Source organism: Bubalus kerabau, chromosome 18, assembly GCF_029407905.1.
Source record: "Bubalus kerabau isolate K-KA32 ecotype Philippines breed swamp buffalo chromosome 18, PCC_UOA_SB_1v2, whole genome shotgun sequence".
In the NCBI taxonomy this organism is placed as follows: Eukaryota; Metazoa; Chordata; class Mammalia; order Artiodactyla; family Bovidae; genus Bubalus; species Bubalus kerabau.
The window spans coordinates 28,882,039-29,003,934 of record NC_073641.1 but is presented as its reverse complement, the minus strand read 5'-3'; the positions used below and the strand labels follow the sequence as shown (position 1 = coordinate 29,003,934).

Genomic DNA, 121,896 nt, shown 5'->3' with positions numbered 1-121,896 from the left:
AGCGCCGAAGAATTGATGCTTTTGAACTGTGGTGTTGGAGAAGACTCTTGGAGTCCCTTGGACTGCAGGGAGATCCAACCAGCCCATTCTGAAGGAGATCAGCCCTGGGATTTCTTTGGAAGGAATGATGCTAAAGCTGAAACTCCAGTACTTTGGCCACCTCATGCGAAGAGTTGACTCATTGGAAAAGACTCTGATGCTGGCAGGGATTGGGGACAGGAGGAGAAGGGGACGACAGAGGATGAGATGGCTGGATGGCATCACTGACTCGATGGATGTGAGTCTGAGTGAACTCCGGGAGTTGGTGATGGACAGAGAGGCCTGGCGTGCTGCGATTCATGGGGTCGCAAAGAGTTGGACACGACTGAGCGACTGATCTGATCTGATATGATAACCCAGAAAATGACTCAGAAGTTCATTATATAACTAATGATTATCTATATTAAAATGATGAAAATAAATGGGAGGTAAATAACTAGATCCCCAAAACCATCTTGTCTGTGAGAGCCCTTAATAGTGGAACAAATTAAATGAAATTTTTCAGCAAGGGAAATGAAAAGCATGAATAGCTCTTGAAAGTGTTATTTGCTCAGTCATATCTGACCCACTGCGACCCCCATGGATGGTAGCCCACCAGGCTCCTCTGTCCATGGAATAGTCCAGGCAAGAATATTGGAGTGGGTAGCCATTCTCTTCTCCAGGGAATATTCTGGACCTAGGTCTCCTGCGTTGTAGGTGGATTCTTTACTGTCTGATCCACCATGCCTGTATGCATGCTCAGTTGCTAAAGTTGTGTCTGACTCTTTGTGACCCTGTGAACTGTAGCCCACCAGGCTCTTCTGTCCAAGGGATTCCCCAGGCAAGAATACTGGAGTGGGTTGCCATGTTTTCCTCCAGGGGATCTTCCCAACCCAGGGGTCGAACCCGCATCTCTTATGTCCCTGCATTGACAGGCAGGTTCTTTATTGCTAGCGCCCACTGGGAAGGCCCTGACCACCATGATGCTTATTTTAAGGGAATGAGCAGGACTTATTCTGTTGTCCAGGGCCTGGGACTCTGAGAAGGAGAGATGTCAATGGTCTCCTGCATGCTCTATTCTTGTCAAAGTAGCCTGGGTTGACAAGCAAGAGGGTCCAGCCCAGCTGAAGTGACAGCAGTTATGCTCTGGCAAGACACCAAGGTTAATTTCTGAATAGAGCCTCTGTAGTCTCTTAAAACATGGAGTTAAATGCATTTTAATAGCTACCCACTCCAGTATTCTGGCCTGGAGAATTCCATGGACTGTATAGTCCATGGAATCTCAAAGAGTTGGACATGACTGAGCGACTTTCACTTTCACTTTATTAGTTTACAGACATAAAACAGATATTGATCATAAGCTAGTTAAATTTTGCTATCATTGGTTTACAATGATCAGTTTAGAGATTCCTACATGAAAGTGGACAGAATTTAGCTATAGCATTGTTCATACTGCTGCTGCTGCTGCCGCTAAGTTGCTTCAGTCGTGTCCGACTCTGTGCGACCCCATAGACGGCAGCCCACCAGGCTCCCCCGTCCCTGAGATTCTCCAGGCAAGAACACTGGAGTGGGTTGCCATTTCCTTCTCCAATGCATGAAAGTGAAAAGTGAAAGTGAAGTCGCTCAGTCGTGTCCGACTCTCCGCGACCCCATGGACTGCAGCCCACCAGGCTCCTCCGTCCATGGGATTTTCCAGGCAAGAATGCTGGAGTGGGGTGCCATTGCCTTCTCCAGTTCATACTGCAGTGCCCCCAAATTAGGGATGTTACTGGTGCTTAATGTCCACTGTTGCCTCTTTGTCAAATATACCCAAGGAAGAAAGGCTTAAAGAGATAAGCATAGCTTAAAATACATTTTTAAGGCTATTTTTCTTTAAAAGAATAACATTTTATAGCTTATTATATTTCATAACTTAAATATGAAATATTAAGAAATTAAAATTTAAATTAATTTGTTTTATGATCTTAATATCACATGATGTATTAAAAAGCAAAGCTATCAATAACAAAAATTGAATGTACATTTTAAAACATTAATACTGCTTTATAAACAAATATATGATTAGGATAAATTTTAAAGAGAGGACATTTAATACAGATGATATTTTTCAACAAATATCCCATTGGCCATCTAAAAAAAAATCTGACCTATGATACAAGCAGGTGTATGAATAATGCCCTGTAAGTCCATCTATATTCAGTACACACACTGTGAAAGGAAATAATTGAATATTTTTATTTTTTTAATTGAAGGAGAACATATTTTAAGTAGAAAAGAATGTGATATTTAATGAGGTCAACACCTTAATATGAAACAAGTTCCTACTAGGATAGAAATCTCTAACCTATGATACAAAGTAGTTAAAGAATACATAATATACAGGAAATACAAATGGCAATAACAAGTGGACCAATATTCATTCTCACTAATAACCAAAAAACGTGAAATACAACATAAGTTGACCATTTTCTATTAATACATAAAAAACGGCCAAGCACTCAGGGAGACTGCTCTGTCTTGATGCTTTTGGTCAGAGATGTGACTTTTTTCTGACTGGAAATTAGATAATATGCACTACAAGTCTTAAAAACTCCTTGCCCTTATAGTCTAACGAAAACACTTCTGAGAATATATCCAAAGAAAATAATCAGATACTGAGAAAAGATATAGTTAGAAATAAAGTATTCTTGGTGCAAGATCCCCATGAACAGTATGAAAAAGCAGTGTTTTTGAAATACATTTTAATGCAAAAGACAATAAAAACTTTAAGTTAAAAATCAGGAGACAAAACTATGTACTATAGCAACTCATATTTGTAAAAATACTTTCATTTCAGTTCAGTTCAGTCACTCAGTCGTGCCCGACTCTGCAGCCTCATGGACTGTAGCATGCCAGGCTGCCCTGTCCATCACCAACTCCTGGAGCTTGCTCAAACTCATGTCCATTGAATTGGTCGTGCCATCTACCCATCTCATCCTCTTTCGTCCCCTTCTCCTGTGTTCAATCTTTCCCAGCATCAGTGTCTTTTCCAATAAGTCAGTTTTTCATATCAGGTGACCAAAGTATTGGAGTTTCAGCTTCAGCAACCATCCTTAAAATGAATAGTCAGTTTTTGTATCAGTTCTAATGAGGTGGATGAAACTGGAGCCTATTATACAGAGTGAAGTAAGCCAGAAGGAAAAACACCAATACAGTATACTAACGCATATATATGGAATTTAGAAAGATGGTAACAATAACCCTGTGTACGAGACAGCAAAAGAGACACTGATGTATAGAAGAGTCTTATGGACTCTGTGGGAGAGGGAGAGGGTGGGAAGATTTGGGAGAATGGCATTGAAACATGTAAAATATCATGTATGAAACGAGTTGCCAGTCCAGGTTCGATGCACGATACTGGATGCTTGGGGCTAGTGCACTGGGACGACCCAGAGGGATGGTATGGGGAGGGAGGAGGGAGGAGGGTTCAGGATGGGGAACACCTGTATACCTGTGGCGGATTCATTTTGATATTTGGCAAAACTAATACAATTATGTAAAGTTTAAAAATAAAATAAAATTAAAAAAAAAAAAAAGAATAGTCAGGACTGATTTCCTTTAGGATTGACTAGTTTGATCTTTGCAGTCAAGGGACTCTCAAGAGTCTTCTCCAATACCTCAGTTCAAAAGCAGCAGTTTTTTAGCACTCAGCTTTGTTTATGGTCCAACTCTCACATCTATACATGACTACTGGAAAAACCATAGCTTTGACTAGGCAGACCTTTGTTGGCAAAAAAAAAAAAAAAAAATACTTTATATAGTTTTAAAATAGACTCTAAGGCTAGATACTAGAAAGTATAAAATTGGATTTGGTATTATGATCTAAATTTGTTATTCACAGTTTTCTGAATTTCCTAAGCATTTCATATATTTCTTCTCTAATCATAAAAATGAAAAAACATATGAAACTTCATATCTTTCTATGTATGTTAATTCAGTTTTACTTATTATTGTAAATATTGAAAAATACCCTTGCTTCAGGGAGGCCCGGAGTGTTGCAATTCATGGGGTCGCAAAGAGTCGGACACGACTGAGTGACTGAACTGAACTGAACCCTTGCTTCAAATTATTTATGACATTTGTCAGCTTTATTAAGGCATAGTTACATATGTTACCCATATACATATATAATTTAATATATGTATATGTATATAACACACAGATATGTGTGAACATACATCTATATGCATACATATATGTATGTATAAATGTTTGTGTATTCACTCTGGAGGCAAAAGTGAAAATATTATTTGACTTCAACATCTTTACAATTAAAAATGGCTATTCTACCACTTGTATTTCAGAATTTCATTCAATGAGATCTATACTTTCAAAATTCACTAACGTCAAGAATTTGTAAAGTCCAGCAAGACATAATGTAAACAAAACAAAACAAACAAATCAAACCAAGACACAAAAGGTCCAAAAAGAAAACAAAAATGTTATTTCAGGACCATAGTTTGTTGTTCTTAACTTTTCTGTTGAGACGATGTATGGCAGGACTCAGTACTAAAGTCGCAAAATCAGAAGTTTGTGATATCATCAAACATTAGAAGGGAAAAGATAAAGTTCTATACCATCTAGTATTCTATTAAATTTTATCTCAACAAGGGTCTAAACAAGGTCTATCAGCAGTAAATGATTCTGTCAATATCCTTCACAGTAGGGCAACTTCTCCAGCAATTTTTGTAATCAATTACCAGTGGCTAACATTTTCATAATCTGTTCTGAATTTTGCTATATCTGAATGAACTTGGCTCTGACACATTCCTTATTATTTCCTTACTACTAGTAGGATGAACTACTTGTCCAGGTCATGCTGGGTCAGAAATGTGCTAAAGTGTTTACATAAATGCTGCAAGCAGCACCTGTCTTAAACACACTGTATTACTTTTTTCAGCCACAGTAGAACACATACAATTTTTGGTATAGGAGTTTAAAAGGAAGAAAAGTACAAATCAAAAATGTCTAACAATAATAGAGATTAAATTGCCTTTGCTGAAATATAGTCTGCTATTATAACATTAAACCAATTTCAAGTTTTCATCCACTACATTTTCTCATTTCCACTAATCATATAGGTATACATTTCAATTAGTTAGCCTTTGAAATTGCTTTGAGAATGATAACTGAATTTGCTTTCATTCTTTTTCTCAATATGTATATATAAAGTGAAAATAAAATTAATGTGGTATCTCTTTTGATGTGTATACTGATATACTTTATATGTATATACGTATATGTATATATATATATCTCGATTTCTTTCATGTATAATGTAATGAACTGAACACTTGGAAATCATCCAAAAGAAAAATGCATAATTATGACTAAGCTTTGATATTTCGAACTTCAAAAATTATTTGCCTAATGATTAAAAAACTTTATATAGTCTATACTGCCAACAAAGGTCCGTCTAGTCAAGGCTATGGCTTTTCCAGTAGAAATGGATGGTATATCCGGTAGTATGGATGTGAGAGTTGGACTGTGAAGAAAGCTGAGCGCCAAAGAATTGATGCTTTTGAACTGTGGTGTTGGAGAAGACTCTTGAGAGTCCTTTGGACTGTAAGGAAATCCAACCAGTCCATTCTGAAGGAGGTCAGCCCTGGGTGTTCTTTGGAAGGAATGATGCTAAAGCTGAAACTCCAGTACTTTGGCCACCTCATGCAAAGAACTGACTCACTAGAAAAGACTCTGAGGCTAGGAGGGATTGGGGGCAGGAGGAGAAGGGGACAACAGAGGATGAGATGGCTGGATGGCATCACTGACTCAATGGACATGAGTTTGAGTGAACTCTGGGAGTTGGTGATGGACAGGGAGGCCTGGTGTGCTGCAATTTATGGGGTTGCAAAGAGTTGGACACTACTGAGCGACTGAACTGAACTGAACTGATACTGTTTTTATTTGTGTTATTTGAACTGTAAAGCAAAGTTTCAAATTCTTCAGCTTTAATTATTTATATTTAAAAAACATCATTTTCAATTCTGGAGAACATATGGCACATTTTTAGTTTCCTTTGCTGGTTCTTCAAATAAAAATTAATAATTATTATAGTTTCTAAATAAACAAAATTAAATGTTTCAACTAGTTGCATGATTCTCTGATAATAAAAAAATTCAGCTAGAAAAAATATTTTTTTCCCTAAGAAATTATAAAATGTTGCAATTTCGATGAATTACAGAATAAAAAAATAGAAGATGGTAAACATATGTGAAAATGAAATAATAGCATTTTTTTAACATAGGTAAACTGATCTAAAATAAAAATTGACTCATTAATTGCTAAGCTGAAGCTGGTTTAAGCTCATTAATTTTTATTCAAATTTTATGAAAGACAAACATCTTTTACTGTGCAATGTAAAACACTTGTTAAAACTTTAATTGTATTACCTTGCTTTCAATTGCCATTCACTCATTTTGCTAGAAGGTATGTTTATGTTGAATATTATAGTAAGCGAATTTATTAAAATGTTACAAGAGAATTGGGATCTGATCAAATGCTTTTTCCAGCGTGAAACAGGTAAGCTGAAATCTAAGATAAACTCTGTACATCTTAACTGTAATTGAGTAGCTTAGAAATCCTAAGGAAAAAAAATCTAATAACAATGTAACTTTTTAAAATTTTCTGCCTTGGTATATATGAGGCATACTGAGAGTGAGACAAAGAGATAAACATTCATAGACATGTACTAACCTTGATAGTAGGCATAGGCTTGAGGGCCAGGGCTGGGCCCAGAATAAGGGGTGAAGGGCCAGCATATGGAGCTGAAAGTGCTATAAGAAAGTGGTTTCAATTCTAACTGCTACCATAGGGCTCATAGTAACCTTCATTGTTGAAAAGGAGTCACCAGCTGGATCCAGATTTGTAACCACATTAGAAGCAAGTTTTCTAGTTGTCAGTGCTTGGGGCAAAAGATTGTAAGAAATGAACAGCTGTCTCCTTAGAGAAAAGAGATCAGCTTTGGTGAGTTCTGTGACAGCTCGGTCACTGACTGAGGGGTTGATCGGGGTCACAGAGATGAGGATTTTTAAATGGAGCTCCAAGGGAGAGGAAATTTTGAATATTTCTAAGATTGTTAGGTTAAAAGAAAGTAACGTAAAAATAATTCTTACAGCGTGTGTTTGAAGAAAACAACACACAATTTGATCCCAATTGGATTATGACAGAATGCAGTAAGTTAAGTAAAAATAGGTCTTTGTTTCTAACGTGTTTGGTAATTACTGTGAATAATAAATTTGTATTCTGACCTAAAAATTACAACTAAATATTCATTGTGCTTTGTCAAATATACCTATAATCCTACATATGAAGAACAATATTAGAAGAATATGAATTTCTAAAAGTGTACATTATAAACCCAACACTATTTTTAATGGCCCTTCCTACTGCATACTTCAGTTGAAAAGATGAATATTAATTTGGAATTGAGTCAACAGAGATAACACTTCTCAACTAGCTAACCGTATTAATCACATTATTTTTTTTCTTTCTGTATTGCCAAATTTGAGGAATTCTAAAGGAACATGAGAAGAGTAAATGTAGGTGAGAATAAAGTTTAAGAGTTCCTTTGGAGCAGGTCAGAAATAATACATGGAAGGTGAAGAGAAAGAGAAATAATACATGGAAGAAAGAAAAAAATGGAGCATATGTGCCCGCACATATATGAGAAAATTGACTAAGGGAAATGAGAAATGCTAAGAAAGCAATATGAAAGACACAGCCATTGAATGTATTTTACTGGTATTACACTTTTGGTCGGTTTTATCCTGGAGGAAACTCATTAGCGATGCATGAGCTTTGGGAGAACTTCTTGAGTCACTTGTTTTTTGTTTTTGTCAAGAAGAATGTCATATACCAATGCATTAAGTAGGAGTTATTTTTCATAACAAAATGCTTCCATCAGCACTGACGAGGTCCTCTGAGTATCTATGTTGTTGGCACTCACTAAATGCTTAATAGTAGTAATAATATCACAGATAACATCATTTAAGGAATAAAATTGGCCTTCACATATTTGCCTGTTCCCCAAAGACTAAAATGTCTTCCCTGGCCCTTTTCCATCTGATGTTATGTGAACATTTTCCCGTTAATGTGAGGGTAGCTCTACTTTGACAAATGCTTCCACTGCACTCAGGAAGGTAAAAAAATAGGCCGAATCATAATCACTTGAGTTGTGTTCATGGAAAGGAGAGCTATAGATTCTCAAAACATCTTACTCATCATGTCTAATGTAGCTAGTTTAGTTTCATTGACTGTCTCTACGATCTTTGCTAGATGGAGTATTTGCTATATTGAATTATGCAGCTAATTTCAGATTTTAAGAGACAGATGGAATAGAACAAATGACACGAAGTAGACTATTACTTTAAAGAATATATATCTTATTTAAGATATCAGAATAGTCTGTGAAAAAGTAGTCTAATAGTTGCCAAAGAGGCATTTAAGAAGCTAAATATATTATATGTAAAAAAAGAAAGCAATAACACAGAGGAATAAAGTTCAGACTTTTGCAAACTACACTTGGAAATTACATACATACAAACAAATTGGTTGTACAATAAGTATATAATCATCATAGCATATTTAAGATTTTAGTGAATTATATATATAATTATTGAATCAAATTACTTGGACGTTTAGTGAAATTGTATCTGATTCTTTAAGTTGTATCTGATGTCTTATAAGGGAATTTAATCTTGGATTACTATTTATCATTACTGAATTCAAAAGTGATAGAAGATAATCTGTGTGGATATCTGATATTTTCTTCAAGGATCTAACATATTTTTATCAGATATATTTGTATCTATTTGAATTCCTTCTCAGGGTTCTGTATAACTTTCGATTATTTGCTTGAATCTCCTAACTGGAAATGCCCAAGAACCCCTGCAGGTATACAAAACACCTGGTCAAGGGCAATGAGAAGAGGGAAAAGGCTTGACCCCTGTTGTGAACACCCAGTGATCTACTACAGGGCCAGTATACTACAGTCTGCAAGTCCAGTCAGACTGCTCTGGTTTTGCAAATAAAGTTTTATGAAAACATAACCATGCTCACTCATTTGCATATTGTCAATGGCAGCTCTCTCGCTATAAAGGCAGAATTGTGTACTTGGGACAGAGACCTTTAGGTCTACAAAACCTAAAACATTTACTATCAGGATAGTAAATATATACAGCTTTCTAAAATATATTTAGCTTTATAAAAATATATAAAGCTTTATAAAAAAAAAAAACTTCCCTGACCTCTGATTTATTATAACAAAGTAGCTAAATTGTCCTAAATCTTAACTCCACTCCACACCTCAACTCCTCCGATCTCTTTTCTTCTTTCCTTCCTCATTAGCAAAGACTCAGGTCTTCCTCCATTCCCTGGTGGTTCAGATGGTAAAGAATTTGCTTGCAATGTGGGAGGCCTAGGTTCAATCCTTGTGTTGGGAAGATCCCCTGGAGAAGGGAATGGCAACTCATTCTAGTATTCTTTCCTTGAGAATTCCAAGGACAGAGAAGCCTGGTGGGCTACAGTTCATGTGGTCACAAAGAGTCGGACACGACTAAGCAACTATAACTTTCACTTAACCCCTTCTTACCATTCATTCGGGGCTTCCCAGGTGGCATTAAAGAACCTTCTGCCAATGCAGGAGACATAAGAGACACGGTTTCCATCCCTGGGTTGGGAAGATACCCTGGAGGAGGGCATGGCACCCCCACTCCTGTATTCTTGCCTGGAGAATCCCACAACCAGAGGAGCCTGAAGGGCTACAGTTTGTAGGGTCAGAAATAGTCAGACACAACTGAACTGACTTAGCATGCATGCATCATTCATTTATTGACTGACAATATGGACTTCAAGTTTTCATTTGAGAAATATTTAAAATATGTATATATGCTCATGCATATATATGTCCTAAAATAACATCTCAGTTTGAATGTTTCAGAGGTAACCAGCAAATTCTAATGCCAATTTACTTTACATAACATTTAAAAATAATAACAGCAAGCGAGCACATAGCACTTACTAAGTTCCAATCATAGTTCTGAATTTATTCCTTATATTAACTTAATTCAGCCTCATCACACTCCTTGGAGAGAAGCATCATCATTATCCCCTTTTGAGGGATGAAGAAACTAGGCACAGTGACTTTAAATAATTTATTCAAAGTAACATAGCTAAAAGGAGGCAGAAATAGAATTGGAACCCAGTTAGATAATCACTAGCTGGATAATCACAAGGCTCTATAACCTCAGTGTATTGTCTATTAGCCAATGAATGTGTTTTAAATTTTAATCAGTGTTATTATTTCCCTACTAAGATTATCTGTTTTCCTCATATGTTATCTTAAAGCTCTAACGTAAGCCAGGAGATTAATAGTTCATGGTTTCCATCTAACACATGGATATATCCTGTGCCTTTAACTTTCTAGCATTTAGTAATTTTCAGAAAACATTAAAAATATGATTAACAGTGGAAATGGAGGAGGAGAAGAGTTGTGATGCTTTGACATTAATGTGACATTGAATTGAGATTGAAAATGAGATTAAATATTTTCCAGATAGTGTAGAATTTCCTGATGAGAAAAAGATGGAGCATTTTTAGTTTTTTCATCACAAATCTTATTAGAAAATGCCAGAAATAAAATAATTTTACTATTACATGTATTTTTTATACGATGCATACAATGATGTATGCATCATGAGAAATGCTGGGCTGGATGAAGCACAAGCTGGAATCAAGGTTGCCAGGAGAAAGATCAATAACCTGAGATATGCAGATGACACCACCCTGATGGCAGAAAGTGAAGAGAAACTAAAGAGCCTCTTGATGAAAGTGAAAGAGGAGAGTGAAAAAGTTGACTCAAAGCTCAACATTCAGAAAACTAAGATCAGGGCATCCGGTCCATCACTTCATGGCAAATAGATGGGGAAACAGTGGAAACAGTGGCTGATTTTATTTTCTGGGTCTCCAAAATCACTGCAGATGGTGATTGCAGCCATGAAATTAAAAGATGCTTACTCCTTGGAAGGAAAGTTATGACCAACCTAGATAGCATATTCAAAAGCAGAGACATTATTTTGCCAACAAAGGTCCGTCTAGTCAAGGCTATGGTTTTTCCAGTAGTCATGTATGGATGTGAGGGTTGTACTATAAAGAAAGCTGAGCACAGAAGAATTGATGCTTTTGAACTGTGGTGTTGGAGAAGACTCTTGAGAGTTCCTTGGACTGCAAGGAGATCCAACCAGTCCATCCTAAAGGAAATCACTCCTGAATGTTCATTGGAAGGACCGATGTTGAAAGCTGAAACTCCAATATTTTGGCCACCTGATGCAGAAAGCTGACTCATTTGAAAAGACCCTGGTGTTGGGAAAGATTGAAGGCGGAAGAGAAGGGGACAATGGAGGATGAGATGGTTAGATGGCATCACCGACTCAATGGACATGAGTTTGGGTAAACTCTGGGAGTTGGTAATGGACAGGGAGGCCTGGCGTGCTGTGGTTCACAGGGTCACAAAGAGCTGGACACGAACTGAATACAATGATGAAACACAGAGAAGTAAATGAACCTATAACAATAAATAACAGACACAAATTTATTTGGATGATAGACATAAGCATCAGCAAGAATGAATTTGCTCAGCTAGAGAAATAAAACATCATTGGAAAAAAATACCAAAAACTAAAGGGAAGCACCTTATTCAGGCATTATTATTAGAATAATAATTGGAAAAGGGAAAGACTGGGAAATGACTAATTTCAAACTAAGCCACATTAATTACTCTAATTATAAGTAAAATAACTTGGAAAACTTATGTAAGATCTGTCTATAAAACATCTTGATAATTCTCTAGTTTATCAATTTTTCTTCATTTTGTCAAGATTTACCGAAACTATTCAAATCTGAAAAATTATCTCACTTCTAAACTGACATAATTATTTTTTATTTGTGAGCCTTTCTTTATAATCCATTGTCTGAGAAGCCTCTCTTGGTCTTTGATACAGAAAACTAAAATAATACACCTACTTTTTTCTAGAAAATTATTTAATATATACTAAATGGAGACAAATGATATATGTTTCTTTTTTTTTTTTAATAGGCTGAAAGGAACTGAACAGCTATTGTGTGATATGGCTAGTGCTCAATTAATTTTACTCTCTATCATCACAGAGTCATCTTGAAAATGAAAAATGCTATTGATTTGAAAAAAAATTGCTTTGTACATTTAATAATAAAAAAACCTAGCTACTTAGATTAACCTTGAAAAAAATTAAATTTTACCGATTAAATATTTGTTACAATAGCTGTTTTTATAATACTTGTTCAAAAACACTTAAACATTCACATCTGATAGAGAGATAAACCTGTTTAAAGGGGTTTAAAGCACAACCACTCTCAACTAAGCTGGCCTTTGTCAGCATGCACTTGACATCTGAATGAGTCTATTCTCTGTGTAGTGAGGGGTCAGCACAATAAAATAACTGTCATTGAATCACTGAGTGGTTTTGGAGAGTATTAACAAAACGCTGTCTAGGTGTTCTGACACTGACTGGTGAAAAGGTCACTTTCACCTGAGTGACCTATGGAACCTCATGATCAAGAAGACACAAAGAATAGTTAACAAACCTAGAGACAGTAGACAATGAAGCAGCTCTTCCTTGACCAGTGCTTTGTATATAACCAAAGTCTTCTATAGGGGTCTTGTTGGATCTGTTTTCGAACTATGGAGAGAATGTAAACTTCACACAATTGGTTGGATGGGAATTTTCTGTTCCAAATCCCAACCTATTTCAACCATAGAGATTTTATTATGCTATTTTATTATTGTTATTGTTGTTGTTGAAAATATATAAGATTTCCAATGAATAAAAGGGTCAGATACTTAAAATAGATTAGAAGTCCACCAAACTAAGGAAATAAGATTCTGAGACTGTTTCAACATTTATTTATGTACTAAATAAATGTCTTGAATTATAAGATGATTTGACACAAGGTGACTATAAAGTGCTCAAAGTTCTGTTTAAAAATTAGGCAGATTATAAAATGATGTACATGTAATCTCAGAATTGAATATGATGATAATTTTATTTTAAAAACACATAATTATTTAGATTTAGAATTTTTAAAAAGGTTTAATTATTAATTTGGATAAGAAAGTTTGTATCATAGATCCAAAGATACTAAAGACCATCTTTATTCCTGCAAATAGATTTAACAGTAAAATCTGTAGATAGCAACTATTGCCCTATTTTACCAAAAAGATAGGTAGGTTGACTGGCAAACTCAGAAAGAGTGTCTTGCAATTAATTGCCAGTAAAATTTGTTTAAAACTCAAAAGTGATCATTTAGAAGCCAACACAACTTCCAAAGTGTATGTAACACATTTTTAGCATGCCTTAATAGAGTTCTTTAAGCAGGGAAGAGCCCTCACATGGACATCAGATTAACAAACCTACTTCTGGTCTCTCCCTCAGTTAATTTCTTTCTTTGGTTTCCTTTTCAACAAGGGTCTGCATTCATTCACAAGTTCAGTGTTACAGTTATGATTAAAGAAACTGTCTTTTCACTATTTGGATCCTACAAAACCTTTGCTAGCTAGGTTATAAGAGGAGAATATTCAGGTGATGTTTGAAAAAGTTAAATTTTCATTGTTAAAAGGTAATTTAAACTTGGGCATCAAGAGTTGGTCTTGAGCAGACTGCTTTGGGCAGAAAGTATCTTGTGCTCATCAGGGTGCTTGATAGTCTGGTGGGTCTTCTGGATGAAATGTAATTTGCCTGAAGTGTTCAATTGAAGTAAATTAAATGTAGAGGAAAAGTTCTAGCAGAAATATATACAGACTTGGTAATTGTGTTCATGGTCATAATTTTTAATAGAAATTAGATTGGCATTTGCCATAATGTAATATATTGTTTAAATTCTTACATCCTCTCCAACATCTACTCATTAATTCACAGGACATCATGAACTTGATGTGTGCCAGGCATCGGTGTCTGTGTCAGACTGACTGTCAGAGTGAATCAGCCAGACATGGTCTCTCCCTCTTGGGGTTTACAGTCTTATGAAGTCTTCAAGGCAGAAAATTAGTCCTATTCATTTCATTATATTACAAATATATATAGTAGGTGCTTAGGAATCCTGATTAAAAATTTATAAAGTACATATCACATTTTTAAATTTTTGAATTGCTTGAATTAAAAAAGCCGAGTGCTGACTTTAGTATGGTTGAAGTATCTTTTATGCATTACATAACAATTAGCACTTAGAAAAATTCTAGGAATGTCTTAAATTAAATGTAGAAGTAAAGGACACATTTTAGGGCTTTTAAAACTTTGAGACAATCCAAAATTGCGTTTACACCAATGTTAAAGAACATTATTGACAACCAATACCCTAAATGAATTTGAAGAAGTAAGTTGGTCCTTCAACACTATCTAAATGTATGGCAAGCATATGAGCCTTAATAATCCCTTTAAAAACATACTGTAAATACTCCCAACTAAAGTCTAAATTCCAAGACTACTACATTTCAGTAGTCCCTTCAACCCATATTCTCTAAACTTGCTTGGGTTTTTGCTTTCTGCTGCAATATTTTGTTTTATTTAGGTTTCTTTTTTTCTTTCTTCTCCTCCCCCTGAGAGAAGGGTAGAGTGGTGGGAGAGCTGGCAGTTCTCTGGGTTACAGGATAAATCCCGCTTGGCTGCATGTGACTGCCTCATTTAGCAGCTGGTAATTCTGTGGAGCAATGCTCAGCACTTGCTCTTACAGTCTTTTATGTAATATAATATATATTTTTAAAATTGATTGTAATTTTTTTAGCACTTTGGGGGCTGCTGGTGGTCTCTTTTTCAGGCTAAATAGACCAACTGCTGCTGCTAAAAGAGTTTATTCGACCACCCACACTCGGAAGCACAACCTCCTTCTCCCTGTGTCCCCTGAAGTAGCAGTCAGCAAGGCCTGTGCAGTAATAACTGTGAGCAGCCTTCAGGCTCAGAAAAATGTCACAGCTTGAGCCCCAGAGCCTCCAGTGCCCCCATTCAATCAGTGCTCAACTGCATGATGCACCCTGAAACTTAAAATGAAAGCCCTGGATTCATGGCCAAAAATACAAACTCCCTACAGGTTCTTTCTGTGGGAGCTATTGAAGTTCCCTGTTAGCTCACAGACGGTTACCTACCTTCTCCTTCTGTGCCGGGTAGCAAGGGAAAAAAGGCACAACTGTAACATTTTGTGCACAAAGACCTTGACTGGGATGCAGAAAGACTTAAAAACAGCTGGCATATACTTTTTAAAACAACATTTTGACAGATAAAGTCAAGTGATAAAGTATAGTGAACTTATTTATAATTACCTCTGCTGTTGGAGGCAAGTGAAGGAGTGGGTGACTCAGAACAGGGGTATGCCAACTAATCAAATTTCATTTTATTTTGCTCTGAAACCTCAGAATTTGATAGCATGTGTGTGGGTGTATGTGTGTGTGTATGTACAAATTATAGTAAGGAGTGATAATTTTCAGTCTCTGATAAATACAGAAGTATAGGGAAAGCAACAACACTGAATTAAATTTTTGTTGCAAATATTTCCACCCCACTCCAAGGCAAAAAGAACATCTGGTTGTCCCCAGAGGATCACATACAAAATATTGTGTGACCTTTCTGGGTCTACATTTGAGAGGCCCAATACAAAATGGATCAAGAGTTTTGGGAAGATAGAGTAGTAAACACACATAGAAATTTACATTGATATCAGTAATCATTAATAGCAGCTTTTTAGGTGACTAGACACTCTTACGATCCCTGTTTCCCAAGGATTTATATCCTGAGTTTATGTGTTTTTCCAATAAAATCTAATTTTCTAAAGTTTCAAATTTTGCTGTTATTCTGGTAAAAGTGTTTAAAAAAGTAGTAAATAATCTCCTTTAGTTGCTGCCAAAGTGGTATATAAGTAGAGATAATGTTTATTTTGACACAAATGTCAAATCTTGGTTCAGAATTATTCTGGTGGATAATTAAATTCATCATAATAGAACTTCAAAGGCAATGCCTACTCTCTATTCAATAAATTAAAAGACTCAATCATGCAAGCAGGTTGGAGATCTTGTTAATTTTAGAATCAGACTCACAGCTTCTTTCTGCACATGAAATTTTGTTTAGTAGTTCAAACCTGTAACACCAGACTTTATTTTTACCCTTTAAAATTTCTACTTTACTACTCTTGTAGAACATGGTTTATTTCTTCATTAGGGAGGTTAACAGAAGTTCAGTGAATCTAAAGCTCCATCAGATATGTGTGTTCACCATGGCTGAGGGAGCAGCCATAATGAGAAGAGAGGGGACTTGCTCAAGCTAAAGAATTTCTATTTAAAATAACTGAGCAGTGATGAACATGTAAAGAAATCCTTGTTGAATAAGTGAATCACTTTTCTCAAATTTTTACATTAGCAAATATAAAATTTTAAAAGTAAATAATATAATTGATCAAAGCAATTTCTATAAAAATGTAACTTTTATTAGGTAGAGAATAGTATTTAAGATGTTTATTTTTAACTCTACCATATACAGGAGAATAAAAGATAGTCTCTCACTTTTCTGTTATGAAACTGATAAATGGTATATGGAAAAAATCAATAAAAATGTGAAAGATGGTAAAGCCTAGATTTTTAAAGAGGCTTTGTAGTATAAGATTTGATGCAGCTTTTATTTTAACTCTTTCTTTCCTTTGTATGTTCAAAAACAATGAGAAATAGCAACATGGAGAAGAACTGTATAGCTCAATGTTGTTTTAATAAATTTTTGTAATATATCACTAACATTTTTCCCCAGGATTCTGAGAACCTAGTGATATATTTGGTGTACAGGGCTATGGACTATGGAATATCTATGTGCACATATATGCAAACGCACAGAGTAACATCTATATAAGAACCAATGCTGCCAAAATGTTCTTTAAAGGGTAGTATAAATTTCAGGCTGTTTTAGGCTCTGTGGGCCAGAAGGTCTCTGTTGCAGCTACCCACCTTCTCCCTGCAGTAGGAAATCAGCCACTGATGATGATGTGTGAACAGATGAGAATGGCTATGTTCTGACAAAGCTTTATTCAGAAAAGTAGGCTGAGGGAGTGACATCAGTGAATGATAGGAAAAAGACCTCAGAAAATTTTCTCCTCCATAAAATCAATGAAAAATGGCAAAATTATCAGAATTGACTCTTTTAGTACTCTGGAAATTAATCAAAGGCTTGTAGCAATTCAAAAATAAATGAATGAAAAAATAAACAGCTGAAAATCTCAGTTAAAAACAGTGACATTTCTGATATTTTAACTTGACCTCTTCTCAATCTCCACATCAGTTCCAGGGGATAGCCTTGAAAATTATCACCCTACAATCACAGTGGAAAACAGCAGCAAGGCAGCCATCAGAGCTGGAATAAGGTTGGAGAATAAGGTTGGAACAAGGATGGAGCTCCTTCAAGTCTCATTCCCTAATATTTGTCATTACTGACCTGTCAAGTGTATATAGTAAAGAATTTGACCTTGTCCAAAGAGAGGTCTGTCCTTTGCCCTCAGTGACTGGGAGGTAACCAATGTCAACTCTGCTAGAAGGGTCACAATTTAAAGCAGAGGCTGGTCACACCAGATCTTAGGGTGACTTTGGCCATACCAGAACCCAACTGTGTGAGTAAGGAGGGAAAGCTTGACATGCAGTATTAATTGGTCTGGAGACTTGAGTTCAACCAAGTATCATGTCATGAATATATAATGAAGTTCCAATAAAATTTCTAACAATGAATCTCTGCTACAATATTTCATATATATTGTCACATATCAATGCCAGAAGGATAATGTGTTTGGGCAACAACAGAGCTTCACGTTTGGAACCCTCCCATACTCTGCCTTATTTATCTCTCTTTTGGTTGATTTTAATTTGTATCTTTTCCTTGTAGTAAAGCATAATTGTGAGTATTACAGCTTTTAGTAAGTTCTGTAAGGACTTCTAGCAATTAACAAAACTTAGGTGATTTGGAGAACAGCTCCAACCTGCAGTTGGTGTCAAATGTTTTGGGAAAACTTGGCAGTCTGGAGGATTATGTCCTCAAATTCTGCAGTTCGGTTAACTCTGGGTAGTTGGTACCAGGATTAGAAGTTCTCTAGAATAATCCTGATTCAACTGATTCATCCTAAACATGTGGTTTAGAAAAAAAAAAAAAAAGGTAGAATAAAATCGGGGCTGAGGAAATTTTGAATAGTCACAGTGTCACTCATGTTAACTAAAGCTGTGTTTTGCTCAGTTAATGGACATGAAAGTTACTTTTACTTTAAAATGATAAATCTTCTGATGTGTTGGTTCACTGGTTACATAAAGAAATTTAAAACAAAAAATAAATATGCAATTCCTTGGTTATTGATACCTGTAAATTGCCAAAATTAAAGCAAGGGAGAATGTTGGGTCAAATTTGGATTCTGACTGGTCCAAGTTATAGCCCTCAACCTCAGGTTATCAATGGGTAAAGTTAAAACAAAATAATTAAAAATCATTAAGGCAAATTCTGACTGTGCCAAGCTTGGATCCTGACCAGCTGAGCTTACAAGTTTTAATCTCAGGGCCCTCATCAATGGGTAAAGTTACAACTGGAGCAAATAAAACATGGAAGTAGATCTTAATACTGGATCTCAAGTCCACTTCGAAAGGGGAAAGTTGTGTGAAACAACAGACAGCAAAGAAGGTTAGAATGACTTATAAGATAATGAGCAAAATAAAGAGGTTAGAAAAAAGAGGAAGTCAGAGGACTCTTCCCAACAGTATGGAAATCTTCAAATGGTTATTAAGAAATAGGATGAATAAAGCAAACATCGATGGGGTCAAAACAGAGGTCTTAATCCAACACTCTTGGAACTCGTATGGGTCAGTTGAAGCCCCTGAAGTTCTGCCAACATTAAAAGCCCGAAACAAGTCAAACAAGTCTGCCTAATTCATCTTTGTTTGGAGATATTTAGAAGACTGTAAGACAAAGATGGCAATGAAAAATAGGACCTATAATTACTTGCGACCATGGTCTCACAAGAGAAAGACAGATTAGAGGGTCTAGGCCCCTTGACCTGACTCCCAACAGGGGCCTAGTGTCAGAGGGTGGAAAAAGACATTTCTGGGACATGGGAGCCCCATGCAGTATATTCCCAAAAGAAAAATAAACACTGTCTTAGAGACACTGATATACCATCAAAGACTCAGCAAACACATAATTGAGAACTGAAGGACACCAGAGAGAGAAAAGGACCAAAACAAAAGAAGAAATAGTGCTGAAATCTTTCTAAATATGATGAAAAATACTAATCTATAACATATAAGAATCTCAGTGAATTCCATGTATAATATACACACAAGAAGATTCACAATTAGACACCTCATAATCAAATGGTTGAAAGCCAAAGAGAGAATCTTGAAAAGCTGCAAGTGAGAAGGAACTCATAACTTATAAAAAAATCCTCAATAAGATTAACAGCTAATTTCTTATCAGAAACTATGGAAGTCAGAAGACAGGAGAACAGCATATTCAAAATGTTCAAGACACACTACTATGTATAACATAGATAAACAACAGGACTTACTATATAGCACAGGAAATTACATTCAATATCTTGTAATGGAAAAGAATCTGAAAAAGAATAGTCACTGTAAAATAAAACTTTCTTTGTGGCAATGATCTGCTGTATTATCTTTAGTAAATGATTCTGTGCACAGATAGGACGTCCAGCCTTAAAGGAACACTTCAAACCCTCTTGGATTGCACACTTTTGTACTCTCCATCACTGGATTTAGCATTTACATACTGTTAAAAGTAAGAGAGCTTAGGCAACATGGCAATTAAACAACAAAGAATTTTGACCAAGGGGCCTTCTTGTCCAAAGAATGACAGTGTTGGGAACTTAGACTTGGAGTCTAGTGTGGTGGTAACCAAATAGTTGCCTGACTAAGATGGCTACAATTCTCTCAGCCATAGTCTTCCATATTTCACATTTCTTCTAGATTATAAACTTCTTGATGGCAGAAGTGTGTTTATTTGATCATTTTTAAAAATTTATCATATTCTCAATAACTGACAGGTAGCTGGCATTATATAGGGGCTCATTAAATAAAGGTTAAATGACTCAGAGAATATTGAACTGGATATGATGAACATCTTTCAAATCTAAATTTTCTATTATAACTATTTTACAATTTAAAAAGGAGGATATAATATAATAAATATACATTAAAATATTTTATCCACATTGCAGTCAGATTCTTTACCAGTTGAGCCACAAGGGAAGCCCAAGAATACTGGAGTGGGTAGCCTATCCTTTCTCCAGTGGATCTTCCTCACCCAGGAATCGAACTGGGATCTCCTACATTGCAGGCAGATTCTTTACCAGCTGAGCTACCAGGGAAGCCACTATATAAATAAAATAGAAGGTAATGAATAAAATATATCATTATTACTTGACTTATATACCCTTTGGGTAAATTAATTCTGACTCTCTGCCTCATGGAAACCCAATCATGCTATTAACTTAAATCATTACTATTTATAATTTTCTCCATCAGCCATGTTTTGCAAAGGTCTCAGCCTTTCCCAGATACAACTGTAGTCACAGGGTCTTTTTAGCTACAATCTAATAAGATTTCAAATTTTTACCCTCTTTTTCCTTTTCTCTCAGACGCTGTCAAAGTAAACTACATTGGTCTCATTTTATCAAAGTCTGTGGCTTAGTTAAGAGAAAATGAAACAAACTGATGCAATAGAAATTGGCATCTTTACCCCTCTAAAACAGAAGCGGCCTAATTTCTGAGATGCCCACTATATGAGAAAATTTTTCCCACACTGCTCTACGTCATTCCTGAAGAAACTTTAAGATTCTTTAAAAGTATCTACAAAATTAGGTGAAGGGTAAAATTATGAATTTCCCACTTGGAAGAAAGTGGCTTAAATTCTATCCAATTATTTGCCATGACAACCAGCTAAACACAAAAGGGCTAGAATGGATGTAGAGTACTGCCTCTATAATCATCACTGTATGTCCTTCAAATCATGGATATGCAGCACCACTATCCCCGGCTACTTCAGGGCCATAAGCCTACACGGTAATTACATGCTTTGGAACACTCCACTTAAGTGCATCAATAATATAGTGAGCAAACGTGTTCTTTAATTCTGCACCTGTAAATGGAGAGAAAAAAATAAAGAAAATATCTCTTTCAAAAAAATAAATAAATAAAAAGAAAAATAAATTAGACAGCCAAATTATTTTTAAGCTGCTTTTGTGAGCTTTCCCTCTAAAACTCAGATACTTAATAATTCAAAGTTTTCCATAAATAGAATCAAATGATCAAATATCTCTGCTTAAGTGACTGCAGAGGTTAGGACATATGAGAATAAACGATGACAAACAAAAACTCTCAATTAAGCTTAGTATTTTATATTTAATGTACCCATTTCATCGGTGAATTACACAGTCTCAAACTACTTTTTCTTTCCATTGCCATGTCTCTGTATAACTGCTATTATAAGATTTAGAAGATAACACCCACTACTCCAGGAATTCTCACACAAAAGAAGAGTTAACATGTTATGGCATTACAAAATCATATTACTCTATATGCAATTTATAGTACATTCAGTACATGTTAGAATGAGGTGTTTCTGTCTTTTTTATTTTATGGATGAACTTGAAATCCATATTTTTTCTCAAAAATGGAAAGTTTATAGTCAACTTGACAGGGAAGATATAAGTCAATAGAACCATAAGGAGAATAAGTAGTTGGTGTAAAATTGTAAGAGCTTTCTCTCACCTATATATTCCAATGAAATAAAATGAATATAAATAGAATAAAATTTTCTTCTGAAAGTCAAATATTTCTGAGTGACTCATTTCCTATATTCTTGAATTTCAAAGAAATTCTTATGAAAATTATGCACATAAAATTTATGTTAACATAGAAGTTAACATTCTTAGTGTTGGCAACAAACCAAGCTTTTAAGTAGATCTCTCCTAAGTTGTTCCACTTATGAAAATAAGAAAAAAAAATAGGAAAGTTATATAGGTATCAATGTTTCCTATGCAAATTGGTCAACATTTTTCAATGAAATACTCGATGCACAATATGTCTCAGTATATTGATTTCAAAATATGAGTGCAATTTAAATTTTAAAAACCTTGCCATAATTTCAGACCCCCCCCCCAAAATACCATGAAAATCAGATATGTAGTGGTTCAAAATTCATAAAGGAAACAGAAAGGATGTACTGAATAATCAGAATAGAGTTTCGTGGTTTAAAAAAATGAGTTATTTCAAAGGGAGGTTGTATTTGCTTTTCCTTGTCATTTTAGGTTTGTGAATTTATGGATGAGCATATTTTATACCAAACTAATATTCAGTACATGAGTATGACCTTGTGTTCTGTTAATTTTGACACATTTAATTCTTATTAATTACTATATGTTTCAAATGTTACTTTGGGTATTAAGAACAATTGTTATCCCATTACATAAACAACACACAGTCTGTTTCTAATAAAAAATATCTTTTGTAAAAAATATGCAATTTAATTTACCATGTGGCAATGCAACATACTAAAATCAATTGCGTTTTCGAAACTACTCAAGAAGTTTCAAGCAATACTTGTTAAATTATTAAGTAATATTAACTGTTGCTTTATAATCTTGAGCTTCTAAAGATTTTTACTGGGTAAAGACATCAGATTTTGAAGTTGATATGCAACTTTTATTATGTAGATACCCTGCTACTAAAACAGTATTCGACAATATAGAGAAACTACTGTCTTAAAGCTTAGACCTGTTCCCAGGATACACATAACATTAATTTGGCCATGAACTATGACCACACCAAATCTATGGTGGAACATCAGTTGTTTTTTGAAAGAAATACAGATAATCATCTGAGAGTACAAACTTATTAGTATTTACAGTTTCTTTCCTCTTCTAACACGAACATATAAGCAAGTCAATTGTTTGCAGCCAGAGCTTCCCTAGTGGTTCAGACAGTAAATAAACTGCCTGCAATGTGGAGACCTGGGTTCAATCCCTGGGTCAGGAAGACCCCTGGAGAAGGGCATAGCAAGCCACTCCAGTATTCTTGCCCAGAGAATCCCATGGACAGAGGAGCCTGGAGGGCTAGAGTCCATAGGGTCACAAAGAGTTGAACATGACGGAAGTGACTTAACACATGTAAACATGCATACTCCTGAGATTTGGATAATAAAATGTAGACTGGAGAGAAGTATTAGAACAGAATTTTAAGTTCTTTAGAAGGTTTTATGAAGAAATGCTGGGAGAATCTTTCCAAAATCACAGTTACAGTAATGCCTCCTCTCAAATACTTCATTAATGATGTGTACAGCAAGAAGCAAAAGTTGAAATGTGTAAGGTTGGATGTCCTAATGACCCCACATCCAATGTTTTTGTTGTTGTCATTGTTATTTTTTGTTTGGTTTTTGTTGATTAGATGATAATTGATCATTTTAAAGCAAGGTAATTCTAAAAATTCAGCTCATTTAATTGGCCTACATCTGTGATCTCAAAGAAAATCTTAACAAGGGTGTTACCTTTGAACAGGCAACTGAGTGTGGGATATTAATCAGACATATAGAAACTATCTCTTGGTGTCATCTAGTGGTTGTATTCCATCACTGCATAAAAGAAATGGCTTACTGATTTTTCTGAGTAAAGATTGTTTTATTACATTTATTTCTGACTGACTGGAGTGAAAGAAGCTGCCATTTTTAAGAGACAAGAGAAGGTTAGTAGCAATCAAGCCTTTCTGGGCTCTTCACCCTGGCCCTTTGCTATGCCTTCTTATAAGGTCAAGACACAGCGATGGGAAGCTCAGTTATCGTACACTGGTGTGAAGGTGCTGTCTGCTGCCCCATTTAGGCTGCATGACTGAGTGACTGGGTGTTGTTAAGGGACATCCACAGCCAATACACAAGGTATTTTCTCTTTGCTGGCTGAGCAGCACTCGAGGGATTCTGACAGACTGAGCTGACATGCTAACAATCTGATTGCAGATGGCAATGGTAGGAGGCTTTGAGTGAGAGAGAAGAGTCCCCTGACCCTCCTGTCATCTACTCTCTCAATCTCCATCCTAGGATAGGAGTGCTGCACGACTATCACAGGGAGAGGTGACATAGTGAAAATAACTTATCCACAAATGTGCTGAAATGTCATCTCTAATGTTATAGTTCCTTTAAGACGAACTATAATTTCTAATATAACTTTTCAGTTTTGAAAGGAAAGGGCACCAAGGCTGAGTTGACAGAAATAAATTATCCAGATAATTAAGGCTAACTACTCCACTTTCTCCTACTCCCTGGCCCACGCACAGACAATAATAGAGCTCAATTATTTATAATTCAGGAATATTTTTTCTTTAAAAAAAGGATTTTCTATAAAGCTGGTGTTTGAATGGCTCAAAATTATAATCATTAAGGAAGCAAATTATTAACAAATTATAATCAGAAAATTTACAAATTTTAAATTATTATAGTTCTGTTACCTTAACAAAGATAAGGCATGATAAAAAAATGAAAAAAAAAAAGATGGTGATACTTCATTCTCAATTTTCCACAATTACCTGATGTTTTTAGGCAAATCTGTGGGTTTTTAAAAATGATCCTAATGGATTTAACAATATCAACAAAGATATTTCTCCACATATTTACTTTATATTACAAGGTGAACATTTTTTGTTGTTGAATTATTTTTCAATGATGTTTGCTTTTTCTTGTATATATCTCTAATGTTTATATGTCTTACTGCTAAGTCACTTCAGTCGTATCTGACTCTGTGCAACTCCATAGACGGCAGCCCACCAGGCTCCCCCGTCCCTGGGATTCTCCAGGCAAGAACACTGGAGTGGGTTGCCATTTCCTTCTTCAATGCATGAAAGTGAAAAGTGAAAGGGAAGTCGCTCAGTCATGCCCGACTCTTAGCGACCCCATGGACTGCAGCCTACCAGGCTCCTCCGTCCATAGGATTTTCCAGGCAAGAGTACTGGAGTGGGGTGCCATTGCCTTATATGTCTTACACAAGCGTAAATTGGGAAAATAATTAATAAGAACATAGGACTTTCCTGGTGGTCGAGTGGTTAAGAATCCACCTGCCAACGCAAGGGACACAAGTTTGATCCCTGGTCCGGGAAGATCCCACATGCTGTGAGCAACTCAGCCTGTGTACCACAACTACTGAAGTCTGTGTGCCTAGCCTGTCCTCCACAACAAGAGAAGCCACAGCAATGAGAAGCCTGCACCACAGTGAAGAGGAGCCCCCACTCACAGCAACTAGAGAAAGCCCTCACACAGCAATAAATATTCACTGCAGCCAAAAAGAAATAAAGTTAAAAAATTGATAAGAATATTAGTTAATGTTAGTTGCTCAATAGTGTCTGACTCTTTGCAACCCCAAGGATGGTAGCCCACCAGACTCCTCTGTCCATGGGATCTCCCAGGCAAGAATACTGGAGTGGGTTGCCATTCCTTTCTCGAGGAACATGAATGTATATAAATTTCCTAAAATTTCTATTTGCCTTTGCTATAAGGAAATTTACTACTGCTAGTATCCTTGAAATGTAAATGTATGTACTACACACAGAGATACATAGATGTATAAGGTATATGCTTGTATATATGGAAATATATATTTTTAATACCTATATATTTACATAGAGACACATACACACACTATATATATATCATATATATGTTTTTGTTGGAGATATATATGTATATATACATATATATATATATCCATCCAACAGAAATACTTTCAATTTGCACACACTTTAACCAAAATGTATAGGACCAATTAGTGCTATTGTATTCCTGAAAAGGGCTTCCCAGGTGGCACTAGTGGTAAAGAATACACCTACCAATGCAGGAAAAGTAAGAATCGTGGGTTTGATCCCTGGTTGGGAAGATTCGCTGGAGCAGACCAGGGCAACTCCCTCCGATATTCTTGCCTGGAGAATCCCATGGACAGAGAGGGGCCTGGAAGTCTACAGCCCGTGGGATCACAAATAGTCAGACACTACTGAAGTGACTTAGCATGTGTGCATGCATATCCCCTCAAAATATCACCTGTCTTCTCAACGACATCGCAAGACTAAATCATTTAATCGTGTATCTTGTATGAGAGAGAATCAAGCTTTGTTTACAGTCACTCCGATTCTGATTGCTGTGCTGTATGTTATCTTGTATAGCAAGTGATTGAGAATAATAATGAAATTGTTATGTGGGATGGGCACGACTGAGGGACTTCACTTTCACTTTTCACTTTCATGCATTGGAGAAGGAAATGGCAACCCACTCCAGTGTTCTTGCCTGGAGAATCCCAGGGACAGAGGAGCCTAGTGGGCTGCCATCTATGGGGTCGCACAGAGTCAAACACGACTGAAGTGACTTAGCAGCAGCAGCAGCATTCAAAAAATCTCTCATTAGATCTTGATTCCACTTCTGATCATACAGCTATCATAATTTTCAGTCTATTAATACATTTCAAGCCTACTTCCTGGTACCACAGCTAAAATCAGAGTACAAAGAAAAGATTTCTTTGACAAATAAAACTGGTGATTTAAATAACTTATCTGAAGAAAATAGGACTGTGCCTTCAACCCCACACACTGACTTCATTTTAACCTCTCAGTAAACAAAATGTACACCGTGTAATCGGAAAATAGATGAATGTATACCAGATCTAGCAAATAGGAAACTTGGACCTCTTTGTTAACAGATCAGGTTTACTACATCCAAACAAGAGTAACCTTAAGTAGCAGCAGATATTCATGGTTAATCATCAACAAAGTAAGTGCGTATCAGTTTAATGTAATTCATTATTCTTTAAAGATATTCTTTCATATTTAATTGGCTATGCTAGGTGGTTTTATGAAATAAATTATTTTGTTCAGTCATATGGAGATATTTCTGGGAACCAATTCATCTTTGACAAGTCTACGGGAGTTCCATTTCATTTTCCTGTGACGTTTAGTTAAATTGTGGACAAGATGATAGATGAAAAACACCTATCCATGTTATGCATTGTGGTAATCTGTGGTTTCAATTACATATTTGCCCAAATGCTAAAGCTGATGTAAAACTCTTTATGTGATAAAGATAATATTTCTCACTAATGCAATTCATGACCCAAACTCCTTAGCAAGTGAATGCAGATTCCATACTGCAGTATATTTCACAACTGGCACCTTCATCTCCTACACCAGTTTGTGTTTTCTTCCCAACAGTGCCTACGCATTGGAATAATTGCCTAAATTTTACAGATTATAAAAGCAAATGGAGAAGCAATGCAAGTCTCCCAAGCTACATAATAAATCGTGGAACTATAATTTGTTCCAAAGTCAAAGTTTCTTTATAATTTAATTTGTTCAACACATGGATTTCTTTTCCAAAAAGAAGACAGAATAATCTCAACTTTGTTGTAATCTAGTCCCTTAAGATAACTTTCGTTTAAAAGGAAGGGACAGTATAATGACATGCTAGCTGTTTGCTTTTCTCAATTGTCAACATCCTTCCTTTACTCAACCACACACGAAACTGGTATGGTTGTGTATGTAAATGTTGGCCAAAATATAAAAGCACAAGTGTTGTGGGATCCTGGAATTAAAGGGGAATGGACATAACCTCTTTCTTCCTTTTCTTTACTTGTAGATGTGATTGCTAGATTTTCAGCCACAATTTTGCATCATGAAGTAACATAAAATGCAAGGCCAAGCAATATGATAGGCTGCTTGGATCTTGATAATTCAGAAAACATATTGCTGCTGCTAAGTAGCTTCAGTCGTGTCCGACTCTGTGCGACCCCATAGACGGCAGCCCACTAGGCTCCCCCGTCCCTGGGATTCTCCAGGCAAGAACACTGGAGTGGGTTGCCATTTCCTTCTCCAATGCATGAAAGTGAAAAGTGAAAGTGAAGTCGCTCAGTCGTGTCCGACTCCTAGCGACCCCATGGACTGCAGCCTACCAGGCTCCTCCATCCATGGGATTTTCTAGGCAAGAGTACTGGAGTGGGGTGCCATTGCCTTCTCCAGAAAACATATTAACCCTACATTATACATGTCTGGGCTGCTTTCATATGTAAGAGAAATAAAAGTCTATCTTGTTGTTCAATATTGAATTTTGTTCAATAAAAATTCAACTTTTATTGCTACATAACAAATTACCACAAACTTAGTGACTTTAAACAATGCCCACCTATTACCTCACAGATGACATTAATCTACTAGAACTGCAATCTCATATGTGTTGAGCCTCTTCCAAGCTCCTTGGTTGGCAGAATTCAGTTCATGGTGATTGTAGGACTGAAGTTCTCATTTTTTTGTAGTCATCAGGTGAGGGTGGCTCCAGATCTTAGAGGCTGCCTGCAGGTGTTCGCCACTCGGGTTTCTCCATTGTTGTTATTGTTCAACAATGAACGATGTCTTGTCGGACTCCGTGACCCCATGGACTGCAGCATGCCAGGCTTCCATGCCCTCCCCTATCTCCCAGAGTTTGCTCAAACTCAAGTCTATTGAGTCAGTGATGCTATCTAACCATCCCATTCTCTGCCACCCGCTTCTCCTCTTCAATCTTTCCCAGCATCAGAGTCTTTTCTCCATCAGGATTTTCTCCATAGGCCCTCTCATAACATGGTAGTCTACTTCTTCAATTCCAGCAGGAGGTTCCGTGGTGTGGTGACTCAAATCTCTTCTTTTAGCAAGGGTGAAGTCCCTTTTAAGGGCTGGATCATCTGTTTAGGTCAGGCCCACCCAGAATAATCTCCCTTAATTAACTTAAAGTCAATTGATTTGGGACCTTAATGGCACCTGCAAAATCCTTTCACCTTTGTCATATAGTACAACTTAACCATGAAACTGAAATACATTACACTCATAGTCCCACATTCAAGTGTTCTCTACAGAGAACATACATTAGGGATTGGGAATATTATGCACATCTTAGAATTTTGCCTATCATGCTTATTTAAACTATCATTATTTTGTTTTTTAATAAACAGCCAAACCTCATTATAAATAATGCATCACATGTTATATTTATCTTTGAAGTTATGTAGAATTGTTTAGAAAAACTTGTATCTATCCTATCACAGACACAATTGCTTATCAAGTATCTATAGATATATATAATTTCTTTATTTTTGATATCAAGAGATTTACTTTTAAATTTAGTAAACAAATACATTTTGAATCAACTGCATGCTTAATCCTTTGTGCTCTCTTTCTGCATTTTAATAACCCAACTCTACCTTGTACTTAATTTTAAAAATCACCTCAAATTATTTTTGAAATTAAAAGAAATAACAATACAAAGATAAGTAAATATAAGAATTAACACATTCTACATTGTATTTAAAATGGATGATAAGCTTCATGGAGGGAAAAGAGGTGCTTTTATTTCCTCTTAGTCATTTGAGTTTTCTATCCTTATTTATTTTATTTAATCCACAAATAAAATAATTTTAAAACACTACTGGAAAAATGATATCTGCCTCTAGCTGTTTTTAGATTTCCATAGTGAATTCAGGCTTTTCATTAGTCTTTCTACATGATCTCTACTTATTAATTACTTACCTAAAAAGCTCCCATCCCAGACTTTATATGGCGAGTTGAGGTTATAGAACTTACCTGTGATTAAAGAGGCTAATGAATTTTTTTTCCTTTGTATTTCTTCCAGAGGCAAAAAAAAAAAAAAAAAAAAAAAAAAAAATCTGACATAAGTGTATTGGTAAACTAAGAATATATTTGCCTTATATAAAACATTTATTGCCATTTTGCAATTATCCTTATGATTTAGATATTACCTGAATAAGCTGGGAAAGATTGAGGGCAGGAGGAGAAGGGGACGACAGAGGATTAAATGATTGGATGGCATCACCAACTCAATGGACATGGGTTTGGGTGAACTCTGGGAGTTGGTGATGGACAGGGAGGCCTGGCATGCTGTGGTCCATGGGGTCACAAGGAGTCAGACACGACTAAGCAACTGAATTGAACTGAACTGAATAAATCAACTGTCTTGTATCAGGATCCACAAACTTAGAACCTTACTGGCCAGGCATGAATTATGAATCAGTTAAATAATTCAGGTATAATAAAACAGCACATGGTACGAAAGTGACAAACTTACTATCCCTTTAAAGCCATACCCCTGACATAGCCCCAGCTGATTCATTCAAGGCCAAGTATACAAGAAGGAGAAGTGGACGTGGCCAAAAGATTGGCAACAGGCAATTTCTGCTCTAGACAATTCAGTTGGTTAACAATAGTAAATGTGTTATGTTGGCTCTGAGTATATTTTAAAAGCCTGATACAAAATAAGTGCTCTTGAAATATAAGCTGGTTTAATTTGATATTTTGTAGGCTAAATTCTTCAAGATTTTCCTCATTTATTAAATGATATAATATAAATATACTTAACTTTGTCCTGAGATTTCTGTACATCTAATTACTTTTAGTATAATAACAAAATCCTTATATCTCATATTGCAGATAAAACCTGAGCTATCTTTTGGAGCAAGAAGCTCAAACCAGTCAGTCCTAAAGGAAATAAGTCTGGAATATTCATTGAAAGGACTGATGCTAAAGCTGAAGCTCCAATACTTTGGCCACCTGATGTAAAGAATTGACTCATTGGAAAAGACCCCGATGCTGGGAAAGATTGAAGGCAGGAGTAGAAGGGCATGACAGTGGATAAGATGGTTGGGTGGCATCACCAATTTGATGGACATGAATTTGAGCAAACTCCGGTAGTTGGTGATGGACAGGGAAGCCTGGTGTGCTGCAGTTCATGGAGTTGCAAGAGTCAGACATGACTGAACTGAACTGATATTTTGAATAATGTTAGTTGCTAAGTCATGTCCAACTCTTCGCAACTCCGTGGGCTATAGCTAGGCTATAGCTGTCCACTAGGCTCCTCTGTCCATGGAATTTCTGCAGGCAAGAATACTGGAGTGAGTTGCCATTCCCTTCTCCAAGTTATCTTCCCCACCCAGGGATCAAACCCAGGTCTCCTGCATTGCAGGCAGATTCTTTACCATCAGAGCCACCAGGGAAGCATATAATACTTTATAATCTATATATTATATAGCAAATGGATTGCAAAAGTTCTTTTTTCTGTGTACCATATCTGCTCAGTCAGGACTTCAATTTCCACAATAACAATCACTCTTTGAAAAATCGAGGAAAAGTTTTTCACTTTTCATGTTCAAAAGACAAAATATCCTAAATCCAGTGGAGAAATTTGTATTCTATGCACTTTATATAACCTTTGTTTGCATTTATAACTCTTATCATATCTAATTAATCATTTAACTTCAGACTCTACTTATATATAATGAATCATTACATTTCATAAATGCAATAAGATTTTGCCCATTCACAAATGCTTGAGTATTGACAAACTTTGCTATATTATTATTTTGATGAAGCAAATACACATCAAACTTTAATCTGGCAACTCTCTTGTGCCAAGCTTGTGAGGGGAATCCATGTAGTCTTCCGGCTCCATTTCAGGCTACAATTGAGCCTTGAATCAAGTGGAGCAAGGATTTCTGTTGTTGTTGTTTAGTCACTACGTCATGTCTGATTCTTGTGTGATCCCATGGATTTGTAGCCTACCAGGCTTCTCTGTTCATGGAACTTTTCAGGCAGGGATACTGGTAGGTTGTCATTTCCTTCTTCAAGGGATCTTCATGACCCAGGGATTTAACCTAGCCTTTTGCACAGGCAGGTGGATTCTTGACCACTGAGTCTCCAGGGAATTGGGGCAGAGATTAATTACATATAATTTATAGTCAGCCCTCCATCCATTTCCTACTCATCTGTGATTCAATCAACCACTGATTCACTGACCAGTATTAGTACTCTGGTATTAAAATCTGTGTGTAAGTGGACCTGTGTAGTTCAAACCTTGTTTGTTCAAGGATCAACTGTGTATTATTCTGTGTTCTTTGTCTTAATTTCCCAAACTGCACACTCAAGTTCACTGGGGGCACTGCAGTAAACTCACAGGAATGCCTCAGGATATTTAAAATTCAAAAACTTTGAAAGAAGCACAGTGATACTTGATACCTGTTGGAACTCTGTGAACTATAAGCCCAAGGTAAGTTCACAGTTTCTGTATGAGATGGTGCTAGTAAAAATGATGTCATCATGTCTTTACCAAGCTGAATTTTCAGTGTTTCCTACAATTATAAGAAAGCACTATGTATAAATCAGTGTATGTATATGTATATACACATGTATATATGTATGTATAAAACAGGAAATGAGATTGGTGGTATCCAATCTGATTCCAATGTTTGAGAACTTGTGCAAAGCCCAACAGCATTACTAAGTAATTGTGGTTATTCAAGAGTGAACTAACATATTAGTTCACTTTTCTTTAAATTTATGTGTATTATTTCTATGTACTAAGTTTTTAGAACAAAAATACTCATTACATTGTTTGGACTTCACTTTTCACCAAGTGGAATGTTATGTCTTCTTGTCTAGGTACGCCATGAGAAAACTTTCTTTAAAAAAGACGAGGTCCATGATGAAAGAAAATCTGGAAACTGATGGTCATTTCCACTAATCTATAAGCTCCAGATAGTTAGGGACCAAGTCCACCCTGTTTACTGTTCCATTCCAAGCACCTCCTGTAGCGCCTGGCGTATCATTACAGCTCAAATATCTGTGTTTACTTCTTTTATTCAGTAATCAAATGACGTAAATGGTCCTGATAAGTAAGCCAACTGCTACCGCAAGCATGGAAAATAAGAAAAACTAAATGTTCCAAGAAAGATAGGCTTCTTAGTAAAAATCGAAGGTTTGGATAAATTTTGAGTGGAAAGTCAATTTCGTCCAAGGCCTGCCTCTACTATGGGAATGATAACACATTTTTTTTTTATTTTCCAGAAACAAGAGAAAGAAATTTTTGAAATCACTTTTGTATTTCTGCCAGAATTAAAATGCTCATGAAATGAGAAATGAAACTGTTTGAGAGTCAAAAAGACGTAGGGGAGTAGTTGCTTATACATGTGCATAAAATATTTCACTCTTAAAATTGATTCAAGCAAAATTCACCCCTCTGTACTTAAACTTTTCATGAAGTAACAGGTGGCAAATGTTTGAGTAAAGACAACAAACCCGTTTTCCCAATGAATAAATATTCCAGTTATCCATTGCTGTACCATAAAGCATCACAAAATTCAGTGGCTTAAAATAACAATTTACTCTTCTCTCTCACAATTCTGTGCCTTGACAGGACGCAGCTGGTCAATTCTGCGATATTCTCAGGAGATTGCAATTGACGTATTGGTTCAGTCACGTGGCGAGATGACTCGGATATCTTCCTTTTTCATATATGGTACTTGGGCTGGGATGGCTGGAAAAGTCAGGCATTGCCTGGGGATCTGTGTGTCCACAAGGTCACCTTTGTTTCCTCAAAAGCTGGTAGTATCATGGTAGAGCAACATCTTACATGGCTGTTGGCTTCCTGAGTAAGTATCCCGAGACGTCAAGGCAAAAGTTGCAAGGCTCCTTATAATGTAGTCTTTATAATCATACAGAATAATTTCTGTGGGACTATACTAGCTGTAAGTTTGTCACAGCACCAGCCAGATTCAAGGAGAATAAACTATTCAATGGCACAATACTGGGAGAAATGATTAACTGTAAGGACACCTTGGAAGATCAGCTACCAAAATACAAGTTGTTTTACTGTTTCCATGCATATGAAACTGGTCCATTTTGATGAAAACCTTGGTAAACATCCGTATTAAGGAGAACTCACATTAGAGAGTTGGGTTGCCAAAGACAAGACAATGTCTTCTAATATTAGACAAAATGGAAATCTTTGTAATTAAATAAACTTGGTTCACAATTTTGTACAAAGGAGAAAAATAATTCTTTTTATATTGAGCATATATTGGGGCAGTCGTTTTCTTAAATTTCTTCTCCATTTGCTATAGTCTGCTAAATTTGGTGACACTGACCCCTGAATGATTGGAATTATTAAAATCTAATAATTTCTGTGTTTCTAGTAAGGAATAAGATCATGAAATGCATCTCTAAATGATGATAAGCTATAGACTAAAAATATAGATGTATTTCAAATATAGTTGGACAATTTATTTATCATGACAAAGAAATGAAACAAAGTAGCCCAGCAGGCACAAATCAATCTGGGATCTAGACCTAAAAGCTGGGAACAGTATTTCTGGATACTGTAGGTATGTTAGCTGTTTTTTTCTGATGTTCTTTACTCAGATATATATACTTTTAGGTTCTAAATTAATAGGTCTTTCCTTATATCTCCTACATAGAAAACATAATGAACCTATTCTTTTCCTGGGTCAGGTTAATATTTTATAGACCAGCTTTGTTGAACCTGGTCTCATAATCATGAAGTTTATTACAGAAATCTAGTGGATTTCTGAGATATTCCCCAAACTTCAAGCTTAAAACAGCAGCCACATCATGCCTCTTGGAGCCAATACCAGAGACAGCAAACTGGATCAATCATATGGTGATATTTAATTTTATTAATTCAAACTTTGTAGAAACATATGTTTGTGTTTTTTTCAGTTATTATTCATTTTTCTTATCACTTCTAGGAAGTTATTAATACAAAAAAACAGTATGTAGACTACAAAGTGGCACAGTGGTAAAGAATACATCTGCCAATGCAGGAGATGCAGGAGATCCAAGAGGTGCAAGAGATGCGGGTTTGATCCTTGGGTCGGGAAGGTCCCCTGCAGTAGAAAATGGCTACCCACTCCAGTATTCTTGCCTGGAAAATTCTATGGAAAACGGAGACTGGCAGGTTACAGTCCTTGGGGTTGTAAAGAGTTGGACATGACAGAGCACATGGATAATAAAAAATATATTTAGTGAATATGAGTTAAGTGAATGATTTTTCAATATTTGTAAAAAATAGGTAGTCCATGTATATGTGTGTAGCAGGGGCAGGGACGCGTACTAGGTATTCCTGGTATTCTATACCTAGAATTGGTTTTTTCCTCAACTATCAAGCAGAGGCGAAGAAGGCAATGGCACCCCACTCCAGTATTCTTGCCTGGAAAATCCCATGGATGGAGGAGCCTGGTAGGCTGCAGTCCATGGGGTCGCTAACAGTCAGGCAGGACTGAGCGACTTCACTTTCACTTTTCGCTTTCATGCATTGGAGAAGGAAATGGCAACCCACTCCAGTGTTCTTGCCTGGAGAATCCCAGGGACGGGGGAGCCTAGTGGGCTTCCGTCTATGGGGTCGCACAGAGTCGGACACAAGTGAAGCGACTTAGCAGCAGCAGCATCAAGCAGAGGTATGTTTCTTCACTTACTCTGTTACTGCCTCATTTTAAGTCTTGATTGACAAATCTAGACAGCATATTAAAAAGCAGAGACATTAACTTTACTGATAAAAGCCCATATAGTCAAAGCTATGGTTTTTCTAGTAGTTATGTATGTATGTGAGAGTTGGACAATAAAGAAAGCTGAGCACCAAAGGATTGATGCCTTTCAACTGTGGTGTTGGAGAGGAATCTTGAGGGTTCCTTGGACATCTAGGAGATCAAATCAGTCGATCCGAAAAGAAATCAGTCCTGAATATTCTTTAGAAGGACTGATGCTGAACAGTTGAAGCTAAAATACTTTGGCCACCTGATGTGAAGAACTAACTCAGTGGAAAACACCCTGATGCTGGGAAAGATTGAAGGCAGGAGGAGAAGCGGACGACAGAGAATGAGATGGTTGGATGGCATCACTGCCTCAATGGACATGAGTCTGAGTATGTTCCAGGAGTTGGTGACAGACAGGGAAGCCTGGCGTGCTGCAGTCCATGGGGTTGCAAAGAGTCAGACATGACTGAACGACTGAACTATATAATTATTAAGAATTTTACATTTTATTTTAGGTCTTTTGTGATTATTGCCTCAGTCTTCTTTTAGTGTGTTTAAAATTTTAAACTCTTTATTTTTAAATAATTAGATTCTCAGAGCAAGTTGAAAGCATAGTACTGAGGTCCTCATAAACCTTTCAACAAATTTCCTTCAATGGTAACACCTTATATAACTAGAATACAATATCAAAACCAGAAAATTGACATTAACACAACATTACTAACAAGACTATGGACGTTCAGATTTCAGGAGTTTTATAGGCACTAATGTGTGTGAATATATGTGTAATTCTATATGAGCTAGTTCTATGATATATTGTTGCATGTATAGATTTATGAACTACCATCATGCTTAAGACATAGAACCACTTGGTCACCACAAAGAGACTCTTGTATACTACACCAATCCCCACCTTGCCATTCCTAGTCTCTGGCAACTACTACTCTGTTATCCATCTATAACTTTGTCACTAAGAGAATTTTTCTATAAAATGTTCAGTTTGGTTGTTCAGTTGTGCCGACTCTTTGCAACCCCATAGAGTGCAGCATGCCAGGTTTTCCTGTCCATCACCAACTCCCAGAGCATGCTCAAAATCATGTCCATCCTGTTGGTGATGCCATCCAACCATCTCACCCTCTGTTCCCTTCCCCTCCTGTTTTCAATCTTTTTGAGCATCAGGGTCTTTTCCAAAGAGTCAGTTCTTCGCATCAGGTGGCCGAAGTGCTGGAGCTTCCACTTCAGCATCAGTCCTTCCAGTGAATATTCAGGACTGATTTCCTTTGGGATTGACTGGTTTGATCTCCTTGCCATCCAAGGGACTCTCAAGAGTCTTCTCAAACACCACATTTCAAAAGCATCAATCCTTCAGTGTTCAGTTTCTTAGGGTCCAACTCAAACGTCTGTACATGACTACTACATCTGTACATGACTACTGGAAAAACCATAGCTTTGACTAGACAGACCTTTGTCCACGAAGTAATGTCTCTGCTTTTTAATATGTTGTCTAAGTTTTTCAAAACTTTTCTTCCAAGGAGCAAGTGTCTTTTTAATTTCATGGCTGCAGTCACCATCTTTCAGTGATTTTGGAACCCAAGAAAATAAAGTCTGTCACTGTTTCCATTGTTTCCCCATCTATTTGCCATGAAGTGATGGGACAGCATACCATAATCTTCATTTTTTGAATGTTGAATTTAAACCAACTTTTTCACTCTCCTCTTTCACTTTCATCAAGAGGCTCTTTAGTTCCTCTTCACCTTCTGCCCATAAGGGTGGTGTCATTTGAGGTTACTGACATTTCTCCCAGCAATCTTGACTCTATCTTGTGATTCATCCAGCCCAGCATTTCACATGAAGTACTCTGCATAGAAGTTAAATAAGCAGGGTGACAATATACAGCCTTGATGTTCTCCTTTCCCAATTTAGAACCCGTCCATGGTTCCATGCCCAGTTCTAACTGTTGCTTTTTGAATTGTACACAGATTTCTCAGGAGGCAGGTAAGGTGCCTTCCTGAAGAGATCTTTAGTCTTTCCCATTCTACTGTTTTCCTCTATCTTTGCAATGTTCACTTAATGAACCATGCATAATGTAACATTTTCTTGATTGGCTTCTTTCACTCTGCCAAATACCTGGGTGTATTAAATCCATCTATTTCTTTTATTGTTTTAACACCTCCACTTCTTTTATATTATTGATGGATTTTATTATTTACCTCATTTTTAAATTAATTTATGCTATTAATAATTGTCCCTGAAGAAGGAAATGGCAACCCACTCCAGTATTCTTGCCTGGAGAATTCCATGGACAAAGGAGCCTCATGGGCTACAGTCCCTGCGATCACAAAGAGTTTTACACGAGTGCGTGACTAGCACATTAACCATTGTGACTGAATGGTAGAAGGTAGTGTAGAAGTTTCCACCTTGCTCCCCTATCCATATGAGGTGTCATTAGGACTACTTCATGCTCCTGGACAGCTGTATCCTGACCTTTGGCTTCACTGTTGCATCATTCAGCTTTTCTAATCCTGACTCTTCAAGTAATTCTTTGTTTAAGACACACAGGAGACTTGCAATTTAACCCTCCCTAAGGCTCAAATCTTCATGTAGTGCTACTGAAAACTCATGATCCTTATATAAGGTTTCTAAAACTCAGTCTCTGATATTGACAACAATGGTATAATACTAGATGTGATTTATTGAGTGCCTGATATGCACTGAATCCCTATTTCTACACTGTTAGCTAGTCCATCCTTTCTTCCTGTCTTTCTTCCTTTCTTATTTTTCTCTTTTTCTTTCCTTTCTTCTTCACTCCTTTCTTCTTTCATTATTTTGTTAGCTAGTTAGTTAGGTATTGGAAATATTGTGTTCACTGGAGTAACAAAGGACTTCTCAGGCACCTTGGGGATTGGTTAACATTGAAACCTACCTTATTATTCTAAGTCCCCATCACTGTCTTATTTATTGGAATATATGTGACCTCAAGATAATTCTTTACTTTGCTTTATTGGTCTATGTTTAATTTGTTAATTCTTAAAAGTGTTTAAAGCAGTAGTGCATTTAACACTTTGCTAAGTGTTCTGAAGAGAAGTGTTCTCTCTGAAGAGAAGCTAAAGTCAAAGGAGAAAAGGAAAGATATACCCATCCAAATGCAGAGTTCCAAAGAGTAGCAAGGAGAGATAAAAAGCCTTCCTCAGTGATCAATGCAGAGAAATAGAGGAAACCAATAGACTGGGAAACACTAGAGATTTCTTCATGAAAATCAGAGATACCAAGGGAATATTTCATGCAAAGATGAGCACAATAAAGGACAGAAATGGTATGGACCTAACTGAGCAGAAGATAGTAAGAAGAGGTGGCAAGAATACACAGAAAAACTATACAAAAAAGACCTTCATGACTCAGATAACTACGATGGTGTGATTCCTCACCTAGAGCTAGACATCCTGGAATGCAAAGTCAAGTAGGCCTTAGGAAGCAACATCACCAAGAACAAAGTTAGTGGGGGTGATGGAATTCCAGTTGAGCTATTTCAAATCCTAAAAGATGATGCTGTGAAAGTGCTTTACTCAATATGTCAGCAAATTTGGAAAACTCAGCAGTGGCCGGAGGAATGGAAAAGGTCAGTTTTCATTCCAGTCACAAAGAAAGGCACTGCCAAAGAATGCTCAAACTACTGCACAACCCGTACTCATCTCACATGCTAGCAAGTAATGTTCAAAATTCTCCAAGCCAGACTTCAACAGTATGTTAACCATGAACTTCCAGATGTTCAAGCTGGATTTAGAAAAGGCAGAGGAACCAGAGATCAAATTGCCAACATCCACTGGATCATCGATAAAGCAAGAGAATTTGAGAAAAACATCTATTTCTGCTTTATTGACTATGCCAAAGCCTTTGACTGTGTGAATCACAACAAACTGTGGAACATTCTTCAAGAGATGGGAATACCAGATCACCTTACCGTCCTCCTGAGAAATCTGTATGCAGGTCAAGAAGCAACAGTTAGAATTGGACATGGAACAGCAGACTGGTTCCAAATTGGGAAAGGAGTACATCAAGGCTGTATATTGTCACTCTGCTTATTTAACTTTTATGCAGAGTACATTATGCGAAATGCCAGGCTGGATGAAGCACAAGCTAGAATCAAGATTGCCGGGAGAAATGTCAATAACCTCAGATACACAGATAACACCACTCATGGCAGAAAGCGAAGAAGAACTAAAGAGCCTTTTGATGAGAGTGAAAGAGCAGAGTGAAAAAGTTGGCTTAAAACTCAACATTCAAAAAATGAAGATCATGGTAGCTGGTTCCATCACTTCATGGCAATAGATGGGAAACAATGGAAACAGTGACAGACTTTACTTTCTTGGGCTCCAAAATCACTGCAGATGGTGATTGCAGCCATGAAATTAAAACACACTTGTTCCTTGGAAGAAAATCTATGACCAACCTAAACAGCATATTAAAAAGCAGAGACATTACTTCGCGGACAAAGGTCTGTCTAGTCAAAGCTATGGTTTTTCCAGTAGTCATGTATGGATGTGAGAGATGGACAATAAAGAAAGCTGAGCATTGAAGAATTGATGCTTTTGAACTGTGGTGTTGGAGAAGACTCTTGAGAATCCTTTGGACTACAAGGAGATCAAGCCAGTCAATCCTAAAGGAAATCAATCCTGAATACTCACTGGAAGGCTGATGCTGAAGCTCAAACTTCAGTACTTCGGCCACCTGATGCAAAGAACTGAACTCACTGGAAAAGACCTTGATGCTGGGGAAATTGAAGGCAGGAGGAGAAGGGGACAACAGAGGATGAGATGGTTGGATGGCATCACCGACTCGATGGACATGAGTTTAAACAATCTCTGGGAGATGGTGATGGACAGGGAAGCCTGGCGTGCTACAGTCCATGGGATCACAGAGTCAGATCTGACTGAGTGACTGAAGTGAACTGCAAGTGTTCTGAATTACCTTAGGGGTCATTTTCATACCAAAAGAAAAAATAATATATAATAATAACATCTATTTTTAGTTAGACTGCCACAGATATTTTATCTCCTAGAATGTATTATAGTTTTACCTCTATACTGGCAAAAATTAATATTTTCACTCAAATAAAACATTCAAGGTACTTAAAAATCTCATTACTGTACTCCAAAATCATATTCCAAATGTCAGAATCTTTATCAAATTCTAAGTAATATAAGGAAAAGGAATTTCTGAGTACCTAAGAGCCAGTCAAGAATGAAATTGCTCCTGAGCATCAATTAATATGTGGAACAAAATACCTTTGTCATTACTCTATTTTTTTACTGTTTCAGTTTTTTAAACATTGGTTTACCTTTCCACTCACTGTGGATATTCTTGTTTAAATCTCTGATGAAATAGAAAACATTTATTGAAATAAATGTTTACCTTTAATTTTTTTTTCTTTAACTCAGCTTCAGACAAAATTGCTGTATTCTAAATGTCTACAAAAAAAGCTTTAAATGCAATGGATTAAAATGTAAATATTTTCTTTGGTACTTGTGATGCAAAAATATAAAGGTCTTTGAATTGCTCCACTGTTCAGGGAAAAGCAATGACTGTACTGCCTCCAATATGATCTCACCTGCACTAGAAACTGGAGAGTTTAAAAGCCCTTCTATTCTTTCTCTTTCAGTAACTGCCTTCACCCTTTGGGGCCGCTTTAATGTGCCAGACCCAGTGGAGCTGTGTTAACATTAGCACAATCCCCCTGACAGAAAATCAGATCAATTGTAAGCCAGTTCTTTACTGAGGTAAACAGCTTTAAGGACTGACTGGAAACCCACTTGACAAAATAAATATATATTTGTTGCCCTAGCCTTATTTATCTCTCTTATCTGCTCTTTTAATTACATAAAGGAACCCTGGTCTTAATATAGTGTGAAAATAATTTTTTAAAAAATCTCCCTTTCATTTCTCAGAATTAAGTCTACCTAAGACTCTTGTTGTATAGTCATTCAGTCATGTCCGACTCTTTCCAATCCCATGGAATGTAGCCTGCCAGACTCCTCTGTCCATGCTCTTCTTCAGGCAAGAATACTGGAGGGGGTTGTCATTTCCTTCTCCACAGGATCTTCCAAAGCCAGGGATCAAACCTGCATCGCCTGATCTGACAGGCAGATTCTTTACTGCTGAGCCACCAGGGAAGGCTTACCTAAGATTCAACAAAAAGAAAGAAAGAAAGAAAGTGAAGTTGCTCAGTCATGTCCGACTCTTTGTGACCCCATGTACTGTACCCTACCAGGCTCCTCCATCCATGGGATTTTCCAGGCGAGAGTACTGGAGTGGGTTGCCATTTCCTTCTCCAGAGGATCTTCCTGATCCAGGGATTGAACCCGGGTCTCCCATATTGTAGGCAGGTGGTTTACCGTCTGATCCATTGGGGAAGTACCTAAGATTAATTCTCCTTAAAAAGAAGGAAAGTAATGTTTGCTATGTGTGGACTTTCCTGTCATATATCGGGCAACTTTGTGATGACAATCGTCTGTCTTTCCCAGTTCACTAATGAGTCATTTCTATAAGGATTACACAGATATGTATTCCTGTAAAGGACAGATGGGAAAACACACTTTGTTTTATCTCTTTTATCCTCACAGCAAAACTGACAATAATGCATTGGTCCATTTCACAGAGGAGGCAACTGAGTCATAGGGATGTTCAGGAACATGGTGCAGGATAAGCAATGGTTTAATTAACTTGGGACTGTTTAACTGCACAGTGTTTCTCTCTCTCTCTCTCTCTCTTTTTTCCATGCTGTGTGTCACATGGGATCTTAGTTCCCTGACCAGGGAGTGAACCCATGACCCCTACAGTGGAGGCGCAGAGTTCTAACCACTGGACTATCAGAAAAATTCCAGTATTTTTCCATTTTTCAGCCTCACTGAGTTGGATGTTTCTACTGAAACTGTGTGTGTGTTCTAATAAAAATCAAGAGTGTTTCCAGTTCTAGTTAAGAAGAGTGCATTTCCTGAGTCTAAACAGTTTCTAACATGAAAATGAAATCTTCCTTCACTCATGAGATAAATAAAAACATGTTTATAAGAAGCTACTATACAGTTGAACAGGAGACATTGTACAGGAGACAGAAATCAAGACCATCCCATGGAAAAGAAATGCAAAAAAGCAAAATGGCTGTCTGGGGAGGCCTTACAAATAGCTGTGAAAAGAAGAGAAGTGAAATGCAGAGGAGAAAAGGAAAGATGTTCCCATTTGAATGCAGAGTTCCAAATAGCAAGAGCAATAAGAAAGCCTTCCTCAGCAATCAGTGCAAAGAAATGGAGGACAACAACAGAATGGGAAAGACTAGAGATCTCTTCAAGAAAATTAGAGATACCAAGGGAACATTTCATACAAAGATGGGCACAATAAAGGACAGAAATGGTATGGACCTAACAGAAGCAGAGGATATTAAGAAGAGGTGGCAAGAATACATGGAAGAACTATACAAAAAAGATCTTCATAACCCAGATAACCAAAAAGGTGTGATCATTCACACTCACCTAGAGCGAGACATCCTGGAATGTGAAGTCAGGTGCGCCTTAGGAAGCGACACTACAAACAAAGCTAGTGGAGGCGATGGAATTCCAGTTGAACTATTTCAAATCTTGAAAGATGATGCTGTGAAAGTGCTGCACTCAATATGCCAGCAAATTTGGAAAATTCAGCAGTGGCCACAGGACTAGAAAAGGTCAGTTTTCATTCCAATCCCAAAGAAAGGCAATGACAAAGAATGCTCAAACTACCACACAATTATGCTCATCTCACATGCTAGTAAAGTAATGCTCAAAATTCTCCAAGCCAGGCTTCAGCAATATGTGAACCGTGAACTTCCAGATGTTCAAGCTGGTTTTAGAAAAGGCAGAGGAACCAGAGATCAAATTGCCAACATCCGCTGGATCATGGAAAAAGCAAGAGAGTTCCAGAAATACATCTATTTCTGCTTTATTGACTATGCCAAAGCCTTTGACTGTGTGGATCACAATAAACTGTGGAAAATTCTGAAAGAGATGGGAATACCAGACCACCTGACCTGCCTCTTGAGAAACCTATATGTAGGTCAGGATTAGAACTGGACATGGAACAACAGACTGGTTCCCAATAGGAAAAGGAATACATCAAGACTGTATATTGTCAGCCTGCTTATTTAACTTATATGCAGAGTACATCATGAGAAACGCTGGGCTGAAAGAAGCACAAGCTGGAATCAAGATTGCCGGGAGATAGATCAATAACCTCAGATATGCAGATGACACCACCCTTATGGCAGAAAGTGATGAGGAACTAAAAACGCTCTTGATGAAAGTGAAAGAGGAAAGTGAGACAGTTGGCTTAAAGCTCAACATTCAGAAAATGAAGATCATGGCATCTGGTCCCATCACTTCATGGCAAATAGATGGGGAAACAGTGTCAGACTTTATTTTTGGGGGCTCCAAAATCACTGCAGATGGTGACTGCAGCCATGAAATTAAAAGATGCTTACTCCTTGGAAGGAAAGTTATGACCAACCGAGATAGCGTATTCAAAGCAGAGACATTACTTTGCCAACAAAGGTCCATCTAGTCAAGGCTATGGTTTTTCCAGTGGTCACGTATGGATGTGAGAGTTGGATTGTGAAGAAAGCTGAATGCCGAAGAATTGATGCTTTTGAACTGTGGTGTTGGAGAAGACTCTTGAGAGTCCCCTGGACTACAAGGAGATCCAACCAGTCTACCGTAAAGAAGATCAGTCCTGGGTGTTCATTGGAAGGACTGATGCTAAAGCTGAAACTCCAATACTTTGGCCACCTCATGCGAAGAGTTGACCCATTGGAAAAGACTCTGAGACTGGGAGGGATTGGGGGCAGGAGGAGAAGGGTATGACAGAGAATGAGATGGCTGGCTAGCATCACCAACTTGATGGACATGAGTTTGAGTGAATTCCCGGAGTTGGTGATGGACATGGAGGCCTAGCATGCTGCAATTCATGGCGTCACAGAGAGACATGACTGAGCAACTGAACTGATACAGTTGAACAAGAAATAACATAACACCCTACATTTTATACAACTTGACAGTTTGCAAGGTGGTTTCATACCCAATCATCTAATGTGTTTTTTGAACAATGCTGGATATAATTATTACATGAATTTTCAAAATAAATTTATATCAATAAGACTGAGAAACTTAAAAAGGTGGTACAAATGTCAAGGACTGAAAAAAATTTTTTGGTATATTGTCTAAAGCAAATGAGAAGCAGTATCCTAGTGAACAAACAAAAAAGTACTGTATATGGAATTCCAAAAACTTGTTGCTATTTTCCAGATGGACAAAAATGCAGCCCAGGAAGATTTTAGTCCCCACCTCCCAAAGCCCCGTTCCTTCATCTTTACATAGAAGTATTAAATTAGAGATATCTTGATCTAGATAAGGTTGTCCAAAGTCTAAGTCATTCCCCCAAATTCTGCAATGTCACCCCTGCTCCCAACTTGTATTCCCCTGACCACCAGCTGTCCCTGGGCTCTTCTTTGTGTGTGCTGTTCCTGGTTTGCATTATGTCTACCCAGGTATGAAATTCTGCCCCTTCATTGACTGCTAGGAGCAAATTAAAAGGTGAACAAAGAACATATATACTCACAGCAGATTCTACTAAAGTTGTGGTCACAGGTAGAATGCTTTGGTTTGTTGTTATGCAGTTGTTTAGCTGTATCCAACTCTTTGCAACCCCACGGACTGCAGCATGCCAGGCTCCTCTGTCCTCCACTATCTCCCGAAGTTTGCTCAAACTCATGCCCATTGAATCCGTGATGCTATCTAACCATCTCATCTTCTGTCTCCCCCATTCTCCTTTTGCCTTAAATCTTTCTAAGCATCAACACACAAAAACCCTCTCAATTCCACATAAGACATTCTTTCTCATAACAGTCATGTTGGGTACCTTGCCAGCAGCAATTTTCCATTCATCTACCTACACCTAGATTCCTTCAATGTGTTAGTCTGCTCAGGATGCCATAGACAGCATAGACTGCGCGGCTTAAATGACATAAATTTATTTTCCTGGTTTTGGAGACTGTGCAGAGAGAAAGGGAGAAAGAAATAAAGAGAAACAGAAAGAGAGAGGAAAAGAGAGAGAGAGATCAAGGAAGAAAATGAGCAATTACTGCTTAGGATTTCTTCCTCTTCTTACAATGACAACAGTCCTATTGGATTAGGACTCCACCTTTATAATCTCATTTAACCTTTATCACATCCTTAAAGTTCCTATCTCCAAAGAGAGTCACATTAGGGACTAGGTCTCTAACATGAAAATTCGGGAGAGGATCATGGCATCTGGTTCAAATATAGTCCATGTATATATGGATGTGACAGTTGAACTATAAAGAAAGTTGAATGTCGAAGAATTGATGTTTTTGAACTGTGGTGTTGGAGAAGACTCTTGAGAGTCCCTTGGACTACAAGGAGATCAAACCAGTCAATCCTAAAGGAAATCAGTCCTGAATATTCATTGGAAAGACTAATCCTGAAACTGAAACTCCAATACTTTCACCACCTGATGTGAACTGACTCCTTGGAAAAGACCCTGATGCTGGGAAAGATTGAAGGCAGGAGGAGAAGGGGATGGTAGAGGATGAGATGGTTGGATGGCATCACCGACTCAATGGACATGAGTTTGAGCAAGCTCCAGGCATTAGTGATGGACAGAGAAGCTTGGTATGCTGTAGTCTGTGAGAGTCACAAAGAGCTGGACATGACTGAATGACTGAATCCTTTGGCCACCTGATGCGAAGAGCTGACTCATTGGAAAAGACCATGATGTTGGGAAGATTGAAGGCAGGAGGAGAAGGGGATGACAGAGGATGAGATGATTGGGTGGTATCACCAGCTCAAGGAATTTGAGCAACCTCCAGAAATAGTGAAGGACAGGGAAGCCTGACCATGCTTCAGTCCATGAGGTGGCAGAGAGTTGGACATGTCTGAACGACTGAACAACAATAATAATTCAGTTTAGAACATTCCACCATTCCAACCTTTCTTTCTACTTCTTTTATCTCACTCTCCCTCTGCTAAAGCTCTTAAATAAGCAAATTCTTTTCTTCTTAAACACCTTTCATGCACTAATTCTAAATCTGTACTCCAAGGACTCAATTTGGAGGGTGGGGGAAGGAGAGAAAGGGAAGGAAACAGGAGAAATTTTTTTTCTATCACTAGATCTCTCTTTCTGTAAACACTAGTAACCCATAGGTAGGTGTTGCACTCTCTTCAAAATTCAAAAAAGCACTATAACTAAATTTCCCCACTTCAGCCTACAAATATTGTTGCCAAAACCTTCTCATTTTATAAAGGTTAAATGATACAATTGGAGAAGGCAATGGCAAGCCACTCCAGTACTCTTGCCTAGAAAATCCCATGGATGGAGGAGCCTGGTGGGCTACAGTCCATGGGGTCGCTATGAGTTGGTCGCGACTGAGCGACTTCACTTTCACTTTTTGCTTTCACGCAATGGAGAAGGAAATGGCAACCCACTCCAGTATTCTTGCCTGGAGAATCCCAGGGACGGCAGAGCCTGGTGGGCTGCTGTCTATGGGGTCGCACAGAGTCGGACACGACTGAAGCGACTTAGCAGCAGCAGTAGCAATGATACAATGTGAGGAGTGAAGTGTTGTAATTTCTCAGTAAAGAACAGTATTCTAAATAAACAAAGCATAGAAGTCAAGGCTTCACTGAAACAGTGACCAAATAGTCCGTTTTAAAATTTGACAGAAGTTAATAGTGCACATGTCTCAATTAACCTAACAGAACTTTTGAGACTTGGAGAACATCGTGATTTTGTAGTTATCCCAGGGTCCAGCACAGGGATAGGCACATGGAAGGTATTTAATCAATATATTGATAGCTATATATAAAATAGATAACTAAGGAGAACCTTCTGTATAACACAGGGAACTCTAACTTGATGCTCTGTGGTGACCTATATGGGAATGAAATCTAAAAATGAGGGGATATATCTATCTATATATATATGTATAGCTGATTCACTTTGCTATCCCATAGAAACTAACACAACATTGAAAACAACTATACTCCAATAAAAATTAATTAAAAATTTTGTGCAACGAATGCACTAGTTTTATCACTTAAAGCATGCTTCATGCCTTAAAGTTACTAGTTTTATTTTGGTAAACTGTATTTTTAAAAATTGAGGTTAAAACATAGATATATAAACGCACAGCAGGTGTAGCCTGTTGTCTTACCTTCAATCAGGCCTCATGGTGAAGTGCACGTTAATACTTTGTTGGCAGGCTGCAGTATAAATTAGAGGCATTATGGTTCAAAGGATAGGAATTTACCTTTCACTTTCCTTTGTGGAAGTTCTGCACTGAGGCATGGGTGTCAACATCCCTTCGTGCCCACCTGGGACTAACTTCAAATATGAGTTGCTGCTTTTCTTTTCTTTCTGAATTGCATCCAGGCTCAATAGATGGCAAACGCTCAGTTCTCTCTAAAGTGAGCTGGGATTTAGTAAAGCAGTTGGGTTACCCTCCTGGCATCAGGAGCAGAAACACAGCTGAGGAGGATTGATGGTCTTTAACAGCAAGAGGCTATTCGAGCATTCCTTCCAGGAGATGCTGGTAGAAGAAGCTAGAAAACAGTGAGTCCAGGTTTCTTTACCCTTGACATGATTTAAGTTTTCTGGTTGTGCAAAAACAAAAATATTTAGAGATATATTTTATAAGTATCAAACAGTTATTGGAACATCAAAATGTTCTTACTCAAAAAGCGATTTATGATTTAATCAATGATTTAATTATGTTATGATGAAAATTTTGTAATGTTTTCCTTCAAAATAACATATTTCAATGAATGTGAGTGCAATTAATACATTCACTATGCCTTCAAATGCAAAATGTGCCTATATTGATATATGTTTCCATTTAATTAAATATGGAGAAGGAAATGGCAACGCATTCCAGTATACTTGCCTGGAAAATCCAATGGATTGAGGAGCCTAGTAGGCTACAGTCCATGGGGTCTCAAAGAGTCAGACACGACTGAGCCATTTCACTTTCTTTTCACTTTAATTAAATAATCTAATTTTATGAGGCTATGCTTTCATAGGCTTGAAGCTGAGGTACGGAGTTTTTATGATTAGTGAAGATTCACCCTGACTTTTCTCCTGTGACTGAGAAACAAAAAAGTTAAAGCTTCAAGATCCAGTCTGTTTTGGATGAACTGCTTGAATCCAGATCACCACATCACTAGATACCTTTGGCCTTGGCATGAGAGTCTCCAAGGATTTTATCAGGACAACACCCTTCTTCATAGGAAAATGCTTCAATCCGGTCATTTAGTTGTTCAGCTTCTAGAAAGATTTTGCTGTAGTCCAAATAGAATGCTCAAAGGTTGGGGGTTTAAGTGGAGGATGGAGGTTGTCTCTGGAAGCATCAGCACAGACAGGTGTGAGAAACTAGTCATAGACATTGATATTGCCAGCTGCAAATTGCAGCTGTGATACTACTTGGGGCTTCCCTGACGGCTCAGATGGTAAAGAATGCAATGTAGGAGGCCTGGGTTTGATCTCTGGGTTGGGAAGATCCTTGGAGAAGGAGATGGCAACCCACTCCGTATTCTTGCCTGGAGAATTCCATGGATAGAGGAGCCTGGTGGGCTACAGTTCATGGGGTCGTAAAGAGTTGGACACAACTGAAGGACTAACACTTTCACTCTCACTTTTCATACTGTCTGACTTAGTAGAGAAGCAGGCTAGAGACTTCCCAGGTGGTTCCGTGGTAAAAGAATTTGTCTACCAGTGCAGGAGACTCAAGAGATTCAGGTTTGATGCCTGGGTTGTGAAGATCCCCTGGAATAGGAAGTGACAACCAACTCCAGTATTCTTGCCTAGAAAACCCCATGGACAGAGAAACCTGGTGGGCTACAGTCCATGGGGTTGCAAAATGCCAAACATGACTGAACACACACGCGGGCTAGAGATGTTCCTAGGCTGTCAGCACAGTTAGGAGCACAGACTCTGGCATCCAACTCAGGCTCAAATCCCACTGGCTCTTCTGCTCTCTAGCTGGGCATCATTGGATGATTTATTTCAGCTGTATAAGCCTCAGTTTCCTCATTTGTAAATTGGAGATAATTATACCTAATCCATGGCAAGTTGCAATGATTGCATAATTTAGATAATTGATGCCAAGTGCAGTGCCTATATTGAGTGTCCTATAAATGTGAGTAGGGTTATAATTATAGGCATGACCTAGATTTGGTGATATCATAGAACCATAGGTCACAACCCTGCCTACACTTTAGAATCACCTGGGGAACTTTTAGGACACGCCAATACCCAGGTCTACACTGGAGATTAATTTGCTTTAAAGCTCCCCAGGTGAATCTAATGTGTGCCAAGGTTGTGCACTGCTATAGACCCTCCAGTTTTTTAAATCTATCAGGGCTTTTAGTGATCAGTGAAACCAATGCCCTCCTTTTACAGATGGGGTTGAGGACCAATATAATTCAATGAATTGTCTAGGATCATTTTTAGTTAAGTGGCAAAGAATGCAAACTCCCTGATTTCTAGCCCAGAACAATTTTCACCTTTCTAGCATATATCAAAATCTGACATATGTTCTCTGGTAGCTTTAGAGATTTGATAATTTATTAAGTTACCTGGTAATGAGATTTTGGACTATGGTGGCTGTCTCTGGTTAGTAGACTACCATGCTCCTTTGATAGGATGGTATTCCTAAAGCTTTGCTGTGATAATCCTCTTCCTGGGAAGATATAACATCTAAGGGAATATAGCTTCTCATTAGAAAAGGGAGATCTATTTGTTGGCCATTTGTGTGTCTTTGGAAAGATTTCTTTTTAGTTCCTCCACTGATTTAATTGGATTATTTTTTAAACTGAGTTGTGTGAATTCTTTATATATTTATTGTACATGTTAATTTCTCTATAATTTCTTTATATCAATCCCTTATCAAATATTTGATCTGCAAATATTTTCTCCCATGTGCCACAACATGGATGAAACTGGAGAGTATATCGCAAAGTGAAATGTCAGAGAAAGATAAATATTGTATGATATCATTCATACATGGATTGGATATCACTTTTAAAAAGCCAAATGCATAGAAACTGAAAGTAGACTGGAGATTACCAGGGACTTTGGTGGTGGGACTTCCAGATAGAAGATGAATATATTTTGGGGACACTGCACAGCATGGAGACTGGAGTTAACAATAATGTATTATACACTTGAAAGTTGTTGAGAAAGTAAATCTTGTATGTTCCCACCACAAAAAAAGAAATAGTAATTACGTGACGTGTTGAGAGTGTTAACTTAGGCTGTGTTGATAATCATTTGTGATATAACAGTGTATTAAATCAACACGTTGTACACCTTAAACTTAAGGTCATATGCCAGTTATATCTCAATAAAGCTGGGGAAAAAAGAGCTGTGTACATGATCTCCAAAGCTGTGCTCTTGTTTTATCCTCAGGACAAAGAAGCCTTTCTCCTTTATGCCCAAGTGTCTCAGGCATGCGGTACAAGTTCCTGACTGGTACAAACTGATAACAGTGCTGGAGGCTGGAAAGCGGGTTCAATGCCCCCTGCTTCCAGGGCTGTTGCCTGCCTCCCCGGAGTTGCCCCAGTTACACATCTGCTGGAGCGGCACCGTTAATTAGGCAACATGCCTTGTTGCTACCATCTGGACGGCACTACCAGTCCCATCTCTAGTCTCCCTTGTGGCTTATTGTCCCTCAAAAACCACCTGGGAACTTAGCCCCTCACTCCGGCTGGGGTGCAGTGGAGTGGCTGGTACCACACAGGAAAATGCCAGAGTCAGTTCAAGCAAGGGACCCTGAAATGTAAAGTAGCAACGAAAAGGACAGAGAAGTTGAAGTAAGTTTCGTGAGACTAAATTGGGATCTCTTCTCAGGAAGCGTTAACAACTCAAATATTTACCATAGTCTCCAATCAACATGTCTGAAGCTTGCAAACATACATGTGAAATAGTTTGTATCAATATATTAGGATATGCCTTACTATATATACATATGTATATATATAAACACATAGATATTACATATGAATTGTAAAATGCTTCTCTCTGCTTTCCTTACATTTTCCATGATAAAGAGTGGGTAGCATTTAGTGTTGGATAAAAAGAAAGACCCCAGTAGCTACATTAGAATGTCATTTTCAAGCATTTCTGAATCTTCTCTTTTTACATCCAAATTTCTTGATGGAGAGTCTTCAATAAAATAAAACTACTCTAAGAATACTATAACACACAAACACATCAAGGAAATATATAGTATTCTAATGTTTATTGTTTCAAGAAAATTCATAGCAATATAGGAGTGCCTCGTAGGAATTAAAACTGCATTGAATTTTTATATGTGATACAAATTTAGGTTTGTACAAACCATCACTCTTAAAGAAATTGAACTGCACCCAGACTAAAATTCCCAGATTCATCCTCCTTCTGCCAAATGTTATTAGCAGCAAGTTAAAAGTAGGCCTGCTGTCACTGTGACCTCCGCTGACCTCTTAATTTCTTGAGTTCAAGTCCAATTAACCTCTAGGAAGAGGCACAACTGTTCTAACCAGACAAGTCAATAGAATCCAATAGTAATCATTTCATTTTCTGCCTTGTCAAAGGGTGGCCCTCCCACCTAACCCATTTCACACAGAGGTGGTCATTTATCATCGCTTAGAGAACTGTACTGAGCCGTGTCCGAGTCCTGCCTGAAGTACATTCATCAACTGCACAGACAGGGCCTGGGGTGTGCTGTGCTTTGGGAGGGCTTAGTAGAAGGTGCTGCTGGAAAACCTGCCTTGTCTCTGCAACCTGTTGGTGTGTTTTGCCTAACAGTGCCTGCATGTGGACCCAGACTGCTAGTGGTTAATGCATAATGTATCTGCTTCAAGGAAAGCTATCCCCTTCCTGGAGAATAGATAATGTCTTTCTCTCCAGGGCAGCCAGACATTGTTATAATTATTTTTAAAGGACTCAGTTTGAAAGTAAATGGTGAAAAAAAATCATTAAAAGAAATAGATATGTACGACCAAAACCCTTTTCCCATCTAGGCTGCTCCTGGCAAATGAGGGAGAGACTATTACCGGTGTAGTTCAAATAAAATAAAGTTTAAGCTAAGCTAAGTCGCATCAGTCGTGTCCAACTCTGTGTGACCCCATAGACAGCAACCCACCAGGCTTCCAGGTCCCTGGGATTCTCCAAGCAAGAACACTGGAGTGGGTTGCCATTTCCTTCTCCAATGCATGAAAGTGAAAAGTGAAAGTGAAGTCGCTCAGTCGTGTCCAACTCTAGCAACCCCATGGACTACAGCCCAGCAGGCTCCTCCGTCCATGGGATTTTCCAGGCAAAAGTACTGGAGTGGGGTGCCATTGCCTTCTCCAAAAATAAAGTTTACTTTAAACCAATTTCCCAGATGACTATTCACGAATAATCTAAGATGTTCATGGTAACCCATGCATTTCCAGATGTAGTTCTCTGAAACAAGAATTTTTTTCAGGAAATGATATTTTTTTTTACTCTGATATTAATATACTTTATGAACTGGCTTATTAGAAATTGAATTCTAGGACTTCCCTGGTGGTGCAGTCATTAAGACTCTGCCTGCCAAAGCTGGGGACATGAGTTCAATCCCGGGTACAGGCAGATTCCACATCCCAAGGGGCAGTGAAGCCCATTCACCACAACTACTGAGCCCGTATGCCTTGAGCCCACGCTCCGCAACAAGAGAAGCCTCTGCGGTGAGAAGCTCGTGCACCACAACTAATAGAAGCCCCGGCTGCTGTAACTAGAGAAAGCCCGGGTGCAGCAACAAAGATCCAGCGCAGCCAGAAATAGACATACACATAAATACAGTTATAAAAAGAAAGTAAGCCAGAAAGAAAAACACCAATACAGTATACTAACGCATATATATGGAATTTAGAAAGATGGTAACAATAACCCTGTGTACGAGACAGCAAAAGAGACACTGATGTATAGAACAGTCTTATGGACTCTGTGGGAGAGGGAGAGGGTGGGAAGATTTGGGAGAATGGCATTGAAACATGTAAAATATCATGTATGAAATGAGTTGCCAGTCCAGGTTCGATGCACGATACTGGATGCTTGGGGCTGGTGCACTGGGACGACCCAGAGGGATGGAATGGGGAGGGAGGAGGGAGGAGGGTTCAGGATGGGGAACACATGTAAACCTGTGGCGGATTCATTTTGATATTTGGCAAATCTAATACAATTATGTAAAGTTTAAAAATAAAATAAAATTTAAAAAATAAAAAAAAAAAAAAGAAAGAAATTTGAACTCTAGAAAGAATCTAAGAACAAATTGTGTTCAAATATTTTCAGTGCTTCCAATTACATAAAATATTAGTATGGAAACCTGATATTTATATTCCCATGACAGGGCTATGTATTTCCATCTACCTAGATATACTAATTTCCTTATGCTTTAATTTCTTATGTGTATTTAGTTGCTCAGTCATGTCAAACTCTTTGTGACCTCATGAACTGTAGCCCACCAGGCTCCTCTGTCCATAGGGATTCTCCAGACAATACCGGAGTGGATTGCCATGCCCTTCTCTAGGGAATCTTCCCAACCCAGGGATCGAACCTAGGTGTTCTGCATTGCAGGTGGATTCTTTACCAGCTGAGCTACTAGGGAAGCCCTTATGCTCAATTTCCTATGCTTTCATATTAAGTTATTGCTTAATTTAATATGAAAAATTATAAATAAGAAACTAGTCACTAAGAAAATATGTAACGTTGCTGCTCTGGTAGCCATTTGAAACTCACAAAATTTTTCAATATTGTTTTTATTTTTATGTTGGATCTTCTGGGCTCTGTGAATTTAATATTTTTTATTCCTAAAAGAAACAGCTTCTGAACTAAAGGTCAAAGTCCCTTGGCATCACTGCTGTGTATCCTCATGTCTTTCCCTTCACTTTACATTCCTCTATTTTTTTAACATCCCATTTCTACTCTTCTCACCAAAGAACACTAAGTATAAGGTGCAGACAAGGATTCAAAATAGGCAGGATTAACAATGCCAGTCCCAAACCAAGTCCCTCTCCAAAAGTGAGACCAGTAAAAATGTAATGGATCTTAAGGTGTAAGAAATTGATCCCTCGCTTTCCAAAAAAACACCGTCCAATAGAATTTTCTATGAAGATGGAGTTATTCTATAGCCATGTTGTCCAACAGAGTAACCGATATCTTCACATGTGTCTAGGAAGCACTTGAAATAGGGCTTACTGCTACTAAGGACCTAATAGCAGAATACCTAGAATTTTCTCATTTTTCACTGGATGGAACTTAGCAGACATATTTTCACTGAACATTTACAAGAAACCTCATACTCACAAGTGTACAACTGACCTTCATGTCTGTTTCTGCCTATTTCTTTATGTCTGTCTAATTGAGTCTGTGGCTTTAAGTTGTGCATCTGTAACACATGCATGGGCAGGATATGCTCTTAATCTCACATAAATAGGTCCTGGATCTCAGGATGGATAGTAACATACATATGTGGGAATAGGAGTTGTTTTCATCCTATTTGAAAAATGAAATATAAAACTTTATGTTATCTCACAGACTTCCCGGAGCATTGTCTCAACATGATCTGAGTTTGTGGAGTGGAAGTGTTAGTTGCTCAGTCATGTCTGACTCTTTGTGACCCCATGGACTGTAGCCCACCAGGCTCTTCTGTTCATGGGATTCTCCAGGCAAGAATGCTGGAAGGGGTAGCCATTCCCTTCTCCAGGGGATCTTCCCCACCCAGGGATTGAACCCAGGTCTCCCACATTGCAGGCAGATTCTTTACCATCTGAACCAATGAATTAATTGATAATTGTAAAAGGCTATTTTTGACAAAAAACAAAAAATGATTGCTCCTTATATCATATGCATATATTCCTTAAAGTTAACAGAATGTCTCATGCAAGTAGGTTGACATCGGTTGTTAATATTTTAAGATCAATACAGAGATTGTCATAAGGACAATTTTAGGCAGCGTTTGAATTATTACTATAGAGATATGAAATATTGTTTCTGTGAATTAGCAAACTGTCCTCCAATGACTGTTCACATGTATGAGACAAAGAGCAGTGGTGAAAAAAATTCTCTCTAATCTAGTTGTTCAGTTTCCTACTGTCTTGTATTAAAAGCTACCTAATAGAATTTATAGTTGGAGAAACCTTTTAGGCAGCACTCTTTGTATTTTTTATTAAGTCCAAACTCAGAGAATCTACTTAATGTCAATTTTGTACAATGGTTATACTGCACAGCATATTTTATTTTAAATCTGCAGGACATGATGATAAATTGATAATTGACCCCAAGGCCATTATAAATAAAGAAGCACTGTTTTTCATTAGTACAGTATTACCTAGTCATAAGGGAAAGAAGACCAATACTAATTTCTTCCTGAGAACTAAGCAATCAAAAACTCATGGTTTTAAAAACACACATTTAAAGAAAGCAAATTTCTAGTTGTGAACAGTAGAAGAAAATGCAGTTATAGAAACAATATGATTAGAAACATGCCAAAACCAGTTTGTGTTGTGTGCTGATAAATATAACACTCTTAACTGTGTTTTTACTTTAAAAGAAAAATCTAGCTGAGAAACAAACTGAAAAATATCAGGTAATACAATTCCTGTTGGCATTCTTGTCTACAGTGTGTAAGTGCTAAGTCACTTCAGTCGTGTGCGACTCTCTGTGGCATTATGGACTGTTGCCCACCAGCCTCCTCTGTCCATGGGATTCTCCAGGCAAGAATACTGGAGTGGGTTGCCATGCCCTCCTCCAGGGAATCTTCGCAATCCAGGGATCAAACCTCTGTCTCTTATGTCTCCTGAATTGGCAGGTGGGTTCTTTACCATTAGCACCACCTGGGAAGCCCTTGATCAGAGTATCCAGGTACAAATGTCTCATGTTGACATTCCTACCCTGGGAGAGAGCAGTTTCCTTAAAAGTTTATTCATGTAAAAGTCATTTTAAACATGCTCCTCACACTTATTTACACTTACACTGTATGTAGACTACCTGTCACAGTTCTACTGACCTTTGCTTCTTTAACATATGCATGAAATGTGTTTGGGGGCTCTTGCTAGAAGCTAAGATACCATGGAGCTGCTGCTGCTGCTGCTGCTAAATCGCTTCAGTCGTGTCCGACTCTGTGCGACCCCACAGACTGCAGCCCACCAGGCTCCCCCGTCCCTGGGATTCTCCAGGCAAGAATACTGGAGTGGTTGCCATTTCCTTCTCCAATGCATGAAAGTGAAAAGTGAAAGTGAAGTCGCTCAGTCGTGTCCAACTCTTAGCGACCCCATGGGCTGCAGCCCACCAGGCTCCTCCGTCCATGGGATTTTCCAGGCAAGAGTACTGGAGTGGGTTGCCATTGCCTTTTCCATGGAGCATATAAAGTCTAAAAAACACAGTCAGTGATCTTGAAAATCCAAATGCAGAGAACAGACACTTCCTAAAGATAATGCTTTATTAATACAATAGAAGATATTATCCAACTGCTATATCCATACAAAAGAAAAATGAAGAGATAATATGAATTTTAGAGTACTAAAAAGACCTAAATCAAATCCCTTATGACTATACAGTGGAAGTGAGAAATAGATTTAAGGGCCTAGATCTGATAGACAGAGTGCCTGATGAACTATGGACGGAGGTTTGTGACACTGTACAGGAGACAGGGAGCAAAACCAACCCCAAGAAAAAGAAAAAAGAACTGCAAAACAGCAAAATGGCTGTCTGAGGAGGCCTTATAAATAGTTGTGAAAAGACGAGAAGTGAGAAGCAAAGGAGAAAAAGAAAGATATACCTACCTGAATGCAGAGTCTCAAAGAATAGCAAGGAGAGATAATAAAGACTTCCTCAGCGATCAATGCAAAGAAATAGAGGAAAACAATAGAATGGAAAGACTAGAGATCTCTTCAAGAAAATTAAAGATACCAAGGGAACATTTCATGCAAAGATGGGCTCAATAAAGGACAGAAATGGTATGGACCTAACAGAAGCAGAAGATATTAAGAAGAGGTGGCAAGAATACACACAAGAACTATACAAAAAAGATCCTCACGACCCAGATAATCACAAAGGCATGATCATTTACACTCACCTAGAGCCAGGCATCCTGGAATGTGAGGTCAGGTGGGCCTTAGGAAGCATCACTACGAACAAAGCTAGTGGAGGCAATGGAATTCCAGTTGAGCTCTTTCAAATTCTAAAAGATGATGCTGTGAAAGTACTGCACTCAATATGTCAGCAAATTTGGAAAACTCAGCAGTGGCCACAGGACTAGAAAAGGTCAGTTTTCATTCCAATCCCAAAGAAAGGTAATGCCAAGGAATGCTCAAACTACCACACAATTGCACTCATCTCACACGCTAGAAAAGTAATGCTCAAAATTCTCCAAGCCAGGCTTCAGCAATATGTGAACCATGAGCTTCCAGATGTTCAAGCTGGTTTTAGAAAAGGCAGAGGAACCAGAGATCAAATTGTCAACAACCGCTGGATCATGGAAAAAGCAAGAGAGTTCCAGAAAGACATCTACTTCTGCTTTATTGACTATGCCAAAGCCTTTGACTGTGTGGATCACAATAAACTGTGGAAAACTCTGAAAGAGATGGAAATACCAGGCCACCTGACCTGCCTCTTGAGAAACCTGTATCCAGGTCAGGAAGCAACAGTTAGAACTGGACATGGAACAACAGACTGGTTCCTAATAGGAAAAGGAGTACATCAAGGCTGTATATTGTCACCCTGTTTATTTAACTTATATGTAGAGTACATCATGAGAAATGCTGGGCTGGATGAAGCACAAGCTAGAATCAAGATTGCCAGGAGAAATATCACTAACCTCAGATATGCAGATGACACCACCCTTATGGCAGAAAGTGAAGAAGAACTAAAGAGCCTCTTGATGAAAGTGAAAGAAGAGAGTGAGACAGTTGGCTTAAAGCTCAACATTCAGAAAACTAAGCTCATGGCATCTGGTCCCATCACTTCATGGCAAATAGAGGGGGAAACAGTGGAAAGAGTGGCTGACTATTTTTCTGGGCTCCAAAGTCACTGTGGATTGTTATTGCAGCCATGAAATTAAAAGATGCTTGCTCTTTGGAAGGAAAGTTATGACTAACCTAGACAGCATATTAGAAAGCAGAGATATTACTTTGCCAACAAAGGTCCATTTAGTCAAGGCTATGGTTTTTCCAGTAGTCATGTATGGATGTGAGAGTTGGACTATAAAGAACACTGAGCACAGAAGAATTGGTGCTTTTGAACTGTGGTGCTGGAGAAGACTCTTGAGAGTCCACTGGACTGCAAGGAGATCCAACCGGTCCATTCTAAAGGAGATCGTTCCTGGGTGTTCTTTGGAAGGACTGATGTTGAAGCTGAAACTCCAATACTTTGGCCACCTGATGCGGAGAGCTGACTCATTTGAACAGACCCTGATGCTGGGAAAGATGAGGGCAGGAGGAGAAGGGGACAACAGAGGATGAGATGTTGGATGGCATCACCGACACAATGGACATGAGTTTGGGTGGACTCTGGGAGTTGGTGATGGACAGGGAGGCCTGGCGTGCTGTGGTTCATGGGATCACAAAGAGTGAGACATGACTGAGTGACTGAACTGAACTGAAAAAGACTATTAAGAAATGTATTGAATTTAAAAATAATCTTGAAGAATAAGCAGAATTTTAATTGATAAGATACAGAAGGGGTTTGAGCTTCAAGCACACCACCAAGAACATGAAATGATAACCCATGGAATGGGAGAAGATATTTACAAATCACATATCTAGGGTCTCTGAACTAGGATCTCTGACGAAGATATACAGATGACCAACAAGCACATGAAAAGATGCTCAATATTTTAGTCATTTGGGAAATGCAAGTCAAAGCCATAATGAGACATCACCTCTTAACTACTAGAATGTCTAAATAAAAAAGATAAATAATAAAAAGTGTTAGCAAGTATATATAGAAATTGCCAATGGACTATAAAATAGGATAACCACTTTGGAAAACAGCTTGTGAATTCCTCAAAAAAAGAAAAGAGAGTTAATGCATAACTCAGCATTCTACTCCAAAGTATACATCCAAGACGACTGAAAATAAATGTTTAAACAAAAACTTGTACATAATGTTTATATTAGCATTATTCATAATAGACAAAAAGTGTAAGCAACCCAAATGTCCATTAAGTGATGAATTGATTAAAAAAAAACAATGCAGTATATTCATACAACAGAATATTCAGCCATACACAGGAACGGAGTACCAATATATGCCACAACATGGATGAACTTTAAAAACATGCTAGGTAAAAGAAATCAGACACAAAGGCCATGTCCATGTCTAGGCAAAACCATAGAAACAGAAAGTAAATTTGTGGGAAGAGAAGGTGAGCAGTGATTGGGAATGGGTACAGGTTTTTTTTTTTAGTGATAAAAATATTCTAGAATTAGATAGCAGTGATGAGTACATAACCTTGTATATATACTAATAAACACTAAATGTTACATGTAAAAGGGTGAATTTTATGGTACATGAATTACGTCTCAGTTATTTAAAAATAGTGATCCAAGAGGCTCTCTGGTTACAATGAGTGGATGGCGTAAACAAAGAAGACTAAAGGTGAGAAATATGTGAAAGAGGATAAATGATCTTGTCAACAGTAGTTCTAGGAGGGAGCTGTATCAATTATATTTATATTTACATATAATAGTGGGAGGTGAAGTAGAAATGTTGGATGAATGAATGATCAGGGAGGGGTTCCCAGAGTAGGCTAAGGAGTTTAGTGTTTATTTGTTGATATTAAGGAGTTTAATTAATTTTGTAGTAGCATTATTTTACTTAATTTGGGAGAATAGTCTAGAAGGGGTAGATTAGCTATCCATAGTGCATATTGGTTCCCTGAAAGACAAGAAAAGATCGTTTCTTATAGATCTGTATAAGGAAACCACGAGTATCTGGTGATTGAGGTGATGTGGAGAGAAAGTCATGGGATATGGGTTGAAGATCAGGAGCAACTGAGAGGCAGTTTCCTTGAATGGAGAATTTCCCTCTGACCAGAAGAAAATGTCTCCTTTTCTCTATCATGCACCAAGTAAAATGAAATCTATATCTTTAAAAGTACAAGAAGAATTTCATATTTTACTTTAGATTTGTTATTAAACATCAATGATCTCTTCTGAGATGTTATTAATAATTTTAACAAAGTCTTTTTATTCTTTACAGGAAAATAGAGTGACTCATCAACAGTGAGAAAGTTTAGTTTTAATTAGAGTTAAGAATTTAAATTTGTAAAGGAACTAGAGGCTAGGAAAAACTTTGGAGGAAGGGCTGGAGGAAATGTTTGCCAAGGCAACTGCATAGTTCTTTGCCTGGTGACCAAATAATAGCAATTCTAGCAAAGAAAGGAAACTTTAGAGAGGAGACGCTGGTATCATATAGTCATTGATTCAAGGAGTGCCTCTCTCTTTTCTTTCATATTCCTTGCAGTTAAGCACCAAGACTGCAGTAAAGAAACAATATGGTCTCCAACTGTTCAGGTGCTCAGAACCTCTGGGAGGTTCTCTGTTCTCATAAAACAATTACAGTGAAATGTGAGAAGCACAAAGCTTGGCACAATCCAGAGCAATTGTGCAGAGCGGGATCTATGTTAGATGAGTATTAAAAATTAACAGGAGGTCCCCAGGCCAGAAATTCAGCAAAAGACTTTGAAGTTCAGAGAACAGTGTTTGCAACCTAGGGAGACCAAGACTATGGAGTATTCTGAGGGTTGAGAAATGTGGTGAGGTTGGATACTCAGGTACTAGACAGGGAGAAGGTGCTAGAAGTTTTGGTAATGATATAGACTTCATCTTTCATTCCATCAACAAGGGGAACCAGTGAAGTTTGTAAAGCAGAAAAAAAAACAAAAAAAACAAAAAAAAAAAACAGAAAAAAGCTTAAAAAAAAAACAGAAAAAAACTTAAAAAAATTTTTAAGTATAAAAATTATACTTAATTCTAGAAATATTAATATTATGTTGGGATTTGTGGGTGAAGGGGTGAGGAGGCTGGCTAGGACTTTATTTTCTTCTGAATGAGAAACAATGAAGACCTCCTCTGGGGCTGGAGGAGAATAAGGAGAAAAAGAAATGGCTTCAGGAGCTGTTTAGAAGGATGTTAACAGAAATAAGTGATGTGATAGAGGCAGGAGGTGGGAGGGAGGTGAAGCTATCAAGGAAGACTACAAGGTTTCTGGTTTGTGTGACACAAAACGGATGTGTCGTTTACTAAGATACAGAAGACTGGAAGGGAAGCAGGTCTCAGGAGGAGGAGGGGCAGACAATAAATTCATGTTGGTGGATGTTGAAATACACCCTGGGAAAAAAATTCAGAGACGTGGCCTCTCTTCCTCTTCACCTTGATGGGCAAAAGGTGATTAGCCTATATATTTCCTTGCATCTGTGATGAGAATATGATTCATTTTCTTCTCACCAGGGTTATCAGTGCAATTTAATTGTTTTAGAGCCTTTCAATTTTTTGATTTAGGTAAGGACTGTTTGGATTCCCAAACCAGCTTTGCACATTTTTGCACTGACTGTGCTTTTTTTTTGCTGCTGTTATAGGAATCAAGCCTGTTATTTACTGTTGAAATAGCCCACGAGGAGAAGTGAGTTGAACATTTGACATTCAGCATCTGCTTAATGATGTCTGCTCACTGGGCCTAGCAATATTTACAGATAAGCAACTCCAAAGAATGGCACTCATATTATAGGCCCTATGTATTCAGGAGACAGAGCTTCTCTTATGATCCAATAGCCATAATCCAAAATAAACATCTTGGTTTTCCAATGAGTACTTCCTAGTCTTATGGGTCATTTCTTTGTAAGCACATCAAGTAGTGCACTATCTATATGGTGAGATTGCATTCAGAAGATTTTCTTCCTCTCCCTTTTTAAATCTTAATATATAACTTTTATTGAAAATATGAAATAATTTTAAGTGATTGACTTTTATTTAAAGTAAAAGTACAACTGTGGTTTTAGCTCTGCAAGACATTGATTTCAATTTATACTATGAGTTATTTGATTGAGAAGGTGGAGAAAGTCCTCAGGCAATGGGTACATAGGGGACAAGGAGTCAAGGAGAGATCACTGGAGTAAGAAGCAAACTGTGACCTCCCAAATAGAAGCTTTTTTCCATTTCACCATTTCTAATATCTCTTAGCCTTTTTTTTTTTAAACAATGGAATTTTATTTTGATGAGAAATGAGTTTACAATCATTTAGTAAATGAAGAGCAAGCACTTCATTTTCCTATCCCATAACTTACAATAAAAATAGTAGTAAATAAATATCTGTGAACAGATTAAGGGTAAGGCAGGCTAGATAATAACATACCTCTGATGCCCACATTCCCTGCATGTGATATCTCTCAGACTTTATACTTGCATCTATATATGAAGAGTTTAGGAAAAATAAAAAGTGCAGAGTTAGTGGGAAAAGGTCATGACTAGGAGTCTGAAAAATCCCGTTTCTGAAATTAACCACTGGGACTCTTCCAGCCTGAATGCTTGCTCTTTGCTAAATTCTCTAACTAGAAAGCATAGTGAACAGTTAGAGAACACAGGAAAACACAGCCAGTAATAATGATGGGGATATCACTTGGGTAGATATATAAAATACAAGTCTGTGGTGTATTTTAAAATATCTGCATGTGTCTTTTGAGGAGTCCAAGTGCATAAAGAATAGGGTGACTCTCTTGGTATTGAACTTTAAAAATCAATGATATAATTGGATTTTTAAAACAATTTGTATTACAAACCTTGCTACCTTACCAATAATCTTTGGACAGGAAAAGAAATGAAGGGAAGGAGGGAGGAAAAGGATAGAAGGAAAGAAGAAAAAAAAAACTAAAAATATAATTTTTATAAAGGGGATTTTTGTATTCTTTTGAGATCAAAGAGCCTGCAAGCAACTCATTAAATAGGTGATCGTGTAACATTGTTAATCAGCTATTCCCTAATACAAAATAAAAAGTGCAAAAGGGGGGGGACATAGACAAGAGTAAATAGTAATTGAATTAAAAATATTGATTTGTATTAAATAGCTTATTAGTGAGGCTATCTACCATTTTCATTTCTGTCTTATTTTGACTAAACTGTTGTCACTGAAATAAGTGTGAAATAAGCAAATACATGCACATTTACTATAGCAAACAGGCCGCCCAGAATCTAATTAGACAAAACTCTGCCCATCTGCTCTGCATTATCATGGGGCCTGCTCAGATGGACGCTGTTTCATTACCAAAAGGCAGAGAGATGCAAATTGAATTGAACTGGACTTCCTCTCAGACAGAGACCAGGCCATGAAGTCAAACCCTTGCTGTGAACCAACAAAGCACCACTGGGGAAAAGTGGGCTGAGAGGGGATTTCTTTTTCTAAGGCCACATGTCTAGTACTTAGCAGAGGCCATAAGGGAGTGTTCATCCCATTGTTCTTTACAAGGCAACATGAGTCGCCACAATATAAACCTTGTTCACTATGCAAATTGTTGATTTTGGTACTTAGTCCCTTGTGACAGATGCCCTTTTATTAGCTGCATGTCACGGCATGTTGAGTTGCATTTCACATGAGGGAGACAGAACAACCATCCTGACGTGAGTTATTTCAGAAAGTTAGTCATTTACATTTAGTACTGAGTTATATATGAAGATGAATTAAAATACTTTGGTAAAACTGTTCCTTGGTGTAGCATCTCTGGTATGCATAAAAGGACAAAGCTCCTTTTTATGTGATGTTTGTACCTAGGCAGTTTTAGTCTAGTTCTGACAATTTCTCTATTAATAGGAGTAATTAATTGTCAATGTTTTCAATGACTAAAAAGAAAAAAAGAAAAACCCCTTTGGCTTGAAAAAGTTGTAGAGTTAGAGTAGCTAAAAAGCTAATATATTGTATGAAAAAGTTCTACATTTTGATCTCAGAAATAGGCTTTGAAATGATATTTTTCTCCATATGATGAATTTGTGCCATTTTCTTCAGTAAAAGCTATTTTCTTGCACAAATGGATGCATTTTATCCTGGATTCCATTCATGCTTATTTTTTAAAATGTTTATCTCTTTGTAGAAATGCACTCTAATAAAGATCCAGTCTTCCAAGCTTCAATAGGAGCAAAAGAATTAGATTTTATGTTAAATTTAAAGGTTTTTCCTCTAAGTATTTTTCCTGATAAAAGGTTATACTATATCAAAAGAGAACTACACACAACTGGTAAAATCTTAAAAAACTAGAGACCTATAGAGATAGATTCAATGTTTCTTCTTATACTTCCAGCAACAGGTAAGCTTGAAACAGGGGGGAAAAAGTTTGGAGCCCAGGCTCTCCCTGTCTGTGCTTTAGTTTCCACCCAAAGGGTTTATTCCCAGGTTGTTTCTAGATTTGCAGAAATTTTCAGCCACTGAAAACCACCCCTAGGCTCTTACGGAAGATCAGATAAACAGCTCTATCCTGCAAGAGTAATGAGTAATGAGGTTTAAATGAGTAAGAGTAATGAGGTTTAAAGTGTTTCTGTCATTTATACTTCTCCTAAAAAAAACTAAAATTTTGCTTTTTATAGACTGGAAATAATACTTCCAAATGGAAAGAAAATCCCTTTTAATGTTGGGACACCAGGCACTTGTGTCTCATAACACAGTCCACAGTCCAACAGGCATCAGCGATGGATCATAAAAGCTTTGTCCACCTAGTGCTTGATGCTATCCTAGTGTTCATTGCTATCCTATCTTTTGATAAGATGAAGACTCTTTGCTATCTCTGTTCTGGAAGACCCAACCTGAACATTAGATGGAAGTGATTATGTGAGCCCTGAAGGAAGTAAATCCATTGGGTAAGCCCAAAAATCCAGAAGAGGAATCTCAGTAAACACAGTGGTGACTTTCTGAAAAAAACACACACCGAATAGCGTTCAGATCCAACAATCCATTTGGTTACACAGTTTCCTTTGAGTCATCTCCACCTTTATTATCTGTGACTTGAATGCTTGGGATAAATGCTACCCATTTGGCTGATCCCTTGTCATTCAAATGATGATGGTCAGTCTAAACTCCATGCCTTTAACCATCTCCTCAATTACTACTCTTACTAGTCCCCTTTCTTTGCTGTCACAGGTACACACCAGTCTACTTTGCTTTTTCTAACACCCTGGGTTTGTTTTTTTTTTTTTTTTTGGTTATAGGTCATTGTTGTTTCCTTTTATCCCCTTTGTTGTTGAATATATAAAACTGTATCTATGTATCTATTTACTTTGTTGATATATGACTCTACATACTCATCTGCCCAGACTCATCTGCATATGGATTGCTGTGTTTCTAGACGGTTTCTTTCCTAACTCTGTGCCCAGATCATCATCCCCTTTTGAGTCTTTTGGCTGACTCTATTATTGATCATTCTAACAAACTATTATGCACTTAATTTTTAGCACAACAAAAAGCTGTTCCTTCATGAAATGAGGTTTCATTTGTTGTTTTTTAGGTATAAAATAATGCTGCAAATGAGCATTTCAGGGGAAACAGTACCTTCCCAGTTTTCTTGACATTTTAGGATATAAGCAACAGCCTATGTTCCTGAGGTCAGCCCTTTCACAAGGAAGAAAAGACAGCAGTGGTTAATTTTTAGATGATAGACAAACAGTTTAACCTGATCCAGAGACTGATTCTATATCTTTACACCAAAAGAAATATGCAGATAAAATCATTACCAAAAAATGGTTGATTTAGAAAGTCAGTTTTAATTCATAGAACTTTAAAATTACCTAAATTTAAATTTTGTTTGTATATCCAATGAACTTATAGATAATACCCTCAATTTGTTCTAATTATAAAATAAAATGTGATCAGACTTATAATTAGGTGGTGAACAGACATATTTCTTCAGACCTGGGGATATTTGAACAAGCACTGGGATAGGAGAAGAGACAGAAAAATCCCATGAGGTCACTGACTGAGAGGGAGACACACATCCAGAGCCAGGCATAGTTCATTCTATCTTTGTGAAAGAATCTAAAACAAAAGATCTAAAACTCAGGCATCTCAGGGGGCCAAGTCTATGACATAAATGTGTATGATCAGCTAGGTATTAGAAAGTATAGGGATTGTTGAAATCTTCAGAGTACATGGCCAGCTCTTCAGCTCCCGTTTATAGCCACTTTTAATGTTTCAAAAGAAGCCAGAAACCATATTTTTATATGAGATTTATCAATATAAATTCCAATTCAAATACTAAAAACCCCATGAAGCCCCCAGATGTCTTCGGTTCTCATTATAGCCTGTTGGCCACAGATTACAATCAGGAATATATTTATTAAACTTATTTTATGTCCACCCAAACCATAATTCTTTCAGAGAAACATCTTCCTCCTTAAGGATTTGGTAAATGTTTAGTCTAGGTCTCATTAGGACTAGTAATTAATAACCACTCAACACATATTTGCTGAATGAATGATGATAATAGCCTATTAAAGTAATGTCACACATCCTTTATCTGCTCTTATAGTACATCAAGCTACTATAACAAATTATTAGAGTGGGATTATAGACATACCCCGGAGAAGGCAATGGCACACGACTCCAGTACTCTTGCCTGGAAAACCCCATGGACGGAGGAGCCTGGTAGGCTGCAGTCCATGGGGTCATGAAGAGTCGGACACGACTGAGCGACTTCACTTTCACTTTTCACTTTCATGCATTGGAGGAGGAAATGGCAACCCATTCCAGTATTCTTGCCTGGAGAATCCCAGGGATGGCGGAGCCTGGTGGGCTGCTGTCTATGGGGTCTCACAGAGTCGGACACGACTGAAGTGACTTAGCAGTAGCAGCAGCATAGACATACCCATTCTACAAACTGTATTAAAACTAGCTTAAGTCTGATTCTTAACTATAAACAGAAATTGAATTTGCTATTTCAGTATGTTGATGGTTAGAAATTCTCAACTTCATGGCATTGATAATTTACATTTTTATCAAAAAGTTTCAATGATGATTAAATATTTTATGATGATTAAATGTTAACTCTTATTAATAAATAAAATCAGTGATTTTCAGTTGGTAAAAATTATTCTTTTTGTAAAAGTAAACCAGGCTCATCAATGGGTGAATGAATAAGAAGATGTGGTATATATGTATATATACATATATATGTATATGAATACTACTCAGCCATAAAGAAGAATGAAATTTTGCCATTTTTAGCAATATAGATGAACCTGGAGGGCATTATGCTAAATGGATTAAGTCACTTCTATGTAGAATTCAAAAAAATACAACTAACTAGTGAATAAAACAAAAAGAAGTGGACTCACAAGATATAGAGAACAAACTAGTGATTTACCAGTGGGGAGAGGGAAGGAGGAGGGGGGCGATATAGGGGAAAGAAAAGGGTTATTTTGTGATTGCATAAAATCATGTGTGAAATGAAAATTGTAAAGTACTATAAAATTTAAAGAATCCCTTATTCAATAAAAAACGGAAAAAAACCCCACATTTTGTGCATTTATTTTCCACCAGGAGCTGGGGTTCTTTCCTTTCAGTCCAGTTCAGTCACTCAGTCATGTCTGACTCTTTGTTACCCCACAGACTGCAGCAAGCCAGGCTTCCCTGTCCATCACCAACTCCTGGAGCTTGCTCAGACTCATGTCCATTGAGTCAGTGATGCCATCCAACCATCTCATTCTCTGTTGTCCACTTCTCCTGCCTCCAATCTTTCCCAGCATCAGGGTCTTTTCCAATGAGTTAGTTTTTCACATTAGGTGACCAAATCTTTCATTTGACTGAGCAGAATAATGCTCATGCTATACTCATGGTATAGCTTACTACAGTCAAGATGTCTTGGAGCAATATTATAATATCTGCTTTAAGGTCTCTTCAAGGTCTATGTTCAATAGTATTCTTGAGTTGATTTTAAATTATTTCAAGTGAATCATTTAAATTTGCATTTATTAGCAATAAACTATTTTAATATTTAAATGTAATGAGGGTAATCCATTATAACATAGTGTTTTGGTTGCTGTTTGTTTCATATTTTGAAGGGAGAGAGTTTGTGCAATAATTATCAGTGTTACATTTGTTGTGGACGATGACTGCTTGTGGAGGGTGACTGCAGCCAAGCAATTAAAAGACACTTGCTCCTTGGAAGAAAAGCAATGACAAACCTAGACAGTGTATTAAAAAACAGAGACATTACTTTGCCTACAAAGGTCCATATAGTCAAAGCTTTGGTTTGTCCAGTAGTCATGTATGGATGAGAGAGCTGGACAATAGGCTGAGCGCCGAAGTACTGATGCTTTTGAACTGTGGTGCTAAAAACTCTTGAGAGTCCCTAGGACTCTTGAGAGCCCCCAGTCAATCATAAAGGAAATCAACCCTGAATATTCATTGGAAGGACTGATGCTGAAGCCGAAGCTACAATATTTTGGTTACCTGATGAGAAGAGCTGACTCTTTGGAAAAGACCCTGCTTCTAGGAAAGATTAAAGGCAGGAGAAGGGGATGACAGAGGATGAGATGGTTGGATGGCATCACCGACTCGATGGACATGAGTTTGAGCAAGCTCCAGGAGACTGTGAAGGACAGGAAAGCCTTGCATGCTGCAGTCCATGGGGTTACAAAAAATCGGACGTGACTGAGTGACTGAACATCACCAACAAAATTTGTTGTTGAAGTATAAATCAGAGGGAATCACTTAAATATCAGGTTTTTGATCTGTATAATATTTTCAATGAGCAATTTTAATATCTGGATTTGCATGGCACTTCTTTCAGACACCTGGGCATGAAATGTCCTGAGAGCATTCTCCAACGACTGATTAGGCACCACAAACATCCATGCATGACTGTGTAAAAACAGACACTTGTACAGGCAAGACTTGCCAGTGATGTCAAATAGACCTTTAAGCACTGGGTACAGTGCCTGTCCCTGAAGGGGAATACCTTATTTCATCCTCTTTCAAGTGGACAGAGGCTGAATCTGGACTTCTGGAGTTTGTTGACTGTTCAGGGCATTCACTGCCAGAGAAAGAATACTTGACAAGTAGCTTCACCTTAGCTGGGATAGTTTGGTGATTATCGATCATGATAACGAAGCTTGAAGGGTGCTACTGCCACTACGCTCTTATTTGCTGTTTATCCCTCTGCTATAGGGCTGTATTTTATGATAGAGGCAGTAGATAGCCTTAACTTTCACTTAATACTGCCTTTTGATAGGCTATTGTGTCAGTCAGCCATTTTACTTTGTATTTGTGCATATCATGAACTTTTGATAAGTGTGTACAAATTATGGTAGAACCACTTTAGTGATGCATTAACTAAAAGTCAGTAAGAAATGTCATGGTCAAAGTTTGGGTGGATAGGGGGGATGTACTGACTATATGTGATTTCAGTGCACAGGCTGAAATTAGGGACAGTGAACGAGAATGATAAAAACTGAAACCAAGAAAATGGGAGGAGCCATCATACTGCCCAATTTTAAGGTCTAAAAGTATCAAGAGGCTTTCTGATAGTTGTTGATACATCTGTGATATTGTTGAAAAAAAAAGCAAGAGGAAGAGTTTTTAGGTGAGTATTTATTAGGTGCTAGAGAAGACTCTTGAGAGTCCCTTGGAAAACAAGGAAATCAAATCAGTTAATCCTAGAGGAAATCAACCTTGAATATTAATTGGAAGGACTAATGCTGAAGCTGAAGCTCCGGTAATTTGGCCACCTAATGCGAAGAGCCAGCTCATTTGAAAAGACCCTGATTCTAGGAAACATTGAAGGCAGGAGGAGAAGCGAGTAACAGAGGATGAGATGGTTGGATGGCATCACCGACTCAATGGACATGTGTTTGACAAACTTTGGGAGATGGTGAAGGACAAGGAATCTTGGCATGCTGCAGTCCATGGGGTCTCAAAGAGTCAGACAGGACTTAGTGACTGAACAACAACAGTAATTTATTAGATAACCATTTTTACATTGCACTAAATAATGTCAGATATTTAACAGTAATTTTTCCTGTCATACTGACTATGATAGCTAGATATGTTAGCTAGGAAAAAAAATAGAATGGAGAAAAAATGACAGTGAGATGTTTTCTCGTAAATACTCACTTTCAGATTAAGGGGTACATTTAAGAAAGTAACTTCTATTTCTGCCCTTCAAAGTCTGTTTAGGTTAATTTAAAACTACAGGTATTTCCTCAAACATGCTTAACTATATAAAACTATTTTATTTTCAGGGAAATACATAGTGCTAACTTCTTTGCACTGAAACAATTTAATACCCTAGTTACAGCAAGTTTACAAGAAAAGCAAAACTTCTAAAAGCAAATTATAACTGTATATCATAAGTAAAAACAGATTAAATTATAAAATTTATTTTCTAAAAATTGTGTTCATAATTTTAAGAATTTTATTTATTTTTTTGTCCAAGAGCCCTTTGAGCATATTTGTGAAATGAGAATTTATGATGCCTACTTAAGTGGCTGGTCTTGAACAGAAAATGTGATAATATGTGTAAAATACAGCCAGAGTGTCTTAAAAAATCTACATGATTAATAGATGTTTATTTCCCTACTTTACCTCCACTATGGCACCTTCTCTCCACCTTACTATTCCAATCTGATTCTTATTTTGGACCATTTGTGGTCAATATTCACAGCATATATTACTTGGTGAACTTCAAAATTCTTTAGTTATTTTCTATCTTTAATTGTATCAAGTATTTATTTTCAAGCAAACTTGTATTTGTTTTATATCAAATAAATATTTTTAGGTTAAGTCCTATATCCCGAATCTCCCTGGGTAATTTTGAACCATAGCACATCACACGTAGTTCTCCAAATACCTGATAAACCTTGCAAATTCTGCACTTCTGATCATTCTCTAAAATTCTATTAACAGCTTAATTGTTTTGGTATCTAAAGCATTTGATGATATCTTATTTTTGATAGTATATTGAACTCATCTGTATTCTCTGATTTAAAATATGACATTTTTCAGAATAAGAATCATCCATGCTTTAAAGTTGTACTCTGGTGCTTAACACAGAGTCTGGCCTATGCAATAAGCAATTGTTGAATAGATGAGAAAATTATATCATTAAATATTAACCAGACAGAGAAATCATGAGGGAAGCTGTGCTCCGGCATGGCAGGAGGCAAACTTTGATTGATGTCCTGATACATGGAGGATGGGATTTAGGTACTCAATGCAGACCAAAGCTATAATACACGATGCTGTACAATTTCCAAGGAATTAAGCTCAGCTCCTCGCATCTCCCAATCAGGAAACATATCAGAATGAGAATGAGTGAGTGTATAATATTTAGGGTTAATCATGGATGTGTTAAAATAAAATCAAGAAAATCATTTACAAATTTTTCTGTGATTCCTTCAGAAATATGCTTATAAAAGGAAATGATTATGAAGGAAATTTTCCTCTGTGAAGGTTAAAGTGAAAGTGAAGTCGCTCAGTCGTGTCCGACTCTTTGCGACCCCATGGACTGCAGCCTACCAGGCTCCTCCGTCCATGGGATTTTCCAGGCAAGAGTACTGGAGTGGGTTGCCATTGCCTTCTCCAATTGTGAGCTCCTGCTGCTGCTGCTAAGTCACTTCATTCATGTCGGACTCTGTGTGACCCCATAGACGCCAGCCCACCAGGCTCCCCTGTCCCTGGGATTCTCCAGGCAAGAACACTGGAGTGGCTTGCCATTTCCTTCTCCAATGCATGAAAGTGAAAAGTGAAAGTGAAGTTGCTCAGTCTTGTCCGACTCTTCGAGACCCCATGGACTGCAGCCTACCAGGCTCCTCCGTCCATGGGATTTTCCAGCCAACAGTACTGGAGTGGGGTGCCATCACCTTCTCCGATGAAGGTTAAATACGTTACTATTTTTATATGAAATATTATTTTTGTTTAAACACAAGTCATATTAAGATCACATTTCTTAGAATTTATTAGGCCTTCGACTTTGGCAACTGTGCTACATTCTATTTTTGGAAACCTACAACAAATACTGAAGTACCTGAAAATCCTGAAGTAGAAGTAAGGCTTGGTAAATAGCTAACATGCATTTGTATGTTCTAATTATATTTCTATGTTCTAATGATAATCATCTCTTATCAAACTTAACCTTAAAGTTTACCTTTATATTTTCAACTAAACCTCTGGTTTTCTAAAACTCATCTGGGATACCATCTTCTAGAAGATTCTCAAACCTACTGAGAAAATAAGAATCTTGCTTAATTATACAGGGGTCCAAATTTTGCCTACATGGGAGGGCAAATGTTCTCCCCCAAATTAGGAGAACATGTTGACATTGTGAGATAATTTTAGTGCATAAGTATATACTCTCAAGGTAGATGTCTATGTGGCCATTACATTTTTTCTTGTCCTAGAAGGGGAGAATTAAACAGAATATATGGTTTGCTATAATGTCATCTATTCCACACTGCTAAATTTAATTCCTTTTGTGCTCAGATGCTCAGTCATGTCGATGCTTTGCGACCCCATGGACGATAGCCTATCAGGCTCCTCTGTCCCTGGAATTCTCCAGACAAGAATACTGGAGTGGGTTGCCATTTCCTCCTCAAGGCGATTTTCCCAACTCAGGGATGAAACCCAGGTCTCTTATGTCTCCTGCATTGGCAGGCAGATTCTTTACCACTAGCGCCACCTGGGAAGCCCTTAATTCCTTTTAATAGTGTTGTCAGGGTAAGCAGGAGACTCCGGTTTGATCCGGAGAAGGCAATGGCACCCCACTCCAGTACTCTTGCCTGGAAAATCCCATGGACGGAGGAGGCTGGTAGGCTGCAGTCCATGGGGTCGCACAGAGTCGGACACGACTGAAGCGACTTAGCAGCAGCAGTAGCAGCCGGTTTGATCCCTAGGTCAGGAACATAACCTGGAGGAGGAAATAGCTACCCACGCCAGTATTCTTACCTGAAAAAAATCTCCTGACAGAAATGCCGGGTGGGCTACCGTCTATTGGGTCGCAAAGAGTCGGACATGACTGAGAGACTGAGCATGCGCACAAGTCAGGATAAGTTATGTAAAGCTAAAAACAAATCCCGAATTTCAGCAGCCCAAGATGTTAAAGATCTATTCCTCTATCACAGTGTGTATCTGTTATGGTGAATTAGGGTCAGCCTTCTGCTTTGACTTCACTAAATGACCGAAGCTTGACAGAGAAGTCACAATCTGGAAGCCACAAATTCTCACTTTTGGCAAACTCTCACTATGTTTCTGCTCAGAAGTGACATATGTCACTTCCACACTCATTTCTGGGTGAAAGTGAGTCACACCCACATAAACATCAAGGAAACTGGGAAACACAATTCCTTCTTGACATAAAAGTCAAAAAGGGCTACATATGACTGAATAGTAGTAGTGTTACCGTATTAGTCAGTATTTATAGGACTAAGTGCCAAATTCAAAAGAATTACCTAAAATAAAATACTGGATTTATTTAAAAATAAGTAAAACAACAAACAAACAAACAAAAGGGTGAAAAGAAGATTGAAGATTGCAGCTATTCTGTGCTTGCTAGGAAGAATGGCGTTCAAATCTTAGAATGACAGCAGTAATAATTGTATTACACATCATCAGAACATTTTACAAAAAATATAATGTTATAGCATAGCAAAATATTCTTGTAAATTTTCTCTCTAAGATAAGGTGTTCTGATAAGGTGCTTTTGTCTTTCCTCATAAAATCTATCTTTTTAAATATCCCACTGAGAAACACATTTGCTATTTTGTACAAGTCTTTTCAAAACCTTAAAGTCTAAATTCCTTAATAGGTGGAATGGAGATGGTGGAGAATCAGATGCAGTCCACAAAATCATTTAAATATTTTACCTTAAAAAATATTGCAGTCGTATTGACATTTTATAGCTCTTATTTACTCTATGGAAAGTGGCATAAATAGATCTTTGGCAAAGAGCAGTTTATGCTACATAGTACCTGAGTTATTTGAGAAGGATGAAAGAGATGTTATATGAATGTAGCTACCCTTATATTATTAATGACAAGAAAAAACAATATAAAGACCAAAGAATTCCTAACTTAGTTTTATTTTGATGAAGCAGAGTCACTAAAATGTAGTTCTGTAACAGCATAGAATGCATTCTAATATATATGGAGAATAATTCCCTTTTATTGGAGTTTTTAACTTTTAGGAACAATACCCATGGTGTTAATTTAGGCAAACAGCACATCCCAAGTCTGAACTGGGACCCAGGTTTGACATATATTCTGAGGAAAGATTGCCACCTACTGGAGTGCCAACACCACTCCCTTAGGTCTTAGAGTATACGTAAATACAGCTTCTTGAAAATTGTAGACCTTAAAACTAAAACCCCAGTTTGTCTATAAAACCTTCCCACAGTTATTTCAAGAGAGGCACCTAGATATGAAATTATTTTAGTCATCCTCCAAAGAGAGCTAAACATGAGCAGCCAACCCTTGGACGCTACTACTCCTTATTCTGGGGTCACTCTCACAAGCTGGTTGGGGTGCAATAGAGGAGATTCCATTTTCTAAAATGTCAAGTGGGTACCAGCTGGGTTTCCCATCTTGATCAATCCAACTTTCACATTGGATTTGTAGTCAAAAATGATTCTAAAAAGAGAAAAAAAAACCCACTATTTTTAAATATGTATCTGACTGCTTGCAGCAGTTCTAATCTTTTTAAACTTTTCATCTTTAAATTATTTTGTGAACTACATATTACAGGTACATGGTTTAGAAGAAGAATAATGAAATTTAATATGTATTCATATGAGCAGCAGAACTGGTGATTTCTCTGAAAAAATGGCAAACAACTGAAATTATACTCTTCATTCAGTTGTTACCCTGTGGCCATTTGTAACATAAGCAAGAGACTTCAGTTCTGTCTTTTGAGTGTTGGTGAAAGAAGGGTGATTTTAAGCCTAGTTACAATGCTGCTATCGGCTTTAAAGGTAAACGTATTTTAACTATTAGTGAGTTAATATAGCTTGATGGCATTTTAGTAGATCAGTATAAGAAAAGACAAAGAGAAGATTTAAGGGTACCAAGCCACAGAATAAGGAAGGCTGCCAACAAGAGGAGAGGGTCTAGAATAAGAGCTCAATGAAAGAGAAAGAAAAATGGGGAGTAAAAGATTAAGGATAATGATTAGGAATGAGAATAAAAAGCTGAGATGCCAGAAGTAATAGTACAGTTGTGTCTATGTAGAGAAATGTCTAGGCAGGAGACAATGTGATAAAAAAAAAATAACAAAAGAGCAAAATCAAGACTTTGGAATTACACAGACCTGGGTTCATTAACACTGTGGCTTGGGAAGGGTCTTTAACTTTGCTAAGGACGAGTTTCCCACAGACTAAGAATAACAATTTCCTCTTAATTTTTAAAGTTAAAATAGGTAATACATATAAAATGCTTAGGATCCTAAAACACACAATAAATATTTTAAATTTCACTGTTCCTTTGACAGGTTAAAAGATAAGGCAAAAATTAATGAAGACCTTTGGCCATGGTAGACACACAGACACACAAAGGAGGAGAGGCAATAAAAGAAAATTTAAGAATTGGGAGCTGAAAGGAAAAGAATTGAAATTGCAACAGTAACAGGAAACACAAGACCTTGATCAGAAAATTGTTGCTGTAATGAGAACAGTACTGGCTCAATGTAATACCTGCATTTTGAAAACAAAGCAAAATATACTGGCAAACTATGCTTGTGCTGGCCAAAATACACTGCTGCTGCTAAGTCACTTCAGTCGTGTCTGACTCTGTGCGACCCCATAAACGGCAGCCCACCAGGCTCCCCCGTCCCTGGGATTCTCCAGGCAAGAACACTGGAGTGGGTTGCCATTTCCTTCTCCAGTGCATGAAAGTGAAAAGTGAAAGGGAAGTCGCTCAGTTGTGTCCGACTCCCAGCGACCGCATGGACTGCAGCCCACCAGGCTCCTCCATCCATGGGATTTTCCAGGCAAGAGTGCTGGAGTGGGGTGCCATTGCCTTCTTCAAAATACACTAAATAACAGATTTAGCTATCCCCATGATATATTTTCTGTATCAATGTCATTTCTAATTTTAATCTGCAAAATTTTCCTTCACTCCTCTTTGAGCTACATTTCCACTTTTTGATAACTTTCTGGACATTTCTGTTTGAAATCTTATTCACGTCTAAAAATCAAAATTGCCGTAATGGAATCTTATTATCTTCATTATAAAACTTCACCTTTCCCTAGTGACTTTTTCCTTTATTAATAACATCACTGTTCTCCTAGGACAGAGGTTACAGTACTTAGATCAGTACTTCAATTTTTTTCTTCGTTTTTTACCAACCCCTCCAATGTCATGTGGTGTTTGTGGGTGGGATGGTGGTGTTACGATGAAAATCAGAATGTACACATTTTTTTTTAGAATTTGTATAGTGCATCTTCCCTGGTGGCTCAGACAGTAAAGAATCTGTCTGCAATGCCAGACACCCAGCTTTAATCCCTTGGTTGGGAAGATCCCCTGGTGAAGGAAATGGCTACCATCTCCAGCATTCTTGCCTAACGAATCCCATAGACAGAGGTACCTGGTGGGCTACAGTCTATGGGGTCGGAAAGAGTCAGACATGACTGAGTGAATAACAACATATACATAACATTACTTAACTTTTACCTAAAGAATCTTCAGCTAATCTACCTCCTTATTTCAATTATTGCCACTATTATCTTAGCAAATATCTTTTCCATTTCTTGCCTGGATTCAAGAGGCAGGGTCTAACATGCCTTAAGAAGTCTACAGTGTTCAAGGGGGAATCTTCTTTTGTATATTATAGGAACATATATATTCCTGGCTGTTTATCTTCCAAGATGACTCTGTACATGTCTTATCCTCTGCCCATAAATAGCCCATGTATATCTCAAGACCCTGAACCAATGAGAGCTTCTCATTGATTCCTCATGAAATGAAAGACTGACTGACCCAGAAGGTGCCAGGTCCCAGTCTCAGGATACCAAAACATCACTAGAATAAATTGGAGCTATTTCTAACCAAAAAAGGATGGTAGTGGTTTAGTCACTAAATCTTGTCTGACTCTTGCTACCCCATAGACTGTAGCCTGCCAGGCTCCTCTGTCCATGGGATTCTCCAGGCAAGAATACTGTAGTGGATTACACCTGTACATGTATTTTCAATTGCACACAGTGATTTAAATTTTAGTCTCTTTGAGGTCATTCAATTATTGCTTTGACACCAAATGCTCATAGTGTAGCTCTGCTTATCTGACATTAGTGGTGTATTTTATCATCAAAAATTTCAGCCTTTGCCCAGGAGTTGTCTAATTCAGGTTGCATATATGCTTGCTCACTCAGTCATGTCTGACTCTGCAACCCCATCGACTGTAGCCTGCCAGGCTCCTCTATCCATACAATTCTCCAGGCAAGAATACTGAAGTGGATTCCCATGACCTCCTCAGGGGAATCTTCCCATCCCAGGGAATGAACCCATATCTCCTGCATCTCTCGCAGTGCCAGGCAGACTCTTTATCACTGAGCCACATGGAAAGCTCCTAATTCAGAAAAAGAATTTTAAAAATAAGAAATAAAAACATAATAGAAGCCATAGAGAATCAGTAAAATTTTTGTTTATCCTCCTTCCAGAACAGTGAATCTTCACTGGTTAGTGGAAGACCTTGGTAAGTGACTTTATTTATAATATTTATTGACAGAAAATATTACCCACATTCACTAAATAAATACTGAATAAATAATAAAATATTTTTGAAATACAACTTATTGGCTTGTTCAGGCCTTCAAATGCTTACTTTCTCCATATTTATGTCTCTTATCATACTTACTGTCTTATTTCATTGAATTGAACACAGATTTGTCTTCTCTAAATGCTAGGAAGACAGACTTTTATCTAACACTGTGCAAGATTGGAAATATAAACAGTTTTGAGAATTGGAAGTGAAGAACCATGCCCTCCATTTTAGTTCCAGACACAGAGCCTAGTAAAGATTGGCATTCTGTCTTATGCTTTACATAGGTGATATAGTGGAAATGAGTTATGAAGGCTTAAAAAAATACAACTGTCTTGAATTTTAGGCTATTACATTATAAGTAATGGCATGAAATCACAGAATTTCATGCACAAACACACATACACACACACACATACACACACCGACTACATAAGAGATTTTAAGGTAGAAATGATCTGTTTATCCAGTAAGGACTATTGTGTTCATAAACGCAAGTGTTAAAAAACAAATGCACCTGCAAAGAAGATGCACAAGTTTTTTTTTTTTTAGTTTTTTTTTTTTTTTTTTAGTTTTTTCCCCCTGAATTTTAGATTTATAAAAACTATGTCTCAGCTGCTACCTTTCAACAATTTTACTCTGAGGCAATAAATAATTCAATGTGCTAATTTGACAGATGACTCTCCAGGAGCCTCCTACCATTACTAGCATCATTAGGCCATAATATGCGTGACGAGGATGGGCCATTCAGCAAATGTCCTTCACTTGTTTACCCCTAAAGAGCTGTACTCTGCACAATTAACTAATGAAGCATTATGGACCTTATTTTTCCCCTTCCCTCCTATTTCAATATATCAATGCAGAGAGTCCGAGGGAAAATATATTCTGTTTCCTTTTACTAAATAAGTATTTATGCGGTGGTTAAGACTTCACTGTAGCTCCCAAATGAATAAGGGGAAAATAATAAGATAGTCAAAATGGATTATCATCATCATTATTGTTATTATTACTTCCTTTCTCTTCCATGGTCTGTAAGGAAAATGTAAAAGCAATTTGGTGTTGAATTGCCAAAAAAAAAAAAAAAAAAGATCAGTGTACAAATCATCTGCTTAACATTTGCTGATTATCAAGAACTTATTTGAGTTTAAACTTTAATCCTACTTTTAAAAAATATTGAAATAGTACTGTGAATATTCTAGTTGGGTTTTGTGTGTGTGTGTGAATATACCCTTACTGTTCAAATCAACAAAGCACATGTCTACAGATGTTCAGATGAAGTCACCAAGTCTGTCTAAATAGTTCCATCCCACAGAAAAGAAACATCAGCTTACTTGCCTATTGTTATTGTTTCACTAAATATTTGACTGCCAGAATATTTTGTTTTGGGGAAAAGAAAAGACGTCCCAAGGTTGAAATGCTTTTAGGGATCGCTTTCTTGCATTGTATTCTTAGTATCCTTTACCATCCCTGGCACTGGTTCGTGGTTTAGAGTGTAGAAAGTAAACATTGAAAGTAAAGTAAAAAGCATCTCACTGGAAGAAAAGTGGGAGGGGTCTAGGAGTAAAGCAGGTACGTTTTCCCTTTGCAGTCATCCAGACCCACAGTGATATTGATGTTATTTTCCAAGAGAAATAGTCACATTTTCCTAGACATGAAACTATTTTTCCCCAGTTGACAACACATGTCCAAAAACAATTATAATGTTCCTCTTTGAACAAATAAAATAATAAGCATTATGATATGAATCATAGTAAATGGCTATGATTTATTAAGAGCCAATTCAGTCTAAGCCCTTTACGCTTATTGCATGTGTGAAGCAAATATGAAACACTGGTGTGAAAGCCTTGTTGGTTCCTCTACGAACCTCAAGGTTTCAGAAAATATTTATATTAAAAAAGAAAGAGAACCCTTAAATGTCAAGAGTTCTGCAGATAAATTCTAGAAGATTATCAATGTCATGTCATATTTACAGGTTTCAAAATTCCTGATAAGTCATATTCCACTACTCCACTTGAACAATTTAATCAATTTTACTTTCAGTAGGATAAATGTTAAAGATGTTAACTCAATAATGAGTACATTTAGGGGAAAAATATTTCACTTTTCTCAATGTAAATATTCCCAGTAACCTTACTATAGCTTTTTGATAAATTATAGATGCAATGAAAGTCTGACATATTTCTGATATTTTGCATGTAGTAAGTTGGATATTGTTTAAAATATTCTCTTCTCTATACACATGTAAAAACAGCAAGTAAAACATTTTTCAAGATGAAGTTAAAATGGAAAATACTACTTGAATGCCAAAGAAAACCATAGTTTTCTTGCTTTTTGTATCAGGTAGAAGGCAATGTATCATAATTAGGATGGTGATATGTATCATCATTATGAAACATATCCTATCCATACAAATCTGAGGAATATTAATAAAAAGTAGAAACATTTCCAATTGCTAGTAATGGAGGAATTTCACAACATTGAATATATTTGGTGCAAAATTTCTTTAGAACCACCCCCCCCCACCAAAATTCACATTTCTATACAAATGCTCTTCCTTTCCATATAAATCTTTCCATACAAGGTTTGTTAAATTTTGTGGAAAATTATTTCACGATTTGAAATATATACTGAGTATTGTCTACTACATGCAGAATCTATAATTTAATCCTGATATCCTACTAAATGGAAAATAGACCAAAATAGGGAACACCTTATAGAATAATTAAGTGCTTTATAAACATGGAAGCGAAAAACTTCATTTTAAATGGCTAATCATTTATCCACAAGAGTTATCTAGCAAAAACAGTATGGGTAATAAATTACAGCTTATAATTAATAAAATTACCTCTACAGTTTTAGGATGTTGGCATTTGAAATGTTTCAAATATCACTAATGAGTACTGAAAGTTATTAGCAAATATTACATACTAACAATTATTTTAAAATGTTGTTTCCACACTAAAAAAGGCTGAAAATTAATAGTGACTGTGATTAAAAAATCACTCAAATGAGTATGTATAATTTCCATATGAATTTGTCTATAGTCAACAGAATTTAACCAAAATTATCACAAATTTTATTTAAGATGTCTAATGAAATAAGTAATCCAGCTTTTTGTAAGAAAAAAAGCTACATGTAGTGCTTTTCTAGATCTTTGTTCATTCTGAAGTAGTAATTTCTTTTTTCTAGTGTGACTTTGCTAAAAATTCAATAATGTACTGTTAAAAAAAAAAATCATAGCTATACTAAATACATCCCAGAGCACACTCCCATAGATATGCCACTTAACTGCAGGCTCACAGTTCATCGGAGACATTTCTGTTTATTTTGCTATCTTTTGTTAAAGAAATCCACAGTAACAATGATGACCAGACAAAGGGAGGGGAAAAAAGCCATTCATCCATTCATAGGTAATTGAATTCCCTCATATTTCATAAACAGACTACCTATCTGTAGGGTTTGTTTTATTTGAATAACTTTCTTTAAAATGCTTTTCCCTATAAGATGGGGAATTACAATAATGTTTAAGAACTCAAGGTCAAAACATTTTTAAGTTAGTTTATTTGATGGATGCATTGTCATGAGAGAAGGCACCCCTCCTTTCTCTCTCCCCTCTCTCCCACAAATTGCCTTTAGACTGGATGTTTATTGCCCAATGTAAAGAACAAAACAGGGAGGTAATTAAGCTTAGAATTGCCTGCTGGTGCTTATGACAGTCAAACCACCAACCTAGGACTAGGAGTCCTCCCAAATCTGCAAAGAAGGAGCCTTGGTTCAGGAACAAAGCTAAGCAGCAAGACATCATTACTGTTAATTACGTGATAAACAAAGAAGACTTGGTGTCAGTGGCAAAACACCAAACTCAGGGCGGCAGCTGATGCTGTAAAAGACAGTTGGCCTGACTTTGTCCTGTTGAGCATTGTGCTGTGAGATGATCCACCTCCATAAAGAGCTCAAGTAATTAGACTCCAACCACTGTGTTTATCCATGCTGTACCCTGTATAGTGCCCTAAAAACAACAAACAACCTGTCCTCTGGAGACAGGTGGCGATCTGCTAAACATCAAATAGAAAAAAAAAAAAAAAAGACATGATTTTAAATGGTAGTTCATTAATTTATAAGCCAAAGGACAATGTACATAAAGACAGGTGAGAAATATGAAGATAGGTGAGAAATACAAACATTTGAAAGCACATTGATGTTTATAGCTTCCTTAATAAATAAATAAGAGTTAAAACATAAGATCTATTTCATTGGCCTTGGTGATCTATCTTGAGATGTAAGAAGCACACAAGAAGTATTTTAACAAGAATATTACATATATATATATAGTGTATATATACACAGATATGTACATATAGGTATTATTATATATTTGTTGTTTTGTTTTAATCTTTTTCATTCCCATTGTCATTGATTATGTATGAAATTCAACCAAGAAAACAGGTAAATAAGAGGTCAGACAAAATAAAGTTCAGACAAGACTCCACTATAGAAGACCTATGTCCATAAAACCAAAGAACATACAGCTGATTGAGTGGATCTGAGTGTAAAACAGAGGGTGATATAGAATTAATGACATCCTTAGATGGACCTAGTTTGCTCCTTGTCAGTTGGCTAGGCTTAGGTGAGTTAGACTTCTCAAATTTGTTTTATTCATATGGAAATAAATTTAATAAGTTAACAACACATTTTTATCAGCATCATTGCAAGGACTAACAGCCACTATATATATATATATATATATACATATATACATATACATATATATATGCTTAGTGTGGTACCTGATACATAGCAGGCTCTCAGGCAATAGTGGTTCCAGTAGCTGACTTGGACTAAATTACTTTTGAAAATGTTAGTTGTTCACTCCTGTCTGCTTCTTTGCTACCCCATGGACTGTAGCCTACTAGGCTCTCCTGTCCGTGACATTTTCCAAGCAAGAATACTGGAGTGGGTGCCATTTCCTTCTCCAGGGTATCTTCCCGACCTAGGGATCGAACCTGGGTCTCCTGCTTTGCAGGTGGATTCTTTACTGTCCCAACCACCAGGGAAGTCCAATTTCTTTTGAGGCAACCAGGTATTTAAGACATTAAGAATCTTAGAGTGGGCTTAATCATAGCTGACTTGGTAAATATGTGCAGACAACTCTTAACACTCTCCTCTAGTAGAAACTTGTTACCTAAGGTAAGAATTGAGAAAAGCTCTGAATCTCAGAATCTTCACTACTCCAGACATTCCTCACACACTTTAAGATAATGGGATGGTTTAAAGCACTGAATTTGAAGTCAGAATGACCTGGGTTCATATCCAAGCTTTGTGCTAGCTAACTCTGTGTGCTTGGCTAAGTAACTTGAACTTTTATTCATATCCTCATCTAAAAAATGAGGTGTGTAGGGATGTATAGGATAACTTCAGAACGTGAACTACCTAAGTTTGAATCACAAATCCACCATTTACTTAGTTACTTATTAATGCTTCAATATGGTTGTTATGTGGATTTATGAGTCATTTATGAGTATATAGCCCTTATAATTTGGAGAAAGCAATGGCACCCCACTCTAGTACTCTTGCCTGGAAAATTCCATGGATGGAGGAGCCTGGAAGGCTGCAGTCCATGGGGTCACTAAGAGTCAGACACGACTGAGCAACTTCACTTTCACTTTTCACTTTCATGCATTGGAGAAGGAAATGGCAACCTACTCCAGTGTTCTTGCCTGGAGAATCCCAGGGATGGGGGAGCCTGGTTGGCTGCCGTCTATGGGGTCACACAGAGTCAGACACGACTGAATCGACTTAGAAGTAGCAGCAGCAGCAGCCCTTATAATAGTGACTGTGTTATGATTTGTTCTTATTACCTGCTACTTAGGGACTTTTGAGATCCTCTCAAGTTGAGGCTTTACATGCCTGTGGATTTCAATGTTGTTTTTAATAATCACTACCTGAACTGGACACGGAACAACAAACTGGTTCCAAATAGGACAAGGAGTACATCAAGGCTGTATATTGTCACCCTGCTTATTTAACTTATATGCAGAGTACATAATGAGAAACACTGGGCTGGAAGAAGCACAAGCTAGAATCAAGATTGCTGGGAGAAATATCAATAACCTCAGATATGCAGATAACACCACCCTTATGGCAGAAAGTGAAGAGAAACTAAAAAGCTTCTTGATGAAAGTGAAAGAGAAGAGTGAAAAAGTTGGCTTAAAGCTCAACATTCAGAAAATGAAGATCATGGCTTAGAGCCCCATCACTTCATCAGAAATAGATGGGGAAACAGTGGAAACAGTGTCAGACTTTATTTTTTGGGGCTCCAAAATCACTGCAGAGGGTGACTGCAGCCATGAAATTAAAACATGCTTACTCCTTGGAAGAAGAGTTATGACCAGCCTAGATAGCATATTCAAAAGCAGAGACATTACTTTGCCAACAAAGGTCCGTCTAATCAAGGCTATGGTTTTTCCAGTGGTCATGTATGGATATGAGAGTTGGACTGTGAAGAAAGCTGAGCGCCAAAGAATTGATGCTTTTGAACTGTGGTGTTGGAGAAGACTCTTGAGAGTCCCTTGGACTGCAAGGACATCCAACCAGTCCATTCTAAGGATCAGCTCTGGGTGTTCTTTGAAAGGAATGATGTTAAAGCTGAAACTCCAGTACTTTGACCACCTCATGCGAAGAGTTGACTCATTGGAAAAGACTCTGATGCTGGGAGGGATTGGGGGCAGGAGGAGAAAAGGGGATGACAGAGGATGAGATGGCTGGATGGCATCACCGACTCGATGGATGTGAGTCTGAGTGAACTCCGGGAGTTGGTGATGGACAGGGAGGCCTGGCATGCTGCAATTCATGGGGTCGCAAAGAGTCGGACAGGACTGAGCGACTGAACTGAACTGAACTGAACCTGCACACAATACGGGGCTTCCCTGTGGCTCAAACAGTAAAGAATTTGCTTGCAATGCAGAAGACATGTATTTGATCCCTGGGTCAGGAAGCTACCCTAGAGAAGGAAATAGCAACCCTTTCTAGTAGTCTTGCCTGGGAAACCCCATGGACAGAAAGGAGCCTGGTGGGCTACAATCCATGGGGTTGCAAAGAGTCAGACGTGACTTAACAACTAAAACAACAAACAACCCACAATACCATGATTATGCTCCAAATGCTCTGCATCGCCTCATGATTTTCTGAGAGACATTAAATGTACCTTCACATTTGCTTATAAGACAATCAGTCCCCAGTATGACCACTGCAATTGCCACATGACACTTTCCATGTATTTTCCTTCCTTCTTAGGTTTACTCTATTTCACATAAAGTAATTAGCAAACCTACCTGAAAGGGACTCTCAACTGTTACTGCTATTCTAAGATCCCAAGTGGCATTCAATGTCACTAAAATTTTAGTGGATTCCCTACGGACACAGACAGAAAGGATACTTTCACAATTCTCATTCATACTTTGTCACCTGGGCAAAAAGCACTCCTCATGATCCCAAATTCTCTCCTAACTCCTGTTCCCCTAGGTCTCCAACTCCAACCCATAGTCTGAAGGAAATCAAAATGAAAGTCATCCTTTTCACAGTGATGGTCTCACTTCTAATACATGCCAGAGCTATAATGACATTGTACTTAAATAGCTGCTTGAAAACAAAAATTAATGCAAATTATGTGCCCCTTCATGTAGAGCCACAGAATCTATTTCTTTAATTTCATGGATATTAATTTTATAGAATTTGCATGCCTGACATCTCCAAGACTGATCATTTCTGAATGATCAGAGACTACTGATTGTAAAATGCTGCTCTTCCATTATAAAGACAAATTTCTGACTTGTCTTTTATGATAAAAAGATTAGTCTGACACAGCACTTTACTCACTATTGTATTTTTGTATAGTGAACTTTTCTGAGTTTTTTATGGCCGTTAATAATTTGCATAAATAACTAGAGCATTGAAGTGCACATATTGCAGTTTTAGGTAATGAAAGCAAGCATTACATTTAGCTTAGTAAGTAAGCATCCTCGATAAAACCCACCAAGAAATAATAAAAATTACACATATAAAGTGCTTTATACTTTTATATACATTAGCTCATGTAATCCTAAATTCAAAGGCAGTAATTCTTCAAATTTGAATTCCAAATTATATGTATTCTGAAATCATCTTAATCATTTGCTTAAGAGCTATCATAATCTTTAATAATTTTGTCTAAAATACCTAAGATTTTTATCAGAAACTCCTGTCCACTATTGAAAGAAAGCCTTTGTATATAGATTCAATCATCCTTTTATTTTTGTCATGTAGGTTAAAACCTTTGTCATAGAAAGACATGATATTTCAATAAAATATACCAAAGAATATTGATAAGACATTGGAAATATAGGCAAAAATGGTCATTATATTAGCATTTATATACAGTGGTATGTCATATAAATGACCTAAATATACTGTCTTAAAATGGTAAAAGTAAAACTGCTGTTCAAATAATATAAGTAAATTTTAGAGTATTAATGAAAGACTGTGACTATTACTAAGTTCAGAGATGTTTAAGATACAGACTTGGACTATGGAGAACAGTGTGGATATTCCTTAAAAAACTGGAAATAGAACTACCATGCGACCCAGCAATCCCACTGCTGGGATACACACTGAGGAAAACAGAACTGAAAGAGACATGTATACCCCAGTGTTATTAACAGCACTGTTTACAATAGCCAGAACATGGAAGCAACCTAGATGTCCATCGGCAGATGAATGGATAAGAAATCTGTGGTACATATACACAATGGAGTATTACTCAGCTATTAAGAAGAATGCATTTGAATCAGTTCTAATGAAGTGGATGAAACTGAAGCCTACTATACAGAATGAAGTAAGTCAGAAAGAAAAACACCAATACAGTATATTAATGCATATATATGTAATTTAAAAAGATGGTAATGATGACTGTATATGTGAGACAGTGAAAGAGACACAGATGTAAAGAACAGACTTTTAGACTCTGTGGGAGAAGGCGAGGGTGGGATGATTTGAGAGAATAGCATTGAAATACGTACATTATCATATGTGAAATAGATCCCCAGTCCAGGTTCGATGCATGAGACAGGGTGCTCAGGGATGGTGCACTGGGATGACCCTGAGGGATGAGATGGGGAGGGAGGTGGGAGGGAGGTTCAGGATGGGGAACACATATACACCCATGCCTGATTCATGTGAATTTATGGCAAAACCCACCACAATATGTAAAGTAATTAGCCTCTAATTAAAAAAAAGGATACAGGCTTGGAAAAGAACAGTGGAAACTTGCAAGGCTTGCAAAGCCAGGCGATAAGATTGAGGCATTTGATTATTTTTAATTAAATAATTAATTAATATATATTTTAAATTGGAGGATAATTGCTTTACAAAGTTGTGTTAGTTACTGCTGTACAACAAGGTGCATCAACCGTACATATATCCCCTCCCTCTTGAGTATCCTTCCCACCCCTCCATCCCACCTCTCTAGAGGATCTTCACAGAGTTCCAAGGCATTTAATTCTAAACCTTCAGACAACTTGAGAAATGCTCCAGCAAGACAAAGATAATGAATACACCTTCTTTGATTTCCTCAGGTCACTTCCACAAGGTTTTCATGAATGGAATGGCAGTTATTGCCATTCTTCTTTGTTTTTCTTGCTATGCAGTTTGCTATCCTTCTTCAAAATCCACTCTTTCTTTAAAGAAAGTTTTATAACTTTTATGATAATAAAGTGCTCTGAACTTGTGAAAAAGAAGCTGTCTTCTTTATAAACACTGGTATTCTGCCAACCCTTATGCAGAAACTTGGGAGATATGGTTTCAACTATCAAACCAAAGCTGTAGTTTAACATTAATCATTTGTAGGGATTATCATTCAAAATTTAATTGTCCTAAATGTCAACAATTTCAATATTTTTATTAACCTCATGCATGCACTCAAGAGAGCAGATGATACTTGTGTTAACCAAGTGGTTTATGCTGAGTCATCAGATACTTACTGCTTGCTTTGTTTTGTGCCTCATTCTATTTATGTTAAATGACCTTTAGTCTCTAGTCTAAAGCAATAAAGTGAATGCTTCCTGTTTTATTGATTAGCAAAAGCCTATTTTCACACTAATAAAATGAGAAACCCAGTTTAATAAAATACTTTTCTCCACCAGTGGCCCTAGGTGAACTGGAGACTTGAACACGTTGGCAGAGGTCAACTGAGAGGGCGGAGGTCAGATCTGCGGTAAATCAACTTCCAGGAACAAATCACTGGACACTATAAAAATCAAAAGTGGTTCTTTAAGAGACCAGCTTGACCCTCCTTAACCAGAAAATAACATCTGACCTGGCAGGGAAATTTATCACAACATTTCAATTAAAACTTGGCAGGCACACTGGCAACACACGATTCTTCTACAGTTGGCCTTGTTATAGGAAAAACGGCGAAAAAGGAGAAGAATAGATATTCTTTCTTCCTATTACATAACTGATATGATCTGTACAATAACATGAAGTTTTCTGGAGACTACATTAACATACTAAGTGTGGATAACACACAAATTTTCATCAATTATTTTCTGTTCAGTTCTTTCAGATGTCTGTTTCCCAGCGATATTAAAAAACAGCCTGCCAATATTTTCAGTTAAACAATAACTTGTTCAGTATTAGCAGATATTTGGAATTTGGCAGGCCACACAAAACAGTCTTCATTATCTTTATTTTGATTTACTTTTTTAATCACTCAAGTATTTATATTCTAGATTTCAAGCAAATCAATTTGATCATATGGTTTTCCTCCCACATCTTACCAAAGAAAAGTACACCAGAAATCAAGAGAAAAATGTAATTTATACATGGCCATCTTCTTCCCAGGTGGCAATAGTGGTAAAGAACCTGCCTACTAATCAGGTTCGATCCCTGGGTCAGGAAGATCCCCTAGGGGAGAGCAAGGCTATCCATTCCAGTATTCTTGCCTGGAGAATCCCATGGACAAAAGAGCTTGGTGGACTATGGTCCATAGGGTCACAAAGAGTTGGACACGACTGAAGTGACTTAGTACATCCTTTTGGATGCAATAACTGTGATCTGTCACCTACTATAGGAGACAACCCTTAAAGATGAGTTTTTAATCTAAGTTACAGATATTGTCTCACCAACTTTTACAGTGGAAATCAGTCAGTCAGTTCAGTCTCTCAGTCGTGTCCGACTCTTTGCGACCCCATGAATCGCAGCACGCCAGGCCTCCCTGTCCATCACCAACTCCCGGAGTTCACTCAGACTCACTTCCATCGAGTCGGTGATGCCATCCAGCCATCTCATCCTCTGTCGTCCCCTTTTCCTCCTGCCCCCAATCCCTCCCAGCATCAGGGTCTTTGCCAATGAGTTAACTCTTTGCATGAGGTGGCCAAAGTAGTTGAGTTTCAGCTTCAGCATCAGTCATACTGGAAAAATAAGCACAACTTGACTCAAATGGCATCACATTTTAGGCAACAAGCTTTCTCTACAAAGATTAAAAAAAAAAGCTTAAATTAGATAAAAAAGTTGTTCATTCCTTCAACTATTTACTTTCACCTGTGTTTCCTGTGTATAATATAAGAAATTTCTCCTTTGTGGAATTAACTATGTGATCCATCAATGGTAAATTATTATAAAATGAGGTGGCAGAAATAGATACTTTTAAAGACCTCTTCTAACTACCAATACTTTTAATCTCTAAATATTCAAATATAAAATATTAATGTAATCCAGATAAGTTGTAAAATCAGGATACAGCTTCGGGTGTTCTGACTTCTAAGCTACAGAAACATCTGGATTTATCTGTTTTGGTGAGACTTCAGAAAGAAGGCACTATACACAAGCTGCCTTACCTAATGCAGGCAACAAATCCTAAAATCAAAAAGAAAGCAGTGCTATTCCAGCCGAGTTAATGAGGCAAAATTAGAGGCAAGTAGGTGTATGACAGGAGAAGGCAATGGCAACCCACTCCAGTGTTCTTGCCAGGAGAGTCCTAGGGACGGGGGAGCCTGGTGGGCTGCCACCTATGGGCTCACACAGAGTCGGACACGACTGAAGCGACTTAGCAGCAGCAGTAGCAGCAGCAGCAGGTATATGACAGTATATTTATGATTATATCAACAAATATATATAGATGTTTATCCATATATTTAAAATTATTTTATTCATCTAGTGTTGATGATGTTAAACTTCTGAAATATATAAACACTGATGATAAAATATATAAACATTGTACTTTATTCAGTTAATGACCATATAACAGATGTCAATTTTTGTGTTAACATTTTTATTTTCAATCACATTGGGATTTACTATTATTTTATTCATATTACTTGTGTAAAGACCTGAGATGGAGTGATTACATGAAGGAAGGCCAAACAACTCATTCAACACATTGTACAAAAGAAAGTTTTGCAAAAACTCAAATAGAAAAAAGTGAAAAGGGCATGAAAGCAGAATGTGACACCCTGTAAAATGGTATGCCAGAATGAAAGGAAACAGTAAGGATGATACTCACTTGTAAACAATGATCAGATTTCAGCAAAACGTCATCCATGGATGCGTTAATGTTTTGCAGTACAATCTTATTAGAATTTTTACATTGTTTTCAATTTGTAACTTGTTTTTGTATGACAAAAGTTCATTCAAAGCAGGAGTACTACAAAGTTGGGGTGCATGTCAGTGATGGAAAGGCTGTGAAAGCATGTTTTCAGGGAAGATGGAGTTGCCTAGTGAAGACTTGAGGAAGGATAGAACTTACTGAATTCCCCAAAGAGAATTGGGTAAGCTGGTCAGAGAGAAAAAGCAGTGTCTGAAAGGAGAGACGAAATTAAAAATATTGGCAAAGTTGAAACATTCTTTGCAATGTTTGTTTCGTGCCTTTCCTATGGTTTCAAATTACTCCAATACTTTGAATTTAAAATCAACTCTTTACAGCTTAACATGTTAACAAATAAATATGTTTGCATTCTTAATGTAGATGTTGCCGAAGAGATTCTCTTGGGATGAGGCAGCTATGAAGTCTCCCACTCAGAGCTTCCTTCAAAAGAACCTCTTCAGGGAGCACAGTTGGCTGACAACCTTCAGCTGCCACCTTTTTTGAGGAATGAAGGTGGTAAACCAAGGCCACAGTTACCCTGTGTTGCTGTTATTGTTCAGTCATTAAGTTGTGTCTGACTCTTTGATTCCTCATGGACTACGGCACACCAGGCCTCCCTGTCCCTAACTCTCTTCCAGAGTTTGCCCAAGTTTATGTCCATTGAATCGGTGATGCTACCCTATGCAGGCATACAAGAGACCTGGGTTTGATCCCTGGGTCGGGAAGATCCCCTGGAGAAGGAAATGTCAATCCATTCCAATATTCTTGCCTGGTGAATTACATGGACAGAGGAGCCTGGCAGGCTACAGTCCATGGAGTCGCAAAGAGTCAGACATGACTGAACGACTAACACTTACTTACTTCTTATTCCCGTCTTATAGGCAAGTGTCAAGAATTTAGCTAAGATATTCCATGGCATTGCTCCTTTGACATCCAATATTTTGTTGGGCCAAACAACCTACAGTGACTTTAAACTTACACTGCTGCTGCTAAGTCGCTTCAGTCATGTCCGACTCTGTGCGACCCCATAGATGGCAGTCCACTAGGCTCCTCTGTCCCTGGGATTTTCCAGGCAAGATTACTGGAGTGGGTTGCCATTGCCTTCTCCGAAACTTACACTAGTCCCCTCATAAAAGTTCATGCCCTCAAGAGAACTTGACAGTCATAAGCCAACGTAAGTTCCAAATGGACATAAACTTGGGCAAACTTCAGGAGATGGTGAGGCACAGAGAGGCCTGATATGCTGCTGTACATGGGGTGGCAAAGACTTGAATATGATTGGGAGACTGAATGACAATGAAGTTCCAAATATCACTTCACCCAAAGTTCTTGTAATCAAATCTCCCCTGCCTTCCAAAGCCTTCACTTACATGCCTCTGAGAGCCCATGGAACTTACCAAAATCCCAGCGCCTTTTTTTTTGTTTTTCTCTGCACCCCTCAGTTTAAGTTCTCTGACCAGTGATTTGACCTGGGTGCACAGCAGTGAAAGTCCTGAGTTCTAACCATTGAACCACCAGGGAATTCCCTCAGCTGTTTCAAGTTGACCATCTGACTCATTAGAAAAGACCCTGATGATGGGAAAGATTGAAGGCAGGAGAAGAAGGGGATGACAGGACAAGATGGTTGGATGGCATCACCGACTCAATGGACATGAGTTTGAGCAAGCTCTGGGAGGTGGTGAAGGACAGGGAAGCCTGGTGTGCTGCAGTCCATGGGGTTGCAAAGAGTCAGACACGCCTGAGTGACTGAACAACAACAAATCCAGCCTTAGGTAGGGAACCCTAAAGCAGTCCAAGCACTCCACCGAGAGGCCCTCATAAAGGTATGTGCCCCAGGTCCTGCCTCTCTCTATTTGCCTCTCTGCCTTGTACTACTGTGTGGTCCCTTGAGTGGACTAGGTACTTTCACTAGGACCTGTGAATAATAAGCTTCACTGCTTCAACCCATATTTGTACCTTGTCATTGAACCACGACTCATCACCCAGCACCCTGTACTCCACTTAATAAGGTTAATTTGACACATTCATAATAGCAAACTTTGCTTAATGGCCTCTCATCTGCCTGACCCAGACTTTTCCAATCAGAACTGCGCTGTCACTGAGGCTTTTCCTACTTAATCCTACCTTCCCTTAGTTTCCTTCTTAATCCCGCCTTTCCTTGATTCTCTCCTTAAAGGGACCAGGCTGGCACTGTATTCTGAGGCTCTCCTCACCTATTCCTACTTCTTGTTTTACCTTTCATGGGCCATTCCCTCAGTGTATCACTTGCACAGCTAATCCCTTCTTGGGCTCTGTTATTCAGAGAACACTGGCATAGTGGGACACCCACAATTTTTAGGTACTTGGGTCCTCTACCTTTCTTATGGGTATTTGTTAAAGTCACATACTCATGTGTCATTAGGAACCACAAGCTTTTTTCTATTTTTAATGCCATTTGTACCTTGACATTTTTTAGATTAATCTTCATACAAATGAAAATGTAATTCATTTATTCATGTGTCAACATATTAGAAATAATAAAAGCTTATTTTTCCCTTTGCTCCCCTATCTAATGCAACATGAACCAGGAGCAGAGCTAAAAATAATTGTATTTTTACAAATCAATCACTGTATATTTTAGCAAAATTTTTTAAAAACTAGTTTGGAATTATGGAGTTTGTTATGTAAGATAAAAATCTTTCATTGTCTGAATATCAATAAAAATCTTAATAAGAGTAATATTATTTATTGAGTGTTTATTATGTACTGTTTTCCATAATCTATATGCTATATTTTCCCATAGTTATAAAATAACTATAGATTTATTCTACAATATTATTATCCTTTATCATAAGTGGAAGAGATTGCTTGCCTAGAAATGCTCCTAATTTTTTCTTTTACATGATTGCTTTTCCATATATTTATTGAGTATTCACATTCAAATTGTGTCTCTGAGCAATGTTTCCATGTGGTGGCCAAATAATAGGTATTGTGGATAAAACTGGTGTTTTGAAAGATATTTTTTTATTTTCTAAGATAAATTCTTCTGGTTTAAGTCATGACCTGACATAGTCAGTTACTGATTGTTCATGAGCTGAACCTCCCACAGTGAAGTAAGACCTCTGCATTGGAAAGTATAGGAAAAATTGATTAACATTGAAAACAGGAAAAAAAAAAAACTATGAAAACTCAAAAAGAAGAGTTTAAGTGAAAGGGTCATAAAAGAATTGCTGATATGATTTTTAAATATGAATTAAATTAAGCAAAAGGCAAACAACTTATTAGCATATGCCTTTGCAGTAATTTTGAAAATTTAAAGACATTTAAACATATTTAATATTCTATCCTATACCTGTGGAGGATTCATTTCGATATTTGGCAAAACCAATACAATATTGTAAAGTTTAAAAATAAAATAAAATAAAAAAAAAAAAGAAATTTGGTGGAAGGGTACATAGGTGTTAGCAAAAAATGTATTATAAAGTTTTATAAAACACATGAAATCTTTGAGTTAGATGACAGCAGCTTTTTTAAAAATTCAAAATTACTAGGAGGAGGAAAGAAAATTGCCTCAGATTTTAATTATACAATAGATTCCATCCATTCACTATAGTTTTCTGAGTTGTCCTACATACAAGTACAGGTTTATTTTTTTCTTGTTTTTTTTTTTTATTTAAATTTATTTATTTTAATTGGAGGCTAATTACTTTACAATATTGTATTGGTTTTGCCATACATGAACATGAATCCGCTACATGTTCCCCATCCTGAACCCCCCACCCACCTCCCTCCCCGTACCATTCCTCTGGGTCATCCCAGTACACCAGCCCCAAACATCCTGTATCCTGCATCGAACCTGTTTTTTTTTTTTTTTTTTAATGTTTTCTGCCTTCTGTGCTGTGTTTGCTATTAAAATATATTGAACTATTCTTTTTTTTTTTTAATTCAATTACAGCATTTTGGCCTATTTCATTTGAAGAGATCGCTCACAAAGGGTGTAACGGACACAATCATTTATGATATTATTCTCTAGGAACTAAGGATGGGGCATGAGGAATATGCTTCCCTAGTATCTACTAGGAATACCTTCCCTAATAGCTCAGCTGGTAAAGAATCTGCCTGCAACGCAAGAGACCCTGGTTCGGTTCCTGATTTGGGAAGATCCCTTGAAGAAGGCATAGGCTACCCACTCCAGTATTCTTGGGCTTCCCTGGTGGCTCAGCTGGTAAAGAATCCTCTGCAATGTGGGAGACCTGGGTTTGATCCCTGGGCTGGAAAGATCCCCTGGAGAAGGACATGACAACCCTCTCCAGTATTCTGGCCTGGAGAATTCCATGAACTGTATAGTCCATGAGGTTGCAAAGAGTCAGACATGACTGAGAGACTTTCACATGAGGAATATTTCCATTTCTTACATTTTTTATAACAAACTTACATAACCTTTGTGTTTAGAAAATAATGGAAATTATAGCATCTGGTTCTAAAATATCTGTTCTCAGTATACTTATATCACTGGTTTTTTGATTTGGTAAATTTTCTAATTTAGTAGTCATGTATTAATTTATATATGAAACCTTTACAAATAAGATATACAATTTATAAATAAATATAAATATTTACATATTAAATGAAACTAAGAATTAATACATTCAATTTTTTTTCAAATCCCCATAATTTTATAGATTAGGAAAGTGGCTTAGAAAATCAATTCAATTTCCTTAGTTCATATAAATACTTTGTGATAGAGCCAGGGAAGGCATATTGTTTTTTTACTCAATCTGTCTATTAGTCAGACAAAAGTTTAAATGAATGCATTCAATATAACATACTATGGTAGATGTTGAGGATACAGCAGTAAATAAGGCAGATGTCTTTGCCTTCACAGCCAAGTAGAAGTCTTGAGTAATGTGAGTAATGCATGCATGCTAATTTGCTTCACTTGTGTCAGACTCTTTGCGACCCTATGCACTGTAGCCCACCAGGTTCCTCTGTCCATGGGATTCTTCAGGCAAGAATACTGGAATGGGTTGCCATACTCTCCTCTAGGGGATCTTCCCGACCCAGGGATTGAACCTGGATCTCTTATGTCTCCTGCATTGGCAGGAAGGTTCTTTATCACTAGTGCTACCTGGGAAGCTCCAGTATGAATCAATATGAATAACTGATATTACTCAGTACTGAATTATTCAGTACTATACGAGTCCCTTAGACTGTAAGGAGATCCAACCAGTCCATCCTAAAGGAGACTAGTCCTGGGTGTTCATTGGAAGGACTGATGCTGAAGCTGAAACTCCAATACTTTGGCCACCTCATGCAAAGAGTTAACTCATTGGAAAAGACCCTGATGCTGGGAGGGATTGGGGGCAGGAGGAGAAGAGGACAACAGAGGACAAGATGGCTGGATGGCATCACAGACTCGATGCACATGAGTTTGGGTGAACTCTGGGAGTTGGTGATGGACAGGGAGGCCTGGCGTGCTGTGATTCATGGGGTCACAGAGTCGGACATGACTGAGTGACTGAACTGAACTGACTGAACTTATAAAAAATGCTAGGACAGAAATTTATATTATAGTAACACAAATCAGTGGTCATTTTGGGCGAAAGCTGAGCGGAGGGGATAAGTCAAAATTGACAGGAAGGACTGTTCTAGGATTATGTATATGTTCTATATTTTGAATGAGGTGATTACCTGAGTGTATAAAATTGTCATTATTCATCAAATATGTGATATTTTGATTTATAAGAAATATATGTTTGGTCATTCAGATGACTGAAATATATTCCTGATATATATGTTTGTTCTTCATCCACAGTTCCTAGCTCACACTTCCCAAAACTCTTGAAATTGTCTGAATGATAGGAACAATGGGAGCACCTCTTGTTATAATATTTTGTCTCTTGTCCACAGTTCCTAAAATAGCTTCAGAGCTATAAAGGTGAAATGGGTATCATGTTATTCATAACAAGCCCCTTTCACCACAACTGGATTTATGGTAATGAGGTAATTTTTGGAATGCACCTAAGGAGGGACTCTGGCTGCCACTGGAGTCAGTCATGCAGTTTAGAATTCAAACTTTCTGTCCCCTGTCCTCTCATCAACTTCCTAAAAGGAAAAAGTGTCCAGGATGGAGTTTAGTCACCTGCAGCCAATGATTTCAACAATTATGTCTACATAATAAAGCCTCTATAATAAACCAAAACAATGAGATTCAGAGAGCTCCCAGGATGGTGAACACATGGAGGTTCGGGGAGATTGGCCCGTTTAAAGAGGGCAGGGAAACTCTAAGTCCTATCCCCATAACTTGTCCTATGAAAGTGAAAGTTGCTCAGCCGTGTCCGACTCTTTGCGACCCCATGGACTAGACAGTCCATGGAATTTTCCAGGCCAGAATACTGAAGTGGGTAGCCTTTCCCTTCTCCAGGGGATCTCCCCAACCCAGGGATCAAACCCATGTCTCCCGCATTGCAGGCAGATTCTTTACCAACTGAGCCACAAGGGAAGCCCAGTGCATCTCTTCAATCTGGCTGATCCTGAGTTACATCCTCTCATTAAAAAAAAATAGCAATCTAGTAAACAAAATGTTCCTCTGAGTTCTGTAACCCACTCCTACAAATTAATTGAACCCCCAGACAAGGTTGTTGACACCTCCAATCTATAGCCAGTTAGTCAAAAGCACGTGTGATAACCTAGACTGGCATTGAAGTGTGTGTGAAGGGTGAGTCTTCTAGGACCCAGCCCTTAACCCATGGTATCTGACACTAGTGTCAGACAGTGTCAGAGCTGACTTAAATTGCAGGAAATTTAACATTGTGGCAGAACATTACTTGGTGGTATGACGAGTTGTCCCCCACCACATTCCCCTACACCCTGCCAATGCGCACAATGTAATTGGGTGCAGAATTCTTAACCTGTCTCAATCCACCCACCATTTCAAATGGGTGTATTTCATTTCATGTAAATGATCCCTTAAAGTTGGTGTATATATATATATATATATATATATATATATATATATAATGATCTCTGTTCTTATAAGTGTAAAATTAAATTGAGAACTGATTCATTACAAAATTAAGAGAGATCATAATTTACAGTGGTATTATGGGTAAGTATTTGGTTTTGCCAGATTTGGGGGGAATTTTCAGTTTTTTCCATTTAATTGAACCTGAGTTATTATTAGATAAACCCTTATTAATATATTAATATAACATCATATATTTAAACAAAATTAATATATTTCAGAAAATTTAGCTAAGTACAGAATGAAGACAAATTTCAATTGTTTGTCAGACTTTTTACATTCAGTTCAGTTTAGATAAGTTTCTCAGTCATGTCCGACTGAGCATGACCCCATGGATTGTAGCCCGACCAGGCTTCCCTGTCCATCACCAACTCCCAGAGTTTACTCAAACTCATGTCCATTGAGTCGGTGATGCCATCCAACCATCTCATCCTCTGACATCCCCTTCTCCTCCTGCCTTCAATCTTTCCCAAAATCAGGGTCTTTTCCAAGGAGTCAGTTCTTCATATCAGGTGGCCAAAGTATTGGAGTTTCAGCTTCAGGATCAGTCCTTCCAATGAATATTCAGGACTGATTTCCTTTAGGGTTGACTGGTTTGATCTCCTTGCAGTCCAAGGGACTCTCAAGAGTCTTCTCCAACTCCACAGTTCAGAAGCATCAATTCTTCGGTGCTCAGCTTTCTTTATAGTCCAACTCTAACATCCATACATGAATATTGGAAAAACCAGAGCCTTGACTTGATGGAGCTTTGTTGGCAAAGTAATGTCTCTGCTTTTTAATATGCTGTCTAGGTTGGTGGTAACTTTTCTTCTAAGGAGTAAGCATCTTTTAATTTCAAACTCCAATCACCACCATCGCCACCTGCAGTGATTTTGGAGCCCCCCCAAATAAAGTCTGACACTGTTTCCATTGTTTCCCCATCTATTTGCCATGAAATGATGGGACCAGATGCCATGATCTTCGTTTTCTGAATGTTGAGCTTTAAGCCAACTTTTTCACTTTCATCAAGAGAATCTTTAGTTTACATTAAGTATGAAGAAAAATATGTTTAGGAAATCATTTGGCATTTCTGAAGACACTAAGTAAGGAAATGCTTGAAATTTAGTGAAGTAATTTATTAAGTTTGAAATGGATGGTTACTTCAAAATTGGGCAGGTAAAAGAGTATAAAAAGATGGCTGGATGGCATCACTGACTCATTGGACATGAATTTGAGCAAGATCTGGGAGTTGGTGATGGACAGAGAAGCCTGCTGTGCTGTAATCAATGGGGTTGCCAGAGTCAGACATTACTGAGCAACTGAACTGAAACTGAAAAGAAGACAAAAATAAATTCACAGAAATTAATAGCAGTTCTTGATGACTTTGTGATATTGAAAATGGAGGGAAACAATATAATTTTATATTTGGAAGTATGACTATAATAGCTATAATGACATAGAAAAAGTCATCTGAACTTATATCAGGGTGGTTGGCTTATGATCATTAGCTACCGGTCTAGTATTATGTGAACATATATTATATATCAGAATATATAATTATATCAACATATATTAATAACATTTATTTAAATAATATGCATTGAAATTGAGTAGAAAAAAAGATCTCCTGTCATAAATTCTAAAACTGAGGTAGAGACTACTGATGTGCTCATGGTCATTAAAGAGTGAGAGTGGGTTAATAATGATAATATTCTTTTTCATATTAACCTTCTTCCATGTAAAATTTGTGAGGGCAGGGACTTTGTCCCATCCAGTACTAGAAGAACACCTGGAACTCAAGCATGCTGCACATGTATGTTAAATGTGTGAGTACTTCAGCTCTAGTGAAATGGCAACCCACTCCAGTGTTCTTGCCTGGAGAATCCCAGGGACAGAGGAGCTTGGTGGGCTGCTGTCTATGGGGTCGCACAGAGTCGGACACGACTGAAGCGACTTAGCAGCAACAGCAGCAGCAGTGAATTCCCCCAAATAGTTCACCCAAACACCACACATATTGAACATTTGAATTGCATTAAGGCAACAGTACATTATAAGAATACCCTGGTAAACATCAGTTGCTGAGGTTGTTAAGGCAGAATGATTGCCCTCAAGAAGTAAAAACCTAGAGGGGACTTAATTTTACCCCAGCATAATATTATCCTGCTCTGACCTCCCACACCATTCCTACACTCTCTGCTTCTCCCCCTTTATCCTAATCCCTAGAGGACCAAGGAAGAATAGATTTGGTAGGGATTGAAGACTAGATAGCAATCACGTTCCCGCTGGAAGTAGAGTTGGCTTTCTTTTCCATTTCTAGAGAATGTTCCATTTTATCCCACATTGTCTTTACATGTCAGACTTTTTGGTATACATTGAATTAAATCACTAAAAAATTAAAATGATTCTTCCGAGAATGTGGGAGAGTTTTAAAATCTTCACTTACTTGATGACATCTCTCAATGTCAGTTTCCCATGAAGCATTTGATCAATTTTCAGCACAGACACAGCATCAGCACAGTGTCAAAGACTGTCTCTATCGCAGCTGGCATTGCAACAGAGCTGTTCATTTCTTATGAAATTATGTTCCCTTTGTGACATAAGCAGAACATAAATAAATGTGTTGGAAGAAGTTATTTTCATTTTAATATGCTCCGTATATTCATGATAAGGGCCATGATCAAACATGTTTTCATTTGATAATCCCACTGAACAGATGATCTATAATTCTTTTGGATGCAAAAATCTAAGCAATATTTAAAAATCATGAGCACCCACGTCAGGATTGATACTGTGTAAGGTTACTCTAATTTTCCTGTGAAGTCCAGGTGCTGTAACAATTATGGCTCATTATGTTGTCAAAGAAAGACCTGTATTCAGTAACTATTTCCAACTCAAGACAGACTGTGCTGATGCCAACGGGCTTTTCAATAACCTGTGACAATCCAGCCTGCAGAGGTTAGAATTTAGCCTCTACACTGTCATCTTTTTGTCTCAGTTCCTAAATCATCTGGCTTATTTGCAGAGATCACAGATAAATCCCTTGTTCATGTTCATTCTTGACAAGTTCTTCCTCTCAGTTCTCAGTATAATAAACATGATTTTCTAATGATTATCTTCTTCAGATTACTCATGGCTTTCATCTAGCACAGTACATGAAGGCAGAGGAGAAGGCAATCCAAACAGAACATGCAGCTTTTAACTTAGCTTCCATGGAGGGAGCAAGAGGTCTTTCACTTAAAATATTTCCTTCATCTCCTTGGCTGTGCACCTTGTCCTTTTCTGGTCATCTCTTGTGACTTTGTTTACACAGAGTGACTCTGGTGCCTGTTCCTCTTCTAGATTATGATCAGCCAGAAACCAGGGAATATTTGCATGATACTCAGTAATTCATATGTTCCTGATAAAAGCATAATATATATCCTGTTTTAGAAATACAAATAAAATGACTGAATCATTACATTTTCTGATCTGTCATGCAAGAATTTAAATGTAAGATTGTCATTTAAACTTACAAAACTGCTTTGTTTAAAACTACATTTCTTTTCTCCAATTTGAAAATAAAATGCCATAAAAGCTTAAGAGCACTGTTTCATTGGTTGTTATATAGAGAAATTTTTTAAAAAAAGGAATCAAAAAAGTGTTTAGATTATTTGGATTAAAATTCACTATATTTGTTGCCAATCTGAAAAAGGGTACTCGAAGAAAGAAAAAGGATAAGTGTTTCCCTTCATTTACTCCTGCTCTCTGATACAAATATTTTATATTTGGATATCTAAAGAGGTCTTGAGTTAACTGAAATGTGAAAAAGTGCATAAAAAGAAAACCATGGCTCTTCAAATGAAATAAGCCACAAAGTCACCATCTTTATCATTAAAACTATTATCACACCGGACTTATAAAAATATGACAGTGATGATGTTAATGAAGGACAAAGAGATGGAGAAGCAGCAGCTATACTGTGAACATTATTTTATATCTTGATAATGTCATTTTTTTTAATCAGCTCTTCAGTGGAATGTTGGGGAACAAACTTTTTTTAAAATCTGTTTGGCATGAATAGTCCCAGAAACTATTGTATAAATATATATATATATATATATATAACTCAGATGGTAAAGAATCTGCCTGCAATGTGGGAGACCTGGGTTCAATCCCTGGTTGGAAAGATCCCCTAGAGAAGGGAATGGCAACCCACTTCAGTATTCTTGCCTGGAGAATTCCATGGACAGAGGAGCCTGGTGGGCTACAGTCCATGGGGTCACAGAGAGTTGGACACGACTGAGAGACTCACAATTTCCCTTTTCACTTCATAGTGAATATACAAATATTTATACATATGTATAAACATACTATATATACATACGCATATACATATAATGTAATTGTACATATATTATTATATTTAATCCATGTAGATTTTGTAGTGATGGAGGAGCCTGGTGGGCTGCAGTCCATGGGGTTGCTAACAGTCGGACACGACTGAGCGACTTCACTTTCACTTTTCACTTTCATGTATTAGAGAAGGAAATGCCAACCCACTCCAGTGTTCTTGCCTGGAGAATCCCAGGGACGGGGGAGCCTGGTGGGCTGCTGTCTACGGGGTCGCACAGAGTTGGACACGACTGAAGCGACTTAGCAGCAGCAGCAGCAGTGCTTCTGTTTAAAAGACAACAAGATCCACTTTGGGATAAAAGGTAAATACATTTGATTCATTGAATACAACATGCCCAAATGAAAGAAATACCAAAGGGGTAGTTAGCCAAAACCTTTAATGGCAAAATACTCTGAGCACACAGAATTTTCTTTTTCTTGCTACAAGAAATTACATTGTTGATTATTTATCACAATGAAGAGGAAAACTAGGATAATTAAGTTAATTTATTTGCTCATAAACTTTAGTGCATTTGATGATGTGTAAGGCTTTAACTAGCTCAATAACCAAATCAGAAATTTTTTCAAGCAAAAATCATTTTGCACATTTTAAGTGGCTATGATATCTGTACCAATGAAATAACATCCTTGGTAATAGATAACTCAACTTTACATATTTTAGTTTATACTTATGCACTCCTATTATCCGTGACTGTAGGCTTCTGAATATAGACATTATGTTCTTACTTAGTTCAAAAATGCTATGAGAACCTAATACTTTGCATAAAATGAGTCTAAAAATATTCCAGGCCCTATGTGCATGCTCAGTTGTGTCTGACCCAATAGACTGTAGCCCACCAGGCTCTTCTGTTCATGGAATTTTCCAGATAAGAATACTGGAGTGGGTTGCCATTTCTTCTTGCAGGGGATCTTCAAAATCCAGGGATCGAACTCATGTCTCCTGCATTGCAGGAGGATTCCTTACTGTCTGAGCCAACAGGGAACCTTATCAGTGATCAAATGTTTCAATACTAATGATTTATACTCTTAGTATTTAGTTTTGATCCATATTAAAAGTTGCTGAGGGAACTTCCCTGGCAGTCCAGTGGTTAAGACTTCACCTTCCAAAGCCAGGGTAGAGTGTGGATTCAACCCCTGGTTGGAGAGCTAAGATCCTACATGCACCCTGGCCAAAAAAACAAAACATAAAACAGAAGCAAAATTTTAACAAATTCAATAAAGATTGCAATAATGATCCACACCAAAAAAATCATAAAAAATAAAGTTGCTGGGCTTTAGAGGTGATATATTTAACTTTATCAGTCATTCATACTTAACATGAATCAGTTTTTTATCATGTTCTGCCCTGAGAATTATAAATAGGAGATAGGAGAGAGGATAGTTCCAAGGAGCTAAGTGCCTGAGATTGGAGGGGAGGCCACCACAGAGGAGGAGAGAATAGGAAACTAACTTTGTTTATTTCACTGCTATTTAATCTGTGCTGTAAAGCAAGGAAGGACACTGATTTACTCTTTAAACTAGGCAAACTGGCATTATGTTCTGAGGCACGTGGACATTATTGACAATGTCTGGTTGACATTTTAGTTCCTTTCTTTGACATTTGTCTTTGTTAGGCTTGAAAAAGGTATCATTATCTTCAATGTTCTTCCCCACCCTCAATCCCTGCCCCCATTCTACAATGCTTAGTGAAATAAAAAAAGATGTATACTTGATCTTTTCTTGACTCCAGTTTCTTCAGGAATAGTACATGTGAATGTACAATTGTTGTGAATGGCGTTAAATTTATAATGTGATTTCTTTATCTATTCATTTGCCAGATAATAGAGAAAGAACTGGTGGAGCTGAGGTCAAATCGACATATACAGAAGATATGTGATTTCAGAGCTGGAGACAGCTCCACACACATGGGTTGACTGTCACAGCTACAGAACTGTCATCCCCATCATGCTTAGGCATATTAAATGGCACGACACTTCAGCAGGGCATGTCAATTCACTGAAGAATGATAAAGACTAAGCTGCACGCATGCTAATCTGGAAAGTGTTAGAAAACTGCCTCGTAGCCTATGATTCTAGTTTGAAAAACGACATTGTCCAGCCTGTCGTCATAACAAGGGAAAAGGCTTGTTTACAAAATGGCAAGCTTTAGGTGGAAATTTCTGACTTCTTACTCTCGGTTTTTTTATTAGGTAGGAATCAAGACAATGGGATTTAAGGATGCAACATGTAAATCTCACACAGAGGTGGAATAAAAATGAGCAACAAGGGCATATCTGAGAAACATAACCAGTCTAGAATTCAAGATATCAAGAAACATGATGATTCCAAAATTAAGCAATCTAATAGTGAGCAATAAACAACAGAAGTCAGCAATAGCAGAGCAAATGAAAAACACAGATGTAAGGGAATTTTACTTTTCTTGATTTTTAGAAGTAAAAACCATTTATTTCTCTCAGGAAAGAAATTAAAATTTTAAAAGCCATAATTAATATTCACATCTCTTAAATTGAGTTTGTTTTAAAGAGGAAATGGTTGTTTCTAAGAATTTCATTATCTGATTATAGCTTAAGTTGATTTATAGCATTTTCTTATTTACACAGGTACGGTTTCAAATTAGATTCAATGGCAAAAATCTGATACCATTCAGAGATAGAATTTGAACACAGATTCAGTGATGCAAGACCAATGGGAAAATATTGGTGCTTCTCCCATATTGGTACAATGCTGCTTACTATTAAATGTAAAGAATTAGGCAAGTCTACCAAACACATTTTAGAATTGTACATATGATACAGTCAGCTATACTCATTTCTTGAGAATTAATAATGAAAATATACATTATTATACATTCTAGTTTCAGGAAATGAGTATAGCTGATCATATCGTGTATACAGTGACTTTTGATAGGTCACATTCCCCCAGCAAATTCATGATTTTACCTTTAATGATTTCAATTTATTTTGTAGGGAAACAGTCCATTAAAAAACTGCTATGCTATTTTTTAATTACACATTTTCATTCTTGGTTTTTGAACCAGGGCTTGGCCAGCAAATCAAGTGACTTTGATCAAAGTCTTTGGAAAATGTAATGTTTTAAGGACACGTTTAATTGGATCACAGTTTGAAGTGGTAGCAAAGTGAGTTTGCCCTTTGTCATAAGGTACCTAGGAATCCTGATCTATATTCCTGATTGCTATTGATTTTTCTAGATTTCATTATAAAATCAATAACTGTTGCACAGGGTAAAATAGTTTACAAGGGTTGCAACATACTGTGGACTTCTGAAAACATACTGAGCTCCGTGAAGCCACCCAGGCAGCCAATTAGGAGAAAACATCTATTAGGTAAAAACAGGGCAGTACCATTGACTGCTATTGATTTTCTTAGCCCTGTGAAAAGACAATCAATTAGATAAAGAAGGCTAATGTTACAGCTGCAATTTAATAACCCCTAAAAAAAGAAGGAGGGCTATTGATTCCTGACATGGAATGTTGAGGCTTATTGAAATATACTGAACTTCACCTGTCTTTTAATCAGGCCTGCAGAGAGGAAAGGAAGCCAGCCTTTCCTGCCTTGTGGTAGAGAATCCTAATTATGAAAGAGCCTTGGTGAGGCTGGACCTAAGAGATGCAAATGAAACAGAACTTTAGAAGAAACACAAGCCCGGATTGAATACGAAATCATGGAAGCTATTGACAGAAACTGTCTTGGTGAAGGTTGTTTCTTTTTCCACACTGAGCTTACCAGAGTACCACCTGTCATTTTCAAAAGCAAAGTCAGTTTTGCCAACCAGCCGTGAATGACAAATAAAGCTTTATATGAAACACAAGGGCATATTATGTGCTATTGTGAGTTCTGCTAAGTGCTAATTTATCTGGCTTGTTCTCTTCAGCAAACACAGGCACAGACACATGAAATAATCCATCTAATTATGTAGCTATTTAGGAGAAAAACAAAGCAAGGTGTTTTTGTGTGTTGCAGAAGGTACATGATACAAGAAAGGTTTTCACAAAACCTAACACAGCTAATGAAAATAAATGAAATGCTGTAAGCTGTGACAATTTTAGAACAAATAAACTTTTGCCAGTTTTGGATTTAGGGAGTCCCAGCTGCTTTTCATAAATAGATGAGTACTTTCATTCACTTTTTTTATAGTCCCTAATTGGAAATGGCTAATAGGCCTTGTCCCTTTCAAGTATAAAATCTGGGCTAAAATACCTCATATAGATATTTTCTTTATGCTTTTCTTTTCTATTGCATGTATTTGATCCTTTCTCCCTCATTATATATATGCCTTTTTACCAGCAGACAGCTGCTATTCACAATAATTGCTAGGGCAGTCAATTATACTTTAAATAGACCCACTTGAGGACAAATGGTGGTCTAAATTGTACTGTAGGCATACCATACACAAAGACTATGTCATTTCTAGTATCTGAAATATTCTAAATATTCCTGAGCCATGATATAGTTTATATATCTTAGTATGTCAAAGACATTCCCCCAAATATTTCCTGAATACAGCATCCTATTCTGTAAGCCATTACTTAATTACTTAAATTTCTATTTATGAACAGAATATATTGTGCTAATTCCCTCTTGTGTATTTAGATAGCATAAATCTGTGTGGGAGGGAATCTATTTTATTAGTATTTCCTTTTTGTTTAAATCCATGTGAATTCAATATGCAGGTATGCTTCTAGTCATTAACATGGATGTTTAAAATATGTTCTTGAAAGGGTGCATTTTCCTTAGGAATTATACATTTGTAAAAAACAAAAAACTTTATTGATTTGGATAAAGAATTAAATTTCAGAATGTAATCACAATCACACACACAATCACAATGTGATCACAATCAAATGTGTGTAAAATATATGTCTGGTTACAATCCTACTTTACATACATAGCCTTTGTATTATAAACACTACTAGAAGCAGGTCACAAGGGAGACCATTGGGCTTCTGTATGTAACAATATAACATTGGAATAATGGTCAACACATTATTCACTGGCAAGGAGACTGCAATCTCTGAAAATCTGAAATACAATGTTATAGATAAACCACAATAATGATATTTTTATAATCAACATTTCTGCTTGTGAAACTGTTTATCTAATTTAAAAATTAAAAATATAATTTATCCTGCCTCTTGGAACATCATACCAAAATGTCACGTATTCTCTCATTGGTTTTCAGTTGCAAAGCAATAGATATAGGTCACTTATTTTCAAAAGTGTATGCTGCTATTAAGTTTATAAAATATATCTTTTTCTCATCAATTTCCTGTGTATTTGGAGTAAAATGTCACACCTCCTAGGTATCTTGGATGGATGTGTTCTGAATTGTACTTTGACCTTAAAGGTTGAAGATAGCTCTCCTGCCGTTAGATAAAGCATGAGTGAATATTATATATATATGTATATATATAATGTAAATAAAATCTAAGTTATAAAAGGGTAAGAGTCTATAAAAGAAGGGTAATGAAAGTGCATATTTAAATATCAGTGAATGAGCTTTTCGACAGTTACACCTCTATTAGAAATACTGAAGAAGCATTTAGCTGTCCAACAGGCAATACAAGAGCCCTTCACTCAGATATCATCCCTCAATATTCTAAGACTGCAAAAATAAAAACTTCACTTTAAATCCCATGGTGAGAGTAGCAACAAAGTCAAGTAACATTTTCCAAACCTCAAAAAGTGTTTTATGAATGAGGGAATGTAAATGAATTAAAAAGATTTTTGATGGGGATGGTAGAGGACATTGGGCATGCGAGGTGCACTAGTGGTAAAAACCTACCTGCCAGTGGGTAAGAGACATTGGTCCAATCTCTGGGTCTGGAAAATCCCCTAAAGGACGGCATGGCAACCCTCTCCAGTATTCTTGCCTTGGAAATCCCTGACAGAGGAGCCTGGCAGGCTACAGCCCATGGGGTCGCAAAAGAGGTGGACATGACTCAGTAACTAAACAGCAGTTAATGGTATAGTTGCTTAAAAATTTTGAAAGATTTAACTTAGGAATGCAAATTTTTAAAAATTTCTTTATTCCAGTAGCATAGAGTAATATATATTTTAAAGTGAGAATTTAACATATGCAAATACCCTCCCCTTCTACCCAGAGTGTCTGTGTGTATGCTTTGAATGTGCAAAGTGTGACTGAAATTTGGTTGATTTGAAATGATTATTTTATTTGAAATGGAATGAAATTAACATTTACTGTAGGACTTCCCTGATGGCCCAGTGGTTAAGAATCCACGTGCCAATGCAGGGAACACTGGTTGATCCCTGGTCTGAGAAGGTTATAACATGCTTACCTAGATTGTTTAGTCACTAAGTCATGTCCGACTCTTGAAACCCCATGGAATGTAGCCTGCCAGGGTCCTCTCTCCATGGGATTTCCCAGAATACTGGAGTGGGTTGCCATTTTCTTCTCCAGGGAAATCTTTCCTACCAAGGATTCGAACCCAGGTCTCCCGCACTGCAGGCAGATTCTTTACCGACTGAGCTACTAGAGAAACCCATAATTACCTTGGTATACATGAAATTTCCATCATCTCCAAAACTGATATTCATGCCCTAAGCATTACATTTTCATTTACATAGCAAATGGCTGCCCTGTAGAACAAAGACCTACAAAATTATGTGCGTATATCTGAATTCAGAACCGTTTTGCGGATATGGAAAGAAAACACGTTTGAAAGAATCTCATTTTTTTAATTCTAAGAATCTTACACATTCTGTTCTTTAACTGTTGTTAATTTGGTAAGAATTGTGCTTTTGGACCAACAGGCTGACAGGCTAAATGTTGAGACTTCAAATTTTACAGCTAAACTCGACAGGATCCCACTTCAGTGCTTCATTTTGTTGTCACCTCCTTTTACAGAGATACAAAATCTTTTTCTTTTTCCTTTCTAATTGTATTGCCTTTATTCAATTTGAAAATATGGTTACTTTCTTCATATTCTTCTTAGTTCTGCTTTGTTTTTTAATTGAAGTATGCTGTTGCTGCTAAGTCGCTTCAGTCCTGTCCTACTCTGTGCGACCCCATAGATGGCAGCCCACCAGGCTTCTCCATCCCTGGGATTCTCCAGGCAAGAACACTGGAAAGGGTTGCCATTTCCTGCTCCAATTGAAGTATAGTTGATTTGTAATGTTGGAGACAGAGGATCTTGGTCTATCACTTCATTATTAAAGTTTAAGATGAATAACAAAGTTAGTGGGACTCATTTTTTAAAATTTGGTATTCAAAGTTTGTAAATTATCCTCAAAAGTTTCATTTTTAATGCTTGAATTGTAGAATAACATTGAAAATCTATATAGCTTAATAAAAATTAAAATATTTGTACTTGTCTGAATCCATATAACTGGAAAAATTAGATATTAACTTGTGGTTGAGGACATGTAAAATTTTGAAGCAACATTTATCAGCTCATCTACCCATGACTTTCCACTTAACCCTATACTGAACATTTATTCAAAATAATTAATAATGTTTATCATCAGTTCAGTTCAATTCAGTCAGTCAGTCGTGTCCAACTCCTTGCAGCCCCGTAGACTGCAGCACGCCAGGCCTCCCTGTCCATCACCAGCTCCCAGAGTTTGCTCAAACTCATGTCCATTGAGTCAGTGATGCCATCCAACCATCTCATTTTTCCTTTGCTCTCAGAACTCCTTGATTATGTAATAGTGTCACTGTTTTGCTACATTTGCCTTCCTATTTATATTAAAATTGATTGCATTCTTATTTTAATAGGAATGGCTAAACCCTAAACTTCTTGAGAGAAGAAGATATATTTAGTTGATCTGTGTTCATGCTCATAATGAACTAACAAAACTGGCTTTTAAGAAACACTTGTTGAAATAAAAAAAAAATCTTTAGTGAATAAATTATGGTGTGCTTACAATTTCTTGATATTTGTTCATATATCGTTCAAACTATTGCTCACAACCTTCTTGAAACTCTCTATTTTTACTTTACAAAAAGTGCACTATCTCATTCTTCTTGAGATTCTTTTTCCATCTGCTTGCCATTTCTTTTCCTTTTCTTAAATGTATATGATCTCCAACATTCTTTCCCCATCCATCTTCTCTGTATTTCCCATCTTCCCTTGGCTTCCTCAAAGATCTAACCCAGTGAGGTCATGTCGGTTCTCACGTAGTCCCTATCTTGCCTTCATTTGGGGAACTCAGGCAATAGCATTGGCCATATCTATGTGCATGCATATGGTAGGTGAGTGTGTGCTAAATCACTACAGTTGTGTCTGACTCTTTGTGGCCCTGTGGACTGTAGCCCACCAGGCTCCTCTGTCCATGGGATTCTCTAGGCAAGAACACTGGAATGGATTGCCATGCCCTCCTCCAGGAGGATCTTCTGGACCCATGTCTCCTGCACCTCCTGCATTGGCAGACGGGTTCTTTACCACCAGTGCCACCTGGGAAGTCCCCATTTCTACATACCTCCTGCTAATGGCAATAAATTCAAAACAAAATTAATGGTAAATAGCATTTCACTGTATTATTCTATTTTTGTAAAATTATTCTGTAACTAGAGTAAGGATATAGTTAAAAATGTTAATACAATGAGAATTTCTAATGTAAATTTTAATATACTGGAAACAATAAACAAATGGCTTCAAAGCAGAAGATAAAGTATGTATACTCTGTTACTTCTAGGCCACTGAATATACTAAAGTTATTAAAAAATATGGTATTCTAAAGTCAATTAATTAAATTAAAATTGGATTCCAAATATGTTATTAAAAGTAAGTAAAAATATTTGCAAAGAAAGATGCCTGGTATGGTTCTTTTTTAAATAAAATATGGAAATAGTTATATTGCCATCAACAGTAATCTCCATTAATAATTCATACTAGTAAAGTAATGCAGTTATGGCTTATTTCACTTTAATTTGCTCATTTATTATTTCTAACTTTTCCTCAGATATCTATATGCATACATGTAGGCACAAATGTAAACAATAAAATATTATTTTAAAATAAATCATGCTCAATGGCTTTCCCTTTCTGCAGGGAAGAAAACCATTTCACTGCCAATAATACCTGAAATTTATGGACAAATTCTCAAACAATTTATTTAGGAAACAAAGAAGAAATTGAATTTTGTTAAGAGCACATACAAAAAATGAAAATATTTACTACTTTTTATCTCCTTAATTTACTTTGGAGTTTTGTATGCTGAGTTCACACTGTCTTATACTAGCTGGAGGAGGGCACAACAACCCACTCCTGTATTCTTGCCACGAGAATCCCATGGACAGAGAGCCTGGTGGGCTTCCATCCCTGGGTTGGGAAGAACCCCTGGAAGAGGTCACAGCAACCCACTCCAGTATTCTTGCCTAGAGAATCCCATGGACAGACAGCCTGGTGGGCTACAGCCCATAGAATCACAAAGAGTTGGACACAAATGAAGCTATTTAGCAGACCTTATACTAGAAAAGCATATACTTTCTATGGGTAAGTTTTAGAGTTTCAAGGTGTGGATAATGTGAGACACTGAGTAATGGCATGAAAAGGAGACAAGAATGTTGGAAACATTCATTTTAGGGAATTATATATAAAAGGGCAAAACCATAGGGGTGATTCTGACAATAGAATTAGTTAACTTTAGCTGAAATGTAAGCTTCAAAAGTCTATAATGAAAACTAAACTAGATAAAGTACATGTTTAGAAAAGCTTTTGAAGTCTGTCAAAGTAATCCCATACCAATAATTTACAAGGATGTTGGGTGAGATTGCTTTCTTTGTCATTGAATTAGGATAAACATTAAAACTGAAGTAGGGGGTACTAACTTTTCTGCATGACAAATATATAGTCAAGAGAAAATGTTTTAGTTGAGGTTTACTATGAGGCAAGAAAGTCAAACTTAAATGTCATCAGTTACCACCCAGTTACTCTCAAGTCTACATTTAAAACAAGCAAAAAAGCACCATAGCAGGAGTGAGTGAGCTGAGAGTAACAGGCCTTGTGAGAAATGTCTCTAAGCCAAGAAAAGAGGCCAGAGAGACCTGCATAAAATCATGCCTAGAAGCTGCTGACTACAACAGTTAGAGACCAAATTCTTATTTCCTAACTGGGTATTTTCTGAATTGCTGCATCTATAATTCCATCAGTTCGATTCAGTTCAGTTGCTCAGTTTTGTCTGACTCTTTGCGACCCCGTGAATCGCAGCAAGCCAGGCCTCCCTGTCCATCACCAACTCCCAGAATCCACCCAAACCCATGTCCATTGAGTCAATGATGCCATCCAACCATCCCATCCTCTGTTGTTCCCTTCTCCTCCTGCCTCAGTCTTTCCCAGCATCAGGGTCTTTTCAAGTGAGTCACTTCCATCAAGTGGTTTTATTCTTGCAAAATGTACTGACAGAATCCTTGGGGACCTATCACAAGATCTTCCTAATTTGGGGGCAAAAGTGAACACAAGCCTCTGTTTGATATTTCTAAAGGTAGGAGGTATAAAAAAAATGGCCTCACCTAGCAAAGTAAGAAGGGGCCAGGCAGTTGTGGGCCCGATTACTCAAGTCTACTGATTTAAATGTCAATCACATATTTTTTTTTAAAGTACCATCACAGCAATATCTATACTAATGTTGGATAAACAATTGGGCACCATAGCCAGGCCAAGTTAATACATAAATGTAACCATTTCAACCTGCTCCCCGCTAAACAACTCGATATTCATATACATCCCCTGAAACCTTATTTAATATCCAAATTAAGATAATAATAAGGTCATACTTCCACCTAACATGATACAACTATCCTCATGCATCTGAAAATTCACTAACTCCCCAGAAGAGAAGGCAAGATTCCTGGGTGATGTTAATTCTTTGCTTTAATATCCTGTAACTTAAATACTATGAAGTAAAACCAATGATAGTTAAATGCTATAATGTAAAGTTAGTGCATCTTATACGATAAAAGGTTAAGAGAGAAAAAAATAGATAATTGTTACACACATGCACTCAACACAAAGCAAGGAAGAAATATTCATGAGAATTACTATTCTTGTTTCTCTAACTAGCCATTTGGTTGTAGCTGATAACTTGTGACTATCTTCTTCCACTATCCATTCTCTATTTCTTTTGTAGTACACCACCTACAAAAAGTGTAACATATGCTAATATGGATACCTTAAGTAGAAGAAAGGAAAAAAAAAGAACAAAAGAAATATTTGAAGTAATAATGACTGAGAATTTGCCTGACAATGTCAGACACCAAACTACAGATCCAGGAAATGCAGAGAACATCAAGGAGGGTAAATGCAGAAAAACAAAAAACAAAAAACCTAGGCATATCATATCCTAACTTCAGAAAATCAAAGATAAAAAAAGAATTTTGAAAAAAAGTCAGAGGAAAAATACACCTTCTCTATAAAGGAACAAGGTAAACTATATCTGACTGACTTCTCAGATTGCTTAAAACATTCTTGTTCAGTTACTCAGTCATGTCTGACTCTTTGAACCCCTTTGGATTGTAGCCCACCAGATTTCTCTGTCCATGGGATTTTTCAGTCAAGAACACTGGAGTGGGTTGCCATTTCCTCCTCCAGAGGATCTTCTCAACCCAGGGATTCTACCCTCATCTCCTTTGTCTCCTGCATTGCAGGTGGATTCTTTACCCTCTGAGCTATCAGGGAATCCTGACTTTTGAGAGAACAGGCAAATGAGAAAAAAGTGGAGTGAAATATTTAAAATGTTAAGAGTAAAACCCACTAACCTAGTATTCTGTATCCTGGAAAATCATCTTTCAGAAGTGAAGGAAAAATAAAGAGCTTCTCAGACAAAGAAAAACTGAGGCAATTTGTTGCAAGTAGATCTACATTGTAAAAAAGTCTCAAAAGAAAATTCCTTAGAAATAAGGATAATGATATAGGTTAGATATTAAGATCTACATAAATGAACAGCATTAGAAAAGGAATAGGTGAAGGTAAAATAGTACTTTTTTTTTATTCTTAATTGATCCAACATTTAACAGTCTTTCAAAATAATACTAGCAGCTATATATTTATATATATTTACATACAAGTGAAGTGAATGACAGCAGCGGTAAAAAGGGCACGATGGAAAAATTATGATCATTTTGTCACTATAGGAAATTTTATTATCTATAAAGCCATATAGCATTATTTGAAAGTGGATTTGGATTAGTCGTAAATGTATATTGCAAACAAATCTATATGAGGAAAACCACAAAACTCTGATAAAAGAAATCAAAGAAGAATTAAATAAATGAAGAGCTATTTCATGTTAATTTTGACTCAATATCATTCAAATGTCAGGTTTTTCCAACTTGAAATGTAGGCTCAACACAATTAACAATCAAAATCCTGGTAAGTTATTCTGTGGACAGTGACAAACTGATTCTAAAGTTTATATGGAGAGAAAAAACCCAGAGTATTCGATACAATATTGAAGAAGAATAATGTTGAATTACTAACACTGTTCAACTTCAAGACTTACTGCATAGCTCCATTGGTGGCAGAATAGGGAAATAGATAAATGGATCACACATACACACAAATATAGTCAACTGATCTTTGATGACAGAGCAAAGGCTTTAAAGGAGGAAAGATAGTCTTTTCAAGCAGTGGTGCTGGAAAAACTATACATTCAAGGTTTTAAAAAATGAACCTAGACAGAGACCTTGCACCCTTCATACAAGTACACGCATGCTAAGTCACTTCATTTGTGTCCAACTCTTTGTAACCCTATGGACTGTATCCCACCAGGTTGTCTGTCCATGGTATTTTCCTGGAAAGAATAAATACTGGAATGGGTTGTTGTGCCCTCCTCAAGGGGGTTTTCACAACCCAGGGATTCAATGTGCATCTCTTCTGTCTCCTGCATTGGTAGGCGGGTTCTTTACAAACAGACAGACAGACAGACACACACACACACACACACACACACACACACAAAATCTCAAAATGGACAACAGACCTATGTAAATTCAAAACAGCAAACTTTTAGAAGATTACATTGGAGAAATGTAGATGATTTTGAGTTTGGCAATGACTTCTTAAATAAACCAAAAGCACAATCCATTAAAAAAAAGATGTGACACAATTAACTTCATTAATTTAAAAGTTTCTCATTGGCAAAACATAGTCAAGAGAACAAAAATGCTAGCCATGTACTGGGAGAAAACTGTTGCAAAAGCATATCTAAAAAGAAACTGAAAGTGAAGAGGAACTAAAGAGCCTCTTGATGAAGGTGAAAGAGGAGAGTGAAAAAGCTGGCTTAAAACCCAACATTCAAAAAACTAAAATTATGGCATCCAGTCCCATCAGTTCAGTTCCATTCAGTTCAGTTCAGTCACTCAGTCATGTCTTACTCTTTGCGACCCCATGGACTGCAGTACTCAGGCTTACCTGTTCATCATGAACTCCTGGAGCTTACTCAAACTCATGTCCATTGAGTCGGAGATGCCATCCAACCACCTCTGTTGTCTGCCTCTCCTCCTGCCTTCAATATTTCCCAGCATCAGGATCTTTTCTAATGAGTTGGCTCTTCGTATCAGGTGGCCAAAGTATTGGAGTTTCAGCTTTAGCATCAGTCATTCCAATGAATATTCAGGACTGATTTCCTTTAGGATGGACTGGTTGGATCTCCTTGCAGTCCAAGGGACTCTCAAGAGTCTTCTCCAACTCCACAGTTCAAAAGCATCAATTCCACGGTGCTCAGCTTTCTTTACAGTCCAACTCTCACATCCATACATAACTGATGCTGAAGCTGAAGTTCAAATACTTTGGCCACCTGTTGAGAAGAACTGACTCATTGCGAAAGACCATTATCCTGGGAAAGATTGTGGGCAAGAGGAAATGGAGGAGGCAGAGGATGAGATAGTTAGATAACATTACCGATTCAACAGACATGAGTTTGAGCAAACTCAAGGAGATAGTGAAGGACAGGGAAGCCTGGTATGCTGCAGTTCATTGGGTTGCAGGGAGCTGGACACAACTTTGGGACTGAATAACAGCAAATTATTTTTCAAAATGAACAAAGAACCCTTAAAATTCAAAAGTAAAAATAAAAACAATTCAAGTAAAAAGTGGGCCAAATATCTGAACAGGTACCTCACCAAAGAAGATATAGTGATATCAAATAAGCACCTGAAAAGATACTCTACATTGTGTATCATCAGGAAACTGCAAATTAAGATAACAATGAGATAGGACTGCATTCCTATTGCTGTTGTCATTCCTATTAGAACGGTCAAAATTTAGAACTCTGACAACACCACACGTTAGGAAGTGTATGAAGCAACAGGAATTCTCACTCACTCCTGGCGGAAATGTAAAATGATGGAACACTTTTGCTAAAGTGTTTGGAAGTTTCTTACAAAACTAATCACACTCTGAACATATGAAACGGAAGTGGCACCTTTTGGTGTTTACCCAAAGGAGTTGAAACTTACCCCTACAGAAATCTGTACATGGATATTTATAGCTCCTTTATTCATAATTGCCAAAACTAGGAAGAAAATAAGCGTCTTTCCCTAGGTAAGTGCATAAACAAACTGTGGTACAGCCAGCCAATGGAATATCATTCTTTACTCGCAGCAAATGAGCTATCAAGTTATAAACTGACATGGAGTAAACTTAGATGCAAATTACTTAGTGAAGGAAGCCAATCTTAAAATGCTACATACTGTTTATAATTCAAAATATATGACATTCTGGAAAAAGAAGGACTTTCCTGGTGGCTCAGATGGTAAAGAATCTGCCTGCAATGGAGGAAATCCAGGTTAGATCCCTGGCTTGGCAAGATCCCCTGGAGAAGGGCAACCCACTCCAGTATTTCTGCCTGGAGAATTCATGGACAGAGGAGCCTGATGGGCTACAGTCTGTGGGGTTGCAGAGTTGGACACAGTTGAACAACTAACACACACACGTGAAGAGAATAAAAAAACAGTGGTTGCCAGAGATTAGAGGGGAGAGGGAGACTATGTGAAGCACACAGGATATTTCAGGCAGAGAAACTATTCTATATGGTACATGTAATGGTGATTACACATGTGTAGGTTTGTCCAAGCCCACTGAATTAACACCACCAAGAGTGAACCCTAAAGTAAATTATGGACTTAGGGTGACAATGCCACATCTGCGTACCTTCATCACATGAAAAAATGCACCATTCTGGTGAGGGATATTGATAAAAGGGGAGGCTGTGCCTGTGCAGAACAGTGTGTATGAGAAATCTTTGTAAAACCCACTCAATGTTGCTGTAGACCAAAACTCTCTAAAAGATAGAGAGTATTAAGGCAAACAATAATGACAGCATCAAATGCTATCAAGAAGGCAGGAAAAAATGAATCACTTAAATATCACTGGTAGGAATGAAAAATGTTACATCCAGTTTTGGAAAGAATATTATAGTTCCTTATTTATATACACTTCCTTATGATACCACCCAGCAATTGCACACGTAATCGTTTATCTCAAAGATAAGACAACACAGAAATCTGCACATGAACATTCAGAGTGGCTTTATTCATATGGTAAAAACTTTAAACCATCAATTCCATCAATATGTGAATGGTTAAACAAAATTATATACATTCCTATCATGAAATATACTACTTAGCGATGTAAAGGAATGAACCATGGATAGAACAACTCGCATAGATTTCAAGGGAATTTTGCTGAATGAAAAATAAGGCCAATACCATATGAATGATATACCAAAAAACCAATACAAATAGAGTTGATCCTTGAATAAAACAGGCTTGTTTTTCTACCCATTGGACAATCCACATATAACTTATAGTCAGACCTCCCTATGCACCAGTTTCTCCATATTTGAGCTTCTGTATAAAGGTTCCTTATCTGTGGATTCAACTAGCTTCAGATGGTATAATGCTGTTGTATTTATTACTGAAAAAAACAGTCTGTGTTATGTGGGTTCATACAGTTCAAATCCATGTTGTTAAAGAATCAACTGTAAATCACGCAAATAATTTCATTTATGTGGCAATCTTGAAATGACAAAAGAATAAAGACAGAGAACAGCTTAATGGTTGCCAGTAGTTGGTTTGGACTGAATGGAGGGATGGGGTGATTGTAGCTACTTATGATGGAACTGTTCTGTATCTTGACTACAGTGGTAGTCACACAAAAGTACATATATGACAACAGCGCATAGAACTAAATACACACACACACACACACACACACACACACTCAAATGAGTCAATAGAAAGCTGGTGATATGGGACTCAAGTTACCAGGTAATATCTACATCAGTGTCCTGGTTTGATATTGATATCATGTGTTTGTTATTTCAAAGCAAAAATTGCTAGTAGAGTGGAGGAAGAACTAGGATATTAACCAAAAGCTGTTTCAGTTCAGTTCAGTTCAGTCACTCAGTCATGTCCGACTCTTTGCGAACCCATGAATCGTAGCACACCAGGCCTCCCTGTCCATCACCAACTCCCAGAGTTCACTCAAACCCATGTCCATCAAGTCGGTGATGCCATCCAAACTTTATCTCACCCTCTGTCATCCTCTTCTCCTCCTGCCCGCAATATTTCCCAGCATCAGGGTCTTTTCAAATGAGTCAGCTCTTCGCATCAGGCGGCCAAAATATTGGAGTTTCAGCTTCAACATCAGTCCTTTCAATGAACACCCAGGAATGATTTCAAAAATACAAATGCCATTAACAAACCTTTTATAAGTTTTGAAAGAGATTTTTAAATAATCAAAACAAAAACATTAAAAATGATACATATAAAGAATAAAAAATAAAACCTGTATAGTTAAGTGTATAAAATAATGTGTGAAACACTACAACAATGAATTTGCATTAATATAGACTATATTTCTCAAAATGTGCAATTTGGAGTGTGATAATTGTTTGGGACTTTTGTGTATATGTGTGTGTTTAAGACTTTTCTATATATTGGATGGTGTTCATCATACTTGCAATCCATCATTAATATCTAGTGGGTCTACTTAGTCACTATAAAAGTTAAAAACACCCGTACACATTTTCAAATATCCTCCAGAGGTGTCCAATTTGACAATCAGCAAACTAGACATCTCTTTTCCAAAAAACTGAGTGATCAAAATTTCTTGAAGAAATAGGGAGAAAATGAATGTGGCCGTCTTTTTGATGATATTGAAAGAACAGTCAAGTGTGTACATCTTACAAGGGTGCCAGGACAAATACATTTTACTGGTGAGTTTCAGCAAACTTTGGAAAAAAAGATATAATTCTATTATTATTGAAATATTACTCATCCAGGAAAACAGATGGAACTATCTTTTGACTTTTTGACTGGCTGGCAATCTGTAGAGGTAAGTATGATATTTTAAAAAGTAATGCAAATTATGAATATCAGTACAAATTTCACAAATAAAATATAGTAACTAATATTTATCATTGCATAAAATAATGAACTATAATAACCAAATGCAGTTTATCTTAGGTCAAGAATGTAGAAATGCTTCAATATTAAAAAATCAATAAATGATGTTCAATATTAAAAATTGAATGAGGTGAAATGCACTATTGTTTTAATAGATGTCTACATGTAATTGGAGAAAGTAAAACTATCTTAATTTAGACTTGAATGAAAAATAAAAATAGAATAAACCAAATGATTAAATTTTGTTTTAAAATAGTATTAATTGTTATTAAAATCATAATATGCTATGATATAAAATAGTTTATGGTTCTTTATTATACAAAATACTCTAATATTTTAAAAATTTCTGAAATTTAAAACCTACAAGTAAATAATCTAAAATTTCCTTATTTATTTTACTACCCTTAAACAAATTATAATTAGCTTATTGTAATTAATAAATTAGTAAAATTCACCTATCTCTATATATATTTATCCAAAATTTGTGTGGTTTATACAAATGGACCCTTAAGAAATAAATATGTAGTTTATTTTAAAAACACATTGTGCAACCTTTATGTTTTTCTTGATTTCCTCTTCTCTACACCTTTACTCAGTCTTGAAAGAGATGATATTGAGAGCTTTCTCCTTCCCAAGCCCACCCCTAAATACATAAATAGAATTATAAAAATATAAATTGGTTCCTAGATAGAAAGATTTACCATTATCAAACTATTTTCTCCAAATTTATCTAAATTTAGTACAACCTGAATCAAAATCAGAAAAGAACTTTGCTTAAAATTTAACAAGCTTCATGTGGAAGGATAAAAGGGAAAAACTGATGAGACAATTTTTTTTTTTTGATAAGGATAGTTAAAATTTTTCAAACTATATTACAAGTATTGACTATTAAATCGTGGTATGGGCCTGGGAATAGATAAACACAGCAGGGGAAATGGTTGATGAATTGTACTAATTAATATCCTGTGCAGCAGTAAAACTTAAAAAGATACAACCATATGTATGGAAAAGGAAGTCTTTCATATAAATTTAGATAGCATAAAAAGTCACGCAATGTCATATTATAATTAATATCTAATTCCCTTCAAAAACCACCAGAAAAACCTGCTGAGATCAAATTGAGTTCATTGGAAACTTGCTACTGACCAGATGCATTTCCTCACATGGGGTGCTCTAGTAGCTTAAGCATTCGGGTTTTAGACACTTTTGTTGTAGAGAATTAGGTTATAGGGTAGTTTCAGGCCAGGATTATTAAACCCAGTGCTATACAAGCTGTTCTCATTTAGAAATTAACGACCAAGGGAAGTTGATTGGTTCAGTCGGAAAACAAGACTGGATATAAAAATGTATTTTATAGTATGTCAAGATTCTTACTGTTCTGCAGCCTATAGAACAAGCACAGAAGATCCAGCTGTGTATAGGATAGATACATATTCTGTTCTAGAAAATTCATAATTCCATTTGGTAATCAGAAAGAAAAGCAATCCTAAATAAAAACCCAGACCAAGAGAATTTTAGTATATTTCAAACACAATTGCTGTATCAAGGAAAAAGACCTAGTCTGTGACCCGTTTTCCTTGTCAATGTAATAATGTCTTGGAAACATTTTGTCATAAATGACATAGTTCATAGCAGAACTGACATAAAATAGGATTCTTATTTAAAACACAGAAATATATAGGTATTGTCTTTGGGGGGGTTATTTCATCACTTATTTGAGATAGAAAGTTTGTGCTTATGTAAGACTGAAATGATTCTCAACCTTCCTATACTTTTTGTTTCATTCTATTGAACTAAACATAATGGTAGAATTATGCAATTTTCTACCTGGTAGAATTAAGCAATTTTTTCTTGCTTTAAGTCTGTGAATTTTCTGATAAGTATATCTATAAAACATTACCCCACTAGAAAATTTTATGGCAAACTTTAGATCAATGAATATTACTAAGCAAACTGAAGCAGACTCAAAGTGTAACTAACAACCAACACACAGATGCCAGGGATCTTTCACCTTCGAGCTTTCCCTTTCACACTCCCTCAATCCCCCCACCCCACCCGCCTCATTCTCCTTAGTAGAGCCTGCTAATGTGAGGAGTGAGTGAATCCATCAGACTGTAAGGAAAACTAAAACTATATGTGAAGAATTTTAACAAGGGCTATGACCTGATGAATTTCAAAAGGCAGTTAAGAAAAAAATTCAGGGGCAGTGTGATCTTGAAACT

At 37.2% G+C, this 121,896-nt stretch overlaps 2 long non-coding RNA genes across 4 annotated transcripts; one reads left to right on the top strand and one right to left on the bottom strand.

Moving 5' to 3' along the window:
• Positions 1–2,194: 2,194 nt before the first annotated feature.
• LOC129633068 (uncharacterized) lies at positions 2,195–49,625 on the bottom strand. Of its 3 annotated transcripts, none has more exons than XR_008704853.1 (4): positions 47,834–47,969; positions 29,735–29,776; positions 20,336–20,477; positions 2,195–3,109 (listed from the first exon to the last, which is right to left on the bottom strand). It is a non-coding gene; the product is annotated as an uncharacterized LOC129633068 (long non-coding RNA). The 3 variants fall into 3 exon arrangements; XR_008704854.1 differs by lacking the exon at positions 2,195–3,109 and adding an exon at positions 48,751–49,625 and having other exon boundaries at positions 19,722–20,477; positions 47,834–48,125; XR_008704852.1 differs by lacking the exon at positions 20,336–20,477.
• On the top strand, positions 48,029–62,374 carry LOC129633069 (uncharacterized). Its single transcript, XR_008704855.1, has 3 exons — positions 48,029–48,135; positions 56,205–56,392; positions 62,162–62,374. It is a non-coding gene; the product is annotated as an uncharacterized LOC129633069 (long non-coding RNA).
• The last annotated feature ends 59,522 nt before the right edge of the window (positions 62,375–121,896 follow it).